Genomic DNA, 143334 nt, shown 5'->3' with positions numbered 1-143334 from the left:
AGCTGACGGCCATCTACTACCCGAGCCAGCACCTTTCCACGTGAGGCCGAGAGCTTGGAAACTGCTCTCTGGGACTGTCCCCACGTATGCCTTTGTCTGCCTTCTTTTGCTCAAAACTGTCGGTGAGAGTCATCCATTTTATTGTATGTGACAATTTGTTTGGTCCAGTCTTCCACTGAATGAAAATGCTAAATTCAGGTCATTCTAGGGTTGATAGGGTTTGGGGTTGATTCTGTTTTGGGACTTTTATGAATAATACTATAATGAACATTTTTGTGCATAATTTTGGGTGCATCTTGGTATGTATTCTGACTGGGAATAGGCCTAGGAGTGGAACTGGTGGGTGACAGGTTATCCATGCTGCCAAATAGTTTTCCAAAGTAGTTACACTACTTTATACTCCTACAAGTACTATGTGAGAGTTCTAAATGCTCTACATTCTTGCCAACACAAATGTATTATGCGTCCTTTTAAGTTTAGTCATTCTGAAGTTGTGAAGTTTGGTATGTCATGGGTTTTTTTAAAAACAAGTATTGTTGAGGTATAATTTATGAACAATAAAATGCACCCGTTTTAAGTATACTGTTCATTGTGTTTTGACAATGTATACAATGCTATAACCACCAACACAAGCAAGGTAGAGAATATTTCTATCACTCTAAAAGTTCCCTGTGTCCGTTTATGGTTGATTCCATATTCCCAACACCCCCCCCCCACTTGAGACCCTTGCAACCCTGATCTTCTTTCTGTTATTATAGTTTTGTCCTGTCTAAAATCTCAGTTTCTTGTGTTGGTCAAACTGATGCAAGTCAGTTACAGCCAATCTATCCTACTGACTACAACTAAAATCTCTGAATACAGTACGAAAACCACAACATAAGAACTCTGAAAAAGAAGCAATAAAAGGCAGAAATCAAAATTTTAATACTGATCTGTAGAGGTGTAGTTTGTGGTTTTATCCCCCCACCTTTCCTCCCAATTTTGATGCAAGAACAGGTCAAATCCTGAAACTGTACCGCAGGCACAGACTTCAAAACTCCTGGAAAAACCCCTATTTCTGGCCAGAAGGCCAGAAAAAGAAGACTTAGTTGACCAGAGTTTCAGGGGAATCCTATTAATCTTGTGCTTTTCACCTACTGCTATTCCTAGAAGGCATACCCTATTGTACGGAATTGCAGAATAGCACAAGGGGCTAAAACTTTGACAGAAAGCTGTCTCTCTGGCCAGAGAAACAAGGAAAATGGGCCGCTGTTGTCCAAAGATTGCAAAGAAAATTGTTTTTTCTCTTCTTTTCCTCTTACTGCTACACCCCAACTGTGGCCCCAGAGGAACATAACTTGAAGTATGAAAGAAACTCATTTTTTTCTGGCCAGAGAAACTAGTAATAAAAGTGGTTGGGTGCCAAAAAATGTAGGGGGCGCGGAATCCTGGTTAGCAGAGAGCTGAAGAAGATCATCAACTTCCATATATGAACTGACATAAGTCCTGGCCACACCCTCATGAGCAAACATGAAGCAGGCCCAGAAAAGCAATAGAAAGGCTTTGGGAACATCACTAAATATAAACCACCACCCAACTTCTGAATAATTCCTGAGTGATGCATATGTCAGGCCGATCCAAAGACCATAGCAAACACGTTGAAACTGAACTGGCATTGGAACCATCATCCACATTAGCTTAGGTAGAACTTACAGTTGAACTTAACTGCTTAAAAAACATAATTCAAACTTATCCAGCTGATTTTAACAGACCCTGGAGTCTCACAACATCGTGTTCAAAGTATCCAGGACACGATCCAAATTATTTGATATAAAAAACCCACACAATGTGACCAACACTTAAAAGAAAAGAGGCTCAAATAGATGCCAACCCTGAGATAAGCCAGATGTTGCAATTATCCAGGACGTTAAAGCATCTATTATAGCTATGCTCCATGGCTGGAAAGACAGAATTCTCAGTAGGGAAATTGACACTATAAAAAAGAACCATACAGAAAATTTAGAACTGAAAAATACAATATCTGAAATAAAGACTTCACTAGAGGGATGGGCTCAAGAGCAGGATAAGATGACAAGAAAGAATCAGTAAACTTGAGGATAAATCAAGCTGAAGAATAGGCAGAAAGAATAAAACGATTGAAATTAATGAACCGAGCCTTAGGGACCTATGGGACAATATCAAAAGGTCTAAAATTTGTATCATTAAAGCATCAGGAAAGGAGAAGGAGGTTGGTGTATAAAAAAATACTTGAAGAAATAATAGTTACAAACTCCCCACATTTGGTAAAAGACATACATTTACAAAATCAGGAAGCTCAAGTCATCACACTAAAAAAACATGTCCAGACTCATCATAATCAAACTGCTAAGAACCCCCAAAAATAGAATAGAAAAATTATTGAAAGTAACCAGAAAAAATAAAAAGAAACATTTCATGTAAGGGAAAAAGGATTCAAGTGGTGCTGTATTTCCCATTAGAAACACATTAGAAGCTACAGGAAAACATTTTTAAAGAGCCAAAATTATTTTAAAAAATCACAAAAACTGTCAAATGAAAATATTGTACCTAGCAATAATGTCCTTCGGCAATGAAACAAAAGAAAGGCATTCTCACATGAAGAATAGTAACCAGCATACTTACTTTATGAGAATTCTAAAGGAAGTTCTTCAGGCTGAAGAGAAATGATACCAGAAGGATAACTGAAACTTCAGGAATGAAGGAAAAGCAACAGAAATGGTAACAATTTGGGTAAATATAATAACTTTTTCTCCTCTTAAATTGAATCATTAAAATATGCATGTATGTTGAAAGCAAAAATTATAAAATTGCCTGCGGGGTTTTCAACATATGTATATATAATACATATGGGTAAGGGGATCTATATGACTGTAATGCATCTATTTTACTTAAGGTATAAAATATTAACTCTAAGAAGACTCTGGAAAATTAGATATGTATATCACAATCCCTAGAGGAACCACTAAAAATAAAAGCTATATAGCTAAAATGCCAATAGATAAACTAAGATGGAATGCTACAAAATATTCAAATAATCCAGAGAAGGCAGGAAGGAGAAACAAAGGAACAAAAAACAAAAGTGACAAACAGAAAACAAATAATAAAACTGTAGGCCTAAATTCAACCTTATCAATAATTACATTAAAAGTGAGTGATCTAAAAAGTGAGGGATCACTTCATAGAATGTGTAGATAGATGCATGACCAATGTGCTGTACAACTAAAGCTGAAGTAGAATAATATTGTATGTCAATTATAAGTATACATATATATAAATATATATACATGTATATATATATGGGAAGTGGAGTACAGCATAAGGAAGATAGTGAATGGCATTGTAACAGGTATATAAGATGTCAGAGAGGTAGTAGCTTGGGGGAGGAAGGTTATCACTTTGTGAGGAGTGTAAATGTCTAACTATTATGTTGCTTTGTATACCTGAAACTAATAAAAAAAAAGTGAACGATTTAAGTACACCAATTAAAAAACAGAAATTGTCAAATTGGATAAAAAAATCAAACAAAACCAGACTCCAGCTGTATGATGTCTACAAGAATCCCACTTTAAATACAATGACAGAGGTAAGTTAAAGGCTAAAGTATGAAAAATATACATGACAAACACTAATAAAGAGAAAGCCTGAGTGGCTATATTATCATCAGACAATGTAGACTTCAGAGCAAAGAAAATCACTAGGAATAAGGAAGATTACATAATTATAAAAAATCAAATTCATGAAGGAGATACAATAATCCTAAATATGATTGCACACAACAGAGTTCCAAAATAAATGAAGCAAAAACTGGTAGAATTAAAGGAGAACTGGATCCATAATTACAGTTGGAGACTTTAACACTCCTCTCTCTGTAACTAACAGAACAAATAGACAAAAAATCAGTAAAGATATAAAATACTTGAACAACACTATCCACCAGCTTGATTATTTGTGATTTGTCCCTATCATAAACCACATTTCTGGCCTCTCAATTCTTTTCTTATACTCTTTTCACTAAGACTGAATCACAGTACTGTTTAATTTTTTGCTTACTATAAGGTGAACTTATTTTCATATGAGTAAATATAAGACTGGAGTTTTCTTCCTGAATTTTTTATTTTAGAAATACAGAAAAGTTACAAAAATAGCAAGAGCCTTTATATCTTTCACCAGTTTCCCCTAATGTTAACATTTTAGGTAACCATGATGTATTTATCAAAACTAGAAAACTGTTGTTGGTTCAATATTAATAACTGAACTACAGACTTTATATGAATTTTGTTTCTCCTCAAGTCTATTGTGGGGACGGAGTCCCAGAGAGCAGTTTCCAGGCTCTCGGCCTCACATAGAAAGGTGCTGGCTCGGTTATTAAATGGCCATCAGCTATAATCAGATGGCCATCTGCTGTGGCTGGGTGGCCATCAGCTGTTATCGGTTAGCCATTAGCTATTAATATAACTGCTGTGGCTATGCTAGGGGGTTGGTTGGTTGGCAGAGAAGAGGACGGTAGAGTGTGGCTAGCAAGTGCGGTTAGCAAGCGGATTGTGGATTGCAGATCCTGTTTGTGGGGACAGAGTCCCAGAGAGCTGTTTCCAGGCTCTCTGCCTGACTTGGAAAGTGCTGGCTCGGGTAGTAGATGGCCATCAGCTGTGACTGGTTGGCCATCAGCTGTAACCAGTTAGCCAATTAGTCACTGATATAACTGCCGTGACTGTGTTGGTTGGTTGGTTGGACGGCAGATTGCAGATCATGTGGATCCTGCTTTGTGTGTCTCGCCCAGCCACCAGCGAAAATATAGTGGTATGACTCCCTTATCTATGGCTCCACTGGTGTTCCTTTTTAGCCTCACCAAATCTTGTGATCTTGTGTAGGGAGCTGGACCAGAGATCCTGAATGACACTCCTTAGTCTCCTCCAATCTGAGTTCTTCAGTCTTTTTTATCTTTCATGACCTTGACACTTCTGCAGAATACTGCTCCGTTATGTTGTAGATCATCTTTCAGTTTGGGTTTGCCTGGTGTTTTTCATGATTGAAGTGCAGCATTTTGGGCAAGAATTCCACAAAAGTGATGGTTAATCAAGTTAATGTTTTCCCCTTTATAATTAAAAATATATGTTGGGCAAGATTCTTTGAGAATTGTCTCCTTACCTTTGACTGAGGCTGTTCTGGGCAATCCCTGCTCATGCCTTGGGCTTCATACACTGCCTGGGCTACTCTGGGGATCCTGCCATCCACCCTGGATGTTAATATGGGATGCATGGAGTATGGGCATTATTTCTTGTAAGTGTGCAAATTACTTGTGTAATGCAGGGACTCAGCTCCTGCTCCTCACACAAGAATGCCGGATATGGTGATGCCAAAAAGGAACAACGGAGCCATAGATAGGGGAGTCATACCACTATATTTTTGATGGTGGCTGATCAAGACACAAAAGCAAACATCCGCCACTACCCCAAGGAGGGGGTCTCCCTGCACCTCCATCTTGCTGGCAGCTGGGCAACACACAGGAAGTAGGATCAATGATCCGCAATACACAATCCGCTTGCTAACCGCACTTGCTAGCCACAATCCGCGCTTGTTAGAGTAGCCAAGGCAGTTATATTAGTGGCTAATGGCTAACTGGTTACAGCTGCTGGCTATCTGATCACAGCTAATGGCTATCTACTACAGGTGAGGTCGAGAGCCTGGAAACTGCTCTATGGAACTCCATCCCTACAACTTGTTATTGGAATTATTTTATACACACACACATAAAACTGATAGTTATTTCTTTTCAAAACACATTTTCTGCTTATTACTGATTTTTTATATATTGATTTTTCCATAACACACATTTATTTGTATTAATCTTCTAAAATCGTTGCTTTAAAAATCAATAAAAATCGTTACTTAACTGTTCTAATTCAGAAAACGTATAGCTTCTGTTTTGATTTCTAAGTAAATAATTATATTGTCAATGAATGAGGCACTTATCTGAATTTTAACATATTTTTCTCAAAAAAAATTATGGTATGGAATTATTATACTTTGGCAAATTATTTAGTAAATAAAAATAAGGCCCTACAATAAAAATGGCATCGGATTAAAACCACAGGAGAAAATAAATATGTTTGAGTCCATATGGATATCAATAAATAATTGAATGAGGAAATAAATACATGGATAAGGGGCACCCTTCCGGAAAGCCCTGACTTGGCGACCCGCTAGGCCAGCGGCGGAGGGGCTGGAGTCAAGGCCCACCCAGCAGGAGGAGAAGACTGAGAGCTTGGCGCGGGGAAGTGAGTCCAATCCCCCAGGCTAGAGTCCCCGACGCCCGCTGCTCTTGGCTGAGGAGAAAGGTCGGAAACGCCCCCCTTACACAGCGCCGGGCGAGGCGGCGGCGGCGTCTCCAGGGACTCGAACATCCGGGTCCTGGGGCGCACGCGCACTCGCCCGAATATGGGTGCCGCCGCCGCTTGCCGGTCAGAGGTGAGTCTCGCCGCACCTCTCGGCCTTTCGGTATCTCAGTTCACCCCGCGGAGCTGCGGGGCGCGGGGAGGGTCCGCCGGGTCCCGGTGGGTCGTGAGCGCGCGTTCGCGGGCAGGTCTCAGGAGGGCAAGTGGATGGATCGCCTCATAGGGGCGGCATCGGCCCGGGCCACGGCTGCCCTTGCCTGTGTGGACGGCCCTCCGCGGATGAGGACGGACCGGGAGCGTGACGATATCCTGCGGTTGTGGACGCCCCCCACCGCGGGTGTGAACGTCCTCCGGCTTTCCTTTGTACCTTCACGTAGCTCAGTGGCTCCGCGCTCATATCAGCCTGCCCCGCTTCTGGGACCGTTTCGTCCCGCCCTTCCGGGTGTCCTGGCTGGGCCGCTGGGGCAACGCCGGCCTACGGTTCCTGGGAGGGCCTGTGGCTGCCTCGCGGGTGTCGGGCCACTTGGCTGCATTGCACCTGGTGACCTCTCGCGTTTTCCACTGAGTTCCGCAAGTGTTACATCAACTGTTTTTTTTTCTCCCCTACGTAGTGTCTGCAAGTCAGGTCTTGCTACAGTTCCCAATGAGGACCACGTTTTTCCACTTGTTTAGTGGCCGTTTCGCTTTCCTCTTTCCTGGTTTAGTGGTTAATTTCCTTAGCTTCCCAATAGTACATGATAAAAGTTTGCATACACATAGAAAAGTTGAAATCCTCTTGCGACCTGAATACCGGCCCATTAAATCAGTTATACTTGACATATCCCATATATTTCTCTCTGTCCATCCTTTTACTTATCCATTAAATGTTTTTTTGGGGGGATACATTCAAATTAAGTGGCAATTATAACTGTGCTTCCCTCTCAGACCCTCACTATGTTTAACATAGAGTTCAGCACTATTGCTTTTTAAAATTTTTGAGGCAACATTGACTAACAGTGAAATGCGCAGAACTTCATTGTTCCCCTGGATGAGTTTCGAAAAATGCAACCCAAACCTTTTCAAAATTACCATCACCCCAGAAAGTTCCCTTATCCTTTGCCAATTAAAGAAAGTTTGGTTGTAAGGAACTTGGTCTTGTGAAAATGTTTTGAATACCAACCCATTGTTTTTTTATCCCCTACAGCAAGTAGCTAGCTTCCCTCCCATTCTATTGATTGTTTTTGCGCCCTTCCCACTCAGCTTTTTATTTTGAAAAGTTTCACACATACAGAAAAGTTGCAGGAATAGTTCTATGAACAGTTGTCAAACCATCCAGATTCTTAAGTTAACAATCTGTCACATTACCTTTATCTTTCTTTTCTTCCTGCCTCAAACACACATACACACGTTCTCTTTTAATTTTAAACACACACACCAACAGTGTAAAAGATTGATTTTTCACATAATGATACTGTCTTGGGAGATCAGGGCAGGCTTCCCAAAGTGATCAAAAAATAGTCTGAGAGAAGAGGAAAAAGGAGACTGGCTGGACTTTTACTGTGATCAGAGAGTGGAGCTGGGATGAGGGTGGCCTTGCATTTGTTGGGGCTTGCATGAATTGAACTTCCTGCCAACGCCTAGGAGAAAGCTCTCAGGCTTGTTAGCTTACCTAGATGTGGGGTGCAAGGAGATCTGACAGTAGGTGGTGGTGAAGTGAGGGGTGGGGCTTGAAAGCTGTCAGCAATCAATCATCAGAAATGGAGTCAGATTCTATCACCATTGGTGGTTGACTTTGTTAGGACAGGACTAAAGTTGGTAGCAAACAATTTTTGTTAAAAAAAAAAAAGCATCATTTGAACAAGTAAAGTAAACATCTTGTGTGGTCCACAGAAATGGCTGGAACCATGTGGATGGGGTTGACAGCTGAGTTGTGGCAGCCACTGATGTCTGACATCCAGACATTGAGCCTAAGTGGATATCTATCTCTACAGGGTAAGAGAGACTGGAGATAAAGCCCTTCGGAGGTGAGTGCCTGGGAATAGAGTGCCTGGGAATAGAATTCTACACAAACTTGTCCCATCCCTACAGAACTGTTACTTCTCTCATGAAGTCTGAAGGTACCAGAAATGTAATACCAGGTGGGGTTTAGACCAGTGGTTATGACCCTGACAGACTCAACACCTATTTATTTTTATATGAAGTTTTATTGAGATATAATTCACAAACCACATAATTCACCATCTTAAGGTATAAAATTCAGTGGATTTTAGTATATTCACTAGGTTGTGTATCTCATCAATAACAATTTTAGAATCATTTCATCATCTCACAAAAGAAGGTGTTTGCCCATTGGCAGTCACTCCCCATCTCCTCACATCCATCCCAGCCCTAGGCAATCACTAGTCTACCTTCTGTCTCTGCATTTGCCTATTCTAGACATTTCATATCAGTGGCCATACACTATGTAGACCTTGGCTTCTTTCACTTAGCATAGTGTTTTCAAAGTTTATCCATGTTGTGGCATGTGTCAGTACTTAGTTAATTTTTATGGATGAGTAATATTTTATTGCATGGATATACACATTTATCCGTTCATCAGTTGATGGACATTTGAGTTACTTCCACTTTTTGGATATTATGAATGATGCTTCTGTGAACATTCATGTACAAGATTTTTTTTTTTCTTTTTGTGGACATATGTTTTCATTTCTCTTGGATCACTACCTAAAAGTAGAACTGATTGTAGCCATCCTAGTGGATGTGAAGTGGTATCTCATTGTGGTTTCGATTTGCATTTTCCTGATGGTTAATGATGCTGATCATCTTTTCATTGTGCTTATTGGCCATTTGTATGTCTTTTTTGGAGAACTGCCTATTGAGATCTTTTGCCCATTTATTAAATGAGTTATTGATCTTTTTATTATTGAGTTTGTAAGAGTTATTTATTCTGGATACCAGTGCCATGTCAGATATATGATTTGCAAATATTTTATCCTATTATGTGCGTGTCTTTTTACTTTCTTAGTGATGTTATTTGAAGAACAGAAGGTTTTAATTTACGTATTTTTGGTCACTTGTAGTTTTTTGTTGTTTTTTCGCTCGTCATTTTCCTGCATTTTATTTTATTATTTATTTATTTATTATTATTATTAGTTTAAGGTGTACAAAACAATGTAATAGTTAGACATTTATACCCCTCACTAAGTGATAACCACTTCCCCCAATCTACTACCTCTTTGATATCGCATACAGCTGTTACATTTCCATTGTCTCTATTTCTTATGCTGTACTCCGCTTCTTGTGAATATATACATACATATATATATATAAATATATTAAATTATAGTTGATATTCATTATTCAGCTTCAGGTGTACAGCACAGTAATCAGGAATCTACACCATCCCTGAAGTGGTCTCTCTAATGACAAGTGTCCATCGGATACCCTACAAAATTTTTACATTATTGATTACATTCCCCAAACTGACTTTCATATCCCTATGGCAATCTTCTGGTTACAGATTGTGCTTTCTAATCCCCACACCTTCTCCCTCATCACTACCCCACCTCCCATCTAGCAATCCTCAGTTTTTCCTCTGTATCTCTGACACTGTTTCTGATTGGTTTGTTCATTCTATTCTTTAGATTCCACATATAAGTCACATCATATGGTATTTGTCCTTCTCTGCCTGACTTATTTTACTTAGCATAATGTTCTCTAGGTCCATCCATATCATTGCAAATGGTAAGATTTCATTCTTCTTTATAGCTGAGTAATACTCCATTGTATGAATGTACCACAATTTCCTGATCCAGTTATCTATCGATGGGCATTTTGGTTATTTCCATGTCTTGGCTATTCTGAATAGTGCTGCAATAAACAGAGGGGTGCATAAATTTTTTCAAATTAGTGTTTTAGATTTCTCCAGATATGTAGGAGTGGAATTGCTGGGTCATAAGGTAATTCCATTTCCAATTTTTTGAGATACTTCCATACTGATTTCCATAGTGGCTGCACCAATCTGCAATCCCAACAGCAATGCACGAGGTATCCCTTTTCTCCACATCCTCGCCAGCACTTGTTGTTTGTTGATTTATTGATGATAGCCACTTTGATTGGGGTGAGGTGGTATCTCATTGTGTTTTTTATTTGCATTTCTCTAATGATTAGTGAGGTTGAGCATTTTTTCATGTCTGTTTGCCATCTGTATGTCCTCTTTAGAAAAATGTCTCTTCATGTCCTCTGTCCATTTTTCAATTGGGTTGTTTGTTTTTTTGGTGTTGAGTTGAATGAGTTTTTTAAATAAATTTTGGGTATTAACCCTTATCCAATATATCATTATGATGAATATCTTCTCCCATTCAGTATGATGCCTTTTGGTTTTATTGATGGTTTCCTTTTCTGTGAAAAAACTTTTGGATTGACGTGATCCCATATGTTTATTTTTTCTCTTATGTCCTTTGCCCGAGGGGATATATCAGTAAAAATATTACTCTGGGTAATGTCTGTAAACTTTCTTCCTATATTTTCTTCTAGGAGTTTTATGGTTTCAGATCTTACATTTAAGTCTTGAATCCATTTTGAAGTTATTCTTGTATATGGTTTAAGGAGGTGTTCCAGCTTCATTTTTTTGCACGTATCTGCCCAAGTTTCCCAGCACCATTTATTGAATAGCTGTCTTTACCCCACTGTTAATTCTTGCTTCCGTTGTAGATTAAATGACCATATAGACAGGGATTTATTTTGGGGCTCTTTTTTATTTTATTTTTTTATTTTTTTTCAGTATATTTTCTTTTTTATTTTTTTAAAGATTTTATTGGGGAAGGGGCACAGGACTTTATTGGGGGAACAGTGTGTACTTCCAGGACTTTTTTCTAAGTCAAGTTGTTGTCCTTTCAGTCTTAGTTGTGGAGGGCGCAGCTCAGCTCCAGGTCCAATTGCCATTGCTAGTTGCAGGGGGCACAGCCCACCATCCCTTGCGGGAGTCGAACCGGCAACCTGTGGTTGACAGGATGCGCTCCGACCAGCTGAGCCATCCGGGAGCTCAGCGGCAGCTCAGCTCAAGGTGCCGTGTTCAATCTTAGTTGCAGGGGGCGCTGCCCACCATCCCTTGCGGGACTTGAGGAATTGAACCGGCAACCTTGTGGTTGAGAGCCCACTGGCCTTTGTGGGAATCGAACCAGCAGCCTTTGGAGTTAGGAGCATGGAGCTCTAACCGCCTGAGCCACCAGGTCGGCCTTTCCGGCCTCTTTATTTTCTTCCATTGATCTATGTGCCTGTTTTTATGCCAGTACCATGCTGTTTTGATGACTATAGCCATGTTGTATAATTTGATGTCAGGTATCGTTATATCTCCCACTTTGTTCTTAGTTCTCAAGATTGCCAAGTCTATCCAGGGTCTTCTATGGTTCCATATAAATTTTAGGATTATATGTTCTATTTCTGTGAAAAATGTCCTTGGTAGTTTTATAGGAATTGTGTTGACTCTGTATATTGCCTTAGGCAGTATGGACATTTTAACTCTATTCTTCCTATCCATGAGCATGGTATGTGTTTCCATCTATTTCTGCTTCTTTAATTTCTCTTTTCAGTGACTTATAATTTTCTGAGTACAGGTCTTTTACTTTGGTTAAATTTATTGCTAGGTATTTTATAGTCTTTGAAGCAATTGTAAATGGGACTGTTTTCTTAATTTCTCCTTCTGATAGTTTATTATTGAAAAATACAAATGCAACTGACTTCTGAATACAAATTTTGTATCCTGCTACTTTACTAAATTCATTTATGAGTTCTAATAGTTTTCTTGTGCAGTCTTTGGGGTTCTCTGTATAGAGTATCATGTCATCTGCATATATTGACAATTTTTCTTCCTCCTTACCAATTTGGACGCCTTTTATTTCTTTTTCTTGTCTGTTTTCTGTGGCTAGAACTTCCAGAACTATGTTGAATAGAAGTGGAGAAAGTGGGCAACCTTGCCTTGTTCCTTATTTTAAGGGGAATGGTTTTAGCTTTTCCCCATTGACTATGATGTTACCTGTGGATTTATAATATATGGCCTTTATTATGTTGAGATATGGTCCCTCTGTTCCCACTTTCTTAATTGTTTTTATCATAAATGGCTATTGGAGTTTGTCAAAATGCTTTTTCTGCATCTATTGATATGATCATCTGACTTTTATTTTTCATTTTGTTAATGTGGTGTATCACATTAATTGATTTGCAGATGTTGAACCATCCTTGCATGGTGGATGATCTTTTTAATGTATTGCTAAATTCTGTTTGCTAATATTTTGTTGAGGATTTTTGCATCTGTGTTCATTAGGGATATAGTCCTGTAGTTCTCTTTTTCTGTAATGTCTTTGTCTGATTTTGGGATCTGGGTGATAGTAGCCTCATGAAAACTGTTTGGGCCCTTCCCTCCTTCTGGATTTTTTGGAATAGTTGAGAACAGGTGATAATTCTTTTTGAATGTTTTGTAAAATTCCCCTGTAAAGCCATCTGTTTCCAGGGCTTTTGTTCGTTGGGAGCTTGTTGATTACTGATTCAATTTCCCTGGTAGTAATCAGTCTATTCAGGTTTTCCGTTTCTTCTTGAGTTAGCTTTGTAAAGTTGTATGATTTTAGAAAATTATCCATTTCTTCCAGATTGTCTAATTTGTTGGTGTATAGCTGCTCATAATAATTTCTTATAATTCTTTGTATTTCTGTGGTGTCTGTTGTCACTTCTCCTCTTTCATTTCTGATTTTATTAATTTGGGTTTTCTCTCTCTCTCTCTCTTTTTTTTTTTTTTGATTAATCTGGCTAAGGGTTTGTCGATTTTGTTTATCTTCTCAAATAACCAGCTCTTGGTTTCATTGATCTTTTGCTTTTTTTTTATCTCTATTTCATTTATTTCCACTCTGATCTTTATTGTCTCCTTCCGTGTACTCCCTTTGGGCTTATTTTGCTGTTCTTTTTCCAGATCCCTTAAGTGTAAGGATAAACTGTTGATTTGTGGTTTTTCTTGTTTCTTTAGGTAGGCCTGCACAGTCTTAGGACTGCTTTCGCTGCATCCCATAGATTTGGGGTCGTTGTGTTTTTATTTTTGGTTGTCTCGAGATGTATTTTGATTTCTTCTTTGATCTCATTGTTGACCCATTCATTATTTAGTAACATGTTATTCAGCCTCCACACATTTGTGTGTCTTCCAGTTTTTTCTTGTAATTGATTTCTAATTTGATAGCACTGTGGTCAGAAAAGACACATGATATGATTTTAGTTTTCTTGAATTTATTGAGACTTATGTGGTCTGTTTTGGAAAATGTTCCATGTGTGCTTGAGAAGAATGTAGCTTTTGGGTGAAATGCTCTGAAAATGTTGATTAAATCCAACTGGTCCAATGTGTCATTTAAGGCCACTGTTTGCATCTGGAGGACCTGTCCCCTGTTGTCAGGGGTGTGTTGAAGTCCCCTACTACCATTTTCCCTGAAAATAAGACCTACCCAGACAATCAACTGTAATGCGACTTTTGGAGCAAAAATTAACATAAGACCCCATCGTATTTTACTGTAATATAAGTCCGGGTCTTATAATGTAACGTAACGTAATGTAACACCGGGTCTTGTATTAATTTTTGCTTCAGAAGAGGCATTAAAGCTGATTGTCTGGCTAGGTCTTATTTTTGGGGAAAACATAGTATGATAGTGTTATTGTTGATTTCTGTCTTTATGTCAGTCAATATCTGTTTTATATATTTAGGTGCTCCTATGTTGGGTGCATAGATGTTTACTAGGGTTATGTCCTCTTGTTGGATTGATCCCTTTATTATTATACAGTGCTCCTCTTTGTCTTTGTCTTTTAATATATTCTTCATTTTAAAGTCTATTTTGTATTGCTACTCCAGTTTTTTTTCTCATTTCCATTTGCATGAAATATGTTACTCCAGCCCTTCACTTTCAGCCTGTGTGTGTCTTTTGATCTGAGGTGAGTCTCTTGTACACAGCATATGCAAGGGTCTTGTTTCCTTATCCACTCAGCCACCCTATGTCTTTTGATTGGAACATTTAATCCACTTACATTTAAAGTGATTATTGATGGGTACATAGTTATTGCCATTTTATTATTTGTATTTCTGGTCTTCATTAGTTAAATTGTTTTCATCTTTCTTCTGTTTACAGAAGCCCTTTTAACATTTCCTGCAATGCTGGTTTGGTGGTAATGAATTCCTTTAGCTTATTCTTTTCTGGGAAGCCCTTTATCTCTATTTCAATTTTAAATGATCGTCTTGCTGGATAAAGCAACCTAGGATGTAGGCCTTTGTTTTTCGTCACTTTGAATACCTGCTGCCACTCCCTTCTTGCCTGCAAAGTTTCTGTAGAAAAGTCAGCTGATGGTCTTATGGGAGCACCTTTGTAAGTAACTCGCTGCCTGTCTGTTGCTACTTTTAGGATTCTCTCTTTGTCTTTAACCTTTGCCATTTTAACTATAATGTGTCTAGGTGTGGACCTGTTTGGGTTTATCCTGGGTGGAACTCTCTGCACTTTCTGGGCTAGTATGTCAGTTTCCTTCACCAGATTAGGGAAGTTTTCAGTAATTATTACTTCAAATATGTTCTCGATCCCTTGCTTCCTCTCTTCACCTTCTGGTATTCCTATGATGTGCATGTTGTTGCACTTGATGTTATCCCAGAGGTCTCTTAAACCATTTTCATTGTTTTTTATTCTTTTTTCTTTTTGTTGTTTTGTTTGGGTGATCTCTGCTAACCTGTCTTCTAAATGGCTGATTTGATCCTCTGTCTCATCTGACCTGCTGGTAATTTCTTCAGCTGTGTTCTTTATTTCAGTTATTATATTCTTTAGTTCTAACTGGTTGTTCTTTATGATTTCTCTATCCTTTCTCTATCCTTTATGTCGTCACTAAGCTCCTTAAACATTCTTATCATCAGTGTTCTAAACTCTGTCTCTGATAGGTTGGTTACCTCTATTTCATTTTGTTCCAATTCTGGAGGTTTCTTTTGTTCTTTTATTTGGGACATGTTTCTTTGTTTCCCCATTCTGGCTGACTCTCTGTGTTTGCTTTGATGTATTAGCTAGATCTCCGAGGGTTCTTTGTCTTTGCTGGGTGATCTTATGTAGTATGTATCCTTTATATTTGAGTTGTACCACTTCCCTATTCTGTGCGTGTGCTCCAGAGGTGACCCTTGTGATGCGTGTATTCTCCTGTTAAAGTTGAGCTTTAATTGCTTTTGGCTTGTCAGTAGGTGGGATTGACTCCTAGCCTGACTAGTGGTGAGAATTGGCTCTGCCCACAGTGGATGATGTACTGTGTGATGGTTGACCCTTCAGATGAGGCTTCACCCTTGTGCGCTCTTTCTTGTGCCTGTAGAGAATTCCCTCTGGGTATGTCACTTGTAGGTCAAACCCAGTAATACTCTGGTTTGGTCTGGAGTTGGGCTGTGGGTGTGTTGAATCTTGTGCCTCTTGGGCTGGGCCCTGGTGTAGGGCAATTTCAGAACAAAACAAATTGACAAGCACAACAACAACAACAACAAAGAAAAAACCAGATACACTTACATGTAAAAACAACCGATAACCAACACAGGCAAAAATATCAAAAATACACACAATAAAATCAATACAGAAAAATGGAAAGAGGGAGGAAAAGTAGGGCAAGGAAAAGAAAAAAGAGAGAGAAAGGGGAAAATGTGTGTGTGGGAATGTGTGTGTGTGTGTGTGTGTGTGTGTGTGTGTGTGTGTATGTGTATTAAAAATGATAGCAATACTAAAAAAACAAAAAAAGTAGCGCCAGTGTTGGCTTAAGCCCAGCAAGCCATCTCCAGGTTGTCCTCTGCTGTACAAAGACTCCTCTGTCTTGTGGAGGCAGAGCCAGCCACCTGGTGCCCAGAGTGACCCTTGCACTGCAGTTGTAGATGAGTGGGGCTGTGGGGCATGGTTGGCAGTTTCTGCTCTCTCCTTCACATAAGCGACCTGAGTGCATCACAGCCATTCACTGGGAGGTGGGCTTATTCCCTGCCCAGGTCTCCCGAGTCTTAGGGCACTTCTTCCTTGTTGGGGTGGGGAGGGCGTGTGGAGGGCACGAGATTTCTGAGCTACCTCTGCCACCTGCTGCTGACCCCTGCGTGTGCCTGTGCAGCAGTAATTGCCTTTGCTGGGCTGCCCGGAAAAGGTGGGGGCTGGGGAAGGAGGAGACTTCTTTCTCTGTCCGGACTCTTCACTAGGTCATAGCTGCAAACTGGATTTTTCCAGGTCCTGAGTGCTACAGCTCCTCTGTAATCTGACACTACTCCTCAGTTCAGGGACCAGCTTGAGACTCTGGAAGGGCTGGGGTAGGATTGCTGGGGGAGAGTGGGGGGAGGGGCCCAGGTATGGCGTTTATTTTTTGTCTGACCTAGGGCCCAGCTGGAGGTCTCAGCTGAGGTTACTGCCTCAAACACTGGATACACTGCTCTCTCGGTAGGGGAGATCAGCTATGAGACACAGGAAAAGAGCCCACCGCCTGGCTCTTGTGATCTCTGGTCTGTGTCCTGGGGCCCCCGTGTCTCCACTCCACTCTCTTCCCTCTTCCCCCTGCTTGCCCAATTCGGGCACCTTCAAGTAATCCTTGTGCGAGTCTCTTACCTGTTCTGCGTGATGAGCAGAGAGTCCTTTGATGGGTTATACATAGATGTTCAATTTGTGGTAGGTTCTGGAGGAGGACTTAAGAAGCCCACTTCACTGCCACCATTCCTGTGACGTCACTCACCTGGTCACTTGTGGTTTTGATGTACCCAAGTTTTTGAAGATTTACACCTATGTTTTTCTTTTAGGAGTTTTATAGTTTTAGTTCTTATATTTAGGTCTGTCATCCATTTTGAGTTAATATTTGTGTAATGCTCACTCTTTATGATCAAGTTTGCAATGTGCCTTTTACCATACTGAAAGGAATTTTATAGATAATATTACACGTCCCCATAATTTACAAAATTCTAAAGTTCTGTGTGCACATAAAGAATCAATAAAAGGGGCTGGCCCGGTGGCTCAGGTGGTTGGTGCTTTGTGCTCCTAACTCTGAAGGCTGCCGTTTCGATTCCCACGTGGGCCAGTGGGCTCTCAACCACAAGGTTGGAGGGTCAATTCCTCGAGTCCCGCAAGGGATGGTGGGCACCGTCCCCTGCAACTAAGACTGAACACGGCACCTTAAGCTGAGCTGCCTCCTGGATGGCTCAGTTGGTTGGAGTGCGTGCTCTCAACCATAAGGTTTCCAGTTCGAGTCCTCGAGTCCCGCAAGGGATGGTGGGCTGTGCCCCCTGCAACTAGCAACGGCAACTGGACCTGGAACTGAGCTGTGCCCTCCACAACTAAGATTGAAAGGACAACTTGACTTGGAATAAGAAAAGTCCTGGAAGTACACAGGGTTCCCCAATAAAGTCCTGCTCCCTTTCCCCAGTAAAACAAAAAAATCTTAAAAAAAAGAATCAATAAAAGGAAAGGCATTTGTATTAAAATATATATTTCTATAGGAAGCAGTCGGGTGTGCTGGCGATTGTAGGTTTGGATTGAGAGAAATAGAATATTCAGAATTCATTGTCTTCAATGAAATTGAGTGAAACAAGGTATGGGTGGATGTTTCTGGAACAGTGAGTGTTGAGGAAGTGGACCCAGACCAGGTATATTAAATAGGAAAGGAAGACAGTATCTTGGAAGCAGGTTCTAGGCACTTACACAGTAAGGCAGCCCATGTTGTGAGGATGAGCTGGGTTTTGTCCCCAGGCAAAGGGTCAGTCACCCCCTGTATTATGACTTGGAACAGCATCAGGACAGTTTATCACAGAAAGTTCTCCAGACCTGCGGTCTCAGCATGGGCTGGGGTAACATTCAGTGTGTAGAAAGCCTTGGAGACCACCTTCTTCATTTGCCATGGGGAAGAGAAGGACAAGCTGGGGAAAATGAGTAATGCTGGGGCTTCAGAGAAGTGGTTTGGTGGACACCCAAGCACAGGATCAGAGAACGGGGGGGAACAGCACACCCCAAAAATATGTGAACAGTATGGTGATGAACTTTTTTACAACATAACTTTTGTATCATTGTATTGCTAAAAATAGTAATACAGAAATATGTTTGAGGGCAATAAGACATTTTTAAAACAACCTTAATAAAATTCAGTGTGATCCTGCATTGAATGCCCTGATTTAATACTGTTTCCCCCAAGTCTGTGCCCTCCTGTATGTGGGTGACCACGTATTATCATGGATGTTATCTCATGATGACATCCACGCCCTCATTGACTGAGGGTATAGTTGGAACACCAGTTTCGTCAAAGAGAGAGATGCAGAGCAGGGAATGAGTTTATGAATTCAGGGCAGTATCTAGATTTCCTTTTAGCTTCCTTCTCCTAAATGAGTTTTATAACACATGTAGTATTGTTCTGTTCTGAAACACTCCAGGTTGATGACCTTCAGGGACTTTGGGACACAGGATGGTCAAGAATCTTGTGGGGCAGTCCAAGCATGGTAGCAAATCTGCCTGCTCAGCCCAGGCTCTCAGCTGCTAGCATCTTTGTGACAACCTAAACCTCCACAGATTTCCAGGTGCCCCCAGGGGATACTGCAAAGGTCAAGAGCTGCATGTCAGGCTGGAGTGATACCAGCATCACTGGCATTGTTCTTGAAGGTATACTTTTACTTATTACAGCTTTATTGAGATAAAATTCATATGCCATATAATTCAGCCATTCAAAGTAGTTTTTAGTATATGCACAAAGTTTTACAGCCATCACCACTATGTAATTCCAAAACATTTTCATCAGCCCAAGAAGCAACCCTATCCCCCATTAGCAGTCATTCCTCATTTCCTACTTTCTCCCAGCTCCTGGCAATCGACTTTCAGTTTTTATGGAATTACAGTACCTATCTGGATATCATATAATGGGATCGTACAATATGTAGTCCTTTGTGTCTGAGTTCTTTCACTGAGCATAACGTTTTTAAGGTTGATTTATGTTTTTGAAGCATGTATTAGAATAATCAGATGTGTGGATTTCTGTATTTTGTTTATCCATTCATCAGTTGGTAGACATTTATTTGGATTGTTTCTACTTTTGTTTATCATGAATAGTGCTGCTATAATTTGTAATTCATGTATAAGTTTATTTGTACACATATGTTTAGATTTTTCTTGAGTAGATATTTAGGAGTGCAATTGCTGGGTCATATGATAACTGTTTAACTTTTCGAGAAACAGACTGTTTTCCAAAGCAGCTGTACCATTTTACATTCCCACCAACAGTGTGTGAGGGTTCCAGTTTCTCCACATCCTCACAACACTTATTCCTGTTTTGTTTTGTTTTTCTTATATTGGCCATCTAGTGGGTGTGAAGTGGTATCTCACTGTGGTTTTGATTAGCATTTATCTAATGACTAATGATACTGATGATCTTTTTATGTGCTTTTATATATTCTATGTATAAGTCCTTTATCAGATGTGCTTTGCAAATATTTTCTCCCCCTTGGTGGGTCACCACTTTCTTAGTGGTGTATAAGTCTTATTTCAATAAGGAGAGTATCTATTATAGATGAAATGGACATTCCCTTGGGTCCTCAACGCCCGTTCCCTCCATACCCCCAAGACCCTCATATCAGAGCTTTGGTAGGTGGCTTACCAGGACATTTTAATGTTTTTACTTCCAGAATATGTTATCTAAAAAATGTCTCTAGGTGGTATTCTGTATACGTGTGACTTACTTCATTTCTCTTAAGTGCACACATGCATTCTCTCTCTACAGACCTATAGGGAGGTGCTCTATCTCTTATTTTCACCGGCCACACAGGTATGGTGGCAGGGCAGCCTCAGGAGGCCTTTTCAGTAGGAGCTTCCAGGAGTGAACAACCGGCCCCTCCACATCACTGTTGAATGCTATGAACATAGCAGGCACCTGAGGTCTTAGCCTTTGCTTCAAAGTGAACAGTCCTTATGCTCCTTCATCAGGTGTGATGTTTATCTTATTCCCTGTGTTCCTAGTTGTTAAGAATTTTCACCGTGAATCGGAGCTGTCTTTAAAGTACTTTCTGAATTTATTGACACAGAGTAAAGGTGTCTACTAGATTAATCTGAGAGCATTTTGATCGGGAGTCTGGGTGAGATTTCCTCAAATTAGTACATTATGAATTTACTGAGATAGGATGCAGGGAGCTGTCTTCTACTTTTACCTGAAAATATTGGGAATTGTATCAATAGATGTTCCACAGTCCTTGCATTCCTAGGACAAATCTAGCATTGCCGTTTTGGTAACATTTTACTGTTTCTTAGTTATATCCCTTTGCATAACTAATAGCACTTATGTATGCCTCCTCTCTTTTTTAGTGATCACTCCTGCCAAAGGAATGTCTATTTCATGTCTTTTCAAAAAACAGGCTTTTGGTTTTCTTCATCTTCTTGGCTGTTTCCTTTTCAGTTTCTGTAATTTCTGCTTTTACCTTTATTATCCCTTACCTTCCACCTGCTGTTGGTTTCTTCCATGATTCTTTCCCTTAAGTCTTAAGTTGAACTGTGAGCTCACTAACCTTCAGTCTTCTTTTTTTAGTGTATGCATTAAAGACTAACACTTTCCACCTAGGAACTATGTTAGCTGCATCCTGTTTTGAGATGTACTATTTCCATCATTGTTCAGTTCTAGGTGTTTTTTTAATTTCTGCCAAGATTTCTCTTTGATCTGTGAATTACTGATAAATAGATTTTCATTTTTACAAATAAATTGGGGTTTCTTTTCTTCTTTTCTTTCAGTTACTGGTTTTTTAACTTGACTACATTTGTTGTCAAGAGGCTGTAGTCTGTGTCATGCTGTGGTCTGGTCTTTATTGGACTTGTTCTTTGGCCTAGTTTTATGGCCTGCATTAGCAAATGTTCCACTTGTGCTTGGAAAGTGTCTGGCTCTACTTGGTACTTCGTGAAGTACTAAATGAAGACATTTAGCTATGTGATCAGACTGGCTAATTACATTCTCTCCTGCTTATCTCTATTCAGTTTTTCTGAATTTCCGTTTCTTATAGAGGTTCATTAAAACCTTCCAAGATGGTTGAATTTGCTGGCTTCGATTTGTAATGCTGCCTGACGTTGCTCTGTGTTTTGAGGCATTGTGTCCGTGTAGACATCTTTGACATTGTTATATTGTCATTATCGTACATGAAATTTATCATCGATTAGCAAAGAGCCATAAAATCTTTGTGTGGTTAGCATTTGTCTCTTCCAAATTTTTACGTGTGTCTTTTGTGTCCTTTTGCTTTATGTATGTCTGTTACAAACTCAATTTTTTTTAATGCAGTGTGACACGATGTCTATATGGCTTATCAAGGCAATTTACATTTATTGTTATTGATGGTATTCTATTTTATACTTTTTTTTAACCTGTCCTTTCTGGGCTTTCCTCTACCTTCTTCTGGATTGATCAGTCTATCTATTTCTCTTTCTTTCTTGATGGTACTCTATTTTATACTTTCTATTTGACCTGTCCTTTCTGGGCTTTCCCCCCTTACTACTTTCTTTTGTCCTTCCTTTCTTTTTTCCTTCTTTTTTTCTTCCTTCTTACAACAGGGTTTTTCCACTTCAGCACTGTTGACATTTGGGGCTGGATCATTCTATCTTGTGTGGGGCTGTCCTGTGTATTAGAGGATGTTTATGAGGTATGATCAAACAATATGGTGAATGTTTAAATAAAAAACAAAATTGTTACAGTAAAAGACACATTGCCATCAATCCACCTTAAAGTACCCGCCCTCATTTTGAACACACTTATCCCATCGTTCTTGCCACTTTCTGAAGCAGTACTGGAAGTCCTTTTTCTTGTTTTTAGTTGCGCTGTCATGATTGCCTCGGTGTCCTGAATCATTTTGACTTTGGGGAAGAGCCAGAAGTCGCTGGGTGCCAGATCTGGTAAATGAGGTGGATGAGGACACACAGTAATGTTTGTATTTGACAGAAATTGCCGTATACCAGAAGTGATGCGTGACATGGAGTGTTGTCATGATGGAGGATAATTTACAGCACACTTTAAAACATACATTGTCTCAATTGTACTCACACCTGACTGACTGCACTGAACAAGTTGAAACTTGTCACACAGTGTTACTACATTTCGCTGCACTGCTTCCCATGTTGAAGATCCCTGCCTTTCCGTTGGATGGAACTCGGCAGCAGCATTCATTATTATTATTTTTTTATCACAATGGCTCTGTGTCACATATTGCTTCTGGTATGGCAATTTCTGTCAAATAAAACATTACGGTGTGTCCTTACCCACCTTATTCACCGGATCTGGCACCGTGCGACTTCTGACTCTTCCCCAAAATCAAAATGACCACAAAAGGAAAACGTTTTGAATTGATTCAGGACATTGAGGCAGCCACTACAGTGCAACTAAGGAGACTCACAAAAGAGGACTTCCAGAACTGCTTCAGAAAGTGGCAAGAAAGTGGTAACTGTGTTGGAAGCGGGGTGGGGGGTGGGGAAGTATCTTGAGGGGGGTTAATGGCAATGTGTCTTTTACTGTAATAAATTATTTAAATATTCACCATATTTTTTTTATCACACTTTATGGCAGCATCCTTGGCCTCCACCCACTAGATGCCAGTGGTAGTGCCTCCCCACCCCGGGCATGACAACCAAAAATGTCTCCAGACATTCCAAAGTGTCTTTGGGGTAAAACTGTCCCTGGTTGAAAACCACTGCTCTGTGGGCTTAGAAGTTTTACACGACATTTATTTTGTTCCTGACTTGACCAGGTCTCACATGAATCATGAGAAATATGACGATGTCAGGACACTTTAAGTTTGTTACCCCTTTTCCACCTCACAGGACACTGTTACCTGGTGTTTTAGTCCATCCCACTGTTAACTGCTGCGTTCTATATGGCCAGTGCAGGATTTGATTTAAGTACATGTTCATCATTTCTTTTTCTTTCCATTCCTTTCTTCTGGGTTCTTCATGAAGAACAACTCTAATTGTTTTGGTGAGTGTCCTCGGGTAAACTCTGGCTTTTGCTTTGCTGAAGCTGTCTTTTATCTTACCTTCACTCTTGAACATTAACATGCATGAGTTTGTTTCTCTCAGCACTTTGAAAGTAACCTCCCATTACCTGTGGGTTTCTGTTTTCCTATTAAGGGGTCCATAATGATATTCTCATTCCGTCACCAGTGGTCTGTCTTCTCCCTGGTGGCCTCTAAGATCATCTCCTTGGTGTAGACCAGTGTCCACTTGGGATTCGTGTTTCTTGAGCCCAACATGCTTACCAATTCAGTTGCTGGATGGAGGAAGGTGCCTGTTTTATGTTTCGATGGCTCCTACCAAATCAGCTCGCCAAGCGGGCTGACCACTCTGCATGCTGCCTTCCTGGATGCCTGCCGAAGCTTTACATCAAGACACATTGTTTTACTTTTACTCATGAAATTTACATATTTTGTGTTCTTAAAGTTGCAGTTTGTAATTGCCTGAACAACAGTGGAAATGAGCTATTCATATTTTCAGGACATTTCTGTCTTTGTGAAGTGGCATGCCTTTTTGTATTCTTTACCCATTTTTTTCTATTTTGTGCTGTTCTGTAAAAATTCTTTATAGATTTTGGGCTCTATTTCTTTGTCTCTTTTATATTTCATAAATTGACTCTCCACTTGCCACTTGTATTCTGTTATGTTTTTTGTTGTGAAAATTTTTGATGTTGACTCAGAGTTGTTAATCCTGGTCTGTATTGTTTTTGCTTCTTAAACTTTGTGAATCAAGGACTGCCTCATTCGTGAAGGTATCCCACATGTGTTTAGACTTTGATTTATGTTAAGGTCTTTATCCACTTGGAATTTTGGAATGTTTTTTTCTGAGGTAGGTGTCTAAAAAATATGTGGACATACAGTTGTCTCGATATCATGCAGACAAACGGGTGATAGGGTGGTTAGAAGATTGATAACAGTGACGACATTGGTAGCCACTTCCAGAGGACTGTCCATCCCCCAGTTAAGAGCCAGCCTCAGGTGTGATCTGACTCATGGTAACCGTGCAGGGCGGTCACTGGCAGGTCTAGATCTTTCGGATCTTCCAGGTCATGGAGCCTGTGCTGCGTCCCATCTGTGAAGGCAGAACTCTCACCACAAAGCTGGGATGGGAACTGCTCGTTCAGCACCATCGTACACACATTGTGAAATCTAGGCTTTGAAAATGAGTGCTGGTGGTTGTAAGGGCAGCAGGTGATGGGGACTAGCATACAATGGCCAAGATGGTGTTCCACTGTGAGCAGTGATACCTGGCCTCTGGTCTCCCATGTTGCAGGCTAATCTTGTTGGTTATATTTACCCCCAGTGCCGTCCCTCCTGCCTGTTCTCTCGGGGAATAAAAACGCTATATGGCTCTCTGAACCAGTTCTCGCCTCCATTCCTTGACTCTCACTTTATCTTTTCTTTATATAGATGTGAATTAGAAAAAGGAAACAAGTAAAAATACACACCCATACGCCTGGCCTGTCATAGTTTTTCATTCCTTTTCCAGACATAGTTTCATGTACTGAAGTCTGTCTTTTCATTCTTTACTTTTCAGCCTGGGACATGTGATTGAAAATGACAGCTCAGAATATTTCTGAGGAAGAACTACCCTGTGACGTGGAAATGGAAGGATTTCCAAGAGGGGTTCCCCATGTCTCCATTCTAGGTGACAGTTGGGACTGTAAGAACTGGGAGGGACATCTGAGGGAATCAGCTTTAACTCAGGAGAAGCCAAGGGCTCGGGAAGCAGTTTGTGAATATCCTGGACTTGTGGGGCCTTTGAGTGCAAGTTCAAACCTTCCTCCATCTCGGAGTGTTCCTACAACAAATGGTTTCCATATACATAACTCAGAGGTCAGAAGTTTGCATTGTGACCCAGCTTTACAAAGTTGTCAGAAAGGTTGTGTATCTAAGAGAGCCAATGACTCCTGTGGGAAAGCCTTCAATCATTCCATGGATGTTATTCAACTTGGAAGAAATCAAATGAGAGAGAAACCCTACAAATATCCTGAAAGTGTTAAGTCTTTCAACCATTTTACCCCTCTTGGTGAAAAAAAAACGACAAGAGGGAAGAAACTGTGTGAAGGCAAGGACTTTGGGGACATCTTTACCCTGAGTTCATCTCTTAATGAAAATAGGAGGAGTCACCCTGGAGAGAAGCTGTACAAATGTACTGAATGTGGCAAATGCTTTAAACGGAACTCTTCTCTTGTTCTGCATCATCGAACTCACACTGGAGAGAAACCTTATACCTGTAACGAGTGTGGAAAGTCCTTCTCCAAAAACTACAACCTGATTGTACATCAAAGAATCCACACAGGAGAGAAGCCCTACAAATGCAGTAAATGTGGGAAAGCCTTCAGCGATGGGTCAGCTCTGACACAGCACCAGAGAATTCACACCGGGGAGAAACCTTATGAATGTCTAGAATGTGGAAAAACCTTCAACCGCAACTCATCCCTCATTTTGCATCAAAGAACTCATACAGGGGAAAAACCGTACAGATGTAACGAATGCGGGAAGCCTTTCACAGACATCTCCCACCTAACTGTGCATCTCAGAATCCACACTGGGGAGAAGCCCTACGAATGTAGCAAGTGTGGAAAGGCTTTCCGAGATGGCTCGTACCTCACACAGCACGAGAGGACCCATACTGGAGAGAAGCCCTTTGAATGTATGGAGTGTGGGAAAACCTTCAACCGAAACTCTCACCTCATCGTGCATCAGAAAATCCACTCTGGGGAGAAGCCCTATGAGTGTAAAGAGTGTGGGAAGACTTTCATTGAGAGTGCATACCTCATTAGGCACCAGAGAATTCATACTGGTGAGAAGCCCTATGGCTGTGACCAGTGTCAGAAACTTTTCAGGAACATTGCTGGCCTCATCCGGCACCAGAGGACTCATACCGGTGAGAAGCCCTACGAATGTAGTCAGTGTGGTAAAGCTTTCAGGGACAGCTCCTGTCTGACCAAGCACCAGAGAGTTCACACTAAGGAGACCCCGTACCAGTGTCCAGAGTGTGGAAAGTCCTTCAAGCAGAACTCTCATTTGGTGGTACATCAGAGACTCCACAGCAGGGAGGGTCCCAGCCAGTGTCCTCAGTGTGGGAAAACATTTAGGAGGAGCTCAGCCTTCATCCGACATCAAAGAACACACTCTGAAGAGCAACCCATGGAAACGTAACGAATGTGGGCTGCACTCATCTCCCAAATGCTCTCCAAAACCTGTGTGAAGGAAGGATCCTTTTGACTCCTCCCTGTCAGTACAAAATAATTTTTTTTAAAAGGAAAAAAGTAAGTCACCTCCAGTTCCACCATCTGAGATATTCATCATTAATATTCTGGTGACCATCCTTTCCCTACTCTCTTTACGTGTACATAATTTAGCATGGATGGGTTCAAATTACACACATGGTTTTTAAATATAGAAACTTATCTTTAAGTATTTCTGTCACCTATCCAGTGAATTGATGAATGCGAGATACTTCTTAACTATACTATTAAGTCGATACCTTAGGGAACTCCTGGAGGGAATACAGGATGTTAAGAAATGTGGAAAAGGCTTCAGGGATAATCAGCCTGTACCAAATGGGATACACTGGAAGAAAACCTGTGCATGACAGGAAGGCACTTTCCTGAGGACATCCAGCTGCTCTGGCATCAGTGTGCATAAACTGGGAAGAATCTGTGAATATGTTTGTAACTAATCGGTATGAGCAGTCCTTTCATCGGGAGCGTCTGTCTTATCTCACATAAGCAAACTATTACCAGAATCGTGTGATCAGTGAGAAGAGCTTTCGGCAGGAGCTCCTGCTGTCTTTTCTGTACCAGCAAAGACATGCTGGTGAGAGCTCCCACAGTGCTCCACCCCACAGTAGCCACAGAATTAGAGTGGATTGCTATGAGAATGTATTTCTGTTTCACAGTTCTGCTAGGTGCTCAGGACTCATTCCAGAAGGGACACTTGGATGAGGACGTTGCTTGTGAATGAACAGTAACATTTTTCCTCTTAAGACTGAAGCAGGCTCATACTCAGATGGAAAGGGTTGCTGTTGAGAAATGTGATGCACTGCTTTAGTTGTTGAAAGAGAAAATACTGAGTTGTTATGTTTACCTTGTCTCCCCCAGTGTTGTTCACTTAGGAAACTTCTAATTTGTTCCATGCTGCACCGAAAGTATAAAGGTTTTGTTGCCATATTGAAAATGTTTGTAATATGGCAGGCGACAAGAAGAAAGGCACAAAGTAGAAAATGTGCTGTTATGACAGACACGTGAAGGTATTGCATGTGTCACTGTAGAGTGGACATTGATTATGGAGAAATAAATGTGGTTTTCTTACGGGACTGAAATTGTGTATGGTTTTTTCTCTATTACAAGTCATGCGTTGTTGCTATCATAATTTGACAAGGAATAAAAAGGTGAAGCCAAAAAGATGAATTTTGGATTTCTTTGAAACTTTTTTACCAGATGGGTCACAAGGCAACCGTGAACATGGATCGGGGGGTACCGGGCAAAATATTTCTGCAGTCAGAATGTCTCATAGCACAAGGCGTCAGTCATTTCCTTCTTTGGGACTTGGATTATGAGGGGGTGTCTCTGGAGGAGAGGATGGGCTCCAGGAGGCTAGAGAGGTCTAGGATGACCTGCGAGTGTCCCTCTTGAGATGTGGTACTGGCCAAGTGAGGGTGGTGCTCCTGGGGATTTTGACTTGCTCCTGTGGAGGGATAGTCAGCGTGAAGGCCACTGAACTAGTTAAAGCTGAGATCCTAGACTTGTATTGTCATAAGCTGCTAAGTTTGTGGTAATTGGATATGGCCACAGCAGAAAACTAACACAGCCTTAGAGAAAATTCCCGCCCACTCTTCCCTCTTGTCCTGGTCTGCCTTGTGCTTTTTGGGCCTGTTTCTGCTGACACTCCAGCAGGGCCACTGCCGGTCTACACCTCACTTTCATGCACATTGGGAAGCTGTCCACATGCAGCAGCCCATGCTCTGCAGACACTAAAAGTGCTGGGCTTCATTGCACCAGGCTAACAGCTGGAGGCTGATGGATGGTGAGGTCCAGTGCAATGCCCTACAAGCCAAGCCCAGCCTGACTTATGGCCAGCAGGACTAGCTTTAACCATGACATGACCCAGACCTTCCGCTGTCCTCCCATGGGCTACTTCACTGACACAATCAGGAGCTCCCATTGGTAGGCTGATAATGGCCTCCCAAATCCACCTACATGCGAATCTTTTCCAAAGTGGTCGTTTTGCTTTCCATTTTGCTTTCCCACCAGCAGCAAGTGGCACTTCCTTTTGCTCTGCTTCCTTGTCAGCACTTGAAATGCCCATTTTATTTTTATTTCAGTCATTTTGATAGGTGTATATTGACTGGGAAAGTAATTTTAACTTCTAAAGAGGCAGTGATTCTGGTGGTTTGTTAGTCAGCTTAAAGTAAGTTAGGCTGCAGTAATGAGTGGCAGCAACAATCTTAGTGTTTGTCAGAACAAGCTCTGTCCTCCTGGTTCATTACTGGTCTCACGGCAGAGGAAAGGACAGGTAGACCCAGGCAGAAGTAGCACCCTGCACTTCCACTCACCTTTCATTGCCACAGCAAGTCCACAACCAAGCCTAAAGTCACTGGAGCAGGAATGTGTACCAAATATTTTGTACACACATATTTGGGGGGAGAGGTACCAAATATCTTCAACCATAAACAGGTTAACTCGGTTGTTTGGCTTCATAATTCTTTTGCCTTGGCAATAATGTTTAAATTGCTAGCCCCTGATCGCACCCTGCCCCATCTCCCATCTTCCCCTTGATCACTGTTCCACTCTTAGTAGCCTCCCTGCTAGTCCTCAGACACACCAGGCATGTTCTCATCTCAGGGACTCTGCAGTCACTGTTCCTTCTGAGGGGATCCTCTTCTCTCAATACCTTTGGGCTCAGTTCCTCACCTGCCATTCACGACATGCATTACTTCAGTGAGGCCTTGTCACGTCCAGTGCAACAAGGGCAGTGAGGGAATGAGAAGGGGCGGTGTTAGGTTAAGTTTTAAGAAAGAAACAGAGACTTAATGCAGTTAAATCACAGAGGGCCAAGGGTCTCGCAGTCGTGAGACACTGGAGCTCAGAATCAGGCCGACTGGTGGCTTTTATTGATTATACAAGGAAGTAAAATAATTTTTTCCACGATCTGTGAAACTCATACATCATGTGACAAAGGTGACTGAAACCAATTATCCCAGCAGACAAGCAGCTGATGCAGAAAGTCCCATGATGGCTTAATTAAGGTATGTACCCTCCTGGTGAAAATTCTCTCATGATAAAACTTTGTTGCTGAGCTAAAGAGCGAGAGCTGATATTATCGCTCTCCTAACTTCTCTCACAATCAGATGAGAGGGAAAGCCAGTGTCAGCAGTGACTCTTCAAACGGGGAAGGGGAGACAGTGCTCCTTCCCATGTTCTCTATAATAGCTCATAATACGGTTCCACCTGTGTTAGGTTGTTTCTCCCATGAGAAATCTTACCCGTCATTGGCTGGCAAACCATCTTTTGGGGGCCAAACAGAGAGACAGAAAGCATAAGCATAAAGATGAAGCAAGGTCCCAAGAAGGCACAGTCTCCAGACTCTTCTTTCTTTAGGGAAAGGCATGAGGGGACAGTCAGCTGCTGCGTGACAACATCTCCCCTTTTTTGTTTTTGAAGCATGAGAAAAACAGACCACGCAGATTTTTCATTTACTGCCCATCGGAGGACTGCCCACTTCCGAGGACTAAATAACATAAACAGAAAACAATAACCAGAACAGCAATAGCACCTGCAAACCTTCCACCCCAAGTCTATCCATTTAGCAGGATTTAAAGTAGAAAGTCCTTCTGCAGCCGCAGAAAGTGTCTCTTCTCCAGGGAGGAGTTGAAGCTTGGCATTGGACATCTGATCAACTTCTTATTGTAATTGTATAATGTCCACAGTGAGATTAGGCATATGTCCCAGGAGATGGGCTCATACCTCAGACCACGGGGTACGAGTTTGATTATAAGAAAAAAGGGGTGACACAATAGGAAAATACATTCCAATCACTTTTTAAAGTAATCATTGTAGGGAGATTGTCCAATTGATCACCAAGGGATACAACAGTTGTTTTTAAATCAGCTAATCTAACGTTAATTTTCTGATCTATCTTAATTTGTTGATTCCAATATTTGTTAGCATTTTCATGCCATTTTTGTACAAATTCAGTGGTTTGAAAAGTCTGGTGTAAAGCAACGCCAGAAACAGCAGCTATAGTGGTTATAGCAATTATACCCATAATAGCAGCAATCAACTGTAGTTGCACAATAGCCTAGCCAACTGTTCCTCCATGTCTTTCCTTAAGGAAAGAAGAGTCTGTGAGATTATGCCTTTCTGGGACTCTGTTCCATCCTTGTGTTTACACCTTATGTCTCTGTCTGGTCCCCAAAAGATGGTTTGCAGCCAAAGACAGGTAAGATATTTCACGGGAGATACAACCTAAGCCAGGCGGAACCGAGTGGGGACCCCCAATAAGCTGCCTTAAACAAATATGGGAAAGGGCCTTGCCTCCCTTTCCCCATGCTTGGGAAAGTCTGTTGCCGGTTCTGGCTTTTCCCTAACAGCTGTCAGTTAGAAAAATAATGAGGAGAATGAAGACCAGTTATCTCTCATATCTGAGAGACTTAACACTGAGAAGATATTTACCTTAAGTAAAATATTATGGGATCTTGTACCTCGGTTGTTTAAAGACTAAGATAAATTGGCTTGGGATGTTTATATGATGAATGAGTCTCATAGACCGTGCCATAAAACACTGTGACTCCCTTGCATACTGGTCAATAAAAGCCTCCAGTTGGCTTTGTTCGGGGCTCCAGTCCTCTGAGACTGAGAGACCCCTGGCCTTCGGAGAGATTTAACAGCATCAAGTCTCTGTTTCTTTCTTAAAAACTTAACCCAACCCCCCCCCTTCTCACACCCTCACTGCCCGTGTTACGCTGGACGTGACAATCAACAATCCAATAAATCTTTTAACTCTGTAAAACCTTATGAAGCAATTGAACAATACGAACAGTGGGAGAGCCCTCCCACACTCAAGGGGCTTGAACAGGAATCTATAGACCCCTTCTTCTTTTTAAAATCATAATACTATAACTAGAGGCATTATAAATGAGAGGATCAACACAAGTATATAATTGACATTGAGAACATTTAACTAATTTAGAGGGTGGATCAACAATAAGATTTTCTACTGAAAATACAAAGGGAGTTTTAAGACAAGCCCTTAAATAAAACATTTTTGTTTTTTGAAACTGAAAATCAATTTGATTTATTCCCTTTTGGGAACTATTGCCTTTCCATACTTGAATTCTCCCGAGGCTTAGAGCCACTTTCCAGAGAGTTTTTTGAAATGGGCCTCGGATAGGTTTAATCATTCTCAATTGAGGAGGAGCAAGAGCTCTATCCCACCAGGAGATGGTGACATTGTACACTGATTTAAGCACTCTTGGATATCCTCCAAAAACCAATTCACTTAAAGGCTTATACTCAGTTCATTTTTAATTTGAACAACTATTGAGTGAGGCTCCATAAGGACCCCAATCAATTACAGTCCCATAGATGTTATTAAATATTACACGATCTTGGATTCCTCGACATTCTTCTCAATGAACATTAGATTGATTATTAACAATATCACTAGTTTGAGGACAAGGAGGAATAGGTGAAGGAAAGCTATGAGTGCTAAATTGTTGAGTTAAAAATCCTATTCCAGAAATCATAATTCTTTATATATCTTATTTTCTTTTCCTCTTGAAATAATCCAGGCATAATCTGTTAAAGGAAAACAGGGAGGATCAAGCCCAATGCAAAGAGGAGTATGTAAATATCCTAAAGATGTGTATCCAGAGAGTATAAATTCTCAGCCTTCCTCTTCAGGAAACTCTGGGCCTCTTTGATCCTCAGGTCCTGGAAGCCAGGAACTATCATTAATATAAATTAGAGGAGGATCATCATTCCATGTCACAGGTGTCAATAATGGGGGATTGGGAACATAAGCCCAATAAGTAAAATCATCAGCACTAACACTTATTGGAAGAAAACTTACAATGGAAAGAACTGCCATCATGGACACCAACATGTTGGTATCGGTTTGGGGAAGTTTTTCTTTTATTAGATTCTTTTCAACCTCCGGAGACAACTTTCTAAGTTGTCTCCAAGTAGGAAGTGCGGTAGCCCTTGACTCAGGAGCCTTAACTAAGGATGACACTGATGTGGCAGGAACAGGTCGGCCTGAAGTGCCACGTTGCTCCATATCTGGCGAGGGAGGAGGAGCCAACAGAGGTGGTGGTCAAGTGTGTTGAGGAGGAGGTATGACTCGGGATATTTCCATGTTTGGTGGTCGGTAGTTAGGTCCCATGAAGCGATACAACCACCGGTACTGGATCCCCCGTGGTGGGCTCTTCCAACGAGTGACAATCATGCTGGTTTTTGGTGCGCTGTTCATGATATGGCTTGATGCACCAATGGCATCCACAAAAGGATGTTCTTTTGGTCCTGGAGAAACACAAGCGTAACCTCGTCCCCATGTTAACAAAGTCCCTAGCTGCCATTTATTAGTCTGAATATCTTTCCATCAGATGGGCACATTCTCCAAGGCTTTAGGACTTTGGAGATTATTAAAATGTCTTTCTGCAGCTGTGTGCCCAAGCTGTGGTTCTGTGCAAGAACCAGAAGAATTCAAAAAATTTAAAGTAAACATAGCTTTGGCTAGTTGTACTTGTGGAGGATCCTTATTGTCTCCCCCTTTTTGTTTTTGAAGTTGTTTTTTGAGAGTACAATTGTGCTAATTGTGCATGTTCTACAATGGCTTGACCTTGTGGATTATAAGGAATTCCTGTGGTATGATTAATTTTCCACTGTTCACAAAATTTTGTGAACTTTATACTGGTATAAGCAGGGCCATTATCTGTTTTAATGGCTTGAGGGAGCCCCATAATTGAAAATCAGATAAGCAAATGATGGCAGGAATGTGAGGCAGTTTCTCCGGTTTGTGCTGTGGCAATGAGCTAGCTGGAGGCAGTGTCCACAGTAACATGGACAAAAGACATTTGCCCAAAAGAGGGGACGTGAGTCACATCCATTTGCCAGATAGCGTTAGGAACTAGACCCCGAGGATTGACCGCTTCAGGGTGTTCTTGTGAAGCATTAAAGATATGACAAGTCGGGCAAGTTTGAACTATATGTCTGGCCTGTTTATAAGTAAGCGGAAAACGAGCCCGGAGGCCAGCAGCATTTACATGAGTTAAAGGATGGAAGTTGGTTGCCTCGGTAACAAGGACATTAGCTACTAATGAATCAGCAACAGCATTGCCACGCGTCAATGGTCCCGGTAAAGAGGTATGAGCATGGATATGTGTAATGAAAAATGGATGTTGACGATTTTTTACAATCTGTTGGATTTGATTAAAAAGAAACTGAAGAGACGGGTTTGAGCTATAAGACAGAGAAGCCGTCTCAATATTTTGTACAGTATGGATAACATAAGCAGAATCAGAGACAATGTTTAAAAGTTCATTATAATCTTGTAAAGCAGTTAAAACAGCTACTAACTCTGCTGTTTGTTCAGAGGTACAATTAGTTTGAATGACTTGTTGATTTGTCTCACTTACAATCGCTGTTCTGTAATTACTAGATCCATCAGTAAAAACTATGAGACCTTGTGAAATAGGGGTTGAGCTTAGCTTTTTGGGTAAAATCCAATTAGTTTTTAAAAGAAATTGGAACAATTTATTTTTTGGATAATGATTATCAATTATTTAAAAATATCCACAAATAGTGGTCTGTCATACTTCAGAATGGGTATTTAAATGAATAATCTGTTGTTTTTTAAATGGAACTACTATTTTACTTGGTTCTATTCATTTAAATGAAGAACTCTAGTATGAGCTCACGAAAACAAGTTTTGAAATTAACTCCAAATAGGTCGGGAGTGTCTGAACGAAATTGTTAGGTAAAAACCACCACTCTACCAGGTCATCTTGTTGGATAATGATCGCTGTAGGTGAATGTGGAGTGGGGAAAATTAAAATTTGCAAAGGTTGAGATGGATCTATACGCTGAACCGGAGCTTCTTGAATTTTCTTTTCAACTAATTCTCTTTGTTAGTTTGAGGAGTTAGAGAGCGGGGGCTATCTAATTGAGAGGGGCCCTGCAAGAGACCAAATAAATTACTGAGCGCATAAGTGGGAATTGCCAAAGTTGGACGTAGCCAATTAATGTCTCCTAACAATTTTGTAAATCATTTAATGTGGTGATTCTCCTAATTTGAACCTTTTGAGGCCTAATGGTCTGTCTATCTACAATGGCTCCAAGATATTTTATGGGAGTTGTAGTTTGAATCTTACCGGGAGCAATACAAAGACCAGTTGACTTGAGCTGCTCTTGAAGTAACCTGAAACAATTGGCTAAAATCTCTGTAGTAGACGCTGCACAGAGAATACCATCCATATAATGAATGATATAACAGTCTGGAAATTTTTCTCTGACTGGCAAAACAGCTCTAGCTACAAAAAACTGACAAATTGTGGGACTATTAAGCATTCCCTGTGGAAGAACTTTCTATTGATATTTTTGATAGGTTATTTGTTACTTATAGAACGTATTGAGAAGGCAAATCTAGGGCAATCATGAGGATATAAGGGGATAGTGTAAAAACAATCTTGTAAATCTATTACTACTAATGACCAATCTCTAGGAATCATGGATGGTTGAGGAAGTCCAGGCTGTAATGGACCCAGAGGTTCAATTAAAAGATTAATAGCTCTCAAATCAGTGAGCATTCTCCATTTTCCTGATCTCTTTTTTATGACAAAAACAGGTGAATTCCAAGGACTCGTTGATGGTTCTATATGATCGTGTTCCAATTATATTTGTACTTATTCTGTGAAAGCCCCTAATTTTTCTTTTGATAGGGAACACTGTTCTATCCAATGAGGTTTATGACTATTCCAGTTAAGAGCTAAAGGAGTTCTGAGCTTCGCAACAGTGGCCCCAAGATAAAAGGCTTTTGATTTCCTGAGTCAAATCCCAGTCCCTTACGTCCTGGTTGAGACAAGGGCTGTATAGGTTGAGTGATTCCCTGATTAAACTTTCCTAGAACTTTTCCTGGCTGATAGCCCATATGATTCATTATATTTTGACTCTGAGAGCTATATCGTCCAGGGGGTATCCAGATCTCTGTTCCCCATTGAGCAAGCAGATCACGACCCCACAAGCTTATTGGAATGTCAGTGATATAAGGCTGTAAAAATCCTTTTTGCCCTTCTGGTCTGAGGCAAGGAAGAATGGAAGCACTTTGGAGCAAACCTGAGGCTTGACCTATTTCAGCAACATTAACGTTAGATTGTTGTACTTGCCAATTTGTAGGCCAGTCTTGAGAACTAATTACAAAAATGTCAGCACCAGCATCTATAAGATCTAAGAATTTTTTATTTTGTATTTTAACTTGGCAAACAGGATGGACTTCAGAAATTTTTTCTGCCAAGAAAGTACCTGCTGTGCCGGTTCTCCCAAATCCATTATTCTTTCTTTTTTGGGTTCCCCTTTTTCTCGGGGGTACATAGGGAATCAAAAGAAGCTGGGTGACTCACTCTCTCTTTTTAGCAGACCAAGGAACAGAGGAGGACATTATAATTTGAATTTCTCCCTCATAATCTCGATCTATTATTCCAGTTTGGATTGTAACTCCTTTTGATGTTAAGCTTGAACAACCAAGGAGAAGTCCAGCTGTATTTTGAGGGATTGGTCCAATTATTCCTGTGGGCACACGAAGGGGGGCTTCCCCTGGAAGCAGCAGTGTATCTTGAGCTGTACAGATATCCACTGCAGCACTCCCTTCGGTAGCAGAAGTTAATTGTTGTACTGATAATTTTGGGGAGCAGGCACCGCCTGGTAATTTTGAGGCGTTGTCTGACTCACAAATGCCCCGGTTGTTGTCTGGGTCTGGGTCTGGCACTGCTTCCCGTTTTCCTGAAGGAGAGTCCCATCTTTATGATATTTGGACCGCCATTCTGATGACCAATGATTTCCTTTTTTACACCGAGGACAAATCCCGGGTTGTCTAGGACCTTAGGGAGGGGAAGGATTAGGTGGCTGACAGTCATTTTTATCCTTACTTTTACAATTCTTTTTTGAATGACCAGCCTTTCCGCAATTATAGCAGGTGCCAGAAAATTTATTTTTTCCGTTAGTAACTCCTGTGATGGCATTTGCCAACATAGTGGCTTTAAATTCTTCAGTCCCTACCTCTTGGAATAACCGAAGATATCCCATTGTATCAGTTTTTCCTTTTTGAGTACCAGTCACTTGCTTGCAATCTTTGTTTGCGTCTTCAAAGGCCATCATTTGTAAAATGATGTCAGTGGCAGCAGGATTAGTACAGGATTAGTAATTTGTTTATTAATTGCTTTTTGTAAGCCAGCAAGGAAATCTGAATAAGGTTCCTGTGGATCTTGTAACATCTTTTGGAAAGAGGAGGGGGTTTTACCCTCTATTTCAATCTTTTTCCATGCTGTTATGCAGATTTGTTTTAACTGTCCAATAGCCAGTTCTTCCATGTCTAACTGATAACGGGTCTCAGCCCAAAGTTCTTTTCCTAATAATTGATCAGAACTAATGTCTAGGTTACAAGTCTGATTATGTCTCCCTTGTGTTTCTGCACCATCAATCCACCAGGTTTTAAATTGGAGATATTGAGAAAGAGTAAGGCAGGTTTTTGCTAATGCATTCCAATCTACAGGAACTAATTGATTGCCATCGGCAATATCTTTGAGGAGACCGATAGTATACTGTAGTCACACAACAGCCTAGCCGACAGTCCCCCTTCCTTCCCCCCCCCCCCCCGCCGTGTCTTTCCTTGAGGAAAGAAAAGTCTGTGAGACTGTGCCTTTTTAGGACTTTGCCTATCTTTATGTTTTACACCTTATGTCTCTCTGTCTGGTCCCCAAAAGATGGTTTGCAGCCAAAGACGGGTAAGATATCTCACGTGAGATACAACCTAAGCCAGGCGGAACCGAGTGGGGACCCGCCAATGAGCTACCTTAGAAAAATGTGGGAAAGGGCCGTGACTCCCCTCCCCCCTGCCTGGGAAAAGCCGTTGCTGGATCTGGCTTTCCTCTTGTACCTGTTTGTAAGAGAAATCATGAGGACAATAAAGATCAGTTCTCTCCACTTATCTCAACGGAACTGTTACCATATGAGAGACTTGACCCTGATAGGGTACATACATACACATCATGGGACCTTGTGCTTGGGCTGTTTACAAAGGGTGATTGGAATAAACACTTTTCTGCTATGATGTATGAGTCTCACAGACCATGTAAGAAACAATGTTACTTTCTTGTATTTGTATACCTATCAATAAAGACTTCCAGTCGGCCTTATTCTGGGCTCCAGTCCTCTGAGACTGCGAGACCCATGGCCTTCAGAGAGATTTAACTGCATTAAGTCTCTGTTTGTTTCTTTCTTAAAAACTTAACCCAAGCTGCCCCTTCTTGCACCCTCACTGCCGCGTTGCGCTGGACAAGACAGTATACGGTGAAGTTGTTCCAAATTGTAAGACTGCCTGTTTTAACTCCTTGAGTAATTTAAAAGGAAAGGGCTCATAGACTGCCTCATGAATCCCATCGGGGTGTTCTGTAGCAGGGACTTTGGTCATGGTGTTTTTGTCATGAAAAAAATTTTAATGTAGCTAAATTTACTGCATTTCCATTGTGGTTTCTGGGTTTTGTTTCTTATTTGGTCTGTACAGACAGACCTATACAAGTCAGCAGCCTCTCTCAACAGGAAATATATAGTACACTGATGGGTTCTGCCAATATGGAAATTGGGATTAATTTACTCAAACTGGAGCTGGAATCTTCAGAACTTTCTCTCTCCTTTGTCTTTGTAGCTTCACTTTGCTTACTAGTTACAAGGTGAGACCCACAGACCAGATTCTCAACCAACTAGGTTAGCCAACTCTTTGATATTTTTGTATAAAGGGATTCCTCCAAAGTAGCAAACAGCAGTTTGGATTAAACTGTCTCCTGGATGAAAACAAAAACAAAAGCTATACAAAGATTTTTAAGGTCTTCCTGTTATTTTTTTTTAAGTCTTTTTATGGTTTAATTTTCTACATTTAAATCTTAAGTCCATCTGGAATTAATTTTGATACAAGTACAGTAGTACCTCGGTTTTCAAATGTCTCTGTTGACGAACATTTCGGTTTACAAATGCCGTAAACCTGGAAGTAAATGCTTTGGCTTTCGAACACCCCTCGGAAGTCGAACATGTCACGCGGCTTCCTCTGAGTGCAAGATCCTGAGGCCTAGCTGTTGGCTGTTTTTGAATGTTTCAGAACTCGAATGGTCTTCTGGAACGGATTACATTCGAAAACCGAGGTACCACTGTAGTGAGGTGTTGGTATCCCAGATTTTTCCCCCACGTCATTTGTCCAACATCACTTATTGAACAATTAATCTTTTTCCTAATGGATTGAAATGTCATGTTTATCAGAATCCCATATTAGAATATGTATTTTAGTCTGTTTCTGGACTCTGTTCCATTGACATATTTCTGTTTCTGTGTCAGATAGCACTGTATTTATAACAGTGGCTTTATGGTATGTTCAGGGTCTTCTCAAAATACAAGTCACATATGAATTTATTTCTAACTATATAGAGTGGTTAAAGAAACCATTCTATACCATCAAATACTAGTTAGCAATAGGAAGTAATGAACTATTAATGCACAACTTGAATGGATATCAAAGGAATTATGTTCATTGAAAAAAGCCATCTGAAAAGGCCACATATTTTTGATTCTATTTATATAACTCTGGAAGATGCAAAACTTTAGTCACCGAGAACAGATCAGTGGTTGCCAGGGTTACGGGTGCGGGAGGGGACAGCAGAAGGGAGGTTTCTGTGCAATGGATCTATTCTTGTTCTGATTGTGTGCATGTGTTATACAAATTAAAATTCAGAACTGAATACCCAAAATGTGAGTCTTGTTGTATGTAAGTAAAAGAAATAAAACGTTGCATAAACATTTTTAAAAATCAGTTCACACAAAATAACAGCCTCATAAACTCTGTTGTCTAGAAAATTCTGGAATAGGGATCAGAGTCCTAGCCTATTTGTCCTATCTGCTGGAGCAGCGACATCCATTTTGGGATTCTGAGCACATCACTCACCCTAGTTGCCTCATTAAAATTTCCTAACTTTTAATGTCTCTTGAAGCACCCAGCATGGTTGATCTTCGAATTCTGTCACTTTCGTAGGTATGCAGAACCGATCTAAGTTTTTAGTGAGTCAGTGTCTCTGTGCCTCACTGCCTCCACATTTCTGTCTGGGTGTCCCCACCTCTGCTTCTCAGTTTCTGGGTCTCTCCATCTGTCGTCTCTCTGTTTCTGCTTCTCTCACCTTCTCTGTCTTCATCTATAGGTCTTCTTATCTCTATCTTCCCACTTCTAGGTCTATCCACTTCTGTCTGTCCCTGTCTCTGAGTCTTTATCAATATCAGTCTCCCCAATCTCTGGATCTCCCCTTGTCTGAGTCTTTCTCCGTCTCACTGGTCTCTGTCTGCCTCCGGTCTCTGTGTATCTGTCCATCTCTGGGATTCAGGGTTTCCCGGCCCTTTCTTTCCATATCTGGGTCCTCACGCTTCTGTCGCTCCCTGTCTCTGTGTCTCACTCCCTGTAATCTGTGTCTCTGGTTGTCAGGGCAGTTTTTTTCCTCTTGTTTACGCCATTGCCATGGCATCGAAAGTGACGCAGGCGCAGGGGAGGATGAGGCGCGAGCGATAGCTCCGCCCCTAATTGGCTGTCGCTCAGCCCCGTCTGTGGGGAACGCCTGCGGCATTCTGGGAGTCGTAGTCCGTCGTGCGTATGAGCAGTGCGGCCGGCAGCCCAGCGCCGAGCTCCAGGCTGCGGCCGCTGCACATGTGGTGGGTCTTGCTGGCGGCCGTGGGTCGCCGGGACCTGCTATTCTTGAGCGGGTCTGAGCGATCAGCTACGAGTGCGCCGCGCAGCGGCGTTCCGGGGAGGCCTGAGGGGATGACGACAGGGTCTGTGGGGTCCCCTAGTGAAGGTGGGCAGCAGGCTGTGGCACTCAGGTGGGAGTGGAGTGGGGGCCTGAGGTTCCCCGAGTGTGAATCCAGGGAACAAGGGGGTTGGCTGCCAGGTGGGACCCAGGGTGGGGGCTTGTCTGCCTCTCCCCAGTCACTTGGGATGGGATGGGTTTGAGGTAGGTGTCTACCCCTGTTCTGGGACTGCTTTGGTGGGTGAGTGAACCCCATGGGAGAAGGACAAGAGTGGGTTTCCATGATGCAGCTGGTGGAGGGGCTGGCAAGGGGTAATGAGGACCACTTAGGATTCCTTTTTTTTTAGATCCTTGTCGTGCGGGGTGTCCGGCGGGGCGGCCTGCGGGGTCTCTGCTCCCGCTCCCCACACAAGAACGCAGGACATGGTGAGGCCAAAAAGGAACACCCACGGAGCCATAGGTAGGGAAGTCATACCACTATGGTCTCACTGGAGGCTGGGTTTACACGACGTGCGACCTGCTGTCCGCTTTGCTGCCAACCGACCAACTCTCCTCGACTCTCCTTACTCTCCTTCAGTCTCCTCCTTCACTCTCCTTCAGTCTCCTCCTTCACTCTCCTCGGCTCCCCTCCGTAGCCAAGGCAGTTATATCAGTGACCAACGGCTTAATGGCTACAGCTGATGGCCAACCAGCCACAGCTGACGGCCATCCACTATCCGAGCCAGCACCTCTCCACATGAGGCCGAGAGCCTGGAAACTGTTTTCTGGGGCTCTGTCCCACAATCCTTTAAAAAAAAAAAACTTTTAAATTTATAGAAAAATTCTGAGGAAAGGTCATAAAACTTCTGTGTTTCCTTTCATTCACCTGTCAGTACTTTGTATGTTTGTCACCTTTCTTCTCTTTCTTCCCTTCCCACTTCCTTCCCTTCTCCCTCACCCTCTTCCTCTCTTTGCCTTGTCTCTGCCTTTCCTCCTTTCTCCTCCTTTCACCGCTTCCTCTCATCTCCCACTCTCCTCTCTCATATACATACCAGTATCTTAGCTGACTCCTTGGAAGCCAGCTGGACAGTCCCACCTTGACAGTGAGGAGAGGCTTTGATCTGAGGGCCCACGAGGTCGGGGCATGAGGAAATCTGGCACTGCCATAGTGAATAACGGGGGTGAGGTTGTCTGTTGTGGGCTCTCACATCCAGCACGACAAGAGCAGTGGGAAGCGAGAAGGTCGGCGCAAGGTTAAGAAAGACAGTAGACAAGAGGAGAGTGCAAGAGGGGCCAAGGGACTCAAATCTCAAGGACTGAGCCCTGAATCGGGCGAACGCATGGCTTTTATTAGTAATCATACAGGGAAGTAAAGTTTGGTTTTTCCAGGGTCCGTGAGTCACGTGCCTGACTGGTTGTTCTTCCCAAAAGCCCCCATCGTGCTCCAACACGTACTGTGCCTTCACACATGCACAGTCTCAGGGGATGGAATCACTGTACTGAAACCATCAGATAAGAGAGCCTGACCAATATTATTCAATGGGTTCCCAGCTTTCTGGGATACTCCCCCAAGGAAGCTTTACCGACATTATTCCATAGGGTCTCAGTTTTCCAAGACACTTCTTTGTGATGTCATGGGGAAGGTGCGGGGAACAGACAATTTGGCAGCTGTAAGGCAACAGTGGACTGCTTGGTCACAAGGTCCCAGAGACCCAAGGATCCCACTTCTCCATTTACCTTACAAATACAGAGGGTGCCAAAAAAATGCATACACATATTTTTTTTTAATAAGGATATGAGGTGTTTTTATTTATTATTTTTTTTAACTGGGGAATATTGGGGAACAGTGTTTTTCCACGACCCATCAGCTCCATGTCAAGTCATTGTTTTCAATCTAGTTGTGGAGGACTCAGCTCAGCTCCAGGTCAGGTCATTGTCTTCAGTCTAGCTGTGGAGGGAGCAGCTCACTGGCCCATGTGGGAATCAAACCGGTGACCTCGGCAATAGGAGCTCAGCGCTCCAATCTCCTGAGCCACCAGGCCAGCCCAATACACATTTTAAGAAAGGAAAAAACTATAAAATTGTAATACTCAATATATACTGATAACAAAAGATGAATACAAGTCACGTGTATACTTTTTTTTGGCACCACCCACAGTATGTCACCAGCCTGACCCCAGATATGTGAACGTAAGGGTCTGTAATAGCCCACAAAACAGGCATAGTCAGCATGTCTTTCCTGACAAAACTAGTACCATTAAAAATAATGCCCTATGAGCTAGGTGCTGCCCAGGGACCTGCCTGTGACTAACCCCTGCTCTCCTGGGGTTCACATTCCAGTGGGGCAGGCAGGTAAAAAGCGGAGGGAGTGAAGAGGTGTGGAGGGGTGAGAGCATGGAAGCCATGGAAAAAGGTCTCCTTGAAGGGCCGCCTCAGACCAGAAGAAAACAGTGACTTGGGGGCAAGAGTGAGGGGCAGATGGGTCCATCAGGGCCAGGAGAGGACGTTCTTCTTCCTTATAGCATGTCTCTGAGGTACTTCAAGTTCTAGCCTCAGAGGGAGAGGGGAGCAGTTGACAGTTGAACCTCTGCCAACTTTTTTTTCAATTGAGGTATAATTTACATACCATAAAGTCCCCCTGTTTAACATGTATAATTCAGTGATTTTTTTTTGTATATTCACAGTGTTGTGCAACCATCACCACAGTCAATTTTAGAATGTCATCATCACTCCAGAAAGAAATCCAGTGCCCATTAGCAGTCACCCTCCTTCATCCGACCCCGACTGTACAGACCCCGATTGTACAGGGAAGAGATCCCCAACCCCCAGTCCCACATCAGCTCGCTTGCAGAGTTATTTCCGTCAAAGTGAGGTTGCTGAGAACGCGTTTTTACAGCAGCTGTGGTCACCCACAGATTTTCTTGAATTTCTCAAACAGGTGTTTGGAAGAAAATATTTCTGTGGTACAGCCAAGGGGAGTGTTCCCACTTGGTTGAGTGTGGGATGTCTCCCTCCTAGTGAGTGGGGTCGTTGGACCTTCCAGTTTTGCAGCAAGAGGTGTGGACCCGTCAGGTTCTGGGAGGAGCTGGGATCCATGTCTCTGTATGTTTACAGCTAGTGAGAATGTCAAGAGTCCAAGGCCACTGGTAGAGGCCTGGCCAGCTGCCACCTGCTGGGTTCTGTCCTTTAGCTTCCTCAGTGTTTGCTGACCACTACATTAAAGAGATTTTACCTAAACATCCCAAACTTTGTCTTCTCTTGAATGACATGGCTGCCTACCATACCAGGTTCAGCTGGGGTAGGGGAGAGGGCAGGCCAGGACCTGAACTCTTGCATTTACCGCAGTCTCCTCTGTGCCTATTGTGCCCCATTCTGGCCAACTTTTCAGACATCCCGCCTGGCTCTGCAGGTGGGTCGGTCCAGGCCTGCAGGCCTGTGCAATTTCCAGAAATGGCTACGGGTTGTCCACTAATCTAGTTCAGATTTTTAGTTGTTTTAATGGGAAGAGGAGTCCTGATACCAGCCCTTTCACATTAATGGAACCTGAAATTCCCATAATGTATTTTTTAGTGATAAACCCAAATCTGGTGTTATGTTACATGCATTGCGTATATAACATACATTGTTGGAATGAGTTTTCCAAAGTCTGAAGATTTTTACATCTTGGTGAGATTGTCCTGTAATTTTTCTTTCTCCTTTCCGTGACTTTTTTTTTTCTTTTAATCCTGGTAATACCAGGATTATCCACTTTTTATGGTAATTTTTGTCTACACAAGTACAAAACTCCACTGATATTTAACAAACACATTTCTTGGAAATAATTTTGCATGGATTCTGAGTGTGGTGGGTATAGACTCAGAGGCCCTGCTTGTTCTTTGGTGTGGGTGCCCCATGGCCTGCTTCTCACTGTGTAGGCATGTCCTCTGCAGTTCTGGACTCTGGCCAAAATTTCACAGCATCCTGTTGCCCCTGTGTATCGATAAGTATTATCGATTGCTGTGCACAGACTTATTTTCAAGGCCCGATACGCAAGACACACCACCACAAGCCGGGATGAAGGGGTTAAAGAGTTTTATTACAAAGTGAAAGTAAGTAAGACAAGACAGAGATTAGAGGAATATATGATCATACCACTAACAAGCAAGGAGGCAATTCATCATACCACCAGGGCCCGGTCAATTAGAGTCGTAGAAACAGCAACAGCCTTTCATCAGCAGGGCAAAATCCAAATCGAGTAAAGTTATCAGCACAGGCAAAACATCATGCGCAGAAACAGCACCGGTAAAAAATCAACACGGGCAAAACATCATGCGCAGAAACAGCACCGGTAAAAAATCAACACGGGCAAAACATCATGCGCAGAAACAGCACCGGTAAAAAAATCAACACGGGCAAAACATCATGCGCAGAAACAGCACCGGTAAAAAATCAACACGGGCAAAACATCATGCGCAGAAACAGCACCGGTAAAAAATCAACACGGGCAAAACATCATGCGCAGAAACAGCACCGGTAAAAAAATCAACACGGGCAAAACATCATGCGCAGAAACAGCACCGGTAAAAAATCAACACGGGCAAAACATCATGCGCAGAAACAGCACCGGTAAAAAATCAACACGGGCAAAACATCAGGCGCAGAAACAGCACCGGCCTTTCATCAGCACAAGCGAAACACCTTACAGCAGCAGCCCAGGCGGCCGGGGAACAACTGTTGCTGTTGCTCCTCTGCTTTCTGGGGTTTTGAGGACTTCACTAACAACAGCAGCAAGGAGCCAATAAGCATACGTGTTAACAACACAAGGAACTGGTCTCGGATCTGGCTAGGAGCCGGGGCCAGTCCTTGGTACAAGATTAGATGTATCAGAGCTCAGCCCACCTGTACCAAGGCGAAGGCCAGGCTCCACATCCTGTAAATATTTTCTTGGTCCTTGGGAGGGTAGCCAATCCTTCCAAGGCCAAGCACGTATCCCAGCCACTGTGAGAGTTTACATCCCCAAATGTTCCCAGGCAGACCTTCATATATTCTATTCCTTACACCCTGGTATCTCTTCCTTTGAGCCACTGTTACGTGAACCCATTCTTCACAATGGCATCTTGCCCCTGGCTGGACACAATCACATTTCCCAGTGTAGATTTGGAAAGATGTTACCTTTGGAGAAGGCATCTGCCACCCCCAGGAGCTCCCCAACTCCCCTGGAACTGCCCACACCAGGATTGGCAACTGGGGACCAGCAGGAGGAACCCAAGGTGGAACCCAAGACCATCTGTGGGAGGGCCCCTGCTGACCTCAAGGTCTCCTACCTGCATTTCTGGAACTTCACCCACCAGGCTCTGTCCCAGTTCCACAAGCTGTGCCGCTAGTGGCTGCAGCCTGAGGCACGTTCCAAGGAGTAGGTGCTGGAGCAGTTCCTGAACGTCCTGCCTGATGATGTCCGGCCCTGGGTGCTGGCACACTATCCCAAGAGCTACAAGAAGGCAGCCTTCCTGGAGGAGGACCTCACCAAGGCCCTGGAGGAGTCCAGGTGAGGAGAGCATGCATGTGTTAGAGGAAATGGGGAAGGGGTCAGCCTTGGAAGGAGTGAGACTGAAGTATGGAGCCCAGAGCCCAGCCAGTGGCTTAGCTAAGAGAGTCTAATTCTCCACATATTTGAGGCACAGAGATGAGCCTCTCTGATCTGGTGAGGATTCTTACTTCACTCAGCAAGGATCCAGCCCCCACCATTCTGCCCAATGGCATTACCCTCAAGGTTGCCTCATGGGGCAAAAAGGCTGCTTGGGCTACTGCTCTCACATCTGCTTTCCAGATATAAGAAATCAGGAGGAACCAGCCCCTTAACAACTGAGTAAAAATTTTGGGCATATTTCTGCCCCCGGAGTATGGGCGTAAGGTGAGCACTGGGGCTGGGTAGACAGAGTCTCCACCATATTTAAGGGCAGGACCTGAAGGACTGGTAGTAATGTGGCCCTGGAGCCTTGGGCTCAGGGTCAGAAACCTGGGTCCACGTGGGCTCCCTACAGGTTTACTGTGTAACTGTTAGCATGAGTCTCTTGGACTCACTCTCCCCTCAGGGTAAACAGACACTGTTAAGTTCTCCTGTGGGGTCCTCATAGCTTTTAGCAAAAGGATGCTTAAAAGGGAGCATGCTGAGCCTTTACTGTGTGCTGTTATCAGGTAGTCTGATGAAGGCCAGCGAAGATCAGAATCCCAATGAGACCCAGGAACCCACCGAAACCTGTGAGTGACTAGCCAGCCCTTGGGCGGGTGTAGTGAGCCAGGGTCAGTGGCTGGGAGAGGGCAGGAGGGAGATGCTGTACAGGAATCCTGGGAGCTAGAGGAAGGCCAGGTAGCCGAGGCTTGGAGATCCTGTTGTAATCTCGACTTCTCCCTTTAGGTGGCTCTGGTGAAAGTGACAAGTATTACTTTTAATTAAATTCCTCTTCAGAGATTATTCAAATCATAGTGTTTACCATGTTTCCCCGAAAATAAGACCTAACCGGGCAATCAGCTCTAATGTGTCGTTTTGGAGCATGGCATTATAGTAAAATAACACTGGGTCTTACATAATTTAATATAATATAATATGATGTATACTATACTATGATATAATACTGGGTCTTATATTAATTTTTGCTCCAAAAGATGCATTAGATCTAATTGTCCAGCTAGGTCTTATTTTTGGGGAAACACAGTGTCGCAATCAGTGAAAAACATTGAGGAAGATTAAAAAAATAATGTCCCTGTTCTCTCATTCACACCAAAAATAAAACCAAGTGACAGGCCTGGCACAGGGTCCTGTGTGTCTCTGCCATCTCACTGTGGGCCTGTGCGGAGAGTTTGTGGCCGGTTTCCCTGAGACGATGTACTGGTCTCTGAGCACATGCCGTTCCCACAACCAGCCCTCAGTCACCCCGGTCGCTCTGGGTGGTAACCAGACATCCAGTGCTGTATCCTCCCTACCTTCATGGCATTTCTCACGCCTTTGTGGTTCTCACGCCCCTTCCTGTAAAGCTCTGCAGTAAAACGCCCTCAGGTGTGTGCTGGGTGTGGAAGGTGAGCTCCTCCGAATCATTGGACAAAGGTTTTTTCCACATGGCTTCCCAAAAGTTTTGTAGCATATGTGGTGCCCGTGTACCAGGGTGCCCATTTCCTCACATCTGTGCCTGCACTGCATGTTGTTGCTTTTTAAGATGTCTACCAATTTAAGGGGTGAAAAGTATTACCTCTGTTGTGACTTCCGTTCGAATTTCCAGGGCCACCACTGAGCTTTTTTATTTCTTTTTGGCCGCTCTGCTCTGTCAATTGAGGACAGAAGTGGGGTCAATTGAGGCTTGGGACCTGCTGTGACAAAAGAACTTGTCTGAGAACTCTATACTGTCCCCCTAGGATCTGTGTGGAAGAGGCGGTGGGGTCTCCCTGACTGGTTTGGGGGTGCCTCAGCTTTGCATTCCCGTCTCCCCAGCCTGTCCTGCTCCAGACCCCGTGCTTCTGGAATAGGAAAGCATTTGGGAGGAGACAGAAGAGGTCAGGCCCATAAAGTCTGAGCTGACGGTGGGTGGGGGCCACCTTGCCCAGGACTCCCACAACAGGGACTCTTTGCCTTGCCCAGGCCCCTCCGCATTCCCATGCTCCCTGCACTTGACTGAGGTTGTGCTGCCCTTGGGGCCTTGCAGGTGCTCTTCCCTGAGCCGAGGAGACACAGACTTTCTGGGACTTGTGGCAGTGTCACCGAGAGGCCACCCACTTTATCTCTTTCATGGCCTCTGTCAGGCATGTCCATCTGTCTCTCCTGGGGGCAGCAAGCATGGCTTTCCTGCTCCTGCTGCCCCTGGGTGCTGGCCTGGAGCCCCATATGGTGATGGGCATGGAGGAGACTTTGGGGTCCTCTACAGTAGTGGCTGTCAAACAGGGGTGGTTTTGCCCCCACCCACGAGACACTTGGTGATGTCTGAAGACAGCTTTGTTTGTCAGTACTGGGAATGGGTGCTATTGGCATCTGGGAAGAGGCCGGGGAAGCTGTGAAGTACCCTGCAAGGCCCAGGACAGGCCCTGCCACCACAAAGAACGTTCATAGTGGTGAGACAGAGAGACCCTGCTCCCATGTTAACCCAGGGGTTGGGTCCAGGGAAGCCTGGGTCCCTTGGTAGAACCTGTCAGGTGGTCGATAGGAGCCCCAGGACAGTGCCACCCCTAGTGTGCTCGCTGTGGTCATGCGACCAAGGTCTACATGGGAGGCCTCAGCTGAGGTTGTGCTGCTGTTTCAGAAGCTGAAGTTTCTGGAGGTGCCTCTGTACCTGGGGATAGGGGGCCTCCTGGACCTGGTGAAGGGGGACCTGAATACCTACAGGAAACTGCTCCTGTGGGGTGACACCTGCCTCCCTGTGGCCCACCCTCCATCCTCTTCCAAAACTGTTGGCCGGGGGGACTCTGACTATGGGGCTTTGGTTGGGACACCACAGTGTTTTAACTGTCTTTGAAGTGACCTTGAACGAGTTTGCCAAGGTTCACACCCTTCTTGGTCTATGCATTTCAGTCCTGAGCCTTTGATTTTTCAGTCCCTGCCTGTAAGACTTGAAGCTTCCCAATTTGGAAAGGCCCCTGGCCCCAAGACATTGACTTTCCCATCCTCCTTGGTGTAGAGACAATGCTTATCGGCTTTCTTGGGTCTTCCCTCTCTTTTGTGGACATCTGTGCCCCAGAAACTCTCCATAGGGAGACCCCGACAGACTTCTGAGCTTTTTATAGTTTTAATTTCACATTCTTTTTAAACTTGGCTTTTCCCTAAATTGCCCCACTTTCTGCCTACCTGCTGGCCATTCGAGCCTTGCCCTGGCAGACCCTTTTCTTCACCTCTCCTGCGGTGTTCTTGGAACCCCCTACTCCTTAGGGCTCTGATGGGTGCTTGTTCCAGTGCAAAGGACCAAGGCTGCAGTCCTAGCCATGGCCAGTCCTTGGGACTTGAGGCCCATCATTGGTTGCTTTCTATTCTGGTTTCAATGTCCCTTTCAGTTTTTCTGTGTTTTTTTTTTAACCCCCCCCCCCCACCTCCCGCCCCTTGCAGGCTGGAGACAGAGGAATTTCAGTTGGTTGAAAGAGAACCACCAAGAGGCAGCTTTTCAGGTGAGGCTGGGTCAGTGAGTGATGGTCGGGTCCCAGTTTGAAAGGTGTACCTTTCTTTCAGAGGCTGACAGGGGCTCTTTACAGCTTCACTGGCCTCGGCAAAGACCTCTTTGACCTCACTCAGTCATTCTTCACCAGCTGGCCCTGATCCCCACCTGATCCCCAGTGATCCCCAGTGCCAGAGCAGGACATGAGTCCAGCTGTTTCAGTGATCTCTTATTGTGTAGCAAACCACCCCAAACACTCACTTAACAGCAATATTAATTATTGTAATGCTGTGGATTGACTGGGTCAGCTGAGCAGGCATTCTGTTCCATTTGGTGGCTGCTGGGCCGTGCACACAGCCGTGGTCACTGGAGGCTTGACTAGGGCTGGAATGTTCTGGGTGGCCTCACACAATTGGCAGTTGACTTTGGCGCTTGATGGGGAGCTCAGCTGAGGCTACTGACCTGGTGCTCCTTCATGTTGCCTCCACGTGGCTGGCTTGGGCTTCCTCACACGATGGCAGCTGGGTTCTTAGAGGGAGCATTCCAGAAGAGTAAGCACAGTTGTGCAGGTGCTTATCAAACCCTTGCTTGTGTTATGCATGCTAATGTCCAACAGATCATGGTAGGTCATATGGCCAAACCAGTGTGTGTGTGTGGCGGGGGGGGACCACCCAAGGTCATGAATCCCTGGAGACGTGCTTCATCAGGGGCCACCAGTGTAATGCAATAGCTCACCACACAAGGCCTCACTTGGCCCTTCCTGGTGATGGACCCAGGCTCCCCCCACCTCATGGCTTCATTGCCAGAGTCACCTCATGGTCCAAGATGGTTGTTCCAGCTCTCACATCCACAGCAACAGCTCCTCCCCACCCCTCACACTTGGGCTTACATCCCATTGGCCAAAACTTACTCACATGACCACTGTAGCTGCAAGGCAGGCTGGGAATAACTATCTTTCTTCCAGGCAGCTGTGAATTCAGGGAATGTTGATGAATGGAAAAGAGACTGGAACAGGTGTTGATCTTCTGAGTGCAGTGTGGCCCAGGTCACTGCACTTAACAGTTGTATGACCTAGCTTGAGTCCATTGCCCCAGGGTTCATTGAGAGAATCAACTGACCTGGCGGGGTGCATGTAAAGTACTTCTCGCCTCCTCAGTTGCATCTTCCCCCTTGCTTGGGCTTCCCATCCTTGCCCTTTTCAGTGGCTCAGTTGCAGGCCTTTCATTAGCTCTGCTGACATGGCAGCTTCCTCCTCTGAGCCCGTGGCATCAGGACTGCTGGCCATTCAGGCAGCAGGAGGTGGCAGGAGAGCAAAGAGAGCATGTGTGAGGAAGTCTGCATGTGTGAGACCCTGATGGAGAGGCTCTTGATGGACATTGTTTGCCCCATGACTGGCACTGCCTGGGAAGAGGAGGAAAGCAGTTGCAGAAGGCTCTGATTCTCAGAAGGAGGAACCGGGCCCTCTCACCATCGCCCACAGGCTCCCATTCCATCATCTGGGAGCCAGTCCAGGACACGGGCACACATGGGCATAGCACTCTTGTGCCTGAACACCAGCCACTCCACACCAAGGCCTTGGAAGGAAGCGGCCCTACCGCAGGTGGTGGGCAGAGCCCTGAGTGTGTCTCCAGCACACACTGGGGGGTGAAGCAGGAGCCTGAAACAGCTGCTGAGCCTGAGGCTTCCTGAGGGGAGTCCCACGTGTGCAGTCACTGTGGGGTGTCCTTTGTGTGGATTTCATTTTTCATCCATCATCTCGGGAACCACAGTGGCAGGAAGCGCCACGTGTGCCAGGGCTACTGGAAAACCCACTTCAGCCTGGTCCTGGCTGAGCACCAGAAGACCCATGAGAAGGAGCAAGGCTATGTGTCAGGGAGGACCCTCAGCCCCCACCCTGACACATCTGGAGCCTATGCCGTGGGGGGGGGGTCGGTGGGCTGCCAACAGTAATGTTTCCCTGTGCAGCCTCAAGCACAGGGATGGGCCACTTTGCTCAGTGCCCTTGGAGAAGGACAACTGTGCCTGCCTGAGATCCCTGAGTAACGTATCGGGCTCCTTCAAAATCTTGCGTGGCTTCCTGTGGTGTCTGTGAGGATGGAAGTCAGCTTGTTTCCTAAATGAGCTAATGTGGCTAGAACACTTAGCACCCAGGAAGGGCCCGCAGAAAGCCCTCACCTGTAAGCATACCTGCACAGAGGTTCACGTGCAAGTGCAAGCCATCAGGTGTGAAAGAAGACTCCACTTTCTTCTTTAGCCATCTGTGGGGACAGACCCAAGAGTGCAGTTTCCAGGCTCTCGGCCTCACATGGAAAGGTGCTGTCTCAGGTAGTAAATGGCCATCATTTGGATGATTGCCCCAAATGATTGGATGGCCATCAGCTGTGGCTAGTTGGCTGTCAGCTGTAACCAGTGAGCCATTGGCCACTAATATAACTGCTGTGGCTACGCTAGCAGCAAAAGGGGGGCTAGCAAGAAGATGGTGGCTGGCAAGCACAGATTGCAATTAGCATGGTGGAGTGTGGGTTGCGAGTTGCAGAGAAGTGGACGGGAGGTTGTGGATAGGGTGGCTCCTGCTTCCTGTGTCTCCAACCCAGCTTCCAGTGAGAATATAGTGGTATGACTCCCCTACCTATGGCTCTATGGGTGTTCCTTTTTGGTCTCACCATGTCCTGAAACACCCTGAGACCCCACATGACACCCTGCCTGACACCATCTTAGCACCTGCCACACGTTGGAAGATTTGTCATTGTGCAAAGTGCAGGGTTGACTTAAAAATGTGTGATCTGCCAGCTCTTTGTTGAAGTCAACCTTGTCTCTGTTTCTCCTGTTGGAGCTCCCCAGGGCTGCTGTACAAGCAGAAACTTTGCCAGCTGTTTTGGTCTTTTTATAAATAAGCAATATGAAATTCACATCGGAATCCTCAATAGCAAACTGTTTTCTAATTTCATTCGTTTTTGTGTGTATGGAGTGGCTTACAAAACTCACAAGAATGCATGGAGCCTAGTAATACAGTGGTTTCAAATCATGCGTCTCAGCCCATCAGCAAGTTGTGAAATCAAAGTAGTGGCATTACAAAGCAATGAAATAGAATAAAATGGGTAAAAACTCATCATGTGGTAAAGGCAAATGTTGTTTTGTGAAACTTTTCAGCCGTATATCTAAATATGTTAAACATGAGAACTGATTGCAATGCAAAATATATGTTTTACTTGGGGGATGGGTTGTGATCAAAACAGGCTGAAAATACTAATAAAGACTGATGAGGAGATGTGTCTGCCTGGGCAAGGGGAACTTGACTTCTTGGCTACATCAGGTGATCTTTTGATTTTTGTATTTAATCGCATTAGAGCATCATTCCCATGGCCTGAGCATAAACTTAACTGCTTCCTTCCTGTAGCTACAGAAACTGGTGCATCTTTCTGTCATTGTGTTTGAGCACCAGTGTTGTAATGACACCAACAGGACAGAGGCTTAACATAGTACAGGATTTATGTTTTCACTCACAGCAGTCTTGTGGTTGTTGCTGTTACTTACGTGTTGGTGGGAGGGCAGCTGTGCTTCCTGTGACCCAGGGACCTGGACTTCATCACTGTTGTATCTATGCTGTCCTCTGGACCCTTGGAGCATGTGGGCCACACTCACCCAGCTAGATGACACACATCACTTCAACTCATATTCTCAGAGAGACATGATCTCATGCCCCAGGGGCTGGAACTGTCTGCCCAAATGCCTGTCTCTGCCATCATCGCTGATCTCAATTCTCAGCCTGTCCAACCCCTAACCTTAAGCTGGGTGTGGCTCTGGTAATTACAAAACAAAACAAAAACTAAACTTGGCCTTTCAACTCTTGTTCCCAGCCGAACACATGAATTCAGTTCTGCTGTTGCCATAGGGAGATCACTCCTGAGGTGCATCCTATTCTGCTCTCAGGCCCACTGACGAGTCATTCATTCCCATGCAGCCCAGCTCCCGAATGATAGCTTGTTTAGTGCGCAGCTACATGCCTGTGCTTTTGTGTAGTTTGAATTTGTATTTGAAAATAATTTAAAACTTACAGCAAAGGCAAAAAATAACAAAAGTAGTACAAGGATCACTCCAATACCTTCATTCACAACTTCCTGTTACATTTTACCCCCCTTTCCTGTATTTTGTGTGCACTGCTGCCCCTCTCCCCGCCACACACACACATATCTGGGAGTGCACGAAGTCCACATTCCTCCTGTTAGTGGTGATTCCTTTGCTCATGAAAAATGTGTCTAATTTCTCCACCATGTGTTTCCCTCTTTGACTAATAACCTGTAGGAAGACCTTTAGGATAATGCAAATATCCTGCTGCTTACCAAAATTCCTCCCTAGATTCAGCCTCCATTGATGACTCTTGCTTGAATTACTCTTTACCATCATGGTTGCAAAGTGCCAATTATCCAGTGCCCTGAGTACTCTACTGCAAGCCAGCATCCTCTCGTCCCCATTTCTTTATTATCAGATGGACTGATGGATTGTTTTCTCAATGGTTTATAACTTACTGCTGTTCTTAGTTATTTTGGTGCTCAAGTTGTGCCAGATGTGGCCAATGAGAGTCCTTCAGGAAGTTTCCTGCATCCCTATGGCATAGCTCCATTATTTCTTGAGCACATCCTTCCTTGTTAGTATCATAAGATGTTCCAAACTCATCTTGTATTTTCTTCAACCCTGAAACCAGCCATTTCTGTAGAACTAAAGAACTGGTTCAATTTAGTTGGGACGGTATTAGAGACCAAATCTGAGTGCCAGGAGTGTTCATTGCTACTAGGGTGTCTTCTGCTAAGCTAGGAAATATAGGCATATATACAAATACAGGTACACAGAAAAAGGTATATGTATGTACATATACACACAATCAGTGTGTAACTTCATATTTTTATGTCCTTCCTACAACAGTGACAACTCTGGCACCCCCCAAAAATCAGCAGATTAATTTGTTAAATCCTAAAATAGTTTCAGTATTGCTTTTCTGTAACCACTATAAAAACAAACCAACTGAAAAGATTCCAGGGTTTGTTGGCTGTTCCCTAACCAACATCACCCTGCCCAAGATATGGTAAAGTCACAAGTGGGTGATTTGTTAAACAAATTTATAGCGAGGTTCCCACTCAAATCTCAGGGGAAGCTGGGTTGCCTCAGGCATTAGTGATAGGGGGTCTGTAATGAGGTTCTCAACCCCCATGCAAAGATGAAGGGACATGGAACACTGAAACAGCAAATGTGGGGAACAAGGTGGTCCGGGTCTCACCAATGGAGTTGGGAGGGCTGGAAAGTGTACAGACCATGGGGCGCTCTGCCAGGATACCTTACAGAAGGATGTAAAATATCTGGAGTGCAAGGAGCCCCAGGGGAGGTTGACACTAAGAATGGTGGAGTTCATTGGGATAGGGCAACGTAAATCACATACATGGAAGATGGGAGTACACGTCACTGGGAAAATATCCATGAGTACCCTTAGTAACAGACTGAATCCATATGTTGAAGCTCTAACTCCCAGCGTGACCTGTGTAGATAGGACCTTTCTAGAGGTAATTAAGGTGAAATGAGGGCATAAGGGTGGGGGCCCTAACCCCATAGGGAGTCGGAGATGGTGCCCTTCATGTTGTGTCCACCAAGAGTGGAAGATCTGAAATCAAGAAGCAGACAAATGATTGCTGTGTGTACTAGTCTCTGGAAAGGGTTCCCTGAGGAAATGTCTACGGGTCAGGGATGAGAGGATATATGAGCATCAAGCAGTTGACAGGTGGAAGGAGTGGTCCCTTAAAGCAGCAGAAAGGGCCTTTATACAGGCCCCGAGAAGGGTGACACATTGTGTCCTTGTACCATAGAGGAGAGTCATCTTTTTCATCTCCACCCCAAAGATTTGGACTCCTTCATGGGGATGCAGTATCCAGAAGTCTGCATTTACAACCAATATCCTGGTGATTGTGACAGAAAGCATGGATCCTACTGTGAGACACAGAGATGTGGGGCAGACAAGAACCAAATGTGGGCAGAAGCCCCATCTTGCAGGACCTCGTCTACCAGCCAGGGTTTTCAGATGAAGGAAAAACTGGAGGGTATGAGGCAAGAGTGAGCCAATTATATTTGTATTAAAAAAGATTCTCTCAAGGCTGCCGGATGGCTTAGTTGGCTAGAGCGAGAGCTCTGAATAGGGTTGTAGGTTTGATTCCCACAGGGGCCAGAGAGCTGTGCCCTCCACAACTAGACTGAAGACAACACTCTGCCGCTGAGTTGCCAGTGGGGTGGCCGGATGGCGTAGTTGGATAGAGCGCAAGCTCTGAACAACTGGTTGCAGGTTCGATTACCACCTGGTACAGTGAGCTGCACCCTCCACAACTAGATTGAAGACAAGAAGCTGTTGCTGAGCTCCGGAGGGGAAGCCAGATGCTCAGATGGTTAGAGTGCGAGTTCACAACAAAGTTGCCGGTTCAATTCCCGCATGGGATGGTGGGATGCGTCCCAGCCACTAAAGATTGAAAACAGCCACTGGACTTGAAACTGAGTTGCACCCTCCAACATTAGACTGAAGGACAACAACCTGGAGCTGATGGGCCCTGGAGAAACAACACTGTTCCAAAATATACCCCAATAAAAATTTTTAAAAAAATTCTTTCCCAGAGTGTATTAATTACTATTGCTGTGTGGCAATAGTCAAGGGTGGCAAGTCACCATTTAAGGATCGTAGTTCACAGGGAGACTGCTTTTAGTTGATTCAGGGTTCAATTAAATACTATGGACCTTCAAGTTAAATTACATAAAAACAAAAGCTTTTTAAACACCAGTATGAAAAATCAATGAAAAAATGTTTTAAGAGAAAATCAACTTGTACATTTTTCAAAGGGATAAACCTTGCAAAACAAGGTTCCAACGTGTTAAGAGCTACTGCTCATGAGATAGTGGCTTAACCTGAAAAATCTTCCCTTTCTGTGAAATGACATTATCTGCGTTTCTAATGCTTGTGAGTCCTATAAATAAATTTATAGCAAGAACAGAGCAGCAAAAGCCATCTGAGAATCTGCAAGGCTCCATGGAAGTTACAGTTCAAGTCTTCCTATACAATTCCTTTCAACCCTGTTGCATATAAGGATTTATTACAAAATAATGCAGACAATGAATTTAAAAATCTGTTTAGAGTACGATGACATTTTGTCATATGGAGTTCAAATCTGTGAGACTGGTTGCCTTCTACCTTGACCAACAATTTACACACCGATCAGAGAACTTCATACTGAGACAGTTGAGTATGCATGGTGCTTCCATACAGATGCCACTCTCATGTCTGAAGGACTCTGCCATAGTGTTTTTAGGGACTATCAGAATCAATCTGCGCCATTCATAAGCACTCCCCCCTTCCCCAAAATGTAGTGTGCAATACTGATAAATCCAGATTGCATTTGGTTCTTACATATGAAAGGCATTTGTTGGGTCCCTCAACACTTTGAAAATGTCTGGTTTGGAATCTGGTGAATCCTTGGACAGAAGCCACAGTAAAACCCACTATATTTTCCATTTCTTTTTTGGGTTCTATAGTATTAGTGACCACTCAAGTTTGAAGGTCCTCAACGTGGCTCATCTCCACATTTACCTACTGTTTCGATGATCTGAGCAGTGTACTGTGTGTGAAGGCTTGTGTATAAATATGTCTGTGTTCTTGTATAAATATGTGTATAATATTTATATTATGTATAAATATGTCTGTTCTTTTGAGTATGATTGGGTCAAGTGTAGTAAGAGATGAACTATGGCTTAAGGCTACGTACGTACCAGCTTGTGTGGAGTGCATCTACACAGTATGAGTTCTCTGGTGCTTGGTCAGGGAGGAGCTGTGTGTGAAGGCCTTCCCACAGTCACTGCACTTGTATGGCTTCTCTCCCGTGTGGATTCTCCGGTGCTGAGTCAGGTGAGTGCTCTGCTTGAAGGATTTTCCACAATCCCGACATTCATAGGGCTTTTCTCCAGTGTGTGTCCTCTCGTGCTGGCTTAGTGATGAGCTGTGACTGAAGGATTTCCCACACTCGTTGCACCCGTAGGGCTTTTCTTTGGTGTGGATTCTCTGGTGTTCTATAAGGAGGGAGCTCTGGCTGAAAGCTCGGCCACACTCGTTACACTCATAGGGCTTCTCTCCTGTGTGGATTCTCTGATGTTGAATGAGTGAAGCAAGCTGTCTGAAAGCCCTGCCACATTCGTTACACTGATAGGGCTTCTCCCCAGTGTGGATTCGCTGGTGATTGTTTAGGGATGAGCTGTGGCTGAAGGCCCTACCACAATCACTGCACTCGTAAGGTTTTTCCCCTGTGTGAATCCTCTGATGTTGAATGAGGTGTGTGCTGTGCCGGAAGGCCTTTCTGCACTGACTACATTCGTAGGGTTTCTCGCCTGTGTGTGTCCGCTTGTGGTGGCTGAGTGATGAGTTGTGTCTGAAGGTCCTCCCGCACTGTATGCATTTATAGGGTTTCTCCCCAGTGTGGATTCTCTGATGTTTGGTAAGTGCTGAGCTGTTTCGGAAGCCTTTTCCGCATTCGTGACATTCATAAGGTCTCTCTCCTGTGTGAAACTGCTGGTGTTCGATGAGTGCAGAGCTGTGACTCAAGGTCTTCCCACATTCCTGACATGAGTACGGTTTCTCTTTTGCATAGGTTTTCTGTTGCACATTTAATTTTGAGTCTAGATTCTCCCTCTTTCCATGTGTTCCCCACATGTGGGAGCCTTGTATTTCAGGAATCACAGGTTCAGTTGGGAGATGTGGGCTCAGACATGTGTTTTCCCCAAATCCATTCCCCAGTTGTTGCTCCTGAACAGATGTCCTCACAGGTGTGAAGGCCACCTGCAGCACACAGCCATCAAGGTTCTCATGACTCTGTTCCCAGGGGCCTGCAGCATCTTCACCCTTAGAACACCACTGACCATCCCATAGGAAGCTTCCTACCAGGACACCATTGAATAGTTCTTCACAGATGTCTTGCTTTGGAGCTGACAGTTTGGGTTTGGATGTAGTTTCCAAGTCTGAAGAAACAAAAAATGGTAACGCCCATTAATCCCCATTCCAGTGAAAATGTCTGTGGTGGGTAAAAGAATAAAACCGACCATTTCCAAAGGTTCAAAGCATAATTGGCCATGACCATGTAACAATATGGTTTCTGCAAACCCGGATGGAGACTGTCAGACGAGGGAAGGAAGTGCTGAGAAGAGGGGAGGGGAGTTGGTATAAGGGTACGGATAGAGTCGACGGGTGACATGGAGAACGTGAGTGGGAGAAGATGCTGAGGGGAGAGTGGGTCTTCAGCAAAATGTGAACATATGCTCAGGCTTGAAAGGAGCAGAATGATGGCCAGGCCCCAGGTAATGCCTCCTCCACTATGTCAGGTGGTGATGGAAAAGCTGCCATGTGGGAAGGAGCACTCAGCCTTCCCATTCCTCAGATTCAGCCTTTTCCTGGTGACCTTCACCACCAGGTGAGAAGTTGTACCACCTTCCCTCAGATGTAAAGAAACCCATCACCTGGTACCTTATGAAGTGTCCGTCACCTGGAGGATGAATAAATGACTGTGGTAGTTTAGAGCACTTTGATCTGGTTTATTCTGTCCCCCTAACTGGGAGACCCCCATGGTAGGACTCACTCACAGCAGAACAATGCTTGGAGAATGCTCACTAATAGACCAGGTAGTCAGTTTATTCCAAAGAATTTGAGAGCAGGCACTGACAGACAGACCTGGGGGGGTAAGTGGGTTCCTCCCAACTCTGTATCTCTCATCTCACCTGGGCACATACCTCGGGGAACTCCCTCGTCCACTGCCCATGGCTCTGCCTCCAGCTTCAGCAGAGAGATGACGGCTGGCTTCGGGAGCCAGTGTCCTGCATGGGCGAGACCCAGGGAGTGAGCATTTGTGTGCAGCACCCTTCCCAACCCTCTGTCCACTCTACCTTCAGTCTCTCAGTTCCAAAGTGGCTTGGGAACCCGAGAGGTCACAGGTATAACAGCCTCCAATATTCCTCCCTCACCCTTAGTTGCTGACCTCATCCCTGGTTCTGGGGTGGACATGTGACCCAGGCCTGGCCAGTCAGAGCTCTGCTTCTTCCCCTGCTCACTGGCAACAATGAGCCGTGTGAAGGCGACCGGGTGGCCGAAAGGAGACAACCCCGGCACCTTTCATTGGTGCCAGGACACAGACCCTGTCTTTTCTGCTGGTCTCAGACCCTGGCAGCTGTCTTGTCACCTTCAGAGGGGCCCATCTGGACTGATGGCAGAAAGAGGTGCAGAGTAAGGACAAAGGGGTCTCCTGACCGCTCCACAGGTAGATCAGGTCCAGCCTGGGGTTTTGCAGTCACGGGACCCAGTATGTCTCTCCACCACACGGTATCCTGCTGCTGGCATTTTCAGGTGGGACCTGCTACGTGTAGGCCAAACATCCTATTGACATTCCCGTAACCGAATCAGCCTGGTCCCTAAAGCCAAAGACACACCCAAGTATTTGCTTTTAAAGCCTAGACCTACGCCCACTTTAACTCAAAAGAATTAGAATCCATGGTGGGGCCACAGGTGAGGGCTTACCTACAGACACAAGGAGCCCAAAGGTCTCCAGCATCACATCGCGGTACAGGCTCCTCTGGGCGGGCTCCAACTGCCCCCACTCCTCCTGGGTGAAGTCCACGACCACGTCCTCAAAGGTCACTTGCTCCTGAAATATCACATATGAGTGTCCTCAGTCAGCCCAACCCTGGCACTGTCTGCTGGTGGGAGCAGCTGGTGAATGAGGACAAGGCCAACCTGGGTAGGAGGCGTTCTCTCAAGTCTGGGATTTTGGCTGGGTTTTTCTGTGGAGCTGGGGTTCTGCTGGAAGGGGGTTCTTAGGACATAAGAGTACACACCCATCTTCAAGCAACTTACCTGCAGAAAAGTCTCAAAATAAGAAATGCTGCTGAGGAGTCAATGAGACAGGGGAGAACAATCCTGGGCGTTTTGGGTTCACTGGTATTCATACCTTCATGGAGGGACCCTTGGAGTGGCAGCTGTGTCTGGGCAGTAGGGGACGGGAGCATCTGGAAAACTGTCAGGTTAGATTCCTGCCTTACCCTTGTGGCCAAAGTAACATCCTGATGCGTCCAAGATACTGTTTTCCCCAAAATAAGACCTAGCCGCACAATCAGTTCTAATGCGTATTTTGGAGCAAAGATTAATATAGGAACCGGTCTTATTTTACTACAAAATAAGACCAAGTCTTATATAATACCAGGTATGATATAATATTATATGATGTAATATAATATAATACAATACAATACCAGCTCTTAATTTTTCTCCAAAAGACGCATTAGAGCTGATGGTCCCGCTAGGTCTTATTTTTGGGGAAACAGGGTATGTGCCCAATAATGAAACAAAGCCTTTGAAACACAGATTTTAAAACAGAACCTTGGGGCAGAGATGATCTTTCTAATCACGACAACAAACTCAGATGTTCCCTCCACTGTATTATTTATCTTTTGATGCAAAGTAAATTCCCCCAAAGTTACTGTCTTAAAACAGCATCCATTTATTATCTCATAGTTCTGTAGGTCAGAATCTGAAGCAGTGTGGCTGGGTTCTCTGCTCAGGACTCATGCGGCTAAAGTCAAGGTGTCAGTCAGATACTGTGTTTTATCCAGAAGCATGGGGGAAAAAATCTGCTTCCAGACCGTCCCACTTAGGGCCTATGCTCTTGCTGTTCCTTCTGCCTGGAACATTTTTACTGCGGGCCTGACATCACTCCTGTGCCCCCACCCCACGCACGTCTCTGCCTGTGGGCCATGTCCTCAGGAAGGTCACCAGGTCTGTTCTAGTCAATGCCTGGTTCCCTAGCCTAGCTTTTTCTGAGCTTTCTTGGCACATTTACATTCCTCGTTGGAGCCTCATAGGGAGGGAGACTTCTGCCTGCCTCACCTGTTCCTGCAACAGTGCCAGGACCACGACCTGGTCGTCGCTAGGTGCTCAGTACACACCTGGCAAGTAATGACGAGAGTGTGCTGCGAGTAAAGACTTAGAATCCTGGGAGTAAAGACTTAGAATTGAGGATGTGCCAGACTCATCAGTGACAGGGCCGATCAATGCCGGCTAGGGCAGCATGGGGCAGGCGGGGAGTCCAGGAGGCCCTCAGAATGAGAACTAAAGGAGGACGTGGAGTTGGCTAAAGCACACTCCTGGCAGGGGACAGAGCGACGGAAAGGATCTGAGGCCAGAATGAGCTTGGTAGGGACGCAAGGCCCGGGAGACCCGAGTGTGAGGGTGGAGATATACTCACCGGGGTCCCGGCTGGGTCCAGGAACCCAGCGGTCATTCCCTCCTCCTCTGGACTCTTGCACGAACAGTCAGATCCTCTGCACACAGTTCTGGGGGAAAGGGGATGTGAGAGACTGAGCAGATGTCTGTGTGACCAGAGACCAAGCGTCAGAACCCCTACCTGCAGGTAGGAAAGCTGCGGCTGCCAGAGCCTAAAGCCCAGCACTCAGGCCAAACCTAACAGCACTGAACTTCAACATGGCATTTCCTGAGCCTCTGCAGGGTACTCAGTGCCATTCCAGCCACTGTTGAAAAATGACATCAGTTTTTCCTACCGCATTCCAAAGATAGGCAAACGGAGAGCAGGGTAGGCAAAGTGTAACATTTTCTAGGGTGATGACAACCTCTGTAACTCTGGGGTTCCTGGGAGCTGCTTGGTGTACCTCAGTTGCTCTCTCCCATGAAATGAGGGTGGTGACCCAACATGGAAATTACCAGAATTAAAGTGTGAAACGGGCTGAAAACAGAGCAGAGCAGCAGGATACACATGATGGCGCCTGTTGCTGGGATGGAAGCCAGTAGTGTCAGTGAGCATCTATTTAGTGTGTGGGGACAGTCTCAGAGAGTAGTTTCCAGGCTTTGGCCTTGAGCTGGGAGGGGAGGGTGCTGGCTCAGGTGGTGGTTGGCCGTTGGCTGTAGCCGGTTGACCAATTGGCTGGTGATGTAACTGCCATGACTGTGCTAGTTGGTTGGATGGTTGGCAGGCAGAAAAGGTGGACGGCAGATTGTGGATGGTGTGGATCCTCCTTTGTGTGTCTCGCCTGGCCTCCAGCAAGAATACAGTGGTATGACTCCCGTATTTATGGCCTCATGGGTGTTCCTTTTTGGCCTCACCATATCCTGCGTTCTTATGTGGGGAATGGGAGTTGAGACCCAGCATGACACCCTGCATGACATAGTTTCTAAGACATACTGACTACCTGTTCCTGGTAGTTTACAAGCTTGACCTTGGCTGATTGCCCAAAAGGAAGCGCAGGCCCAAGGCAGGATGCGTTTCCCTCATCTTTGTACCTTCTCTGTCGACGCTGACTATGCACCTCTGATTCCTTCCCATCACGTTTTGCGCTGTTGTCTTCACTGCAGTTTCCAGGATGGGAGTTATGTTGTTCAGTGATGTATTTATGGGATTTTTATCATCTTCCCAACCCTCCCGTCTCCTCCTTGGGCTCCAGTGGGTGGACATCATGGTGGGGTCTATGCAGAGGCTCTGAGGGATACGATGGGGCCTGGCACCCAGAACATCTAAATAACGTGTTTGCTGAATTAGTAAAGGGGCCTGGATGGTGCCTGGCATGTAGCCAGTGCTCAGTAAAAGCTCAATACATAACGTGTCTTTTCTGGGTCCCAAGCCCCTGATATCAGTATCTTGTGCTTTTGGTCTCCTTTACCTTCACCCTTTAGGGACAGAAGGCCCCTCAGGAAAGTGAGGCGCCAGATGATTCCGTGGTTGGACCTCAGTCGTCACCACAACGTCACCTCCGGATGTTCGGAATTCCGGAATTCCCACTGAAGCAGGGGAGGGATGCAGGCTAGTCTGGCTCTAGTGTTCCAAGGGTTTGGGCCGGCTGGTTCTCCGACTGTGTCCCCGAGTCGGGAGATTCCGACCCCTTCCGCCAAAGCCAGGACTCCTCTCATCCCCAACCCCTCTCGGACGCTGGAACCGCCCAAACAAGGCCCCGCCCCGAAGAAACCCGCCCGGGGGACGAAAGCAGCAAAAGGGACCTGATACAGACGCAGGCAGCTCTGGTTACACACGACCCACGGACACAAGGAACACTCCACTGGATCCACGCCCCACTCGGCATCGGCGGATTTCACCTACCCGCTAATGACGGAACAGGCTGCAACCGCCACCAGCCCGGACTGCGCAGGCGGCTTGCCGAAGTACATCTCCCAGAGGGCCGCGTGTTCTTTTTCCGGTTAGTTCAAGGATCACCCCGCCCCCGACCATGACTCTCGAACCTGAGGAAAAAGATTCGGAATCGGAGCGCGACTTCGCAGACTCCGGCCAAACTCAGTCTCCACGCCCTGACCCACTCCATTTTCCGGTAGACCACGGCACAAAGTCGGTGACCATCTTCTGCCCGGGAGCGCCGAACTACATCTCCCAAAGGGCGGCGCGCGCTTCCGGTCATTTCTGTCTTACCCCGCCTCCGCCTGGAGGCACAGTCGCTGGGCTGGAATCCGAGGTAGGCCTTGCAGGCCGGCCACAGTCTCACTTTCCCCTCCTTCCCTGCAGTCTGTCGTCCATCCTCAGGACGAAGGCCTTTTCTGCTGATTGAGCATGATTGCGCCTGCGATGGTCGTCGGCGAACTACAACTCCCAGAAGGCCACACGCTGGTTTCTTACGAATCTGTCCCTCCATATTGGTTTATTTGCAAAAGGAGTTCGATTCCAGTCTCCTGTATGTTTGTCCCCCCACATAAATATTCGCTGCCCGCCCGAGCATAACAGGTATTTGGGATGTCTTCCCCGCCTGTTTGAGAAACAGACATAAAACAGTAAAGGGGGAAATAAGATGGAGATTTCAGAAAAAGGATGGTCTCCGTAAGCCAGGATGCACTCTTGTTTCCCAACCAATATACATAAATGCCTGGACAATGACATAACATTTCTGTGTGGAATATGAAAAGCACATTATGATATTTATTTTTTTAATGATTTTTATTAAAATATATAGCTAACATACAATATCATACCAGTTATAGGTATACACCATAGTTGTTCAACATTTCCATACCTAAAGGAAGTGATCACCATATGTCCAGCAATGATCTGACACTGTACTATGCTATCAAAATATTATTGACTATATTCCTCATGGTGTACATTACATCCTCATGACTTACTTGTTTTATACCTGAAATTTCAACCTCTTACTCCCTTCACCTTTCCCCCTCCTTTCTAATTTTTCAATTACAGTAACATTCAATATTATTTTGTATTAAATTCAAGTGTACACCATAGTAGTTAGACATTTGTATAATTTAAAAAGTAATCCCCCTGACTAGTCTAATACTCACCTGTTACTATACACAGTATTACCATATTATTGACTATATTCCCTATACTTTCTTTTACATGCCTATGACTATTTTGTATTTACCAATTTATACTTCTCAATCCCTTTACCTTTTTCACCGTGTCCCCAAACTCCCCTCCCATCTATCATCCTGATAGATCTAGTACCCATCTGACAACATACATAGTTATTACAATATTATTGACTATATTCCTTGTGCTATACCCTACATCCCCATGACTACTTTGTCATTGTACTTCTTAATTGTACTTAATCTCTTCCTGTTTTTTTTTAATCCCAACAAGCCCCACCACAACTCCCCTCTTCCTATTTTTCATCCACCCCCTCAACCCCCCCTGCCATCTGGCAACCATCAATGTATTCTTCGTATCTGTGAGTGTGTTTCTGTTTTGTTTGTATGTTTATTTTGTTCTTTAGATTCCACATATAAGTGAAATCACATTGCATCTGTCTTTATCTGGCTAACATACTCCACTCAGCACAATACCCTCTAGGTACATCCACACCATTTCATATGGCAAGAACCCATTCCCTTCCATAGACAAGCAATATGCCATTGTATTCTACCTCCTTTCTATCCATTAATCCATTGATGCCCTCCATATCTTGGTCATTGTAAATAATACTGCAATGAACATATGGAGGTACACATACTCTCGAACTGGTGTTTCGGGATTCTTTGGATAAATACCAGAAAGTGGGATTATTGGGTCCTTTGTCTCTTGTTATAGCCTTTGTATTAAAGTCTGTTTTTTAAAGACTTGTATTAAAGTCTGTTTTTTTTGTTCAATTTCCATTTTCATGAAGTAACTTTTTTCATCTGTTTACCTAGAATCTCTGTGTGTCTTTCAATTTGAAGTGAGTTTCTTGTAGGCAACATGTGTGTTTTGTTTCCTTATCCATTCAGCCACCCCATGTTTTTGATCAAAGCATTTAATCCACTTACATTGAAAGTAATTACTTGTTCTCTATTTCGTTTAGTTCTGCTCTAATTTTTGTTAATTCCTTTCTTCTGCTGACCTTGGGTTGCACTTGTTCTTCTTTTTCTAGTTCTTTAAGGTGTAACACGACGGTATTTATTTGGGATTTTTCTTGTTTCTTGAGATAGGCCTGTAATGATATAAATTTCCCTCTTAAAACTGCTTTCGCTGCATCCCAAAAATTTTGGTAGATGTATTTTCATTGTCATTTGTTTCTATGTATCTTTTGATCTCTCCTCTAATTTCTTCTTTGACCCAGTCGTTCTTTAAAAGTATGTTGTTTAATTTCCATGTATTTGTGTTGTTTCCTGCTTTCTTTTCGCAGTTGATATCCAATTTTAAAGCCTTCTGATCAGAGAATATGCTTGGTATGATTTCAATACTCTTAAATTTGCTGAGGCTGATTTTATGTCCCAATATATGGTCTATCCTTGAGAATGTTCCATGTACACTCGAAAAGAATGTATAGTCTGATGTTTTAGGATGAAGTGCTCTACATATGTCAATTATGTCCATTTCATCTAATGTGTCATTTAGGGCTGCTATTTCATTATTTATTTTCTGTTTGGATGATCTATCCATAGCTGTCAATGATGTATTTAAGTCCCCTAGTATAATTGTGTTTTGGTCAATTTCTCCCTTTAGTTCTGTTAGTAGTTGCTTGGTATATTTCGGTGCTCCCTGATTGGGGGCATAAATATTGATGACTGTTATGTCTTCTTGTTGTATAGTCCCCTTTACCATTATGAAATGTCCATCTTTGTCTCTTGTTACCTTTTTCACCCTGAAGTCTCTTTCATCTGATAGCATTATGGCTACACCTGATTTTCTCTGGGCACCATTTGCTTGGAGTGTCAATTTCCACCCTTTCACTTTGAGTCTATGCTTGTCCTTGTACCTGAGATACAGCATATGGTTGGGTTTAGTTTTTTGATCCAATCTGCTACTCTGTGCCTTTTTATTGGTGAGTTCAGTCCATTTACATTTAGGGTGATTATTGATACATGAGGATTTCCTGTCATTCTATCTTTAGTTTTCCTGTAAGGCTGTATCTCCATTGTTTCTTTGCCTTTTTTTTTTGTTCTCTATTATTTCTGTGTGGTGGTATTCTAGGATGTTTCCCTCTGTTTCTTCTTTTATTACAGTATATATTTCAGTTCTGGATTTTTTTGAGTGCTTACCCTTAAGTTTATGTAAAAGAAAGTTTGATATTTAGAGTATTCCATTTTCTTCAGCACGCTTACTTTCTCCATTCCCATATTCCGGTTCAGGTCTTTACTCTCCCCCTTTTTATGTTGCCACAAATTGTCCCTGTTGATGGTTGTCAAATAGCCTCCTTTAGTATTTCTTGTAGTGCAGGTCGTGTATTAGAAAATTCCCTCAGCTTCTGTATGTCTGGGAAGGTCTTTATTCCTCCTTCATATCTAAAGGATATCTTTGCTGGATATATTATTCTTGGCTCATAATTTCTCTCTTTCAATAGTTTCAATATTGGTTCCACTCCCTCCTGGCTTATAGAGTTTCTCCTGAAAAATCTGATGATAATCTAATGGGCTTTCCTTTGTAGGTTACCGTCTTCTTTTCCCTACAATAGAAAAGAAGACAATAGAAAAAATTAATGTGACAAAGAGCTGGTTGTTTGAAAAGAGTAACAAAATTGAAAAACCCTTGGCTAGACTCACTAAGATAAGAAGAGAGAAGACACTAATTAACAAAATCAGAAATGAAAAAGGGGAAGTTATCACGGACACCACAGAAATACAAAGGATCATGCAAGGATACTATGAAGGACTATATGCCACCAAATTCAATAACCTAGAAGAAATGGACAAGTTCTTAGAAACATACAGCCTTCCAAGGCTGAACCATGAAGAACTGGAAAATCTAAACAGACCGATCACCAGTAAAGAAATTGAATCAGTCATCCAAAACCTTCCCCAAAGCAAAAGTCCAGGACCAGATGACTTCACTAGTGAATTCTACCAAACCTTCAAAGAGGATCTAATACCAATCCTGCTCAAACTCTTCCAAAAAATTGAAGATGAGACAGTACTCCCTAACTCATTTGATGAAGCCAAAATTACCCTGATACCAAAACCTGGTAAGGACAACACAAAAAAAGAAAAATACAGACCGATATCTCTGATTAATACAGATGCAAAAATCTTAAACAAAATTCTAGGAAATCGAATGCAACAATGCATTAAAAAGATTATTCAACACGATCAAGTGGGGTTCATCCCCGGGGCACAAGGATGGTTCAACATCCGCAAATCCGTCAATGTAATACATCACATAAACAAAATAAAGGACAAAAATCATATGATTATGTCAATTGATGCAGAAAAAGCATTTGACAAGATACAACATCCATTTATGATTAAAAACTTAATAAAATAGGTATAAAAGGAAAATAATATAATAAAGGCCATATGTGACAAGCCCTCAGCTAATCTCATAATTAATGGTGAAAAACTGAAGCCCTTTGCTCTACGTTCAGGAACACGACAGGGCTGTCCCCTATCACCTCTGCTTTTGAACATAGTGTTGGAAGTCCTTGCCAGAGCAATCAGGCAGGAGAAAGAAATAAAAGGCATCCAAATTGGGAGTGAAGAAGTTAAATTATCACTCTTTGCAGATGACATGATGCTATATATAGAAAACCCTAAAGACTCCACCAAAAAGCTATTAGAAACAATCAACGAATACAGTAAAGTTGCTGGCTACAAAATCAACATACAAAAGTCCATTACATTCCTGTTACTAACAATGAAATCTCAGAAAAAGAAATGCAAAAAAGAATTCCTGTTGCAATTGTAGCAAAAAGAATAAAATACCTAGGAATAAACTTAACCAAGGATGTGAAGGACCTATATGCTGAAAACTATAAGACATTTTTGAAGGAAATTGAAGAAGACACAAAGAAATGGAAAGACATTCCGTGCTCATGGATTGGAAGAATCAACATAGTTAAAATGGCCATATTACCCAAAGCCATATACAGATTTAATGCAATCCCCATCAAAATCCCAATGGCATTTTTTAAAGAAATAGAACAAAAAAATCATCAGATTTGTCTGGAACCACAAAAGACCCCAAATAGCCAAAGCAATCTTAAGAAAAGAGAACAATGCTGGATGTATCAGACTCCCTGACTTTAGCTTGTACTACAGGACTACAATAATCAAAACAGCATGGTAGTGGCAGAAAAACAGACACATAGACCAATGGAATAGAATTGAGAACCCAGAAATAAAACCACATAAATATGGACAGATAGTTTTTGACAAAGAAGCTAAAAACATACAATGGAGGAAAGACAGCCTCTTCAATAAATGATGCTGGGAGAATTGGATAGACACGTGCAAAAGAATGAAACTGGATTGTTATCTGTCACCATGTACCAAAATTAATTCAAAATGGATCAAAAACTTAAGCGTAAGACCTGACACAATAAACTGCATAGAAGAAAACATAGGTACTAAACTTATGGACCTTGGGTTCAAAGAGCGTTTTATGAATTTGACTCCAAGGGCAATGGAAGTAAAAGCTAAAATAAACAAATGGGACTATATGAAACTGAAAAGCTTCTGCACAGCAAAAGAAACCATTGACAAAATAAAGAGGCAACCAACTGAATGGGAGAAGATTTTTGCAAACAGTGCCTCGGATAAGGGGCTAATATCCAAAATATTCAAGGAACTCATGAAACTCAACAACGAAAAAACAAACAATCCAATTGAAAAATGGGCAGAGGATCTGAAGAGACATTTCTCCAAAGAGGACATACAAATGGCAGATAGACATATGAAAAAATGCTCAACATCACTAATCATCAGAGAAATGCAAATGAAAACCACAATGAGCTATCACCTCACCCCAGTCAGAATGGGAATCATCAAGAAAACAAATAATAACAGGTGTTGGAGAGGCTGTGGAGATAAAGGAACCCTCATACACTGTTGGTGGGAATGAAGAGTGGTGCAGCCGCTATGAAAGGCAGTGTGGAGGTTCCTCAAGAAATTACAAATAGAATTACCATATGACCCAGCAATCCCTCTCCTGGGTATCTACCCTAAAAAATCTGAAAACATTTACACATAAAGACACGTATGCTCCAATGTTCATTGCAGCTTTGTTTACCGTGGCCAAGACATGGAAACATCCAAAAGGTCCTTCGATAGATGAATGGATAAAGAAGTTGTGGTATATATACACAATGGAATACTATTTGGCCCTAAGAAAAGATGATGTAGGAACATTTGTGACAACATGGATGGATCTTGAGAGTGTAATGCTAAGTGAAATAAGTCAGACAGAAAAAGGAGAGAACTATATAATTTCACTGATATGTGGTATATAAACCTAAACAACAAAAGAACAAGACAAAGAAATGAGAAACAAAAACTCATAGACACAGACAATAGTTTAGTGGTTACCAGAGGGTAAGGGGGGTGGGGGTGGAAGATGAGGGTAAGGGGGATCAAATATATGGTGATGGAAGGAGAACTGATTCTGGGTGGTGAACACACAATGGGATTTTGAAATCTATGTAATTTTACTAACAAATGTCACCACAATAAATTTAAAAGTTTTTTTAAAAAGATGCAAATCAAAAGTAGAATTTACTGTTACATGTAAAATTGGCAGATGAAAAATAAGACTCAGTGATACAAATGATGATGCACGACAGCTACTCTCATTCATTCTTGAAGTGAGTCTGCATTGGAAAAAGTTTTCTTAAAAGCAATTGGTTCATGTGTATCAAGAGCCCTTAAAGCTGTTAATTACTTTAAACATAATGATCCTGCTACTAATTTATTCTAAGTAAATAATCAGTGATATGGTCAAAGATGTATGCACAAAGACATTCATCACTGCATCATTACTGCAAAATGTTTAAAGCCACACAAAAGTACTAAATTAGGAGAAATATGTATATATACATTACATAGCCATTGAAGATTGGGTACTTGAACAGCAGCAAATGATATGTGGAATTGTCCACTTTATAATTTTGAGAGAAAAAAAAGTTTACAAAATTATAGATATAAAATGATGCGCTGTTTGTTTTAAAAATTACCCTACATATTCATATTTATGAATTGGAAAAAAATTCATAAGGAGAAATAAACCCAAAAATTATAAATATTTTTCTATATTGGCATTCCCTGAAATGAATATAGGCATGCCTGCCTGTGAGTAACAAAGGAGAATTATTCAGTGTCTTTTCTCTTCCAAAGAGAATATCTTGTTTATTAAGTTGCTTCCTGATACAATTTCATAATTGCAGGGAATCCAAAGAAAAAAAACAAAACCAGTAATTATTGATTGATATGTAGCTATTGCCTTTTTATTATTCATATATTTTATTTTTGTTTTTATTTATTTATTTTTGTCTCAAGGATGACCCTCTAAGAGTCCTTGTAATGATGGTTTGGTGGTGATGAACTCCTTAAGCTTTTTCTTGTCTGGTAAATTCTTTATCTGTCCCTTGATTTTAAATGATAGCTTTGCTTGGTAGAGTAGTCTTGGTTGTAGGTCCTTGGGTTGCATCACTTTGAATATTTTCTGCCAATCCCTTTTGGCCTGCAAAATTTCTGTTGAGAAATCAGCTGATAGTCTTATGAGAGCTTCCTTATAATTTACTAGTTGCTTTTCTCTTGCTACTTTTACGATTCTCTTTTTGTCTTTAACCTTTGCCATTTTAATTATAATGTGTCTTGGTGGGGGCCTCTTTGGTTTCATCTTGTTTGGGACTCTCTGGGCTTGTATTCTATTTCCTTTTTCAGGTTAAGAATGTTTTCCATCATTATTTCTTCAAATAGGTTCTCAATGCCCTGGTCCCTCTCTTCTCCTGGTACCCCTATAATGCGAATGTTGATAAGCTTGATGTTGTGCCAGAGGTCTCTTAAATTATCCTCATTTTTTTGGATTTTTTTCTTTTTGCTCTTCAAATTGGGTATATTCTATTACCTTGTCTTCCAATCACTGATTTGATCCTCTGCTTCATGTAGTCTGCTGGTGATTACTTCTAGTACATTCTTCATTTCAGTTTTTGTAATCTTCACTTCTGACTGGTTCATGTTTATGGTTTCTATGTCATTTTTTATGCTTGCTATCACTTTGTAGAAATTCTTACTACATTTCTTGAGCATCCTTATAACCATTGTGTTGAACTCTGTATCTGGTAGGTTGCTTACCTCCATTTCTTTTAGATCTGTTTCTGGATTTTTCTCCTGTTCTTTCATTTGGGATGTATTTCTTTGTTTCCTCATTTTGGCTATCTCTCTATGTTTGTTTTTATGTATTAGGTAGACCTATTATGTCTCCCAGTCTTGCTGAGTGACCTCATGTAGTAGGTGTCCTGTGGGGCCCAGTGGCAGTCTCCTTGGTCACCTGCTCTGTGTGCTCCAGGAGTGTCCCTTGTGTGGGTTGTGTGTGCCATCCTATTATAGTTGAGCCTTGATTGCTGTTGGCTCGTCAGTGGGTGGTATTGACTGTCAGGTTGAGTGACTGTGACATCTGCAGCTTATGGGCTGCTGTGCAGGGGTCTTACCGCCTGAAGGGAGATTCATCCCAGTGGACTCTGGTGCCTGTTGAGATTGTCCTTTGGGTGTGCCACTTGTGGGGTAATTGGGTGGTGCTTTGCTATGGTCTGAAGTCAATCTCCAAGTATAAGGTCTGACAATTAGGTTCGCAAACTCATCCTAGAAAAAGTGCTACATACCTCATCGCTGAATATCACTACAGTCATCTTTGAAGTACTGCCCTTAGGAAACTATGGACCAATTCCACCTCCTAGTCCACCCTTCAAAGCAATTTTGGAACTCTTTTTTCTGGAATGGCCATCCGAGCTGTTGTCATATTACCCTTGATGTCCTGAATGTCATCAAAATGTCTTCCTTTCAATATTTCCTTTATCTTTGGGTAGAGAAAGAAGTCATTGGGGGCCAGATCAGGTGAGTAGGGAGGGTATTCCAACATAGTTATTTGTTTACTGGCTGAAAACTCCCTCACAGACAGTGTGTGTGATCTGGTGCATTGTCATAATGCAAGAGCTATGAATTGTTGGCAAAACGTTTAGGTCATCTAACTGTTTCATGCAATCTTTTCAGCACTTTCAGATAGTAAACTTGGTTACCTGTTTGTACCAGTTGTACCAGTTGGTACAAATTTATAATGAACAATCACTCAGATATCAAAAAAGGTGAGCAACATCATTTTCACTTGATTTGGACTGATGGAACTTTTTTGGTCATGGAGAATTGATTGACTTACATTGTGCACTTTGACACTTTGTTTCAGGGTCATATTGGCACATCCATGTTTCATCACCAGTGATAACATGGCCCAAAACATTGTCTTACCTCTCCAAAAGGTCTTGGCAAACTTTGACTCTTTTTTCTTATGTTCATTGGTGAGCTCCTTCAGGACCATTATTGCACACACCTTTCTCATGCCAAGATTTTCAGTTAAGATTTTCCTGTTTCTCTTTGTTGACTTGGTCTGCTATGATTCTCACAGTGATGATTTTGACGTACAATTAGACAAATTTTTGCAATTTTTTTTCAGTTCTGCTCGTTACTGGCCACCTTGACTTCTGTTCATCAGTGACATGTTCTCTCCCCTCAGAAAAACAATGAATCCATTTGTACACTGCCATTTTCTTCATGGCAATATCCCCATAAACTTGGACTAACATGTCCCTGATTTCACTTCCACTCTTGCTAAGTTTAACAAGAAATTTGTTCATTGCTCTAATTCAAGTTCAGACATTCTCATGATGGCACACAAAACGATGCAACAACAATAATGAATTCCACTCAGCAAGACACTGCCACATGTCGATATGAACAGAGCTGTAAGACACTGATGTACCAAGGTTATGAAACCTCACTGAGTTTGTACAGTGCAGCCAATGTTAAGTGCACGATGGCAAGTTTGCAAATTTAATTGAATTGTCAGATCTCGTATGTTGGTTCTGGGGCATTTTGGGAGGGGCCCCAGTGCAGGCCCAAGTCAGCCACTGCCTACGATCGGCCTGGGAGTACCTGGTAGGAGATGCAAAGTAACACATGGCTAGTCATTGCCTGTGGTGTACCTGGAGGCATGTAAGAGAGGCCACACTGGGACCCAAGGATGGCTGCCACCAGTACTGGGTCTGGGGTAGCTCCTCAAAAAGCCAGGACATTCCCATCCCTGCTGCCACCTGCTGGCTCCATAAGGTTCATCTGCTGATAAAGCCTCCTGTGGTATGGAGATAGGTGTGTTGGAATCTCAGTGAGTCTCCTGGGTGGAGTGAATGGAACTCACCACACCAATTGAGATCCAGAGTTGACCCTGGGCAGGGGGAGGACTTACTACAGGATAGATGGCACCCGACTGCTGGCTGCTCTTACAAAAGACTCAACACAGGATAAATGGCAACTATCTTCCAGCCTTCACCTGAAGCGACACATCTCAGTCTGTCTCCTGTATGTCTCCAATGCCCACCACCCCCAAGCCACTGTCCCTCCACTGGAGCCCAGGGTGAGTGCCTGCGAGCAAGTCTGTGCAGGCCCTTTAAGAGTATGTCTGAATTTCCTGCCGTCTTCCGTCCCACCGGAGATAGTCAGAATCCCCACTATTTTTCACAGCCAGATGTTGTGGAGGCTCCTCTTCCCAGCATCAGTACTCCGGGCGGGGAGGCCAGTGTGGAGATGGGGTACCTTACTCCTCTGTGGGGAACCTCTGTGGCTGAGATATCCCTCTCAATTTTCATCTGCCACACAGAGGCTTGGGGCTGGCCTGTTTCGTGTCTTCTCCCTTCCTACCAGTCTTGACATGGCTTCTATTTTACGTTTTAGTTATGAAATTTCTCTTCAGCTAGACTTGAGATGGTTCTCCAGGTTGATTGTTCTAGAATTTAGTTGTAATTTTGATGTGTTCACAGGATGAAGTTAAGCACAGCATTTATCTACTCTGCCATCTTGGATCCTTGTGTGACATTTTTTTTATTTCATCACGGGAGGTGTATTTGTGAATGTGGCATCTTTGAAATCTGGCACTGAGGAGGATAGGCTCACAGAAGCCCCCAGACTGCTGCCTGGCTTTCTTGGAGGTGTAGTCTGCAGCTCTTTGTGAATGTGGCCCAATTCTGTTACAATGGAGTACAACTTCCAGAAGGAAGGGCTCCTAGGTCATGTCGATGCTGTGGTACTGCCCAGCATTCCCTCTATGGAGAGGCAGCCTTACCGCAGATCCTTCAGGAAGTGGTAGAAACCTCTAGGTGTCCGTCATCGCCATCTTGTGGAAGAGGTTCGTGTAAGCATGATTCTCCTATACTCCCCAAATTCTCAAACACAGGCTTCATGGATTCTGCTTAGCTGTTGCTCACTCTCTGCTGGAGGTAGGTATGCCCCCCAATGAGAGATTCTGAGAATTATAGTGAGAAAAAGCTGTCTCAGTGCAGTCTAGGGGAGCCTGAACAACCCCCAGATCTCCTCACTTGCAAGTGTTGCCCTCCCTCCTGTAGGAAGTCGCACCCCAACTGCAGAGACTTCTGGAAGTAGTACAAGGTTGTAGGTGTCTGAGTTCGCCACCTAGTGGACATTAATGTAACCATGACTATAATTCCCATAATTCTCAAATCCAGGGAATCTGGGGAACTGCCAACATAGCCCTTCCGGAGGTGGGGACGCTTGCCCAATGGTAGCGTCTGGGAAATACAGTGATTTTAAGCTGTCTGAGTGTGACCTAGGCTAGGCGGCAGGGCCTGGACAATACTCCCAGTGTCTTTGTTCCTAGGTGACTCCAAATTTCTGGAGCCAATAACTGAGTCTCTCTATAAAGTGGAGCACCCATACCCACGCAATCTTGTGGGAGTAGTATAAGGTTCTAGGTGTCCAACTGACCACCTTGTAGACAAGATTAGTGTAATGATTATTCCCTATAAATCCAAGAATTCTTATCCTCAAGTCTCCTGGACTTTATGGAGCTGTTGATGACACTGTTTTAAGGGCAGGACAACCGCTGAACGGTGTCTCTGGGAATTACAATGAGTTAAAACTGTCTCAGTGCACCTAGCCTGGCTGGAAAGCCTGGACAAGTCCAGAAATCCCCGTCCACAGCACAGGAACCGTCATGCTCACCCACACAGTACACGCCCGCACTGCATGCCTTCTAGGAAATGTAGTCTGGGTAAATAGTGAAAACCCTCACACCTCCAAAATCAACATATTAATTTGATGACCTCTAAAATATATGTAAGATTGTTTTAGAATTGCTTTTCTCAAACTATTATACTATGAAAAAGAAACCAACTGTAAATATTTCAGGACTTGTTGGCCGTTCCCTAACCACCGCCACCCTGCCCAAGACATGGTAAAGTCACAAGTGGGTGATTTGTTGAACAAATTCATAGACAGAGGTTCCAATCAAGTCTCAGGAGAAGCGAGGTTGGCTCAGGCATTAGTGGCAGGGGGTCTGTAATGAGGGTCTCAACCCCCATGCAAAGATGAAGGGACATGGAACACTGAGAGAAACACAGCAAATGAGGGGCACAGGTGGCCCAGGTCTCACCAATGGAGTTGGGAGGGCTGGAAAGTGTACAGACCATTGGGTGCTGAGCCAGGATATCTTATAAAAGGCCGTACAATATCTGGAAGCGACACTAAGAATGGTGGAGTTCATGGGATAGGGCAAAGTAAATCACACACGTGGAAGCCTGCCAAGATAGGAGTACATGTCAATGGGAAAATATCCAGGAGTACCCTCAGCAACAGACTGAATTGCATACCCTCATCCACAAATCCATATATTGAAGCTCTAACTCCCAATGTGACTGGCGTAGATAGGACCTTCTTAAAGGTAATTAAGCTTAAATGAGGGCATAAGGGTGGGGGCCTAATCCCACAGGGGGACTGAAATGTTACCCTTCACCTTCAGTCCACCAAGAGTGGAAGACCTGAAATCAAGAAGCAGACAAATGATTGCTGTGTGTGCTAGTCTCTGGAAAGGGGTCCCTGAGGAAGGGTCCGCGGGTCAGGGATGAGAGGATATATAAGCATCACGCAGTTGACAGGTGGAAGGAGTGGTCCCTTAAAGCAGCAGAAAGGGCCTACAGGCCCTGTTCTTGTACCATAGAGGAGAGTCATCTTTATCACCTCCACCCCAAAGATTTGGACTCCTTCATTGGAGTGCAGTTCCCAAGAGTCTGCATTTATAACCAATATCCTGGTGATTGTTACAAAAAGCATGGATCCTACTGTGAGACACAGAGATGTGGGGCAGAACGAGAACGAAACGTGGGCAGAAGCCCCATCTTACAGGACCTTGTCTGCCAGTCAGGGTTTTTAATTCATCTAAAGAATGGTAGGAACCAATGGAGAGTATGAGGCAAGAGTGACCCAATTGTATATATTAAAAAAGATTCTCTCGAGGCAGCTGGATGGCTCAGTTAGTTAGAGCAAAAGCTCTGAACAACAGGGTTGCCAGTTCGATTCCCACATGGGCGAGCAAGCTGCACCCTCCACAACATAGACTGAAGATAATGAGCTGCGGCTGAGCTTCCAGAGGGGCAGCCGGATGCTCAGTTGGTTAGAGCGCAAGCTCTCAACAAGGTTGCCGGTTCAATTCCAACATGGAATGGTGGGCTGTGTCCCCTGCAACTAAAGATTGAAAACGGCAACTGGACTTGAAGCTGAGCTGCACACTAACTAGATTGAAGGACAGCTTGGAGCTGACGGGCCCTGGAGAAACACACTATTCTCCAATATTCCCCAATAAAATAAAATAATTTTTATTTTTTTATTACAGTGTATTAGTTATTGCTGTGTGGCAATAGTCAAGGGTGGCAAGTCACCATTTAAGGGTTGTAGTTGTCAGGGAGACTGCTTTTAGTGGATTCAGGGTTCAATTAAATACTATGGACCTTCAAGTTAAATTATATAAAAACAAAAGCTTTTAAACACCAGTATGAAAAATCAATGAAAAAATGGTTCAAGAGAAAATCAACTTGTACATTTTTCAAAGGAATAAACCTTGCAAAACAAATTTCCAACGTGTAAATGCTACTGCTCATGAGATAATGGCTTAACCTGAAAAATCTTCCCTCTTTTTGTGAAATGGCATTATCTGCGTTTCTAATGCCTGTGAGTCCAAAAATAAACTTATTAAGAACAGAGCCACAAAAGCCATCTGAAAATCTGCAAGGCTCCATGGAGCTTACATTTCAAGTCTTCCTATACAAATCTTTTCAATCCTGTTTTGCATATCAGAATTAATTTATTGCAAAATAATGCAGACAATGAATTTAAAAATCTGTTTAGTACAATGACACTTTGTCATATGGAGTTCAAATCTGTGAGACTGGTTGCCTTCTACTTTAACCAACAATTTACACACCAATCAGAAAACTTCATACTGAGACAGTTGAGTATGCATGGTGCTTCCATATAGATGCCACTCTCATGTCTGAAACACTCTGCCATAGTGTTTCTAGGGACTATCAGAGTCAATCTGCGCCATTCATAAGCACTCTCCGTTTCCCCAAAATGTAGTGTGCAATACTGATAAATCCAGATTGCATTTGGTTCTTACATATGAACGGCATTTGTTGGGTCCCTCACCACTTCGAAAATGTCTGGTTTGGAATCTGATGAATCCTTGGACAGAAGCCACAGCAAAACCCACTGTATTTTCCATTTCTTTTTGGGTTCTATAGTGTTAGTGAGCACTCAAGTTTGAAGGTCCTCAACATGGCTCATCACCACATTTAGCTATTGTTTCGATGATCTGAGCAGTGTACTGTGTGTGAAGGCTTGTGTATAAATATGTCCGTGTTCTTGCTTTGTTTTTTCTCTACTGTTACTTTTATTAGCATTTATTTTATGTTGAATTTACTCCTGGGCCTTAAGTTTTTGTTTCTTCAGTTTCTTCTGGGAGATCTTTTTCTCCTGAGCAACCTCCTCTTCTGGTTTAGGAACAATTTGTTCTTTTTCAGTTGGAATCATCTCAATGTGACAGGGAGAGCTCATGTATGTGTTAATCCATCTGTGAGCTCTTTAAGTTCTCCGCTGCATCTTGGGTGCTTTGTTCACTTGGATGTGCTCAGTGACTAGAGAGTCTATATCTAAACTCTTAAGTTCAGCATTACTCTCTGCATTTTTGAGCATGTGGAGTAAAAATTCTGCACTCTTTTTGGGCCAACAACCCTGTGTCCAACCCCACTGTTTGGCCTGGGCACACCTCCAACTTCACCATTGTAACGATGGAATGGCACACATTGCTTTCATAATGTGACATCCTTTAAAAACTTTGTGGCTTTTCGGATATGCATACCCTTAATGGCCTGGGCGCAGTTTCATAAGTGTTCTTAAAACGAACCCGTAGATTTGAACCTCTTGATTTACATGATTTTGTGGGGTCCTCTGGGTCAAGTGAATAGTGAACCATTTTCAGAGGTCACCTCAGGCCGTTTTTGGAAAGAGCTGTGTTCTTGCTCTTGAGTATGATTGGGTCAAGTGTAGTAAGAGATGGACTATGGCTTAAGGCTACGTACGTCCCAGCTTGTGTGGAGTGCATCTACACAGTATGAGTTCTCTGGTGCTTGGTCAGGGAGGAGCTGTGTGTGAAGGCCTTCCCACAGTCACTGCACTTGTATGGCTTCTCTCCCGTGTGGATCCGCCGGTGCTGAGTCAGGTGAGTGCTCTGCCTGAAGGATTTCCCACAATCCTGGCATTCATAGGGCTTTTCTCCAGTGTGTGTCCTCTCGTGCTGGCTTAGTGATGAGCTGTGACTGAAGGATTTCCCACACTCGTTGCACCCGTAGGGCTTTTCTTTGGTGTGGATTCTCTGGTGTTCTATAAGGAGGGAGCTCTGGCTGAAAGCTCGGCCACACTCGTTACACTCATAGGGCTTCTCTCCTGTGTGGATTCTCTGATGCTGAATGAGTGGAGCAAGCTGGCTGAAGGCCCTGCCACATTCGTTACACTGATAGGGCTTCTCCCCAGTGTGGATTCGCTGGTGTTTGGTTAGGGATGAGCTGTGGCTGAAGGCCTTCCCACAGTCACTGCACTCATAGGGTTTTTCCCCTGTGTGGATCCTCTGATGTTGAGTGAGGTGTGTGCTCTGCCGGAAGGCCTTCCCGCATTGATTGCATTCGTAGGGCTTTTCTCCGGTGTGTGTCCGCTCATGCTGGCTGAGTGATGAGCTGTGGCTGAAGGTTTTCCCACACTCATTGCACCCATAGGGCTTCTCACCAGTGTGAATCCTACGATGCTCAGTCAGCAGTGTGCTCTGGCTGAAGGCTTTCCCACATTCATTACACTCATAGGGCTTCTCTCCCGTGTGTGTCCTCTGATGCTGAATTAGTGGTGTGATCTGGGTAAAGGCTTTTCCACACTCATGACACTCATAAGGCTTCTCCCCAGTGTGGATTCGCTGGTGCTTTGTCAATGACGAGCTGTGGCTGAAAGTCTTGCCACAGTCTCCACACTCATAGGGCTTCTCCCCAGTGTGGATTCGCAGGTGCTGGGTCAGATGGATACTTTGCCGGAAGGCCTTCCCACATTCACTGCACTCATAGGGCTTTTCGCCTGTGTGAGTCCGCTCATGTTGGCTGAAGGAGGACCTAAAACTAAAGGATTTCCCACATTCACTGCACTCGTAGGGCTTCTCGCCTGTGTGAGTTCTCTGGTGCTGGATCAGTGGGGCAATTTGGTTGAAGGTCCTCCCGCACTGTATGCACTTATAGGGTTTCTCGCCAGTGTGGATTCTCTGATGTTTGGTAAGTGCTGAGCTGTTTCGGAAGGCTTTTCTGCATTCGTGACATTCGTAAGGTCTCTCTCCTGTGTGTGTTCGGAGGTGTTCAATGAGTGCCGAGCTGTGACTAAAGGCCTTCCCACATTCTTCACATGTGTAGGGTTTGTCTTTTGCATAGGTTTTCTGTTGCACATTTGAGTCTGGATTCTTCCTCTTTCTGTGTGTTCCCCACATGTGGGAGCCTCGTCTTTCAGGAGTCACAGGTTCAGTTGAGAGATCTGGTCTCAGATGTGAGTTTTCCTCAAACCCATTCTCTGGCTGCTGCTTCTGAACAGATGTCCTCACAGGTGTGAAGGCCACTTGCAGCACACGGCCATTAAGGTTCTCATGACTCTGTTCCCAGGGGCCTGCAGTATCTTCACCCTTAGAACACCACAGACTATTCCATAGGAAGCTTCCTACCAGGACACTGTTGAATAGTTCTTCACAGATGTCTTGCTTTGGAGGTGACAGTTTGGGTTTGGATGTAGTTTCCAAGTCTGAAAGAAAAAAAATGGTAACGCCCCTTAATCCCCATTCCAGAGAAAAAGTTTGTGGTGGGTGAAAGAGTAAAACTGATAGTTTCATAAGGTTCAAAGCACGAGTAGCCTTGACTGTGTAACAATATGGTTTCTGCAAAGGAGGGGAGGGTCAGGAGAGGAAGGGAAGTTCCAAGAACAGGGGATGGGATTTGGTATAAAGACACGAATGGAGTTGACAAGGGGGGTACGGAAAATGTGGGTGGGAGAAGATGCTGAGGGGAGAGTGGGCCTTCAGCAAAATGTGAACATATGCTCAGACTTGGAAGGAGCAGAGTGATGCCCAGGCTCTGGCTAACGCGGCCTCCACTATGCCAGTTGGTGAGAGAAGCCACCATGTTGGAAGGAGCACTCAGCCCTCCCGTGGCTCAGACCCAGCCTCTTCCTGGCAGCCTGGTATACTGTACCTCCTCAACTCAGCTGTAAAGAAACCCATCAACTGGGAACTGAGGAAGTGTCCTTCACCAGGAAGATGGATAAATGACTATGGTGGTTTAGAGCACCTTGATCTTCTTTATTCTTTCCCTCTAACTGCGAAACACCCATGGGTAGCAGCTTCTTTCCACCTTAGTCACCATGTACCCCCACCCACAACAGGGGGCAACAGACATGCTGAATGAACACATGGAGTCCTTCCCCGCTTCCTGGAAGGATGGCCTTTCTGCCCTGGTACCCATCCCTCTCCTCAGAGGCAGAGACTCTGCTGCCACCCCGACCTCAGCACTGGAATGTACTCTTGTGGGCACCTCTCACATTTATATTACATCCTAGTGAAATGGTAAGGGCACAAAAAAGGAGTCAAGCTGGGTGCAGTGGGCAGAATAGTGGCTCCCAAGGATGTTTACATCTAAACTCCGGAACCTGGGAGTATGCTGTTACCTGACATGTCAAGGAGGAATTAAGGTTGCTAATCTTTTTTTTTACCCTCTTTCCCCAACCCCCAATTCCAAGTCAAGCCACTGTTTCTCAATCTAGTTGTGGAGGATGCAGCTCACGGGCCCATGTTGGTATTATGATCATTGTGCTCTACCCAGCTGAGCCAGTTGGTTGCTGACTGCTGACTGGCTACTCACGCATCTCTCACCAGCTGCCGGCCGCTCATGGCAGCACCCGGCAGCATACAGAAGAACACAGCAGCTTACGCTGGCCGCAGGGTGCTCACGGCGGCCCAGCTCCAAGGAGAGTCATTATTCACAATCTTAGCTGTAGAGGGCGCAGCTCAGTGGCCCATGTGGGAATCCAACCAGCAACATTGGTGTTAGGAGCACATCTCTGAGTCACCTGAGTCACCCGGCCGCCCTGGTTGCTAATCTTTTGACGTCAGCTTACTATTTGAGATTACCGTGGCTTATCCAAGTGATCCCATGTAACCACAGGGTTCTTAAACGTGAGAGACCAGAGTGTCACAGTGTGCGATGATTTGACCAACTGTGCTAACATTGAAGATTGACAAGGTCATGAGTTCAGGAAATGTGGCAGCATCTACAGGTTATACAATGGAAGAAAACGGATTCTGCCACACACTCCAGAAGGAACGCTGTTCTGATGACACCTTGAACATAGTCCCATGAGACACATTTGGACTTTTGACCTGTAGAACTGTAAAATAATGTGTGTTGCTTTACATCACTATATTTCTGGTAATTTGTTACAAGAGCAATTGGAGGCTAACATGCTGGGTGAAAGCCAGTTATTATTTGAGGCTGGAGAGATGCTGTTGTGACCCCTTCCACATACTGGCCATCCTTCCTGGGCCCTGGCAATGGGCCACTGCTTGAACAGGGTCAGGGCCTAGCACCAGTAGGAAACTGCCTGCCAGAGGGACAGGACGCCACCACTTCCTAGAGAGCTGCCTACCTATCTAAGGAGATGGACAGGCGGTATGAAGAGCAGAACCACCTCGTCCACGTGTAGTTACATGGAAGAGCCCATCCTAGATTTACTACCCACAGATGCAAGAGTCATAAGTGATTCTTTGGTTTGAAGTACTGAGGCTGGAGTGTTTGTTACACAGCAAGAGCCCTTGCATCATCAAAGTGCCCTTGCACGTGCTGTTTCCTCCGCCTGGAATCCTGCTCTCCCAGATTGTTTCAAGGCAGCACTGTTCTCATTGTTCAGGCTTCAGCTCCCATGTCCCCTTGGAATGGTGAGCCCTCATCTCTCTGCTTAAGTCTTTCCCCCAATTGTAGTCTCTACCTTATCACCAGCTTTCATTTCCTCATAATCAGCAATCATCTCATTCACTGTTATTGTTATTACTTTAGCTATTGTTGTGTGCCCTTCTCCCTCAACAAGAATGTAAATTCAGCAAAGACAAAAGCCCGGTCTCATTCACAGCAAAACAGTGCTTGGTGAATGCTCACTAAAAGACGGAGTAGTCAGTTTATTCCTGAAGAATCTGAGAGCAGGCACAGAGACAGAGACCTGGGAGGTAAGTGGGCTCCTCCCAGCTCTGTATCTCTCATCCCACCTGGGCACGTACCTCGGGGAACTCCCTTATCCCTCCTATGGCTCTGCCTTCAGGTCCAGCAGGGATAAACGCTGGCTTCGGGAGCCAGTGTCCTCCTTGGGCAAGACCCAGGGAGTGAGCATTTGTGTGCAGCACCCTTCCTAACCCTCTGCCCACTCCACTTTCAGTCTCTCAGGTCCAAAGTGGCTTGGGACCCCGAGAGGTCACAATATTCCTCCCTCACCCTTAGTTGCTGACCTCATCCCTGGTTCTGGGGTGGACATGTGACCCAGGCCTGGCCAGTCAGAGCTCTGCTTCTTCCCCTGCTCACTGGCAACAATGAGCCGTGTGAAGGCGACCGGGTGGCCGAAAGGAGACAACCCTGGCACCTTTCATTGGCGCCAGGACACAGACCCTGTCTTTTCTGCTGGTCTCAGACCCTGGCAGCTGTCTTGTCACCTTCAGAGGGGCCCATCTGGACTGATGGCAGAAAGAGGTGCAGAGTAAGGACAAAGGGGTCTCCTGACCGCTCCACAGGTAGATCAGGTCCAGCCTGGGGTTTTGCAGTCACGGGACCCAGTATGTCTCTCCACCACACGGTATCCTGCTGCTGGCATTTTCAGGTGGGACCTGCTACGTGTAGGCCAAACATCCTATTGACATTCCCGTAACCGAATCAGCCTGGTCCCTAAAGCCAAAGACACACCCAAGTATTTGCTTTTAAAGCCTAGACCTACGCCCACTTTAACTCAAAAGAATTAGAATCCATGGTGGGGCCACAGGTGAGGGCTTACCTACAGACACAAGGAGCCCAAAGGTCTCCAGCATCACATCGCGGTACAGGCTCCTCTGGGCGGGCTCCAACTGCCCCCACTCCTCCTGGGTGAAGTCCACGACCACGTCCTCAAAGGTCACTTGCTCCTGAAATATCACATATGAGTGTCCTCAGTCAGCCCAACCCTGGCACTGTCTGCTGGTGGGAGCAGCTGGTGAATGAGGACAAGGCCAACCTGGGTAGGAGGCGTTCTCTCAAGTCTGGGATTTTGGCTGGGTTTTTCTGTGGAGCTGGGGTTCTGCTGGAAGGGGGTTCTTAGGACATAAGAGTACACACCCATCTTCAAGCAACTTACCTGCAGAAAAGTCTCAAAATAAGAAATGCTGCTGAGGAGTCAATGAGACAGGGGAGAACAATCCTGGGCGTTTTGGGTTCACTGGTATTCATACCTTCATGGAGGGACCCTTGGAGTGGCAGCTGTGTCTGGGCAGTAGGGGACGGGAGCATCTGGAAAACTGTCAGGTTAGATTCCTGCCTTACCCTTGTGGCCAAAGTAACATCCTGATGCGTCCAAGATACTGTTTTCCCCAAAATAAGACCTAGCCGCACAATCAGTTCTAATGCGTATTTTGGAGCAAAGATTAATATAGGAACTGGTCTTATTTTACTACAAAATAAGACCAAGTCTTATATAATACCAGGTATGATATAATATTATATGATGTAATATAATATAATACAATACAATACCAGCTCTTAATTTTTCTCCAAAAGACGCATTAGAGCTGATGGTCCCGCTAGGTCTTATTTTTGGGGAAACAGGGTATGTGCCCAATAATGAAACAAAGCCTTTGAAACACAGATTTTAAAACAGAACCTTGGGGCAGAGATGATCTTTCTAATCACGACAACAAACTCAGATGTCCCCTCCACTGTATTATTTATCTTTTGATGCAAAGTAAATTCCCCCAAAGTTACTGTCTTAAAACAGCATCCATTTATTATCTCATAGTTCTGTAGGTCAGAATCTGAAGCAGTGTGGCTGGGTTCTCTGCTCAGGACTCATGCGGCTAAAGTCAAGGTGTCAGTCAGATACTGTGTTTTATCCAGAAGCATGGGGGAAAAAATCTGCTTCCAGACCGTCCCACTTAGGGCCTATGCTCTTGCTGTTCCTTCTGCCTGGAACATTTTTACTGCGGGCCTGACATCACTCCTGTGCCCCCACCCCACGCACGTCTCTGCCTGTGGGCCATGTCCTCAGGAAGGTCACCAGGTCTGTTCTAGTCAATGCCTGGTTCCCTAGCCTAGCTTTTTCTGAGCTTTCTTGGCACATTTACATTCCTCGTTGGAGCCTCATAGGGAGGGAGACTTCTGCCTGCCTCACCTGTTCCTGCAACAGTGCCAGGACCACGACCTGGTCGTCGCTAGGTGCTCAGTACACACCTGGCAAGTAATGACGAGAGTGTGCTGCGAGTAAAGACTTAGAATCCTGGGAGTAAAGACTTAGAGTTGAGGATGTGCCAGACTCATCAGTGACAGGGCCGATCAATGCCGGCTAGGGCAGCATGGGGCAGGTGGGGAGTCCAGGAGGCCCTCAGAATGAGAACTAAAGGAGGACGTGGAGTTGGCTAAAGCACACTCCTGGCAGGGGACAGAGCGACGGAAAGGATCTGAGGCCAGAATGAGCTTGGTAGGGACACAAGGCCCGGGAGACCCGAGTGTGAGGGTGGAGATATACTCACCGGGGTCCCGGCATCCAGGAACCCAGCGGTCATTCCCTCCTCCTCTGGACTCTTGCACGAACAGTCAGATCCTCTGCACACAGTTCTGGGGGAAAGGGGATGTGAGAGACTGAGCAGATGTCTGTGTGACCAGAGACCAAGCGTCAGAACCCCTACCTGCAGGTAGGAAAGCTGCGGCTGCCAGAGCCTAAAGCCCAGCACTCAGGCCAAACCTAACAGCACTGAACTTCAACATGGCATTTCCTGAGCCTCTGCAAGGTACTCAGTGCCATTCCAGCCACTGTTGAAAAATGACATCAGTTTTTCCTACCGCATTCCAAAGATAGGCAAACGGAGGGCAGGGTAGGCAAAGTGTAACATTTTCTAGGGTGATGACAACCTCTGTAACTCTGGGGTTCCTGGGAGCTGCTTGGTGTACCTCAGTTGCTCTCTCCCATGAAATGAGGGTGGTGACCCAACATGGAAATTACCAGAATTAAAGTGTGAAACGGGCTGAAAACAGAGCAGAGCAGCAGGATACACATGATGGCGCCTGTTGCTGGGATGGAATCCACTAGTTTCAGTGAGCACCTATTTAGCGCCTAAGACATACAGACTACCTGTTCCTGGTAGTTTACAAGCTTGACCTTGGCTGATTGCCCAAAACGGTGCCCAGGCCCAAGGCAGGATGCGTTTCCCTCAATTTTGTACCTTCTCTGTCCACGCTGACTATGCACCTCCTAGTCTGCCGCATCCTGTTGTGTGCTGCTGTTTTCACTGCAGTTTCCACGATGGGAGTTATGTTGTTCAGTGATGTATTTATGTGAATTTTATCATCTCCCCATCCTCCCCGTCTCCTCCTAGGGCTCCTGTGGGTGGAGACATGTGGGGTCTATGCAGAGCCTCTTAGGGACAGGACTGGGTCTGGCACCCAGGACATCTAAATAACGTGTTTGCTGAATTAGTAAAGGGACTTGGATGGTGCCTGGCATGTAGCCAGTGCTCAGTAAGAGCTTAATATATAACGTGACTTTTCTGGGTCCCAGGCCACTAGAATTAATATCTTGTGTTTTTGGTCTCAGTCACATTTACTCTTTAGGGACCGAAGACCCCTCTGGAAGGTGGGGCTCCACATGACTGTGTGGTAGGACCTCGGTTGTCACCACCAGACTCCCGGACGCCCCACTAAAGCAGGAGAGGGATGCAGGTCAGGCTGGCTCCAGTTTCTCTAGGGTGTCAGCCGGGTGGCTGTCCGACTGTGTCCCCGAGTGGGAGATTCCGAGCCCTTCCGCCAAAGCCAGAACTCCTCTTTTTCCTCAACATCTCTTGGACTCGAATTCCCTGAACCGAACCCCGCCTACTCGGGACGTTCTTACTGCCCCGAAGCGACCCACCCTGGGCCGAAAGCAGCAAAAGAGACTCGACAGACACGCGCGACCCTCCCAGCAACCTCCGTCCTGGACACTCCCGATGTCGCTTACCCGAGGGACGACTAGACAAAGGCTGTGACCGCGACTGTCCCGCACTGCGCCTGCGCCGAACTACATTTCCCAGAGGGCCATGCGTTCACTAGGGTTATCCCAGGGCTTGCTTCTGCTCGGTCGGAGTCTGTCCATCCGTAGTTGCAAGGCTTGGTCAGCTGACCGGCTCAAGTTTCTTCCCCGCTTTGCTTTCACTCACCGTTAGAGGGCCGCAGAAAGTCCACGGACACCCTCACCGTGGGGGCTCCCAACTACATCTTTTTGAAGGCGGCGCGCGCTTCCAGTCGTTTCGGTGTTCGCCCCGCTCCCGCCCAATGCCGAGGCTGGGTGAGGATCCGAGTTTGGCCTCGCAGACCCCTGACTGACATTGCCTCGCCTTTCCACCTGAAACCTCACACACTGCAGTTCTTTGAACCTCAGAATGAAGGCCCCTTCTCCGCCCCCGGCCCGTTGCTGCGATTGCGCCTGCGCTGGAGGCGTCCAACTACAATTCCCAGAGGGCTACGTTAGGAATCCTTGTATAGCGGCACCGGACCGTTGGTTCATTCTCGCTGGGAGTTCAAGTCCCAGCGCCAGCATTTAACGTCCTGCATGTAAATATTTGCTGCTCTTTTGTATAGCATCAATTGTCTTGCGGACGTCGCACTATCTTCGTACAGAGAGACATGAAACACAGGACGAAAGGGCTAAAGAGAGACTGAACAGAGTGAAGGCATAGTTCGATTGTTCCTTTGGCTCAGTTGCAGAAGCCAGAAAAAGGACGGGTTAGCCAGGACACACTTCATCACCCAATGAAGAGAAACAGGCGTACATGTGCATAACATTTAAGTATCTATCTTTGTCGAATATAAAAAGCACATCAAGACATTTATTTTTATTTCCTCCAAGGAAGGTGTAGTTGTGAAGGTGGCATCTTTGAAATCTGGCGTTGAAAAGGATAGATTCGCACAGGCCCCCAGCAATGCCGCCAGGCTTTCTGGGAGGTGTTGTCCGCAGCTTTTTCTGAATGTGGCCATATCTTGTCACAATGGACTACAGCTCACAGAAGGCATGGCTCCTACATGACGCCAATTTGCTGGAATCGCCTAGTGTTCCGTATACGGAGAGGAACCGTTACTGCAGGACCCTCAGGGAGAAATAGTACGAACCCTTAGGTGTCCCATATCGCCACCTGGTGGTAAAGATTCGTGTAAGCATGCGTTCCTTATACTCCCAAAATTCTCAAGCCTGGCTTCTCAGAATTCTCAAACAGGCTTACCGGACTCTACGCAGCCGCTGTCCGCGCCCTTCCGGAGGTCAGGACCTGTGCAACGGGAGACTTTGGAAACTATAGTGAGAGAAAGCTCCCACAGTGCAGCCTGTGGGAGCCTGGACTACCACGAGCACAATCCTCGAGCTGAGACATTTCCTAGTGTGTCCCTCCGCAGGGCGGCGTACCCCTACAGGGGAGCTTCGTGGGAAAAGTAGAACAAGGTTATTGGTGTCTGAATGCGCCACCCGGCGGACAACGATTGTGTAACCATGATTCCGTCTAATTCCCAGAATTCTCAAACCCAGGGTTCCAGGAATCTGTGAAACCGCGGACACTGCCCTCCGGGAGGTCGGGACCGCCCAGCATAACGTTTGGGAGTTATAGTGATTTAAAGCTGTCTCCTTGTGGCCTAGGCTAGTCCTGGGAGCCTGGACTACAAGTACCCTAATGCCTCGCCCACAGCACAGGCCAGGTCGTGCAAGCCCATTGGAGGACACCAGCACCGTCTGCGTTCTGGGAAATGTAGTCCACTTTCCTTGGATCTTTGTTGATCCGAGTCCTGGACGGATCTGCGGCTGGGTCCGCAGGTCCCGGAATGCTGAACGCGGCTGCGTCCCGACGCTATGGCGTCATCGGCCGCGCCGCGGTGGTCTGTAGCCCGCACGCGGGGCTTTTGGTCGCGGTCGTTCTAGTTCCCTGCTGGTTACGCGGTCTGGCAGAGAGGCTGTGATCTCCGAGGACCCTTGGTTCGCTTTGTTGGCTGGGGAAGCCCGGTGCCCCGGATCTCACTCAGGGGCGGCCTCGGTGTGTCTGCCTGGGTCCCTTTCTGCCCTGGAGCCGAGAGTGGACGGATCTTGTCTGAGGGAGAGAGTCTCCGCGGCCGGCACACTGGTGTGGAGGCTGCAGGCCGGGCTGACCCCGCACGACATTTTTCGCGCCACGTCCCGGGTCTGACTCAATGAGGGCCCCCGAGTCGAACGAGACGATGGCAGTGGGGCTTCTGGCAGCTCACCTCCCGGTAAGTGGCTGCGTCCCTTCGCTCGTAACGGGCTGGACTACCGGAATTCGTGTGACTTCCCCACTCCTGGATGGGAGTGACCTTCCAGCCTGCGACTTTAGTTAGGCATAACCGTCCTTATTAATGTTCTCTCCTCCCGTCATTCTGGCCAAAGAGAGAAACCGAGATGTAGAAAACCCGAAGAGGCCTGCGGTCCTCAAGTGTACTAAGAAAGTCCCGTAACCATGCAAGATCTGGGAGGTCTCAAAACTTCCAGACCCAGATGACTTCAGCTACCGCACATTTAAGGAACAAACAATGCGGTCTTTCTATCATTTGGAATAAATTGTCTAAAAAGAGGGAACATCTCTCAATGAGTTTTTATAAAGCCAGCCTAACCGTGATTCCAAACGCTATGCACTTAGTCTGAGCTCAGGCTCCTCATTTGAAATCAAATAACCCACCCACCCCAGGAAGTAGGACTGGCTTCCTGAAACTGTTGTGAAGATTAAGCGAATTTGCAGCAGGTAGAGTGTTTACTTAGTGCAGCGCCCAGCCTGGAGAACTCCTGGCAAATGTTAACATTATCAGCAGATATTAACGTTTTCATCTTTTCGTACTTGGTGTCAAAAGGAAGGTGATGGTACATTTTGATTTTGTGGAAGATCACTAGCTGGTCAAGAAATGGGTGAGATTCTTAGTGAAGTGGCTGACCCCAGTTGCCCTCAGGAAGGCTCCAGTGTATCTCTTAGAAGCCAGAACTCTTTCAGGACACCTGGGCCCATTCTCACATTCTCACCCCTCTCCCTAACCCTCTGGGAGTTCAGCTGAGATAAGGGTCTTGGCTCAGCAAACATGTGGGTGATATTTCAGGAGCAGGTAACCTTTGATGACGTGGCTGTAGACTTCAGCCAGGAAGAGAGGGAGCTGCTGGGCCCTGCCCAGAGGACCCTGTATCACCACAGGATGCTGGAGACCTTTAGACACCTGGTCACTGTGGGTGAGGGGGTGCCTGGTGTTGACTTCTATCTGTCTGGCAACTTGGCAGAGTGGGTTTGAGCTTGCTGGGAGTGTGGGGTCACAGAACCCTAGGAGGGTTTCTCCTCTTCCAAAGTCTCACAGCTTGATCTCTCACTTGGACAGGGCCTTGGATCCTCAAGCCAGATATTGTTGTCCAGCTAGATCTTGAGTAGTGGCATGGATGGTGGATTGCTTCCCAAGATTGCTTCCCAGGTGAAATGGGAAAATGATCTTTTTCTTGTACCATTTCTTGTACTTTTCATTACTTCTGGCATTTCCATAATTCCATCTGGGATTATTTTCCTTTTGCCTGAGACCTCCCTTTATCATTTTTTTACAATGACAAAATTATCCCACTTTGTGTTTTCCTGAAAATGCGTTTATTTCATCTTTATTTTGAAAACATACTTTCAGCTGTGAATTTTAGGCTGGCAGTTCTTTTTTATTTTAGCATTTGAAAGACACCATGTTGTTGTCTTCTGGACCACACGGTTTCTGTTGAGAAGTCAACCCTCCATCTTATTTTGACTTTGACTAAATGGGTCTTCCTCCCCACCCCCATAACAGTATTATTTTTTAAAATAAATTTTACTGGGGAATATTGGGGGACAGTGTGTTTTTCTAGGACCCATCAGTTCCAAGTCACTGTCCTTCAATCTAGTTGTGGAGGGCGCAGCTCAGCTCCAAGTCTGGTCACTGTTTTCAATCTTTAGTTGCAGGGGGCGCAGCCCACCATCCCATGTGAGAATTGAACCGGCATCCTTGTTGTTGAGAGCTTGCGCTCTAACCAACTGAGCCATCCGACCGCCCCTCGATAACAGTATTTTTTTAAATGCCCATATTTTATGTGTACAACTGAAAATTTTTTTTTTAAGTAAAATAGGTATTTATTCAGCCTCTTGTCATGCCAAGATGTTTTGTGCATATATCACTATAATTAGCACACCCTCCGTAACAGGCAAAATTGTACTTCAAATTATATGTCATGTTACCTGATTATATAAAAATGTAAGGTGAAAATGATTTATCGATTCCTTATAACATTACTAGTAAACAATTCAGCAGGAGATATGAGGCACAAAATCTTAGTAAAATGACAGCGCAATAATGCAATTCTTTAAGTTTAACTTGTCATAATTTGTTATGATATACAAAGACAAACTTTGAAAACGTTATATTTACTAAGATTCTGGCAACAGCTTTATGTAACAAGACACAACATACCAGGCCTGCCTCTGAACATGTTTATGGTAAATAAGTTGCAGCTTCAATATGAAGCTGTTCCAAAAAAAAAAAAAAAAAAAAAAAAAAGGCAAAAACCTGCTTTTCACATGCTAAGTAAGGTATCTTGGCAAGAATGCCATTAAATGCAGTAAGGAATTTAAGATAGCAAGAATAAAACATTAACAAAAGCTAAACATTACAGCCTAAACAAAATTCATACAAAAAATAACTATCACTGGTTACATAAAATTTTCTTGACTGGTTACAACTTAACAGTATAAAACATGCATTTGAAGAATCTTCAGCTATCAAGTTCAAAAAAGTACCAGTGTCTATGTGAAATGACTCCTCTCCAAAGCCAAAGTGTAGTCAAAATTAATTCAAATGTTTTAACACATTCTAATGCTAAAAATTATTCAGTATTATTGGAGTGGAGGTAAATCCCATAGCTTCTGGGGCTTTCTCGTGCTGCAGAGGCTGTATCTCTGGTTTACTCAAGGCAGCATCCGACAGGGTCCAAGGATGTTACTAAGCTCAATAAAAGGCAAGACTGCTGTACCCAGCTCTCACCTCCCTGTGAAGCATGGCTACTGTGTCTGCAAAAGCAGGATGTGTGAGGATAAAAGGCACGCTATTCTGCTAGCTAAAGAAATAGCAAACCAGCCCCCAACCCTAAAAGCTCCTTCCCCAGGTAAGTAAAAGTATACAAGGGAAAAAAATTAAAATACACTTATCTACAGAGTAAGGATTTTCAAATATTAATGTAATCCCTACTTCAAAAACGTTAACTAGTCATCTAGTCATTTCTGATGATATCTTAATGATGTATCCAGATTCAATATCTGATGATTTATCATTACCTTACTTCTAGTCAAAAATATTAACTTTATTCCCAAATATGAACCACTAGTGCGACTGCAGTGTATTATCTCCCAGAGTTATTAGGCAATGGAAGAGAAAAAGACATATTCAAGCAGCAGGCAACTATTATGGCCCTTTCACACAGCGGCATCTGAATGGCTACTGAATAGTCCAGGAATAATTCTGAAGACAAGAAAATTCATGCATTTTGTAAATATGCCATAATTTTCACAGTTGAAATCTCCTCAGATATTGCACTTTCTTTATAAGAGAATCCTGATTTTTCTTAATGGTACGATGAGCCAGGACTTGAACTAGCAGTCTTCTTTTTCTTTTTCTTACTGTGTTTCTTATGCTTCTTTTTCTTTCTTGTTTTTTCTGTTGCTTTTTCTCGATATTCACTGCTTTTCTTCTTTTTTGCTCGTACCTCCTCAATATAATCTGATTCTGATGACTCAGATGATATAGGTTTATCTTCAGGATACATCTTTCTCTTTTTGCCGAGTCCTTTAATGTCCTTTTCTTTCTCAGTTGGATCCTTTGACTTCTTTTTCTTTTTGAAGCTATCCTTACTGTATGTATGTAGTGTCTGATATGGAGCTTTCAGAAGATTTATGGGAACGGTTCTTCTTTTTCTTTTTTCTTTTTCCTTGTTTCTTATCCTCATCTTCAGAATCTGAAGAACTGCTGGAAGAATCAGAGCTTGATGAAGAAGAAGATGAATACCTACCAGATTTCTTCTTTTCTTTTTTCTTTCTCTGTCTTTTTTTGGATGAGCTTTCACTTCCACTTAATAATTTCTCTCTGTGTCTTTCTAGTTCTTTCTTCCAGTTCTCATTCATTTTTTCTTGAAATTCAGCCAATGCCTTGGAGCCTTTCTTTTTCTTTTCTAGTTGTTCTTTCACTTCTTCCCAGGTAGGCCTTGGTCGATTCAGATAATCTTGGATCGTTGGCCCAGAAGACTGGATTGGACCCCTTGATCTGGCCATTGCTATTGGGTTCATATAGGCCACCCGATTGTCCCACTTCCCCATGGTGCTGGACTGAGCGTGCAATCTGGTGCCGAGGGAGACCAGGCCAGGGGAGCGGCCGAAACGGGCCCACACAGGTCCTTCTGTCGACTCTACAACTGAAAAGTTTTGACAAATGTATTCATATATGTAAACATCACCCAAGTTGAGCTTGAGGACATTTTCATTACCTCACAAAGTTTTTTTTGTTACTGCTTTACATTTAACAAAGGCAGCTACTGTTCAGATTTTTTTCACCATAGATTACTTTTGTCTCTTCTAGAGCTAAGTATAAAGAGAATCATACATTTTTTGTGTGTGTGTGTAGCAGTTACCCCAAGATTTTTGAGATTCATCCATGATGTATTAGTTGTTCCTTTTTACTGCTGAGTAATATTCCATTTTTTGAATGAATTACGGTTTATCCGTTTTCCTGTTGATAAACACTTGGGTTGCTTCTAGTTTTGTGCTGTTATGTGCTGTTATAAACATTCTTGTACAATACTTTTAGTGGATCTATGTTTTTATTTCTCTTGGGTAAATAAGAGTAGAATTGCTGGCTCGTAGATTAACAAAGTCTGACTTTATTTTTTCTTTTATGCTTGTTTTTTTTTTTTTAATGTCCTATGAAATCTTTGACTACGTAAAGATTACAAATATATTCTCCTGTTTTCCTCTGGTATTTTATTGTTTTTGCTTTCACATTAAGACCATGATTCACCTTGAATTGATTTTTATGTAAGTATGAGGTAGTGATCAAGGTATTTATTTTTTCTTATGGTTATCCAGTTGCCCCAGCATTATTTGATGACAAACTTTCCCCTCCTCCATTGTATTATACTGAAGGCTTTATTAAAAATCAGTTGAATGTGTTAATCTAGTTCTCTGCCCTCTTCTCTTCCATTGATCCATTTTTCTAGCCCTGTGCCAATATTATATGTCTTAATTATTGTAGCTTCACAGTAAATCTTGAAATGGGGTAGTGAACATCATCCTCTAATTTTATTGTTCATAATTGTGTCAGTTATTCCAGGTCTTTGGTACCTTCATATAAACTTTAGAAGTAGCTTGTCAATTGGAAACTATGAAGCTTTTTAATCCCACGTGATTCCTACTTTAATTTTGATTTTTTTGCCTTAAATCTATAGATCACTTTGGGGAGAATTTACATCTTAACATGTTGAGCCTTCTAATTTTGTGGTCGTAATATACTGGGGGGTGCCAAAAAATGTATGCACGTGACTTGTATTCATCTTTTGTTATCGGCATATATTGAGTATTACAATTTTAATAGTTTTTTCCTTTCTTAAAATGTGTATACTTTTTTTAGTACCGTCTGTATTTATTTAGGTACTTTAATTTCAGCAATATTTTGCACTTTTTAAGTATATGGATCTTGCACATCTTTCATTAAATTTATTCCTAGGCATTTGATATTTTTGATGCTATTATAAAAACTATTGTTCCTTAATTTCATTTTCTAATTGTAATTACATTTCTAATTGTAATTGTATTTGTGTGTGTGTGTGTACTAATGTATATAAGTATATTTTTAAATTGACCTTCTATATTGTGAACTTGCTGAAATCACTTGTTCTAGTAGTTTGTCAATTTCCTTTGCTTTAATACAGTCTGTCATCTGCAAATAAAGATAGCTTTATTTATTCCTTTCCAGTCTTTATGCTTTTCTTTCTTTTTTAATAATTTTTTTTTATTTTTCAGTTACAGCTGACATACAATATTATGTTAGTTTCAGGTGTACAACATAGTGATTAGACATTTACATACCTTGTGAATGAGCCACCTGTTAAGTCTAGAACCCATCTGACATGATCCATAGTTATTAAAATATTATTGACGGGGGTCGTTGTTAGCTCAGTTGGTTAGAGCGTGGTACTAATAACACCAAGGTTGCCGGTTCGATTCCCACATGAGCTCCTGTGAGCTGCGCCCTCCTTTAAAAAAAGAAAAAAATACATCATTGACTATATTTCCTATGCTGTACTTTACATCCCCCTGACTGTTTTGTAACTACCAATTTGTATTTCTTAATCCCTTCACCTTCTTCATCTATCCCCCTAACCTCCCTCCCATATACTTGTCTTTATTAATGCTATATTGGCTAGGATCTCTAGTATTTTTTTTAAAAAATTGATGTGTAAATAACATACAATGAGGTGTACTGTTCTTAAGAGTGCAACAGTACAATAAAGTTTTACAACTGTATATTTGACCCATACTCCTGTCCACTCATAGAATATTTCCATTTCCCCATACATTCCCTTTCCAGTTAGTACTCCCCCCATGTGGCAACCATTGTTGAAACCATTGTTTTGATCTGTCACCACAGAATATCTAGTGTAATATTGACTAAGAGTGATATCCTTGCCTTGCTCCTGATGTTAGAGGAGAGCATTCAGTATTTCACCATTTAATATAATTCGATGCCCTTTATCAGACTGAGGAAATTCTATTCCTGTTTGCTTAGTTTTTATTATGAATGGGTTATAATTTGTCAAATGCTCTAAATGCATCTATTGACATGATCATATTGTTTTCTCCTTTGTTCCATTGGTTTTTGCTCTTATTTCCTTCCTTTGTCTTCATTTAATTTGCTTTTCTTTTTTCTGGCTTCTTGAGGTAGAAGCTTAGGTCATTAATTTTAATCCTTTCTTTGTTTTTATAGCTATACATTTCTCTTTAAGCCTTTCTTTAACTGCATCCTGCACATTTTCACACATAGTATTTAACAATAAAAATTTAGCAATGAAAATACCATGTATATTGTACATATTTATTTTGAACTGAACAACTAATGAAAATATAATATGAAACGGATTTCTTCTTTGAATTGTGAAGTACATTGTTTAATTTCCAAATATGAGGTGCTTTCTGTTATTGATCTCTAGATTAATTCCACTGTGGTCAGAGAACATGTTCTGTGTCAATTGTCCTTCCTCATAAATTTATTGAGAAATGTTTTTAGGGCACAGGATATGGTCTATTTTGGTGAATGTATATTCTGCTCTTGGGCACAACATCCAATAAATGTCAATTAAGTTGTTTAATGATGTTGCACATACTTTTTAAGTGGATTTTTTGTCTGGTTGTTCTATCAGCTACTGACAACAGTGTTAGATCTCCAAGTATGACTGGATTTGTGTGTGTGTGTGTGTGTGTATTTTATTTTTAATCAATTTTTGCTTTATGTATTTTGAATCTATGTTACTGGGCTTAATGACGTCAGAGTTTTGTGTATTCCTGTAAAACGGTGTACCCTCTTATCACTGTGAAATATCCATTTTTTCCTCTGGTAATACTTCTTGTCTTGAAGTCTACTTTGCTTGATGTTAATATGGCCAATTGGTTTTCTTGTAGTCAGTGTACCACATTATATGTCTTTGGCTTTATTTTTACTTTCACCTTATCTGTTAAAATGTTGGGGTTTGTTTGTAATTCATTTTGGCAATCTTATTCTTTAATTTGATTGTTTAGTAAATAATTACTGACATGTAGTATATAATTACTGATATGTTTGGGTTTATGTCTGTCATGTTGTTCTCTATTTGTCTTGTCTGGTTTTTGTACCTTTATTTTTCCATTCTTTTTTCTTTTGTATCAATTTGGTATTATTTATTATTCCATTTCATTTCTTTTTACCTTCTTCACTTTATATCTTTATAATATTGTATAATCACATGTCTTGTTTGCTCTAAAGTTAACAATACAAACATTTTTTTTTAATTTATTAGTTTCAGGTGTACAAGACAAGGTAATACTTAGACGTTCATCATTTATATCCCTCACACTGTGAACCCCCTCCCCCCATCCACTATCCCTCCGACCTCGCACCGAGCCATCACATTATATATATAAAATTATAGTTGGCATTCATTATTGTTTAGCTTCTGGTGTACAATGCCATGATCAGGCATCCACAGTATCCCTGAGGTGGTCTCCCAAATGGGACACGTGTCCATCGGATACCCAACAAAATCTTTACAACATTATTGAATACGTTCCCCAAATTAATTTTCAAAAACCCTGAGGCCATCTTGTGGTTACCAGCTGCTTCCTAATCCCTTCACCTTTCCCCTTATCCCCCTCCCCCCCCCCCCCCCCGCCCATCTAACAACTCTCGGTTTTTTCCTTTTTGTCCCTAAAACTGTTTCTGATTAGTTCATCCACTTATTTTTTTCTTTAGATTCCGCATATAAGTGAGATCATATGGTACTTGTCTTTCTCTTTCTGACTTATTTTACTTAACATAATGTTCTCTAGATCCATCCATGTTGTTGCAAATGATAAGATTTCTTTCTTCTTTATGGCTGCGTAATACTCCATTGTATAAATGTACCACAGCTTCTTAATCCAGTCATCTACCGATGGGCATTTCGGTTGTTTCCATGTCTTGGCTAACACTACAAACATTTAACTTAACATAATTTACCTGGAGTTAGTATTATGCCATTTAATGTACAGTGTAATAATTTATATCGATATATTAATAATTGCAATTTTCCTTATTGTCATATTTCATTTGTGCATATTACATAAACCTCATTATATATTATTGGTATTCTTGCTTTATACAGTGAACAGCATCTAGAAGGAATTTAAAAGTAATTTTGTGCAATATTTGTCCCCAATTAGTCTTTTGGTTGCTCTTAATTCATTTCTGTAGATCCAGGCTTCTTCCTTTGATCATTTCCATTCAGTCTAAAAAACATGCTGTACCCCAAGGAGCTTTCAGATAAAGTCTGAAATGTCATCATTTTAAAGTCTTGGCTCCTTTTGGACTTTCTTGTCATTCTGGGCTGGATGAGGCTCCCACCTGTGTCTCAGTTCTCTCTGAAAGGCAGTTCATGAACTGTTCTTATGAGAGCTTAGAGGATGTACAGGGGCATCTTCATAAAATTAGAACTGATGGTTTGCTTCCTGTGTCTCTGGGTATGGTGCTTGAAACCTACATTGCCTGTGACCTTTCACTTTTTTGTTGTTATTGTTCTTTTTCTTTGTTAAGTCTCTAATATGTGCTCAATAAAAAAGTTACATTTTAAAAATGGGAATTTAGGGCCGGCCCGGTGGCTCAGGTGGTTGGAGCTCCATGCTCCTAACTCTGAAGGCTGCCGGTTCAATTCCCACATGGGCCAGTGGGCTCTCAACCAAAAGGTTACCGGTTCAACTCTTCGACTCCGAGTCCTGCAAGGGATGGTGGGCTGTGCCCTCTGCAACTAGGAAGGGTAACTGGACCTGGAGCTGAGCTGCGCCCTCCACAGCTAAGACTGAAAGGACAACAACTTGACTTGGAAAGAAGTCGTGGAAGTACACACTGTTCCCCAATAAAGTCCTGTTCCCCTTCCCCAATAAAATCTTTAAAAAAATAAATAAATAAAAATAAATAAAAAATAAAAATGGGAATTTAGTTTTCATGTATATCTTTTCCCCAGAGACTGTCGTTTAGAATGCCTTTACTAACTATATTTATCAGAACATTAAAGTATTTAATGAAATGCTAAAATATGATGTCTGATGTTAAAAATCATAAGATTTTTCTCTGCAGGTTTTTGCCCCTGAACAGGTAACATTTCTTAGGATGAGGTCTACATTATCACCGTATCTGTCTTCTCTGTTCTCAGTTCAGATTACTTAACTCAGCAAATATTTATTATATGCCAAGTTACCTATGTCTAACAGACATGTCAGATTTCAGTGCTTTACAAATAACAGCATCTGAGTTACTTCTGTTATTATGATCTTTCTTGTACTAATTAGGTCCTAGATTTCTTATTCAACATCACATATATGTAATTTCTCCCCAGGGTCAGACTTCCATTACCCAGGTTGTGTTTGAAGCAGATGTTTACCATAACTGACACTATTTATTTATGCAGATGGTGCGTCTCAACTCAAATCATCGTTTGTTAATTTTACTAGGATAACTCTCGGAGTGTTAACCTTATTTTAGAGTTTTGAGGTTGCCTCACTGTCACTGTAGACTATTAGCAACATAAATTTCCTATAGATAAAAAAATATGATGGTTGATTTAAGAACTGGAAGAACTTTTTTGAAAAACAGTAAAATTTTAAAGTTACTGTTACAAATTTCAGACCTTTGGAATAGAATGTTTGCCAGGAAATACATATAGCTACCTGCACTCCTGCTGTTATATTTGGTGCTATTTTGAAGGACAGTGGTGGTTGGGGCGAGGCTTCTAGTTAGACATATATTCCCTTCAAAATATAGGTTCTGCAGACAGTTGATAGAAGCCAGCAATAATGCGGAATATTGTCCAAATGTGGTAGTGGAGAGATAGAAGATCAAGGGTTAAAAAACAGAGCATTGGGGCGGCCTGATGGCTCACTTGGTTAGAGCGAGCTCTGAGCAACAGGGTTGCCAGTTCGATTCCCACATGGGTCAGTGAACTGTGCCCTCCACAACTAGATTGAAGACAACAACTTGAGCTGAGCTGCCTCTGAGCTGCCGAGGGGCGGCTGGATGGCTCAGTTGGTTAGAGCATGTGCTTTCAACAACAAGGTTGCCGGTGGACTGCCTCCCCTGCAACTAGATTGAAAACGGCGACTGAACTTGGAGCTGAGCTGCGCCCTCCACAAGTAAGATTGAAGAACAACAACTTGACTGGGAGCTGATGGATCCTGGGAAAATCACACTGTTCTCCAATAAATTCCTGGAAATACACCGTTCACATTCACCAATAAAATCTTTTAAAAAAATAATAAATGGAGTAGTACGTAGCATACAGTTGACCCTTCATACCCATGGTTTTCATCAGATTGATTATGATGTAGGTGATGTCTTCTTTGAAATGATTTCTGCCTGAAGTTTACTGACTTTCTTGGATCTATAGGATGTTGCCCATAATCAGTCTACGGAAACTCTTTGCCATAATCTCTTCAAATATTTGCTGCTTTCTATCTCATCTATCTCTCCTCTGGCATAACTCTAGCTTCACATTAGTTTGTCAGATGTTCTGTTTTTACTTTCTTTTCTCTCAATTTGTATCGTCATAAAGTTTCCAAAGTTTCCACTTACCTGCCTTTGAATTCACAGATCCTTCCTTCTGCTGTGTCCAGTTTGCTGTTAAAAGTCCATTCATGATTAACTTCAGATACTATATTTTTATTTTGTTCTAGAATTTTCATTTGGTTCTTTTTTCATGAAATTCTTTATCATGTTTATAAAAGTTATTTTAAAATCTCTTCATGCGGGGGTGGGGGTAGGGGTGAAAAAAATCTTTTCATGCTATTTCTAATATTTGGTATGTTTGTTTTTGCTGATTTTTTTTCTTATGAGTCACATTTTTCTGATTCTTTACATGTCTAGTTATTTTTTTGTATGCTGGGCACTGCAGATGATACATTGCAGAGACTATGGAGTGTTATTTTTTACTAAAGGGTGTGAGTTTTCTTCTGGTAGGCAGTTCAGTTACTACAAAACACCCTAATCTTGATGGGGGTTGGTGTCAGGATTTATTCAGGTAGGGTTACTTTGGTTTTGTTTTACTCTTTGGTTGTAGCTCTTATTCTCAGTCATGGTCTTTCCTCCTCAGATGTAGCTTTCTCAGGTCTCAGCTGAAAGCGTAGAGTGCTTAGTAAAGTCTTTGTGCCCTACCTGTGTCAGAACTCTAATGCTTCCCAACAGTGGGTAACTTCTGAAATGTCTGCTCAGGACCCTACCAACTGTTCTTTGCCAGGTCTTAGCTTCCTCCTCTGCACCTGCAGTTAGGGTCCAGCTGAGGACTCCAGGAGAAACCGTCTGCAGATGTCTGGGTCTCCTTTGCTTTTCTTGACTTTGCAAAGCCCTCTCACAGTCGATTCTATAGCCTCCTTCCTCTGATCAGAAACTTAAGTCCTCCCCATTCTTATGGAATTGGGGCTGCTGGGAAGCACAATCAAGTATCCTATCTGTTCACCTCACAGACATGGCTCAAGCACCCACAATGCTCCAGGTGCTGTGTTGGGCACTGGAGACATAGTGTAAACAGGACTCATAAGGTCCACATCCCTGTGGAGGTTAAAGCCTCCAACGTATTGTATATGGAGAAGGGCAGACAATAAAGAACCAAAAGAACAAGGTGATGTTAAACAGCACTAAACAGTTCTATGAGGCAAATAAAACAGGACAGTGAAATGAGGAGGTACCCATATTGACTGGGAGGTCTGGGAGGGTCTCTCAGAGCAGGTGACCTGGAAGTTGTGATGTAAATGAGGAGAAGAAGGGGGGAAAATTGCTGATACCTAAGACCTTGGGAATAAAAGGAAGGTCCTTGAGCAGACAGGAACTATGTATTAACAGAGGAAATGGTCCCATACAGTGAGAACTGAAAAAACCCAAAAGAAAATGGGAGAAGGATAGCGGTGGTGGTTTGACCCTGATTCTGGGTACTTGGGAGGGCTGGATGTAAAGAGGTATTCTCTTGGCATTGTGAAACTGGTTTGTCACAAAGATTGACATGGTGTCAATTACAGGAGGTATGGATGTTAAATAGGGAGATGAATCCAAATTCAGTGATATCTAAATATGAAAGAAAGGTGGCCTGAGTATTTTATCTTTGGGAATGTCTGCTTATTCCATGATATTTCCCCTAATGTGTCCCCTTTGTCTGTTTTGTTGATCACTCTTTGCTGATAACTCTTATAGATTCCCTTTGTTCTATGTGTACATTTTGTGGCTTCTCTTCTCAAAGTTCCATCTCTTCCCTTAATTGATATTTAAAAACATCTATTTGTGTACTTGTGTCATGCACATCTTGTTGCTTTTATCTCATCATTCTCTAGGAGTTTTTTTCCATGCCCCCAAACTGTTTGTCATTTCCTTCAAGAATGGAAGAACAGACCTAAAAGCCAACAGTCAACATTCACAGAGGCTATTTCTGGTGTCGAATTACCCAGCAACCTGGCAAGATCCACAATGGGTGATTCCTGGAATTCTGTAGCAGATGATTGGGAATCTGAGAGTGAATCAGAAAAGCAGAAGAAGCACAATGGATGTGTTGGGCCAGTGGAATGTAAACAAGGGCAAGTAGTGACCCATGACAGGGATTGGGAAAATGCTGACATTGTGGGAAAATGCAGCTTCAATTTAGACTTTGTTTCTTCACAGAGATTTCTTACCAAAAAACATTTCCATCAAATTGAGTCAGAAGTTCAAAGATTACAGCATAATTTTGTTTTAAAAAATCACCAGGAAATCTTGGTAGGAAAGAAACCTTATAAAGGCAATCCATGTGACCAAGACTTAGAAAAACTATATAAATAGAATGAGCATGATAAATATACCAAGCAAAACATATACCATGAGATAATTAATACAGGAGAGAAATTTTCTGGATGTAAAGAAAGTGGGGATTGTTTTACTCATAGCTCACACCTCTCTGAGGTCATGAGAACTCATAGTGGGGAGAAAGCCTATGAATGTAATGAGTGTGGGAAAGCCTTTAAGAAGCTATGTTCACCTCTTTCTCACCATCTGAGAAATCACAGTAGAGAGAAAGCCAACGAATGTAATGAATGTGGGAAGTCTTTCTGGCAGAGACTTCACATCATTTTGCACCAGAGAATTCACACTGGAGAGGAGCCTTGTGAATGTAATGGATATGAAAAATCATTTAACCAAAATTCTCACTTTAATGTACATCAGAGAACTCATACTGGAGAGAAACCCTCTAAGTGTGATAAATGTGGAAAATCTTTCAGTGGAAGGTCTAATCTTAATGTACACAAGTGAACATCTATGTAGTGGAAGAAAAACTTACAAATGCGGCAAATGTGGCAAAGCCTTTTGTGATCGCTCGTTATACATACAACATAAAAAGACACATTCTTGAGAGAAACCGTACAAATGTAATGAATGTGGAAAAGCCTTCAGCCACAGCTCTCACCTTACAGTTCACAAAAGAATCCATACTAGTGAGAAACCATATAAATGTAATGAATGTGGGAAAACTTTCAGTTGTCATTTGTCCTTTAGTCAACAGAAGAGAACTGTACACACTGTAGAGAAACCATATAAATGTTATCAGCATAGGAGAATTTTCAGTCAAGGTTCTAACTTTATTGGGCACCAAAGAAGTCATACCAGAGGGAAAAAACTACATATTTCATTTTAATACATAAAAGCTATACAGAGATACATTTTGATTTTGTCATTTTGACCCATTCCTAGAGAAGGGCTAAGCCTGGGTGCCATTTGTTACCTAGGGAATTTGCCAATGAGAAGTAATAAGAACAAAACTCCCTTCAATAATACTAGTTAATATGATCAACCATTGTGGGAAAGGCTGTTGCCGAGAAGTCAAAATAGATTGAAGATATTTGATTGAATGACTGAATATACTATTCCAGAGGCAGAGTGCCATCACTTCATTGTTCCCCAATGCTAGAAAGTTAGGCTGCTTCTGATTTGTTTCAGGAAGTAACTACTGTTGACTGGACAAAATAATTTTTCCAGGTAGTTTACCAAAAAGAGGGTTTTTCGGGGAAAGGGAAAGCAAAACCACCATAGCAGTGTGAGACCATGCACCTCCGGCCAGCCACCCATGTGCCTTTCCAAAATAACCCATAGATAGATAGATAGATAGATAGATAGATAGATAGATAGATAGATAGATAGATGATAGATAGATAGATAGATAGATAGATAGATAGATATAGATATAGACATAGATATATCCCTTCCCCAAGAAGTTGAAACCATAAAGTTTTAGAAGGAAGTGAGGACTAGAGAGTAACAGGAAGCCCAGCTCTGTCCATAGACCTCCCAGCTCTTTGGTCAGTTTTCTTAAAATGCCAGTTCATTTTTATCATTCCCCCTTTTGATCAAGATCTTTTCTCCAAAAGCATTGTTGATCAGTCAAGTCTTCAGGTCTCAGGTTTTTCAGTCCTTAGCCTTTTGGCCCTTGATGTCAGAAAGGACTTCCTCTGGGTGTCATCTCTTACATCAAGGGGAGAGTGCATCTCTTACATCAAGGGGAGGGAACAGCTGGTGTCCAGGGTTAATGGGCATCAGGAGAGCTTAAATAGATCAAAATTCTTGATGATAGATTCAACAACCAGAAAATATTTGGTAACTCATCTCATTTGAAGTAATCTGCTTTAAATTTTGACAGTTTTGGTTTTAGGTCACCAGACTGTGCGCAGTTCCAGTCAGGGTTTGGTGCCCTCTTGAGGTGTGACGTGTGTATCCAAGAGTCTACTCCCTGCAGTTTAGCAGCACAGGGGGTTAGTCAACAGTACCTGGTAAGGGCCCTTCCAACGTGGCTGGAGGGAATCCGTTTTGAGTTGTCTCTTCCAGTAAATGCAATCTCCAGGTTGTAGAGTATGAATTTTGAGTTTTTCATTTCTCTGGAGTGGATGGTGAAATGATTGTTTTACTAAAGAATGATTATTGTCGATAGGAGTAATTAAGCCTTTACAATATTGAAGTATGTCTTCCTTTCACCAACTGTGGATCAAGAGAGGCAGGGGCCAAATGCATAGGATGCCGTGTAATTATGTCAAGGGTGAGACATAAGGGTGAGAGCTTATGATTCCCAGAAGGGGTAGATCTAAGGTTTAAAAGGACTACTGCCTATACTTTTGGCCAAGGTGTTTGAAGAGTTTCTGTACATTTTGCCATTTGAGTCTTAATAATGCCATTAGTGCGTTCAACCAATCCTGAAGAGTGAGGATGATAAGCATTGTGAAAATGTTGAAGAACTGGCTGAACAGCACAGATTTGCTTTAGCACCTGACCAGTGAAATGGGTTCCTCAATCACTGTGGAGTTCAAGAGGAGTTCCCCAAGTAGGAATAATCTTTTCTAACAGTATTTTAGCCACTGCAGATGCGTTAGCTTGTCTGCAAGGGAAAGCTTCAGTCCAGTGAGAAAACATACATATCATGACTAAAACATACTTGTATCCATGAGATGAGGGAAGCTGTATGAAGTCTATTTGCCTGACTTCAAATGGTCTGTTTGGCAACTTCACATGTCCAGGGGCAGTGCGAATAGGCTTCCCTGAGTTGTACTTCCGACAGGTGGGACACCTAAGGTAAGCTCTTTTTGTAGCCTTATTAATATCTCCCAACCAATATTGGTACACGAAAGCTACATTTTGTCTGTTGACCAATGGTTCAATGTTTGCACAGTGGTTAAGAGAGGGAATTTTGGAGTTTCTGGTAGGACTGGGTTGTTATTTGGTCCGAACCAGAGTTTCTTCTTATTATTAAACCAACAATTATTGGATCTCCACTGTTGTTTTTCTTTTTCAGAATCTGATTGTTGGGTTTCTCTGGCCAGTTTTTCTAACTTATCAACTGGAAAAGCTTCTCTTTGGACCATGACAGGGGTTTGACTGCCACTGATGCCTTTAAGGGCAGCACTCTTAGCAGAAGTGTCAGCCAGGTGATTTCCTTTAGGTTCTAGGGAATCAAATTTAGAATGTCCTGGAATCTTAATAATGGCTAAGGCATCAGGTAAAAGTATAGCATCCAATAATTCCTGTGTATATGGACCATTTAAAATTTTATCCCCATAGGAGATAAGGAAACCACGTTGCCATAGCATTCCAAAGTCATGAGCCACCCCAAAGGCATATCTGCTGTCAGTATAAATGTTGACAGCATTACCCATTGCTAAAATGCAAGCTTGAGTGAGGGCATGTAATTCAGCCTGCTGTGCTGAAGTGGCCAGAGGCAACAGTGCCTTGATGACTTCAGAAGGAGTTACAACAGCATAACCAGCACAGTACTCACCATTGTCATTTTTTAAGTATGAACCATCAGTGAACCATGAGAAATCAGCTTAACCAGAGGAATTTTCTACAAATAATCACAAGGAGTCAGGAGGTGTCAGTGTCAGTTATGACTGGCTTCCTCAGTCTCGGAAGGAAGAAAAGTAGATTAAGGTTATTGCAGCGTGAAAGGGTTATATGGAAAGTGGTTAACAAAAGGATTTCATTGGAAGTAAGGTGACTGATTGAAAGATGCTGGGTGTGATGAGAATTCAGGAGATCTTCTACTGCATGAGGCACAAAGAGGGGAATCCCACAACAATCTTCTCTGTAGCTTTAACCAGGACAGGAGCAGCAATGGCTCTGAGGCAAGGAGGGATCCCCGAACCACAGGGTCCAGTTGCTGACTGTAGTCTCCTAGGGGTCTATATTGATATCTATGCTTCTGAGTGAGTACCCCAAGGACATTTCCTTCCTTTTCGTGCACAAAATTCAAGAAGGGAATCTGGTGGTTAGGATGCCCAAGAGAAGGTGGGTTTATTAAACTCTCCTTCAAGGTCTTAAAGGCCATGTCATCCTGTTCTTCCCATGAAATAGGGTCAGGAGTGTCATTCCTTAATAGGGCATATAGAGGTTTTGCCATAAGAGAAAGATTTGGGATCCAATTCCAGCAATATCCGACTAGGACAAGAAAACCTAGCAATTGGCACTTAGTTTTGGGCTTTGGGAAACTTAGGACACCATGGAGACTGTCTGGATCCAGGAGTAGACCTTGATCCAGTATCAGATGTCCCAAATATCTAACCGGAGTTTCAGTAAATTGTAATTTTTGTTTAAGGCCCAAAGTGTCAAGGGATGGATGCTATCATCCTGTGAGGAAACCTGAGAAGGAGAGCAAAGAAGTAAATTATCCACATATTGTAACAAAATGGAACCTTTAGGGAAAACTACATCCACATCAGTCTTCAGAATCTGTGAGAAATAAGAAGGGCTGTCAGTAAAACCCTGAGGCATTGCTGTCCAGGTAAATTGCTTTCCTTCCCAGGTGAAAACAAAAAGGTATTGGCTAGCTTCATCAAGTGGGATGCTAAAGAATGTGCTGCATAAATCAATTACTGTAAAGAATTTGCTTCCAGTTGGGATGGATGCCAGCAGCATGAGGGAGAACAAAGTGGTATATTGCTCAGAGGTCCTGGACAAACCTCCACCCATGTCCCTTTGGCTTTCTCACAGATAGACTAGGAATGTTACAAGGACTAGTCAAGAAATAATAATATCCTGAGTTATATAATCTTTTATTATGGGCTTTATACCTTGAAGGGCCTCCTTACTTATAGGATATTAATTCTGGGCAGAGCCTTTGAAGGATCAATTTGAACCTTGATGGGAGGTGCACTGTGAATTCTGCCAATATCAGCTGAAGATTTTGCCCACAAAGATGATAGTTGGTCCAATAGGGATCATTGATCAGTGTTTACAGGTTCAGTCACTGTACCATCAGAGACAGCACAAATAAAAGATGCTGAAAAGTCATGTAATTCACCTGATTGGTGATTCTGACAGTTACCATCAAACTAACATTTCTTCCTTCCGAGAAAAGGATATTCCAGCATGATACTTCTCTAAGAAGTCTCTGCCTAATAAATGGGTAGGGGCAGAAGAACTAAGGATAAAACAGTTTATCTCTTAAGGAGCCTAGATGAAAGTGAATAGGTTCAGATATGTAAACCTGTTGAGGTTTATTTGAAATCCCCACTATTTGAAATGTCTAAGTACTCTGAGGCCGGGGCCAGTTTATAACAGTGGGGTTGAGCACCGAGAGTGTAGCACCAGTGTCAATAAGAACAGGAATAGTTTCCTCCCCGATTTGAAGAGAAGTTTCGCCAAAATGATTAAGGGGAAGGATTAGAAAAAGTCCCTGGAGTTCCTCAGAGCCCTGTCACTGGGAATTAGGAGACCAGAAAAAGATTGGTTAGAAGGCAGAAAGCGTCTTGTACGCTTAAACTTACGGCAGCCTCTTTTCTAGGGTCCTTGCTCCTTGCAGTGATGGCAAAATGTTGGAGTTTTTTGGTTTCCCATAGGGCTTCTCATTTGCCACTGCTGAAAGTCAGAAGTCTTGGCAATCTTACTTCTAGGTGGCTCATCTAGGGTACTGGCAAGCTCATTGGCCAAATATACCAAATCTAGGGTAGGTGTAGTTCCCCATCCCATCCTGGATCTCCTAACCAGGAGGGAAAGTTTTTATTTAGCCCATTGACAAACAAAGAATTAAATTTTTTTTTAATTTCTTTAAAGTTTATTGGGGTGACAATTGTTTGTAAAGTTACATAGATTTCCGGTGTACAATTCTGTAATACATTATCTATATCTTACATTGCGTGTTCACCACCCAGAATCAGTTTTCTTTCCATCACCATATATTAGACCCCATTTACCCTCTTCTAGAGCCCCACTCCCCCCTCTCCCCTTACTCTCTGGTAACCCCTATTGTCTATGTCTATGAGTTTTTGTTCTTTCAGTTTTTTGTCTTGTTCAAAGAATTAAAAGTTATACGTGTGGTGTCAACATCTGAAGGAAGACCAGAGTTTTCCTTAAAAACTACTTGAAGTCTATTATAATAGTCATGAACAGATTCTTCAGTTCTTTGTGAGCACCTGTGAATTTTGCTCTAATCAACAGACCTTGGGAAGGCCTTAGGAATTGCTTGATGTAGTTTTTGAGCAAGTTCCCTGGCTTCCTCCCAATAATTGGAGGTTTGCTTTTCTAAATCTCTATCAGGATGCTCCCATCTGGCAATCCTCCTCCAATGTCTAGCTTGGCCTTCACCAACTAACATATTGATTAGCTGGTACAAATCAGAAAACCCAGGCTGATAGGCCTGAATAGTAATATTAATATCAAAGTTTTTAGTAAACTTTATTAGAGTCCTCAGTTACCTTAGGAAATTCCTTTACAATGGCTTGTAACCCATCTTTAGTCCAGGGGATGTAGGAGATGGGGGGTTTATTAGGATATCCAGAGGGTTTAATCTTAAATGGGAAAGTACTGAGAAGTTAGGGAGGAAGGAGAAAAAAGATTCAAGAGAAGGTGCTGCTAGGGGCTGAGCTGAAAGTGAAGGAGGCAGGCGTGAGAGCAAAATGGCATTTGAGGTGGAGCTTGAGACAAAGGAACAATGGGGGAAGGGGAAGGCTGTGCTGTAGAGGAAAAGCATGAGGTTTCAGGTGCAATTTTGTGTCTTTGAATTTTTAGCAGCCCTTGTTAACTTTGAGACTTTACTTTGTAATTGGGTAACTTTAGATTCATAGCCTTGTTTGGAAGCCTCAATATACCACTCAAAAGAGGCATTCCATCCCTTTCTCTTAATTACAGCACTATTATTATCCAATTTAGTTTTAAGAAATCAAGTTTGGGAATCTCAAAAGTTCCCCAAAGTGACCACTGATTTTCTAAATTACTCTTAGTCAGCGCTGTCTATTCAGTTAAATACGTTCATGAAAATTCCCTGCAGGTTTTAAGCATATACGGCTGGTGTGCCTAGTGGAGAAGGGACAGTTTTAGAAGGCTTAGACAGCAGCGATTCCTTTTTTTTTTTTCTTCAGAGATCCCATTTTTAATACTGGGCCTGAAACAGTTCACAGCTCGAACAACCTGCAGGTCTTCTGCTCACCTCACTCTGGAACAATCTGATTACTGACAACCAGGCCGAAGATTAAAAGCTGGTTCCAGGGAAATAACCAACTCTCAGAGAGTTAAGTTATAGGCTGAACTGTGACTGGGCCCAAGTCAGTTTACAACTCAAGCAGCCCCTGGGTATTTAGTTTGTCTCACTCCAGAACAGTCTGATTACTGAACCAGGCCAAAGGCTAAACACCAGTTCCATAGAAATAACCAACTCTCAGCGAGTTAAGTTATAGGCTGAGCTGGATGGCACTCTTCTCACTTTCTCAATGAGACGACACAGTCTAATAATGGCCAAAACTGACCAATTTCAGTAGAAATAACCTCTGTCCCCAAAGGGACTTGAGGCAAAGACCAGTTTTTGTCTCAAAGGAACAGTTCGCTTTCCAAAGAATTCAAGCTGATGTACCACAATGAGTACTCAGACAACATAGACAAATAGGCTTTTAATGCATTCACACACACACATACACAAAACAGCAAAAATTTGTTTAAAGCAATTCATAAATAAAGGCTGGAGAGTGTGAGATGCAAAGGTTCAGATCCAGGAGAGAACTCACCTGAGTTCTCTAAGCCGAGGAGCAAAGCATCAAGCGGAAATGGCTCATTTAGGTGTCAAAGCAGGTTTGCTCACTGTTCAGAAGCCACCAGAGTTTGCCCTTCTCTGGATCCTGGACAAGTCCCCAAAATGTCAACTGGACAAAATAATTTTACGGGTAGTCCACCAAAAAGGGGTTTATTCAGGAAAAGAAAAAGCAAAACCACTGTAGCAGTGTAAGAAAGTGCACTTCGACCGCCCACATTCAAAGTTTTTCCCCTCCCAAGATGGCTCATTTTTTATATATATATATATATATATATATATATATATATATATATATATATATATATATATATATGTATCCCTCCCCCAGGAAGTTGGAACCATAAAGTTTTAGTAGGAAGTGAGGACTAGAGAGTAACAGGAAGCCCAGCTCTGTCCATAGACCTCCCTGCTCTTGGGTCAGTTTTCTTAAAATGCCAGTTCACTTTTATCACTACGAACTAATTATGAACACTGTAGAAACATGGAAAACTCTTATGATGTATAGTGAAAGGTGCAGAATTGTTGGGGCTGTAATACCCTATGTGCATTTTAACAAGGGTTTAAAAGGAAATGCAGAAATGAATGTAATAAGAGTTTTTGGAATATTGTGTGACTTTTTTACATTTTTCTCAAAATTGCTGCAAGTTTACAATGAAAGGAGGAGAATTACATCAAATGTCAATCTGAATTATTAGAAATGGGTGCACTAAGGTAGCAAAAACAAGAAGAAATGGAAATAAATTTGATGTCCAACATAAGAACTTAGAAAAAAATTATTTCCAATCAAAGCAGAAAGAAGGGTGTAATAAAGATAAAAGCAGAGAATACATGGTAAAAGGTGACTCTGAGAAAAACACACCCTACATATAAATTCCATACTAACATGATCCAGAAAAATGACATACAGATTTGCAACACTGGGAAAGAAAAGGGAAATAAACAGGGAAAGTAATATGCAAGGTTTGTACATTTTTGTGTGCACTTGAAAACATAGATGAAAAGGACAGTTTTCTAAGAAAATGTAATCGTGGTAAACATAAATGGACTGAAGAAAACACAGAAAACCTAAATAGACTAAACATTTCTTATTAAATTGAAAAAGTTCTCAGAAAATTATTCCACAATAAAATTCTGAGCCCATGCTGTTTTACCAGTGGTGGAGAAAAAACAGTCATCTCAATGATTAACGAGAAAGAAGCTGATAAAATGTAACATTGATCATTTCAGGAAAATAAACCTGGTAGTAGGAAAAAAGGATTTTTATAGTATGAGGATATCAGGCTTAATGGTGACACTAGAACTGATATTGGCAAACTAGGGCCCACAGGCCAAATCTAGCCCATGTGTTTCTGTAAATGAAGTTTTATATTAAACATAGCATACAACCACTCATTTCTGCATTGTCTATAGCTTCTTAATAAGGTAGAGTTGAGTAGTTGAAGAGATTGCATGTCCTGAAAAGCCAAAATATTTACCAGAAAGCTTTGCCGATCCTCCATCTAGATTTATCTCCATTCCATTCAGGGAGGATCAAGGCAAGGTTACTCACTAGTCCTTATTTATGAGCAGGCAATTCACAAAAGGTGTACAAATGGACAGTAAATACATGGAAAAGTATGAAGTCATCAATAATCATAGAGATGGAAATAAAAATGATAAAAGTATATACCCAAGCATGAATTATGAGGCAGGCAGTATCTCAAGCACTCAATCTACATAATCTCATTTAATACAGAAATCCTAGTGACGGAAGTTCTGTTATTTCAATTCATAGATGCAGAAAATGAAGTCCAAAGAGTCTAATTGACAGGTAAAGATTGGCAAAGATTTTAAAAGACTATCTTGGATGTAGGCAAAAATAGTGAGGAAATGGACCCTATTACTCAGCACCTATGGATTGTTATGTGGGTGCACCTTCTATAGGGTGGTTGGGCTGTAAGTCCAGATGTAAAGTATGCTTATTCAGCAATTTCACCTTTGTGATTCCCTCATGGAAATCACTGCCCAGTATGAAAGCGTGTGGTGATAGGACTTCTGTTACAGCATGCTTTATAACAGAACATCCAATAGAATGTTAAATTATGGTGAGAAATTAAATGGCATATTGTTGGGAGACAAAATTAGGTTCATAACAACATGGGTGATCCCAGCTCTATGAAATTGTCTCCCACGGGAGCTCCGGAAGAATGTCACCCAAATGTTAATGGTTGTTATAGGGGGCAGGATTTTAAGCAATATTTGTTACCTTTTCCTGAATGATTTTCATTCTTTACAATGAATTTGTATCATTTGAATTAAAAAGAAAGAAAAACTATACAGCAGTGAAAATTAATGAACTAGATCATCATATCAGAAAGGCAAATCTTGCAATGATAAATACATGGAGAAAAAAAGGAAAGTTGCAGATAAAATCTGGTATTGATAGCATTTGTATGAATGCAAAATGTGCAAAGTAAATACTGCTCTGTATTGTTCTTGAATACACACACATAAAGTTTCTGGAAACGAGTGACCCACTGTCTCATTAAGGACAGTGGCTGCCTCTGGAGGAAGGGGGTTTCTATTGGAGAGGAGAACAGGGTTTTCAACCATGTGGGCAATGTTCTATTTTCTTCCAGCTCTGGAATGCATGTGTTCACTGATTTCCTTACAACTTTATTAGGTTTTACTTATTTTTCTTAAAAGAAAAATGATCAGACCTCTCACATGAAATTCCATGGGTGTGAGAAATTGCAGGCTGAATGCTGAGCTGGCGACAAAGTCACCTGGAAGAGTTGTGGAAGGGGAGCTTCCACAAGGTTACTGACAATGATGCATGTTGACTTCCATGCGGGGTACTCAGTAACTCAGCCTTACCAGCTAAATGCCCATAGGGTTGAACTCAGTGACTCCTGGGCATTTAGCTGGTGAGGCTGAGTTAATCCTAGGATTTGAGGGTACAAGGTAATTTCGAGTCTAGCTTACCTGTGTTAGTTATTTTACTGTTGGTGACTCTACAACCTAGTTCATAAAATGCCTTACTTGTTCCAAGTAATGTGCCCTGGACCCCATTCCCCTTTACGTTTCATTTTCATCTGGCTATGAGCAAATGGAACCAACTGGAGCCCATATGTGGAGCAGGGTGACCACTCTGTGCATCCCTCAGACAAAGGCCATGTCTGGGCGGAACATAGATTCTCCAGCTCTGGTCTCTTCCCACTCAGAAACATCAGTGGCAGCTCACACACAGATCAGACTCCCCTAATAGAGGCATCCAAGATGGCTGTGCAGCCCAGCCCTTGCCACCTCATAGCATAGAGAACAGGGTATTCTCCAGCACACTGGGGGAGAATACCAGGAGAGGTATTAGGGGAGAGGGCTTGGGTCAGAGGGAAGCAGAATCTTCACATACCTGTAATCCACTTCCCACCCCGCCCTTGGTGAATAGCTCTGAGTAGACAGGCCTCTTCTATGCCCTGCATTGTTCTGGGTACTACAGGCTGAACTGCAGCCTACAATGAAAACCCTTGAACCTACTGTCTGTTGGCTCTACCTTTAAAATACTAACATGTCCCCAGTCTGACGACTGATCACCACCACTCTGATCCAAGCTGCTGTCATCTCTCTACCTTGATCACTACATTGGTTTCTTGGGTCACTGTGTTCCTTCCCTCACCCTCATCTATTCTCCACACAGAAGCCAGAGTGATCCTTTGATGAGGCCAGAGCCTGTCACTGTTCTGCTCGGAGCCATGACCCCCATTTCACTCAAAGCCAGAGCCACCACAATGCCCCTGAGGCTCTCTGCACTGCAGCCCCTACTGCTTCTCTAACTACCGTGCTGTTGAAAAGAAGGTGGACAAAGGAACAGGCAAGGTGAATAAGGAGCAAGAAATAAAGTCCTGGGGCCCAGGGAGTCTCTTAAGAGAGGGTCATTCCCGACACAGGTGGGAAGAAGGTGTCCGTGGGCTCCATAACGGGATTCCAGGGTCAACTGGGGCTGGAGGACCTGTGCCAGGTGAGTAGGCTTTCTTCCTTCCTGTTCATGCTCTTGAATGGTGGCCTTGATTGGCAGCTGACAGAAGTTTCGTTTGCCTTGTTCCCTGCTCTGTTCCTCAGTGTCACTCAGTAAATGATGTCACAAGGGGGGAAAAATCGCAAAACAGGTAGGTGATAATTTATGTTTCCATAAAGCTTTGCCATCTGGAGACCATTTTGGGAACAATCCCTGATATTCTCAGCAGTAAGGGGCTTCATATCCGAGGGAAAGTTCAAAATTACGTTCCTCATCTGAAGAAAGGTATCATAAGAACCACTTCCTCAGAGTCTTGTGTCGATGTACAACGTCCAAACCAGTAAAGAATTTTTATGAGCCAAAACTGACAATTGCAGGGAAACAAGATCTCAAATGGTTCAGAGAAGGACAATTTTGCAGCTTCTTTCACTCATTTGGAATTAAGGAAGATTACATGGAGGTGGGAGAAAGCAAGGCAGAGATCAGATTACAGAATAGGTAAAGAGATTCTGTCCTCTCTTGACGGTGGTTAGGCTTATTTCAAAGGTGTGTTAACCAAATGCACAAGTACAGGGATGCTTAGGGAAGAGATAAGCCATCTACGGAAGAAACTATGCCTGGGGCGTGACTACTAACCATGACCTGCTCGGTCAGGAATTTATGGTCAGATTATCCAGGTCACTTTCCTTAGAACTCCTATTTCGGCCAAACTTGTAAATATTAAAGGAAAGGATCCCTTAAAAGCGCTCAGACTTCATTTTTCTATTGCTCACTGAGCTGCCATTTTACAGACCAGCAAATTGAGACTCCCCACCGGACTTACCCAAGCCCCCCAAATAGGCAACCTTGGCCGGGTCGGGCGGTCTGGGGCTGGGACAGTACAGCCTCCTCACAGGAGCCTAGGACACTAGCAGCCCGGTTAAGTCCACGACGCCACGGACTCCAGGTGTAGAAAAGCGCCCCTAACCAGTAGTGGTGGCGCTTCCCACCAAACCGGAAGTGTGCCTCCCGGAACTACAACTCCCGGCAGGCCGTGCGACGCGTCCCGGTCGACGCCGGGGAGCTGCCGCCATTGTCCGCTGCTGAGGTGAGGCGGTCGCTGGGGTGCTGAGGGATCGGAACAGCCGGAGAACAGGCGTGGAGAGGCGGCACCTGCCATTGCGGCGGGCGCAGCACCTGGGCAGGTCCTACGCCTGCCCTTTAGCGTCGGCTTCGCTTCTGTCTCCTCGGTCTGCCGACCTTCCGCCTCCAGGCTCGTGGCCGGGCTGGGCGAGCCCCCTGGCCCCCAGTCGCGGCCGCCGGCCCAGCGCGCCTTTGTTTCCCAGGCCGAACCTCGGAGCAAAACAAAAGCTGAACGCCCTGGCGAAGCGCCCCGAACAGAGAAGCCTGCAGAGAGCGTCGGGGACCGGCCGAAGGGGGAGGCCGGCAGCTGCGAACCAGGTAAGGGCGCCTCTCGCTGGTGCGCGCTCCTGGGTATCGCATCCGCGTTGGGGTTGAAATCTGGGGCAAGAGGCCAGGAAGCAGGCGGTGAGGACGCCTGTGAAACCGTTCATGGGAAATACCCACATTTCATTCCCCAGCGGACGTTTCTCGTTGGTGCTGCGCTAAAGGACGTCAGACGTGGACTGGGGACAGCCCTGGGTTCTTTTAAACATGCAGTGACCGCGGAACTTTGTCAAGTTGCAAAAAGCGGTGCAGAATACGGTTTGCCTGTCGGCGCTGATCCCGGTGCTTCTGGGGCCCGGCGGGCGTCCCATTGCTTTGGCCACACTCCCAGGAATCCACAGAGCTCTGCCAGTTGGCACTGATACCCTCAGAGAGGGAATTGCACAAAGACCCGGAACATAGGGAGTTGGAGGTTTAGGCTTCAGACCAGGAGACAAACAGGCTTAGGCCTGGTAGGTGTTGCAGGTGGATTTTTAAAAAAAAGGTATTTCCATAACCTAAAATTAACCATTGTAGTGTATAATTCAGTGATTTTGTTGTACATTCAGGAACTTGTGCGAATATCACCACTATCTACTTATATTTTCATCGTCCCCCTAAAGAAACCCCAGTAACTATTAAATGTTTACTCCCCATTCCTCCCTCCCCCCAGCTCTAGGTAACCACGTATGTATGAGAGTTGCTGGTAGATTTTACAATAATTCTTGGCAAATCACTGAAAAGTTACCTGGACATTGTGACTGGCTGTCTCCTGGGAACCTTTGACAGATTTCCACTCTCATCTTGGATGGTGCTGTTTTTCAGCTGATTCAAATCATCTTTCATTTCTCTCCAGGAATTCTGTTATGTTTTTGATACGTCAACATTATTTTCTTATGATGCTGCCTAGCAGTCCTTTGTTGCTTCTATGGGTGGGTTTTCTTCTTTGTTTCCACTGGATCTTCTGTGAGAAGGGACCACTTTTGTCTTTTTCAGTTTTGTCTCTAGGTTGGTATTGCAGTTGATTTCTTTATGTCACCAGAATCCAGTGTTCCTGGCAGGCTCCTGGTTAATTAATCCTGTGGGATGGCTGCCATCAACCCGTGGGCCTCCTGGGGTGAGTCCAAATCCTGTTCCTTCTGGGCTTTCCCAGCAGTGACTTACTGTAGTCAGGATGCAGAGCTGGGGAGGGCCTGAGGGCTTCTGGGATGGGAGGGGATCTGTTTTGGTACAGAATTAGAATGAGTGAGATTTAAAAAACAACAACAAAAACTTGGTGAAAGGGGAAACTTGGTGTAAAAGACATTGTAATTTTTACATATTTTGTAGTCATCTCCTAAGATATTTCATTAGTTCTGAGAGTTTTCTGGTTATTTGTGAGATTTCTTAGACCATCATTCAGACCATCAGAATTTCTTTACCACTACTAAATTTTAATTTTATTATTGTTTTTCACTTCCTTAGCACTAGTCTGTAATTTAAGAGCAATGTTAAATAGTAGTGTGATATCAGTTGTATGTTTTACCTTTAAGTGAGTTTTCAGGTATCTCTCACTAAAGTCATCAAAAAAGTGTCTTTCTACTACTTATATTTTTGAAAAATTAGGTAATGTTAAACATTTTATCAGATACCTCTTCAGCCATTTCACAGGTTCTGTTCTTAATTGTTCTGTGGCTATATCATATCTATACATTTCCTGACGGTGACTGACCCACCTTTGCCTTTCAGGTATAAATCAAGCTTACTATGTTGGATCTTTTCACATGCCTTTGGGCTCTGTGTATGGAACTTTGTTATTCCCATTAGTGAGTGCCCATTACTGTTTTCATGTTGTGGCCTTTGGTCACTAGGATTGGTGTCAAAGAGTGCCTTTCCATTTCTTGTTCTAACCTGATCTTTTGTACAGGTGTCCTTACGGACCAGTCCTGGGGGATGGCAGCTGTTGACCCGTGGGCCTCCTGGGGTGAGTCAAGAACCTGTGTCCCCATTGGCCATGTTGGCTGCCATGTTGTGGCCTCTCCCAGCAGTGACCTGCCATGGCCAGGGATCAGACATGGGGAGCCAGGTGAGCTTTAGGGTAGGGGAAGGGAGTTCTAGTCCAGATCTGTCTGTGCAGAGTTGGAACAGGGAGGACTCGTTCTGAGGGATAAGGTGGGGGAAAAGGGGACGGTGACATCTCTAGGACAAGGTGCATGAGAATAAATGTGTGGTAATTTAGGGCTCAGGCCCAGAAAGCCTATGAATGGACACTGCTTCTCAGAGATTGTGCCTCAGAGCAAAGGGGGACAGTGTGGGGTTCATGTGTTTAGGCACGTTCCTTGTCTTCTCTGAGCCCCATTTCCTTCATCTATAAAATGAGGAGGTGTGTCTCTTCCCTTGTCCAAGGGACCCCTCCCACCCACCCCCAGGAGGGCACGCTTCTGGCAGAGAGAGCTGCCTCTATGACTATGCTTTCCTCCCCCAGCTCTGTATCCTCAGGACACTGGCTGGCGTGTGGAGGAGACCCCCAAGGAGGTGGGGAGAGCCGCTGGGCTCCTAACAGCCCAGGTCCAGGTGAGGTGTCCAGGTTGTCCCCAGCCATCCCACTCCCTGTGATTCCTCAGTTTAGAACATCTAGTTTGGGTAGATGGAATCAGGTGGAAGTTTATCATTTCCTGAGCACAGACAGGGAGAATTCAGTTTCCCATGATGCAGAGCCTCATTGTTAACCATCCGATTGACAGTCCTGAGTCCTGGCTGTGCTGTGGATTGTTTTGGTGGATGAGGGACAACCCCCTTGGTTGTCAGTCCCCCCCACCCCTTTCTCCTCCCACCTTCCCTCATGTATTCAGTGCCTGATTGAGGTGATATTTGGTGAGTGCTGTGCTTGCTTAGAGGGGAACAAGGACACATTTGAGCTCTTGTCCTAAATCGCTCCCAGGGTGGTTCAGTCAGCTACTAGGCATCACAATCTGCCTGGTGCCGCACGTGTGGTTTGACACACAGAAGTCAGAGACGCTTGGGAGCCTTGAAGGAGCAGAACCCAACTGATACCTCAGGAGATGGGACAAAGTCTGCATAGAGGTCACGGGGCACAGAGCAGCTGGGGTCCTGTAGCTAGGTTGAGGGAGGCTGCCCAGGACGTACCTGAGCCAAGAGGCGAAGGAGATACATCAGCCAGATGGGTATGGCTGGTCAGCAGGGGTCTGGGCTCCTGAAACACCACGGGGTGTCGGGGGATACTGCATGACCAGTGTCTGGGTGAAGACTGACCCCGCTTAGATTTTAGGCTGGAGAGGGCAAGCCCAGCCGGGCCCTGAATGCTTGCTGCACAGCTGGGCTCCATCCTGGTGGTAATATGGAGCCTGGGAAGCTCTGGGAGCAGGAGGTGATAGGATTCACAGTGTGGCTGGAAAGATGTCCCTGGCAGGGGTGGGGAGAAGGGGTTATGGTAAGCAGGCTGGCATTTCAGGCTTCAGTCTGACCAGGGCCTGGGAGCAAGATCTGAAAGGTATTAGTGGGTCGCAGCAGGGGGACTTTGACTTTGTAAGGACACAGGGGTGGCTCTTGAGAGAAAAAGGATAGTAGAGTTGATGGTGTTGGAGAGGTGTTGTCTTCCTTCCTTCCTCCTGGCCAGCTTCCTCACTAGAGGCAGCCACTTAAGGAAAAAAATATTTTTATAACGTTTATTAAAATATTCATATACAATAAAGTTCAACCTTTTAAAATATACAGTTCGGTGGTTTTTAGTATATTCACAGAATTGTGTCACCATCCCCAGGATCTAATTCTAGAACATTTTCATTATCCCGAAAAGAAACCCTATATCCATAATAGTCACTCTTTGCACCACCCCCCTCTAACCCCCAGAGTCTCTATGTATTTACCTGTCCTGAACATTTCATATAAAGGGAATTGTACAATATATGGCCTTTTGTGTCTGGTTTCTGTCACTTAGCATGTTTTCAAAGGGTTATCAGTATTGTAGCATGTATTATAGCATGACTCAGTATTTTATTTCTTTTCCTGACTCAGGCAGCTATTTTTAACTTCCTGTTTTCAGTTTCTTAGGGTTATTTCCATATTTCTAAATGAGAGCTTTTTATCCTAATTCATCAAATATACATTTACTGCATTGACTCCCTGCTGTGAAAGATGAAGAGAAATAGTTTCATTACTCTTAAGTCTTTTTTCTGAGTTAAAATAATGAATCAACTAAATGTGAGATACTATGATATAAAAATATTAATAATGTCCATTAACTTTATACCTCCCCCAAATTAAAAAAAGACACACAAATAAACTAATGAGCCCTCCCACAGTTTAAAGTGACTGATGCATTTGGGTGTACTACCCCACGTGGCAGCACTACTCTCCTGGGCTGCCAAGGGCCTGGACCGCACGGTGCCGGGTGGTGGTTGTCTGGCATCAGAACGTGAGCGACGATGATGTTCACTGCTGATATAACATGTAGTCATTTTTAGATCCTGTATGGAATCAGCAGTGAAGCTAGGCCAGGCTGAAAGATGGGCCCCGAATCTTGGAAACAGAAGTTAGTTGTAATAAAATGCTGTGAAGAAGCTATAATAACCACTGTTTTGCATTCTACTATTAACTTAGGTGAGGGTTTCTTAGAATTATTAGGGTTAACACTGAGAAAATGAAATGGGGAATTCAAATAAAAACACCCTCCAATGGCTGAAGAGTTGTGATTTCTGAGAACATACTCCTGGTCCCCTCTCCACATTCACTTTGGATTTTTCCTGTGGGGAAACTCGAGACTTGAATCGTGAGTTTTGTATTGAGCAAGGTCTTCAGGAACACAAATGAGCCCCATATCCCTTTATTGTTCCCTCCAAATTATTTACTGAAATAAAGTATTCACCTGGTGAAAACATCAAGTGCTGTCATCCCTTGTTATCTGAATAGTTTGTTCTTAGAAACATGTTGGCGAGTGAAGTTTCAGCTAATGGGAGCCCAGTTCCCATTACTTTGAGGAATAAGGAAACTAATGTAATGTCTCAGCCTATCTGAAAATCCCAGCCAGCCTCCCCAAAGTATGGAAACTCCCAAATCCCTCTAGAACAGCCCACCAACGATTTCTGTATGATAAATAGTATGCTCATAAAACACCAATAATCTGGTACCTTGCACCTGTCCTTGGCTGTCTCAGGAATGTGCAGTCTCATTACATTTCTCTGCAAAGCTTGTACTAAAATATTAACAAATAATGAAATTCTGAAGATTCCAAAGAGGCCATCTGAATTTCCCTGAGTTCTGTGAAGGGGCCACTGTCAGAGAATTTAGGTGATGCAGGGGTAATCTCATGAGATCCTGTCAGGCAAACAGCTGAGACCAGCTGGGCACCCTCTTCATCCTCCCAAAATCCTCCCATGGTTTAACTGTGCTGCTGGTGTGTGAGTAGATTCCAGAAAGTACGTTAGAAAGCCTAAACTCCCACGTGTGCGCAAAGCGTGGAAACAGGAATGTTAAGTCATCCTAGCAGACCTAGCTGGAAAGGGCTAAGTCTTTCCTGGGGCGGGGCCCTTCTCTGTCCTGCCCCCTCACCCGTAAGTGTCAGTAACTGTGACACCTGCAATACGTCTCCTAGCCCAGGAGCGTCCCTGTTGTCTCTACAGCTGGTTAGACTAGGTGCCTGTCTTCTGCCATCTCTCCTATGTCATCTCCAGCCTTGGTTTTGCATTTTTCTTTGCATTCCTGAAGCCTCCCATGAACTGTGAACCCCAACATGGGGACATATTCATCTGGGGTCTTTTTCTTTTGTTGTTAGTCCATGGCCTTTCTAGTTTGATAACATCTCTGTCAGTCCTGGAAACCTTTTTTTTATTTAATTTTATTTTGACAAATTCTGTAATTACAGAAAAGTATAAAAAGTAATCAAACACGATCCCCATCACTCTCAATTAAGTTGTTCATGTTTTGTCATACATTATTTTCCTTTACAGTCCCCAATCCCATTTTCTTCCCATCCTTCCTCGGAACAACTCATGGTGTGTATGCAACTAATCCATTTTCATACTCATGTAGGTATAGACACGACAGGTAATACTGCTCTTTTTTAAAAAATTGCTTTTTCTACATGTAGCTTTTCTACAGCTTGCTTTGAACACTCAAGGTCAACTTTGAAGTCTGTGCATGTGAGATGCAGGTTAGGTTCGTTCCTTTTGCCGGAGAGGTGAACTCTATTCATCCTATCTGTGGATAGGCTTATAAATCTGCCTCCCCGCCCCATGTCTGCTGTTCCAACCACAGCTGTGGGGGCATTCTTGCAGTTTCCTTTTTGTGCACACATGTAAGTGTTTTTCTAGGGATACCCTAGAATTGGAATTGTCTGAAGTTCAGGGTGTACGTGTTAATATGACTAGTGCTGCCACATGGCTCTGATGACCTAAAGCCACTTCTCAGTGCCTTACAAGAAAGGGCTCATTTCCCTCCCTGTTCACCACCACTTGACAGTCTCTTAGTTTTTGCTTATCTCAAGACAAAATGGTATATTGTACAATTTTAATTTGCATTTCCTTGATTGCTAGTGAGGTTGAATATGTTCATATGATGGTTGGCCATCTACGTCCTCACTCTGTGCCGTCCCTATATTTCTGCATGGTGTTTTTTTAAAAATTTATCAGGGTGACAATTGTTAGTGAAATTATTACATAGATTTCAGGTGTACAATTCTGTATTACATCATCTATAAATCCCATTGTGTGTTCACCACCCAGAGTCAGTTCTCCTTCCATCACCATATATTTGTTGATCCCCTTACCCTCATCTCCCACCCCCCACCCACCTTAATCTCTGGTAACCACTAAACTATTGTCTGTGTCTATGAGTTTTTCTTTCTCATTTGTTTGTCTTGTTCTTTTGTTGTTTTTGGTTTATATACCACATATCAGTGAAATAATATGGTTCTCTGCTTTTTCTGTCTGACTTATTGCGCTTAGCATTATACTCTCAAGATCCATCTATGTTGTCACAAATGTTCCTATATCATCTTTTCTTACCGCCGAATAGTATTCCATTGTGTATATATGTCACAACTTCTTTATCCATTCATCTATCGAAGGACATTTTGGTTGTTTCCATGTCTTGGCCACCGTAAACAAAGCTGCAGTGAACATTGGAGCACACGTGTCTTTATGTATAAATGTTTTCCGATTTTTTGGGTAGATACCCAGGAGAGGGATTGCTGGGTCATATGGTAATTCTATTCGTAATTTTTTGAGGAACCTACTGCCTTCCATAACGGCTGCACCAGTCTGCATTCCCAATAACAGTGTTATGAGGGTTCCTTTTTCTCCACAGCCTCTCCAACACTTGTTACTATTTGTCTTGATGATGATAGCCATTATAATGGGGGTGAGGTGATATCTCATTGTGGTTTTCATTTGCATTTCTCTGATGATTAGTGATGTTTAGCATTTTTTCATATGTCTATTTGCCATTTGTATATCCTCTTTGGAGAAATGTCTCTTCATGTCCTCTGCCCATTTTTCAATTGGGTTGTTTGTTTTTTTGTTGTTGAGTTTCATGAGTTCCTTGTATATTTTGGATATTAGGCCCTTACTGAAGACACTGTTTGCAATAATCTTCCATTCAGTTGGTTGCCTCATTATTTTGTCAATAGTTTCTTTTGCTGTGCAGAAGCTTTTCAGTTTCACATAATCCCATTCGTTTATTTTAGTGTTTACTTCCATTGCCTTTGGAGTCAAATTCATAAAATGCTCTTGGAACCCAAGGTCCATAAGTTTAGTACCTACGTTTTCTTCAATGCAGTTTATTGTGTCAGGTCTTATGCTTAAGTTTTTGATCCATTTTGAATTAATTTTGGTACATGGTGACAGATCGCAGTCCAGTTTCATTCTTTTGCACGTGGCTATCCAATTCTCCCAGCACCATTTATTGAAGAGGCTGTCTTTTCTCCATTGTATGTTTTTTCTTCTTTGTCAAAAATTATCTGTCCATGTTTATGTGGTTTTATTTCTGGGTTCTCAATTCTATTCCATTGGTCTGTGTGTCTGTTTTTCTGCCAATACCATGCTGTTTTGATTATTGTTGCCCTGTAGTAAAAGCTAAAGTCAGGGAGTGTGATACCTCCCCCATTGTTCGTTTGTTCTTTCTTTCTTTCTTTCTTTCTTTCTTTCTTTCTTTCTTTCTTTCTTTCTTTCTTTCTTTCTTTCCTTCCTTCTCTTCTCTTCTCTTCTCTTCTCTTCTCTTCTCTTCTCTTCTCTTCTCTTCTCTTCTCTTCTCTTCTCTTCTCTTCTCTTCTCTTCTCTTCTCTTCTCTTCTCTTCTCTTCTCTTCCTCCCTCCCTCCCTCCCTCCCTCCCTCCCTCTCTCTCTCTCTCTCACCCTCCCTCCCTCCCTCTCTCCCTATCTCCCTCCCTCCCTCCTTCCCTTCCTTCCTTCCTTTCTTCTTTTCTTTTTTTCTTTCCTTCCTTCCTTCCTTCCTTCCTTCCTTCCTTCCTTCCTTCCTTCCTTCCTTCCTTCCTTCCAGGTGCACATGACAAAGTAATGCTTAGATGTTTATCATTTATATCCCACACACTGTTTGAACCCCCCTCCCAAATTTCTGTATGTTTTGACTTAACTGATATGTAGGCAGTTTACATGCATTCTGGATCTTGATTCATTCCCATATATAAACTATCTTCTCCTGGTCTGTAGCTTGTCTTGACTTTGTGGTGTCTTCTATCAGTCGATTGTTTTTCAGTGTATTTTTGTTCAACATATCTGTCTTTGTTAATGTCTAGTGTTTTGTTTCTTTTTAAAAGATGTCCTATATTTAATAAAAACATTCCTCCTGTCCTTTTCGTTTATAGTCCCTTTCTGGGGTCTTCTGTTAGATGGTGGGTGTCCTGAATGAACTGTGTCTCTCTGATTTCTATATTCCATGTTTATTTTGGGGAGGCAGGGCCTGGCCATCATATTCTTGCCACCATGGAAGTCTTTCTGAGGCCTTTTACATGATGGGCATCCTGAAGCATTTGCTCTGTCTTCTAGCTCTTCTTCACATTCTATAAATTCTTTCCTAATCTCTCAGAGATCCTCTCATATCATCCTGTCCTGTTTTGTACCAAAATCTTTCATCAGAACCAGAATTATAGCTCATTGACAGCTGGGCGCAGCTGCTGCCTGGACTCTTACTGGCCGCCGAATTGGGTCACCTATCCAGGGAAGAGCTGGGAGGGTGTGTTCGAGAGTCAGGTCTGCTTTGTCGTTGGCCTCCCTTCCTGTCTTTCTCTGTCTCTTCTGACAAGTCTCACTCTAAGCTCCATGGGCCTGTATGGGCCAGGATCACCAGGTAGGTTCTGCTGCCAGTTTCCCAGGCAAGCAGCTGGCTGTCAGGCCATGGATTCCCCTCTCTCCCCATGTCGGGCTGAAGGTCTCAGCTCACTAGCCTGACAACCTCCTGCACATGAGTCTGAGAAGGGTCGGGGGAGTTTTGACCACATGTAAGGGCTGCTGGTTGTGCTGCCCACAGGTGGAGTGGCTGGCGGGGAGGTGGGGGAGCTGGCAAAGCTGTGCTGAGTATACACCTTCACCTTCCCTGTTGTCAGCCTGACTCTCACTCCTGCCTTCACTGTATCCTTTAACCTGGAGTCCTGCCTCCACTGCAGCCCTTTCTGTTGTGTGGGGCTGGGGTCACCTCTGCTATGTTTCCATGGGCTGCCACAGTTTCATCTGTTCCCCATCTTCCAGGGACATGCAGACCACCACATGCCTATGACCTCTTCACCGGCTGTGATATTTCTGTTACTTTCTTTAAAAAAAAAAAAAAAAAAGGCCTTTTTTTAAATTTAGATTTTTGAACCCAAAGGTGAACCCTGTATTACTTTTCTGTTGCTGCTGTCAGATGACCACAGACTTAATGTCTTAGAACAGCATCATTTTACTCCTGTGGGGCCCAGAAGTCTGGATGATGGCAGGGCTGGTTCCTTCCAGTGGCTCAATGGAGAGTGAGTCCTGGCCATTCGTAGCTTCTGGAGGCCACCTGCATTTCTTGGCTCATGGCTCCTTCCTCCATCTTCAAAGTGTGTCACTCCGACCTCTGCTTCCATTGTCACATCTCACTATGACCGTCCTGCCAACCTTTTTCACTTGTAAGGACCCTTGTGGTGACATCTGGATATCTTTAATCACATCTCTGCCAACTCCTTTTGTGTTATTGAGGTAACAGTCACAAGTTCTCAGGATTAGGATTTGGGGGACATATGGAGGGGACCGTTATTCAGCCAACCACTGACACCCATGTTCACCAGCTTCGCCAACTGTCATCTCTAAGCTTTCTGCCTTCCTTGCCATCTATTCCAACACACAATCTTTTTTGAAAAACTGGAGTATTTTCAAGTGTATCTTAGATATGTTTTACCTGTTAACGCTTCAGCGTATATCAAAGAGATACCTAAGGTAAGGTGACCACATACCTTGTCACACCCAACGAAATTAACAATTCCTTAGTGTTACCTAAGACCCAGTTCACCTTCAGTTTTCCACACTTGTCCCCTGAATGTCTCTACAGTTGGTTGGTTCAAATGGATCCAAATAAGGACTACACATTGCATGCCCTTCGTTTGCTAAAGGAAACAGGTCACTTGTCAGTTTGCCTGCTTTTGTCCTGGTGATGTCATTGGATGACTTCCTCCATCCCTTTATCTCCTGTAAACTGGTGGTTGGGCTCAGGAAGGCTAGGGTAGATTCAGGTTCTGTATTTTTGGCAATAGAACTTCATAGGTGGTGCTGGGTCCTTCCTACTGTGGCATCAGTGGGCTCAGGGTGTCTGGGTGTCGCATTTTCAGATGACATGATAGATTTGCGAGTGTCAGTATTGTCAGTTTGACATCTTTGTTACCAGTTTTCCTGTCTGCCTTTCCCATGGACAGCAGTCACTGTTGATCAGTGACATTGTCCACTTTTATTAGGGGTTGCTGAAGCTCTAATGATTTCATTCCTTCTGTGTCTATTAGATGTAGTTCTTCTATTTTAAATGTGTTTGTGGGGGGGGCATTCCATTGGGGTTTTGAGAGGGGTGGGAGTTGAACTTGGGGCTCAGTCTACCAGCGTGGCAGCTGACAGTATAGGTGAACTCGGAAGCCATCTAAAGAGATTAGGTAGATAGCAGGAGATGAGCAGGCCTTCTGGCGGTCCCCCAAGTGCCGTCACTCTGAAAGAGAACTGAGGTTTTGCTTCTGCACTTCTCTACCCGAGGTTACATTTAAGTAAAAACCTTACATTACCCCAAAACCTAAGAAGCAGCCATCAAGGCAACTCAGGCCCCAGGCAGGTCTGGAAGATGAAAACCAAGAAATTGACATTGATGAGTCCAGGGTTGGGGCAGGTTTCACCGAGGGAGGTTGTGGTCAGCAGTTTAAAATGCTTTTTGGAGTAAGAGGATCATAGTAGTAGGGTCACTTCTGTGTTCTCAGCCAGTCGTCATTTGTAGGGGAGCAGTTCAGGACAGAGATGAAGCACTGAGGGCTGGTGCTGATCAGTTTAGAACCATGACTCTCAGGCAGAAAGTCCTGCCATCGGGTAGGAGAGAAGTGACCAGGCAGCTGTGAGGGGGTGGGTAGAGGGTTACAGGGCTCTCGGGAAGCACACTACACATGTGTCTTGTGGTTGATTCTGCACCGACGGAGAGGCCCGAAAGCCACTTCCAGCTGGAGAGGAGGACCACAGTGCACAGACAGACCAAGAGGGGACCTAGAAGTGAGCTGGGGCTGCAGGATGTGTGGCACCTCCTCCCCTGATGCACAAGCTCACTCCACCCCACCACCACAGGGAGGTGTACCCCTGCCACCACACCCCCTCACCCCTACCCCCATACCCAAGGCTTATGCTGATTGCTTCCAAGGATTGTAAGTGATACACTCATTTCCCAAATCAGAGGAAGATTGTAATTCATCTTCCCTGCTAGTTTTCTAGTGAGTATTTCTGGTTCTATTTTCCTAAAAGCGTCAGTTTGGATTTTTTCTAACTCAGTGTGCTTTTGACAGCAACTGTGATTGTCCTTGGCTCAATTCTGTCCCACCCTAGCTTCAGTCCTTGGGACAGAGATGATCTAGGGACAGAAAGTTCCTTACTGTGGCCAGGAAGATAGGCTGGGAGTGTTCAGATCACCCTTCCAGGTCCTAGCCCCAAGATCTCTGGTCTGATCAGAGGTAATGTGCGTCCACCTGGTCATGGCCTTATTAAGCATTTACGTGTATATCTCCAGAGAAGAAGGGGTGTTGCTTTAATGGGAATCCTGTCCACACTGGCCAGTGTCACTAGGATTGGGCAAGAGTCTTGGGAACAACCTGCTCATCTTTGTTGTGGTTATTGTGGCCCAGATGGCTAATCCCTAAAAATATATCCCAGGTGTGGGTCCTTGGGTGGCTCCCATTGAGACGTGACCCCCATCAGAATGTTGAAGATATTCAGGGCTACTGCTCTATATCCTGTCTCCTCCTCAGAGCTGTCCGGCTCACTTCCTTCCCAGAAAACACTGGAGGGGGTGGGCCCACGCTGAGGAGAAATGTGTGTGCTCTTTTAGGAACCTGTGACCTTCCGGGACGTGGCTGTAGACTTCACCCAGGAGGAGTGGGGGCAGCTGGGCCCCGCCCAGAGGACCCTGTACCGCGATGTGATGCTGGAGACCTATGGGCACCTGCTGTCTGTGGGTAAGGCGGGTGCTGCCCACATAAATGAAGCTATTTCCACTGTAGTACGTTCTGTGCTCCGTGTTTAAGACTCACGGGCCTCAGAAGGGCTGAGTTGACCTTGAGCCCTGAGCTTCAAGGAAGAAATTCCTAACACATATAAAGCAAGAAATTGTGGGACCGTGCTTATTCTGCCCAAGTGATAGGTCAGGGAGGAAGAGGCAAGGGAAGCGTTCCAGGCTACACAAGTCTGTGTTTTTCCTCACGTGTAGGGAAGCAGATTACCAAGCCTGAGATTATCTCCCTGTTGGAGCAAGGAGAAGAGCCATGGTTGGTGGAGCATACATATCCTCAGAGCACGTGTCCAGGTGAGAGCAGGCCCCAGGTGGGAGCAGGAAACCTCCTAAGCCCACCTTGACAGAGAAATCGGCTGAGGCCATGAGGAGTCACCTTCCTCAGACACATTCATAGTTCCCTCCAAAGAGCCTTATCCCTTGCATTGACTTTTTTTGCTGCTGTTGATTCAGAACAGATAGGCCTTTTTTTAACAAGGTGAGTTATTGTAAGTTACACTTCTTTCCCACCTGCTTTCCTGATGCTTCTCAAAACTCTGCTATGCCTTTCTCTCGGATAACTTCTCATTCTATAACCTGCTTTTTAATTTCTTCTTAATTCATTTATTGCCAAACTTGTTTCCTGTAGCCACAGACTCTTTTTTTTTTTTATAGTCTTTGACCCATTTTATTTTTAGAACTTTATCCCAAGTATATATATATATATATATATATATATATATATATATATATATATATGTGCTGCAGTGCCAACTTAGGGTTTTTTTTTTTTAGTTTCAGGTATACAGAACAATGTAATAGACATTTACACCCCTCACAAAGTGATAACCCCATTCCCCCAATCTACTATCTCTCTAACATCGTATATAGCTATTACAATTCCGTTTTCCATTGACTCTATCCTCTATGCCACAGACTCTTCTTTAAAAAAAAATATATATACATATATATATGTTTTTTTTAATGTAGGTGTAATATATTCACAGGGTTGAAAAAACTTAAAGGTATAAAATAGGTAAGGTGAAAAAAATTTTCATTATTATTCTCTCCTCTTACCCACATTATTCTTACCCCCAAACATACACACACACATGCGCAACCAGTTTTTTACTATAAATTTTTGAGTTATTAGTGGTTATTAGTGCAGATTATAAGTAACATCTTAACCTATAATAGTTGAGTTTGGATTAATACCAATTTAATTTTGATAGTATTCGAAAACTTAGTTTCTGTGTAGCTCTGTCTTCCCCTTTTTATGCTATTGTTGTCACAAGTCACACCTATACATTGTACATTGTGTGACCCTCACCATACATTTGTAATTGCTATATGTAGTTGTTTTTTAAATAAGAGAGAAAAAAAAAGTTGGGTCTGCCCGGTGGCTCAGGCGGTTAGAGCTCCATGCTCCTAATTCCGAAGGCTGCCGGTTCGATTCCCACATGGGCCAGTGGGCTCTCAACCACAAGGTTGCCAATTCAATTCCTCCCGTCCCGCAAGGGATGGTGGGCAGCACCCCCTGCAACTAAAATTGAACACGGCATCTTGAGCTGAGCTGCCACTGAGCTCTTTAAAAAAAAAAAAAAAAAAAGTTATAAACCAAAAATTCATTTATGGTCTTGCTATATTTACCTATGTAATTACCTTTATTGGTGTTTTATATTTATATTACTATCTAGTGTCCTTTCATTTCAACCTAAAGGGCTCCCTTTAGCATTTCTTGTAGGGCAGGTTTGCTAGCAGCAAACTCGCCCAGGTTTTGTTTATCTGGGAATGTCTTGATTTCTCCATTTTTGAAGGATAGTTTTGCCAGATATAGAATTTGTTATTGATAGTTTACCTTTCTGGCCTCCATAGTTTCTGATGAGAAATAAGCTGTTAGTCTTATGAGGACTACTTGTCTGTGATGAGTTGATTCTCTCCAGCTCCTCTCAGGATTCTCACTTTGGCTTTGGCTTTTGGCGGTTTCATGTGTATGCACGTGGCCTTCTAGATTCCTAGATTCCTATGTTAGAACTTCTCAGAGTCCCCATGGACGTCTCACTCCTTGGCCTTTCCTTTCATCTTTTTGATTTGTGTATTGTTTGCCCCAACTGTTTCCTTTTGTCTCAGACAGTAGCAACTTTAAAACATTGCCTGAAAACGTTCGACAGATAGATACCTCTTCCCTAGAAGCTTTTAGCACTATTTGAATTCCCGACAAGCCTTTCAAGGGGGGGTCTTCCAGGGAACCACCAGACAGGTTAAATAAAGGTTATTCGTTGGGGACGAGGCTTTGATAAAGCTCCAGCTGTGTTCTGCTCCCTCTAGTATCAGAAATATGGGCTGTTATTTTCCAAGGCTACTGCTGAGTTTGGGAGCCAGAGATGGGACTAGGGTAGGTGAAAAATGCTACAAAGCTCACTGTTATAAAAATTCAGCCTTTTCTTTATTAAACTCTCCCTGGGTTGCTGCAAATCTTTGGTTAATTTATAGAATTCCAAAGCAATTGATTCTGAGTTTCTGACAATTTTTTGGTTGCTTTCATGGAGGGGCAAAATTTCAGAGGTCCTCATTTTGCCATTTTCACTGACATCTTATCCCAGGTAATCATTTTCAGTATTTATGTTGCATGTTTCCAGAGTTTCTTTATGCAACTACAAGCATGTAGAGATAGGTAATTACTTTTCATCTTTTGAAAGGTAGAATATAATACACACTGTTCTGTATCTTGCTGTTTTTGATTTAACAACGTACCATACCTCTCCTTGAGTCCTGAAGATGGATGACATCCCATCCACTCTAATGAAGTGGGCTTTTGTAGAGTCTCCTAAGTTGCCCCCTATTCAGATCTGAAATTTTGTAAGGTCTCCTGAATTCTGGTGGCTTTAACTCTCCCACCTTTAGTGCTGACCATTCTAAGTTGCCATCTGGAGCCCTGTGGTTCTACTACTTCCATTCTTATACTTCTATCATTTTGCAACTCATCTCAGCCATCTCCTTGATCTTGATACAAACCAGGAATCTCATTGCTTCCTTCTGGATTATGTCTCCCCTTCTTCCTGATGTGTATCCCTGGTACCAGCCTTCAGTGAGTCCTCTAAGCTAGCAATTGAGAAGTCGTCCTGACTTCCTGTTCTTTCCTCTCCAAGAAGTTATCTCTCTTCTAACTCCCGAGAGTTTTTTCATCCTCTGACATGTCAGCTGTGTCGTTAAGCTTCCACCAATGCCATTCTCAAGTCCCTTCCTCATAAAATTGCAGCTCAAATTGATGATTAAATTCTTACTTGTTATTACCCTCTTCAGGTGTTATTTCTAGATTTATGGCCCTGAAATCTTCCATTATGAGGTCAGTAAATCTACAGTAATTCAAGTTGCCTTTTACGTAACTGACCAGATCAAGACCTTCCCATTTTTTCTATTATTTTTCTCATTTCCCGACTAATGCCTGAAGTTTACTGAACTGGCATCTCGGTGTCTTCCTCACGTCAGTCACATCATGCCTTTCCCCCTGGTGTATGTAGTGGCGGTCTGTCTGCCTGTCTGCATTTGAGTCATGCTCGAAGGCTAAGCTCATGTTACTCTGTGTGAAACCTTGGTTGCCTCTGTCATTGCTAATCTTTCTGACCTCCCACCCACTTAGCATCCACAACCCCACATTATGTGTATTGAGCATAATTGTTTAGTATGTCCTCTAATCACAGAGATTTTACCTTCCAGGTGAAAGTTCTCATTGGTCTTTACATCTATACTTTATTGACTTGTCTCTGGTTCTGGATACTCAGGCCACAAGGGTGTAAAATTGGACAAGAAGTGTTCATTTGGTCAGTGAGTTGGTCAACTACTATTTTTAGGAGTTTCTACTGGAAGGATTCAAAAGTTACATGAAGATTTTTTCCTAACTTCTAGGAGCTAAGCCTGAAATTGGTAATAAATGCTAGTTTTTTAGCAGAGTAGAGCCGCTGTTGTAATGAACTTTGGTAGTAAAAGGGGGAAAATGGTGTATGGTGAAGACAGAAAATGGTGTATGGTGAAGAACAAGAAAAACCTAGAGAAAAAGGACAGGGTCTAGGTCCTGTTGTGTACCTGCAGCTTTAGACCCTGTGGTAGGCTGAATGATGAAACTCCCCCCAGAAAAACATGTCCACTCCTAAACCTGGCAGCTTGTATGGCAAAGGGGGCTTTTCAGAGGACCTTTCAGAGGACCTAAGTTAAGGACCTTGAGATGGAGAAATGATCTCATATTATCCAGGTGGACCCATCATATTATATTATCCACGTGGTCCTTGTCTGAGTGAAGCAGTAGTGACAGAAACACAGGGAGGAGATGTGGTTGACAGAAGCAGAGGCCAAAATGATGTGCTTTGAAGATATGAGGTGTGACAATTAAGTTCGTGAACGTGTTGCAATGATGTTGCTAACCTTTTTTTGATATCAGAGGGATTGTTCATTATGAATTTGTACCAACTGGACAAACAGTTAATCAAGTTTACTATTTGGAAATGCTGAAAAGGCTACGTGAAAAAGTTAAGACGACCTGAATTTTTTTGCCAACAATTCATGGCTCTTACAGCATGACAATGCACCAGCTCACACGGCCCTGTCTGTGAGGGAATTTTTAGCCAGTAAACAAATAACTGTATTGGAACACCCTCCCTACCCACCTGATCTGGCCCCCAATGACTTCTTTCTTTACCCGAAGATAAATGAAATGTTGAAAGGAAGACATTTTGATGACATTCAGGACATCGAGAGTAATACAACGACAGCTCTGATGGCCATTCCACAAAAAGAATTCCAGAATTGCTTTGAAGGGTGGACTAGGCGCTGGCACTGGTGCATAGCTTTCCAAGGGGAGCACTTCGAAGGTGACCGTAGTGATATTCAGCAATGAGGTATGTAGCACTTTTTCTAGGATGAGTTCGCGAGCTTAATTGTCCGTTCTTGTAGAGGAAGGAGGCACAAGCCAAGGAATGCAGACAGATTTTAAAAGTGGAAAAGGCAAGGATATGGATTCTCCCCTACAGCTTTTGAAGGGAAGCTACTTTGATTTTAGCCTAGTGAAAGCCATTTTGGATTCTGACTTCCAGACTGTAAGATAGTAAGTTTGTGTTATTTGAAGCCACTACGTAACAGGTGTGATAGTTTGTTGCAGCACCAGTAGCAAACTAATGCAGACCCTTTCAGTTGTTGGAGGATTGATGCCACAGCATTGATGACAGTTGGCTTTATATATTGAATTTGCCAGACATTTCACTGGATTCACAATCTCATTTCATCATCAGAAAAGTCCTCTAATGATAGTGGCAGAGCTAGTATTTAAATACAGATTGTCAGATTATAACTTGTGTATCTGTCTTATCACAATGTACTGCCTTTCAAGTTCATCTCTTATGTCATTACTCCATAAATGATTCTGTAGTTGTTAGAAGAACTTTAGGAGTGTCCCTAAATCATGTGACTTTTGCCCTTTGGGCAAATGAATTTTGTGTTATTGACTGAACTCTGTAGAGTAGGAAGTAATGTGATAGCATATTTTCATAGATAACATCCTGGCTTGAAGCCTCTGTTGGTGATTTCTCTTAATGCTAGCCCCACCTATTTTGGCAGATGTCAAAACGGGAGAAGTAAGGGCATTAGAGCACATAAATAAATTAAGACACCTTGGTAATTTAAACATTATTTGCTAAGGGCCTTGCTCATCTATCTTTTGTTACCATGGATAAATATTCCTGAATGGACTTTATTAGTATTTAAGCCAACACTTTATATTCTGATTACTTACCTTTGTTCACTTTTCACTGTTCTCCTCTTTCCTATTGTGATGTTTCTGTGTGTTACAAGTTTATTTGAAAACAAGTTCAGTCTTGCCTTTTCAATAATATGCACCAAAAAGAAAAATCTCACTTTTTCCACTCTATTCTTAGAAGTTCTTTCTCTGTGCTCTCACAGCTTTTTTTCTGTTTATTTCAGAAATGATGAGAAATCTTGAAAGCAAAGCATTGATCCCAATGCAGAACATTTTTGAGGAAGAACAATCCCATAGCATGAAGTTAGAACAGTACGTATGGGGTGATCCTTGGTTCTCCAGGTTAGAAATTTTGGGATGTAAAGACCAATTAGAAATGTACCACATGAACCAAAGTACAGCTATGAGGCAGATGGTCTTCATGCAAAAGCAAGTACTGTCTCAAAGAGGCTCTGAGTTCTGTGACTTTGGGGCAGAGTGTAGCCAGAGCTTAAACTTTGTTCCATCTCAGAGAGTTTCTCAAATAGAACATTTCTATAAGCCTGATACAAATGCTGAAAGTTGGAGATGTAATTCAGCCATAATGTATGCAGATAAGATTACCTGTGAAAGTAATGATTATGACAAAGCCTTCTGCCAGTCTGTGCAACCTATTCACCCTGCAAGGATGCAAACTGGAGATAATCTTTTCAAATGTACTGATGCTGTTAAATCTTTCAATCATATACTACATTTTGGTGATCATAACGGAATGCATACAGGAGGAAAACTCTATGAATATAAAGAATACCATCAAATCTTTAACCAGAGCCCATCCTTTAATGAACATTCAAGACCTCATATTGGAGAAAAACAGTGTGGTTACAAAGAATATGAGAATATCTTTTACTTCTCATCCTTTATGGAGCATCAAAAAATTGGTACTGTAGAGAAAGCATATAAATACAATGAATGGGAGAAAGTCTTTGGGTATGACTCATTCCTCACTCAACGTACAAGCACTTACACTGCAGAGAAACCCTATGAATACAATGAATGTGGGACATCGTTCATCTGGAGCTCTTATCTTATCCAGCATAAGAAAACTCATACCGGAGAGAAGCCCTATGAATGTGATAAATGTAGAAAAGTTTTTAGGAATCGTTCAGCCCTTACTAAACATGAACGGACTCACACTGGAATAAAACCCTACGAATGTAATAAATGTGGAAAAGCCTTCAGCTGGAATTCTCATCTTATTGTGCATACAAGAATTCATACAGGAGAGAAACCTTACGTATGCAATGAATGTGGGAAGTCTTTCAACTGGAATTCCCATCTTATTGGACATCAGAGAACTCATACTGGAGAGAAACCTTTTGAATGTACTGAATGTGGGAAATCTTTCAGTTGGAGCTCCCATCTTATTGCCCACATGAGAATGCATACTGGAGAGAAACCCTTTAAATGTGATGAATGTGAAAAATCTTTTAGGGATTACTCAGCCCTTAGTAAACATGAAAGGACTCACTCTGGAGCAAAACCGTATAAATGTACTGAATGTGGAAAATCCTTCAGCTGGAGCTCCCACCTTATTGCCCACCAGAGAACTCACACGGGAGAAAAACCCTATAACTGTCAGGAATGTGGCAAAGCATTCAGAGAACGCTCAGCTCTCACTAAACATGAAATTATTCATTCTGGAATTAAGCCTTATGAATGTAATAAATGTGGAAAATCCTGCAGCCAGATGGCTCATCTTGTTAGGCATCAAAGGACTCACACTGGAGAAAAGCCCTATGAATGCAATAAATGTGGGAAATCCTTCAGCCAGAGCTGCCATCTGGTTGCTCATCGAAGAATTCACACTGGTGAGAAGCCCTATAAATGTAATCAATGTGAAAGATCCTTTAACTGTAGCTCTCACCTTATTGCGCACCGGAGAACTCACACTGGAGAAAAACCATATAGATGCAATGAATGTGGGAAAGCATTTAATGAGAGTTCGTCCCTTATTGTACATCTGAGAAACCATACTGGAGAAAAACCCTACAAATGCAATCATTGTGAGAAGGCTTTCTGTAAGAATTCTTCTCTTATTATTCATCAGAGAATGCACAGTGGAGAGAAACGCTTTATATGCAACGACTGTGGAAAAGCTTATAGTGGCCACTCAGTTCTGCTTCAACACCAGAGGAGTCATAGTGAAGAGAAACTCTATGACTTGAATTGAATTGAATTGAATTGATGAGAGATTTTCTTTTGTACATTTGATAACATATTGAAAAAACCCCTACAAGTATAATCAAGAGGGGGAATTTTTTAGTAAGTGTTCAATAAGACTTCTCCCTTTATTACTAAATAGAAAATATCTTCTTAGAAGAAACCTATGAATGAAAAGAGTAGAAGAAAGCTTAGCAGTTCTGTAGCTCTTATTTAACTTCAGATAATTACAGTGAAGAAAACTCCAAACTCCTCTCATGGTCCATCAGTAATCCTACTTGAACTTGAATGTAGGGAATGAGACATATTTTAGTAAGAGGTCTCAACTATTTGTGGATCAGAGTGCATTGTTAAGGAGAAAACCTTATGTTAGGAAAAGTGTTTCAGGTGGAAACACAGTGTTTTGCATCAAGCTGGAGTATTAGATGGGAAGATTTACAATAACATTTTGTGCATAATCATAAAAATACAGATTCTGTTATTATAATGTGAGGGTCTAGGTGCTCTTTAAGAAATAGAATATGGAATAGTAAATCTGAATTTAAGAAAAAATGTAGTGTTGAATGGGATATTTACTGTTGGTAAAGATTAACCTTAGAAAAGATGAGTAAATGAGATTTCTAATGGTGGAAAGGTTATTGCCTAGAAGTACAAGACTGATGTTGTTGGAACAAATGGTGATACTTTATAACCCAGTGTGTTGTTGTCCATGGTTTACTCATTCCTGCATTGTTGGACATTAGTTTGTAATTTATTTTAGGCAATCACTATAAGTTATAATTATGGACAATGCATCAATATACATAACCTGAAGGAATAAAAAGGACACAGAGTTGTATATACATATCTACTATGACACCTAAAAAAATGTATATGGATAAGGACTGAAAAGACATATGGAGAAATTAACCCCGTTAATTTTTTTTTAATTTAAAATTTAACACAGCACTTTCCACATGCTAGATTTTGTTTCAAGTGCTTTTCACATATTAATTTGTTCAATCCCCTTAGTTCTATAAGATAGGTACTATATTATGCTAATTTTACAAATGGAGAAACTGAAGTGGAGATGTTGAGAAACCTACCTAAGAACACAGAGCTAGCAGGGAGTGACGCTGAGATTGTTTGGCTCCAGAGTTCATGTTTTTAACCACTATGTTACGCCTTTCCAGTGATTCATTTTCCCCTAATATTGTTTGTCTTTTGTTCAGTGTTTATACAGTAGATATTTGATAATAAAAATCAAGAAATTCCTAAAGAGTGAAAAATAAAGTTACATGGCTCTCTTTCCTGAAGGATTTCTGGTAACATGAAAGCTAAGCTCCCTTTGGAATTTGAAGTCTGGATTGGACATTCAGGAGGACTGCATTTTCTAGGACCTGGGTTCCCTAGAATTTTACCACCCACAACCCTGAGCATTATAATAGAATGGGCTGGAGGACTCATTAGAGGTTTGGGCAAACCAGAGGAATGCTCAACAAGGCAGAGGGCAGGAGATGCCACTGCACATGGGAGCACCATTCCACAAGTTCTCCCTTGAAATCATGTTTATATTTTCTTTATGTTCTCCAGATGAAAAGATTGCTTGATCACAGGATTCAAAAGGGAAGAGTGCTAACCAGTCCCTGTGGAGTGCTCTCTGAGTGCTCACAGAAAGTGGGCAAGATGGATAGGAGGATTTGGGTGGCTTCTTTCCAGCTTACAAATATACCCTGTATTTCCCTAACATAACGCCAACAATCCGTCCTGGATAGACTTCCAGGGTATTGGTTAGAAATCCAGGGTATAAAAGGTTCATCTAGGTCCATGATTCCTCAGTGGTTGACAAACAGTGGCCTCCTTGTGTCAGGGGATGTTGTATTCACCATATGACTGCTGTCTCTGGAGCTTACATAGGTAAGTAGTATCTGATTCCTTACATTTCAGGGCTTAATGCATAGTGTCACCCAATAAATGTTGCAGGAATAAATTGAAGTAATTGAATGGATTTCTTACGTGATTTGAGCAAAGACGCTTGGAGAAAATTGAGTTAGAGACATCATCTCTAAGAGAATGCAGCCTAATGTATCAAGTGTCATACTGCCACTATGTGGGTATTCTGTTCTAATTCCCAGTGTAATACACTGAGTGAATCCAGATTCTCTGGTTTAGGGACTCCAAGGGGTTTCATAAGTCACACACAATATTCCATAAGCATCCTGACAAGTTATTCTATAACTCTATTACCAAGATTAGTGTCTTTTAAAATCTCTTGAACAAACCGTACCTCACACTCACTCCTGGCAGAAGACTTTGCTTCCTATTTCCCTGAGAGAGTACAAGCAAGCAGCAGAGGCCTCCGTGGTTTCTCCTCCTCCCTAACCACTTTCCAGAGTTGGTGCCTGTGTTTTATTTATTTTTTAATTTTTTTAAAACTTTATTTAAATGTGTTTTTCCAGGACCTATCAGCTCCAAATCAAGTAGTTGTTTCAATCTAGTTGTGGAGGGCATAGCTCACAGTGATCCCTGTGGGGATCGAACCATAACCAACTGAGCTAACTGGCCGCCCCGGTGCCTGCATTTTAGAAAGTAAAATGCCTCGAGTTGTCTGTTCTTTCTGTCTTCACTTCCTTTCCAGTCTTTGTTGAACCCACTCCAAGCCTAACTTGCTGCCAGTGGCCTCCAGGTTGCTAAGTCCAGTGGTCAATTCTGTTTTCTTTCTTGACATCAGCAGCATCTTAGCTAATGGATCATTTTGTCCTTGAAACATGTTCACCTGCTTTTAGGACATCCCTCCTGCCTTGTGGCCTCCATTTCAGTCTTCCCCACCACCCTTACCTCTCACTGTCAGGGTGCCCATTTCTTGTCTGCTCGCACTCTCTTGATGACCTCATCCAGTCTGGAAGCTTTAAATACCACAGGATGGTGATGACTTTGCTTTTTAAGGCAATACTCACCATTTTTAAATGAATTTTGAAAATGTTCACACCCTGTAAGTACTGCTGCAATCAAAACAAAACATTTTCACTTCTCCAAAAAGTTCTTTCATATTTTTGCAGTTAATCCCTCCACACCCTACCAAACCGTGGGTAACTACCAATCTGCTTTGTCACTACATGTTAGAATCATCTTTTAGAGTTTTATATAAGTAGAGTCACACAGCATTCTATTCATACACCAACTTTTGGGGCTGGATTCTTTTGCCCAGCATGTTTTTGGAGGCTCATCCATGTGGTATTGTGTGTCAGCAGTTTGCTCCTTTTTTTGCTGAGTAGTATTCCATCACTTGGACGTGCCACATTAGTTATCCTGTAGAAGGACATTAAGTTGTTTCCAGATCTTGGCGTTGTTACAGCCACTGTGGACATTTCTACAAGGCTGTGTACACAAGTTCTCATATCTTGGGGGAGAATGTAGGAGTGGAACTGCTGGGTTGTTTGGTAAGTATGGGGTATAATCAAAAAACACGAACGTTTAAATTTTAAATAATTACAGTAAAAGACACATTGCCATTCCCCCTCAAAATACTCCCCCTCTTTTAGAATACACTTACCGATTGTTTTTGCCACTTTCTGAAGCAGTTCTGGAAGTCCTCCTTCGTGTCTTTAGTTGCGCTATTGTGACTGCCTCCATATCCTGAATTGATTCAAAACATTAACCTTTCATGGTCATTTTGACTTTGGGGAAGAGTTGGAAGTTGCGTGGTGCCAGATCCGGTGAATAAGGTGGATGAGGGCACACTGTAATGTTTTCATTTGACAGAAATTGTCATACCAGAAGCTGTGTGTGACATGGAGCTGTCATGATGGGGGATGAAACTGCCCATTTCATGTTAATGCATTGTTCATGATCCATGACTTACAGCACACTTGAAAACACCTCTTAACTGTAGCTCACACCTGACTGTACTGAACAAGTTGAAACTTGTCACACAGTTACTAAGGTTCTACGTGCCACTTCCCATATTGAAGATCCCTACCTTTCTATTGGAAGGCACTCGGCACCATCATTTACCATATTTTGTGATCACATATATGTTTAGCTTCATAAGACGCTGTCTATGGGCCTTTTAACCTGATGTCTTTAATCTGTTTTACATTCTGAGAAATCTCATTTTTTAAGTATTTCATCCTTTCCATTTTAAAAATTTATTTTTAGGACTCTTATGTAGATGTAAGCATGTCTTGTCTTTTTGTCTGGACATGACCTCAGTTTGCTCTTCCTCTTTGCTCATTTTTTCCTCAGCTGTTCTCCCATTTTGCTGTGTATTTCCTCTATTGTGTCTTCATTTCAACAGTTGATTTACAGACCTAATACTTCTTGGTTCTTTTTTGTGTCGTTTTTCTCATTTTCTGTTGTTAATACCATGCCTTATCTCTTTACGTGTATTTAATAGATGAATTAAAATTTTTGGTCCATTTGTTCTAATGTGTCTGCTTCTGATGGACTCTGTAATCCAGTGTGTGGTTTTTCCTTTTGGAATAGTTGTGCTCAGAAGATTGCTTTTTACCTTGGCCATTGAACACAATTCCCTTGAGGGTCACAGCTACTCCATTAATTGTTATGCATACATGTGACAAGATGGGGTCCTGGTCCCCATAAACCCGACTGACGGGGTTGGGGAATGGATCCTGGGAAGGGGAGGTTGAGGCATTAGAAAGCTAGTCAGTGATTGGAATGTGGTTCACCAGCCCAGGACTTCGAGGAGGCTGGGTGTGGAAATGCGTGCCTGAGGTGCAGTGTCTGCCTGTTCCCCAGCTAACTGATAAACAGGCTGCTGTCCTGCTGTGATCCCCCTTCTCAGGAAGCCTGGAACAGAGGTTTGGTGACAGCAGCTGTGGAGACAGTGTTCCAAGACAAAGGCAGGAAAAGAGAGGGAACTCCAGAAGTCCCTTTTCTGTTGTATTCGTATAGCTGAGCTGTGCTGCATCCTGCCCAGCGCACTAGTCCAAATCAGGCACCCGCCCAGGTCTTTCTGAGAGTTTCTGATACTCCCTGATCTTTTGCCTCTGAAGTTGTGCTTGGCTTTATCTGAGGTAGGTGTCTGGTTGGGCTGGCTTCTTAGTGCCAGAGTTGGATATCAGTTGTACACCCTCTTTGGATTGTGGAAAGGTACTAAAGACCACGTGCCATACCTCCCCTAATTCTCTTGACTTCTCCACAGGAACAGTACATAGCACAGGCCTGGCCAAGGCAAGGAGGGTCTATTTAAAAATGCAGACCCCATCCTTGATTCCCTTACCCTGTTCTAGTATTTTGCATGTAACACATTTCCGCTTCAAGCACACTGTATATTCAACTAATTGTTTCTATTGCCTTATCAGTCTTACTAGAAAGGAACAATTGTAACTTAGTGACAAAGCTCGGAGAGGGCAGGGATTTCATTGCTCAGTGTTGTATCCCCAGGACCTGGGACAGTCCCTGGCACACTGTCAGTTCTCAACAAGTGTTGACGAATGAGCCAGCATTATGGTTGTTCCCAAGGCATCAAGACATATCCCACAGTTAACATTGTGTGTACATGCACATAAGCAAGGTCATGATCTAAATAGCCCAGTTACAGTCATCCTAACTGGGCATCTTAATTTCTAGTACACTCGTGGGGCTGCGTATATGCTAGCCATTGAGTGCCTAACTCACTGGTATCAGAAACAGTGAAGGAGATGATTGGGGGTGGGGGACGGGAGAGAATTACAGGCTTGCTCAGAAATCAGCTGACGATAGTGATGACCTGTGGGCGATGCCACTAGGCAGTGGCTTCATCTCATGGCTGCAGTTTTGGGGTAGGTACCAATGCAGAACAGAAACGGGTAGAGTTTGAAGTGTGAATAACTAGGTTTGGGTCACTATGAGGGAGCGATACACTGGAAAGCAGCTCACGTACACGGAGCCTTGTGCCGGGCTCTGTGGGTCAGGAGTCACCGTCATGGGTGAGATAGTGGGGACATTAGCGAGAACAGGTCAGGGTGTTGGGACCTCAATGGGCAGGAGCACTCATGGAGGTAGCAGTCAGACCAGGGAGTCAGGGAGGGCCTTCTGAGGAGGTCAAAGCCACTGCTTATTTCTGTCCACGGCCAGAAACTAGCAAGGACACCACCAGCCGTTTTCATTGCCCTCGGGTTTCTTAGAGGACAAGAAAGCACACACTTGCCTGTCGGCTCAGAACATGACACTCAAGGTTTTGTTGAAAAGGAGATGAGCAGAGTTATGCATTGTGGACTCTGCTCTCCAGATTATAAGCATAGGGTGGACCTAAGCTGAACAAGGACAAGACTGGGGAGGCAGA

At 43.2% G+C, this 143334-nt stretch overlaps 6 protein-coding genes and 1 pseudogene across 21 annotated transcripts; 3 read left to right on the top strand and 4 right to left on the bottom strand.

Annotated features, from left to right (window-relative positions):
• The first annotated feature begins 6413 nt into the window (after positions 1–6413).
• Positions 6414–27807, top strand: ZNF329 (zinc finger protein 329). 2 transcript variants are annotated; one of them, XM_081031285.1, is made up of 3 exons: positions 6429–6483; positions 8280–8413; positions 24938–27807. In XM_081031285.1, exon 3 carries the CDS (start codon positions 24958–24960, stop codon positions 26563–26565), a length of 1608 nt encoding a protein of 535 aa, XP_080887411.1. In that variant the 5' UTR covers positions 6429–6483; positions 8280–8413; positions 24938–24957; the 3' UTR covers positions 26566–27807. The 2 variants fall into 2 exon arrangements, with proteins under 2 accessions (XP_080887412.1, XP_080887411.1); XM_081031286.1 differs by lacking the exon at positions 8280–8413 and having other exon boundaries at positions 6414–6483.
• A 12495-nt stretch (positions 27808–40302) lies between these two features.
• Positions 40303–51492, top strand: ZSCAN18 (zinc finger and SCAN domain containing 18; the record flags this gene model as incomplete). The annotated part of the gene is given in 11 exon segments (XM_081031577.1): positions 40303–40597; positions 43723–43844; positions 45496–45729; positions 45832–45959; positions 49497–49555; positions 50832–50977; positions 50979–51026; positions 51028–51088; positions 51091–51142; positions 51144–51228; positions 51232–51492. Coding segments are annotated over 11 exon segments (1491 nt in total).
• Positions 51493–52498: 1006 nt separating this feature from the next.
• LOC308489565 (uncharacterized protein) lies at positions 52499–64184 on the bottom strand. 7 transcript variants are annotated; one of them, XM_081030898.1, is made up of 6 exons: positions 64026–64184; positions 63702–63841; positions 61842–61929; positions 60119–60245; positions 59326–59421; positions 53632–58572 (listed from the first exon to the last, which is right to left on the bottom strand). In XM_081030898.1, exons 2-6 carry the CDS (start codon positions 63767–63769, stop codon positions 57353–57355), a joined length of 1599 nt encoding a protein of 532 aa, XP_080887024.1. In that variant the 5' UTR covers positions 63770–63841; positions 64026–64184; the 3' UTR covers positions 53632–57352. The 7 variants fall into 7 exon arrangements, with proteins under 7 accessions (XP_080887025.1, XP_080887024.1, XP_080887021.1 ...); XM_081030895.1 differs by lacking the exon at positions 64026–64184 and adding an exon at positions 60549–60614 and having other exon boundaries at positions 63702–63984; XM_081030896.1 differs by lacking the exon at positions 64026–64184 and adding an exon at positions 60549–60614 and having other exon boundaries at positions 59338–59421; positions 63702–63984.
• Positions 64185–78154: 13970 nt separating this feature from the next.
• Positions 78155–89138, bottom strand: LOC308489495 (uncharacterized protein). Its single transcript, XM_081030693.1, has 5 exons — positions 88911–89138; positions 87653–88823; positions 86193–86277; positions 84470–84596; positions 78155–81187 (listed from the first exon to the last, which is right to left on the bottom strand). Exons 3-5 carry the CDS (start codon positions 86223–86225, stop codon positions 79470–79472), a joined length of 1878 nt encoding a protein of 625 aa, XP_080886819.1. The 5' UTR covers positions 86226–86277; positions 87653–88823; positions 88911–89138; the 3' UTR covers positions 78155–79469.
• On the bottom strand, positions 78785–79224 carry LOC308489496 (large ribosomal subunit protein uL22-like; annotated as a pseudogene). The gene has a single exon. The product of its transcript is annotated as a large ribosomal subunit protein uL22-like (transcript).
• A 343-nt stretch (positions 89139–89481) lies between the features above and the next one.
• LOC308490592 (uncharacterized protein) lies at positions 89482–141725 on the top strand. 8 transcript variants are annotated; one of them, XM_081033057.1, is made up of 9 exons: positions 89482–89922; positions 114690–114868; positions 116333–116447; positions 117429–117549; positions 118339–118497; positions 118897–118985; positions 128963–129089; positions 129341–129436; positions 135092–141725. In XM_081033057.1, the coding sequence occupies exons 4-9, from the start codon at positions 117519–117521 to the stop codon at positions 137077–137079; spliced, it is 2490 nt and encodes an 829-aa protein (XP_080889183.1). In that variant the 5' UTR covers positions 89482–89922; positions 114690–114868; positions 116333–116447; positions 117429–117518; the 3' UTR covers positions 137080–141725. The 8 variants fall into 8 exon arrangements, with proteins under 8 accessions (XP_080889183.1, XP_080889188.1, XP_080889185.1 ...); XM_081033062.1 differs by lacking the exons at positions 89482–89922; positions 114690–114868 and adding an exon at positions 116059–116094 and having other exon boundaries at positions 117475–117549; positions 118339–118395; XM_081033059.1 differs by lacking the exons at positions 89482–89922; positions 114690–114868 and adding an exon at positions 116062–116094 and having other exon boundaries at positions 117475–117549.
• LOC308490610 (protein FAM133B-like) lies at positions 89909–99369 on the bottom strand. The gene is given in 2 exon segments (XM_081033112.1): positions 89909–93589; positions 93591–99369. Coding segments are annotated over 2 exon segments (747 nt in total). The 5' UTR covers positions 94041–99369; the 3' UTR covers positions 89909–93292.
• Positions 141726–143334: the final 1609 nt, after the last annotated feature.

The sequence above is a fragment of the Rhinolophus hipposideros genome (assembly GCF_964194185.1).
Source record: "Rhinolophus hipposideros genome assembly, chromosome: 21".
Classification (NCBI taxonomy): domain Eukaryota; kingdom Metazoa; phylum Chordata; class Mammalia; order Chiroptera; family Rhinolophidae; genus Rhinolophus; species Rhinolophus hipposideros.
The sequence above is the reverse complement of the archived record's forward strand: the minus strand, read 5'-3'. Positions and strand labels throughout refer to the sequence as shown.

Coding starts and splice junctions, on each gene's coding strand:
- ZNF329 (XM_081031286.1), top strand. CDS start 24,958: ATGACAGCTCAGAATATTTCTGAGGAAGAACTACCCTGTGACGTGGAA.
- LOC308489565 (XM_081030894.1), bottom strand. CDS start 63,769: ATGTACTTCGGCAAGCCGCCTGCGCAGTCCGGGCTGGTGGCGGTTGCA. Junction 60,455..61,841: donor TGGACCCAGCCGGGACCCCG/GTGAGTATATCT, acceptor ACTTTTCTGCAG/GTAAGTTGCTTGAAGATGGG. Junction 60,246..60,334: donor AGAGAACGCCTCCTACCCAG/GTTGGCCTTGTC, acceptor GTGATATTTCAG/GAGCAAGTGACCTTTGAGGA.
- LOC308489495 (XM_081030693.1), bottom strand. CDS start 86,225: ATGACCGCTGGGTTCCTGGATGCCGGGACCCCG. Junction 84,597..86,192: donor TCCTGGATGCCGGGACCCCG/GTGAGTATATCT, acceptor GTGATATTTCAG/GAGCAAGTGACCTTTGAGGA. Junction 81,188..84,469: donor TGGGCTCCTTGTGTCTGTAG/GTAAGCCCTCAC, acceptor TTTTTCTTTCAG/ACTTGGAAACTACATCCAAA.
- LOC308490592 (XM_081033057.1), top strand. CDS start 117,519: ATGGCTGCCATCAACCCGTGGGCCTCCTGGG. Junction 117,550..118,338: donor CAACCCGTGGGCCTCCTGGG/GTGAGTCCAAAT, acceptor TCTTTTGTACAG/GTGTCCTTACGGACCAGTCC. Junction 118,498..118,896: donor GATCAGACATGGGGAGCCAG/GTGAGCTTTAGG, acceptor TTCCTCCCCCAG/CTCTGTATCCTCAGGACACT.